This window comes from Cyrtonyx montezumae, unplaced genomic scaffold (genome assembly GCF_038088225.1).
Source record: "Cyrtonyx montezumae isolate F1298 unplaced genomic scaffold, pur_monq_1.0 scaffold_14, whole genome shotgun sequence".
Classification (NCBI taxonomy): Eukaryota; Metazoa; Chordata; class Aves; order Galliformes; family Odontophoridae; genus Cyrtonyx; species Cyrtonyx montezumae.
In genome coordinates this window covers 1174475-1296370 of record NW_027071870.1, presented here as the reverse complement: position 1 = coordinate 1296370, position 121896 = coordinate 1174475, and the positions used below count along the sequence as shown (strand labels likewise).

The 121896-nt window shown below is 39.0% G+C and overlaps 1 protein-coding gene across 2 annotated transcripts; it reads right to left on the bottom strand.

Moving 5' to 3' along the window:
• Positions 1 to 225: 225 nt before the first annotated feature.
• On the bottom strand, positions 226 to 89352 carry SLC25A13 (solute carrier family 25 member 13). Of its 2 annotated transcripts, XM_065731263.1 has the most exons (19): positions 89292 to 89338; positions 87558 to 87572; positions 69575 to 69628; positions 65766 to 65908; positions 59015 to 59130; positions 46239 to 46378; positions 39890 to 40036; positions 37977 to 38115; positions 37061 to 37154; positions 36817 to 36901; positions 34593 to 34677; positions 33995 to 34153; positions 27875 to 27927; positions 26794 to 26874; positions 14509 to 14649; positions 3954 to 4092; positions 1374 to 1532; positions 1201 to 1291; positions 226 to 597 (listed from the first exon to the last, which is right to left on the bottom strand). In XM_065731263.1, exons 1-19 carry the CDS (start codon positions 89301 to 89303, stop codon positions 408 to 410), a joined length of 2043 nt encoding a protein of 680 aa, XP_065587335.1. In that variant the 5' UTR covers positions 89304 to 89338; the 3' UTR covers positions 226 to 407. The 2 variants fall into 2 exon arrangements, with proteins under 2 accessions (XP_065587335.1, XP_065587337.1); XM_065731265.1 differs by lacking the exon at positions 87558 to 87572 and having other exon boundaries at positions 89292 to 89352.
• Positions 89353 to 121896: the final 32544 nt, after the last annotated feature.

The window sequence follows — 121896 nt, the reverse complement described above, 5'->3', positions numbered from 1 at the left end:
TCTGAGCACCGTGATATCCACTGAGTTTTTTCCATTTGAGTGACAGTGTGTGACATCCGCCCTGGGAAATCTGCAACGGAGCACTGTCTGTAAGATGATCCGGTTCACAGCTCTCACCCAACCCTCCCCGATAAATGGAACCTAAAATTAGTGTCTTCCCAACACAAGCTCATGTCAGATGTGGACAGATACATTCATGGTCCCAAACTTAAAACGACTGCTAAGAATTTCACAGTGATCTGGTTAAGGAAGCACGACGACAAATGATTACGTTTAAGATGAAAACTGCCTTAAAACTCAAACGAAGCCAAACTGTTATACGATGTGAAGCTAAAGGAACCAAAGAATTAACCAATTAGAAAAGTGGCTCTTTCCCAACTAATAACAAAAAGCCTACAGCAATAAGCTTAGGGTCCTACTGCTGCAGCAGCCTTTGAGGTAGGTGGCGATGGCTTAAACCGAGGTAGGTAAAGTCCAAACTTGTTTTCAATCCCTGCAAAAGTGGCAACTGCCAATTTATAACCGCCGACGTGGTCAGGGTTAGGAGCAGGGAGCGTGATCCTAGATTTAGGAACCGGCTCCGATCCGGCTGGTTTCCTGCAAAATAATAATAACAGCATTAATTTCCATAGCATGAAAGCAGTATTCACAAAGACCTCTGTAAGTAACTTCTGTTGTCCCCAAAGCTTCATGAACATCTGCAGCTGTGTCTGGTAATCGTGTTCAAGCAGCAATACGCACATCCCTACGTACTGTCTGCAAAGGAGGATGAGCTGAGTTTCCAACAAACAGTATTTGGATGTGGTGACACCTGTTGATCCTTTTGTAAGTCATATGCCCTGCTTAGTAAGGGACCCCGCTCCTTCACAGCACTAAGGAGGACTCATGCAGAGTGCATCCTGACTCGGTAAGCATCACATTAGCAGTTCTACCCCCACCCCATTGTTTAGCCTCTCACAGCCTCCATTTACACTAACGCATGTCCCCAGATCAAAATGGTGACATAAAATGTGGTAATGTCTTGCTGTGATACAAGAGGAGAAATATCATCCTCCATCAGAGGTAGCGTGGCTTAAATAACACTGACAAACCTTTGCAAGAGTATATCATAGTACGAGCCTGATTCTGCCCGTGACACAGCCAGGAACACAAAGACACACGGAGATTCCAGAGCAGCAGATTCCCACACCACATACTTACACTCCCCCAAAGTCCACGTAAAACCATCTCTGCAGTAGCTCATAAGTCACGAGGGTTACACCAAACTGAGGAGATGATCGAAATACACGAGCTTGAAAGAAAAGAAAGAGTCCTTAAGTGACATGAAAAACAAAACCAAAATGAAAACAAGTCATCAAAGCTGTTTTCCACACCTCCTGCTCCTTTCCACAGAGCCTTTGGACCTTCTTCTCGAAGGATCTTCACAAAGCAGTCCACAACGCCGCTGTACGTGGTCTGCCCTGCCCGGGCTGCAACCTGCAGCCTTGTTTTGATGACATCTGCAGGGGTCACCAGAGAGGCTGCGGGCATGCCTAGAGACAGAAAAACCGTGGGGTTGGCATTGCTGACCTGTTACATAACTACAAACCCCAGTTCCCCAAGGGGAACCGTGCCCTTCATCCTTACATTAGCAGAACCTGGCACATAAGGTTTGAGCAGAAGCTGGGAAGGCAAACTAGCAACAGGAGGCAGCCGCCGTGGACGTGGCTTTGCCCAGAGAAAGCTTCTCCTAGAGGAAAATCCGTATCACATGCTTCCTGTCAAGCTGGGAGGCACAGGCTGGATTTTTCAGTGCTAACCAGAAACTTGCATAGTCAACAGGCACAATGTTTTTGGAGGTGAGGTTGATCTTTCCCTTTCCTCTTCACGCCTCGCTGTGGTTCCTAGCACTCTGGCTGCACGCTGTGCTAGAAGAGCCTGTACCCACACACTGCCCCGATCCCCACACAGCAGCGTTACAGAACTGACAATGCCGTGCTCGCTCAGCGAGGCACAAGAGCTAAGGTTAAAAAAAGGTTCATTTTTCTCATTAGGAATGGCAGATTGCTCAGCTGCAAAGTCACAGCTGACATCTCCAGCAGAACACTTGGAGGAAGATTGAAATTGAACCTAGCAGATAATCAACTGGAAGAAAAAAATGCCAGATTACCAACAGGCAGTATCTCTAAAATCGTTCCCACCCAAACAGAGACTGCCCATGTTTAGAATTAAGACAAAAAAAGGAAGAAAGAAAAAATAGGCATCGAGACTGCAGCCAGAAGACAGTGTCTCTTATGGTTTTATTACTTTTCCATTCTGCATCTGTTCCAAACCAACTTGGTCACATGTAGATGCATAAATCTCCTTTGCTTTTTATTTATTTTTTTCAAGGCTTAATAATTCTGTAACAACGTTTGTCCAAACCAGCGTGGTCTGGCTTCAGGCTCCGGAGCATCCTTCTGCACACCGCTTCAGAGAGATGGAGTACGTGTCTCCAAAAGAATTCCTCCTCCTCTCCTGGACCCCCCAAAATAACACACGCTGAACTCGCACAGTGGTCAGGCTGGCAGGCAAGTGCTACCACTCAGTAAAGGTTTCTGAACTCTGGAGAGGTTGAAATTCCTCTTTGCTTACCCATACCCACACCACGACATTGGTTTGAGTCTTCAGTTTAAAGCTGGACTTTTGTTCTTCAAAAGCCAACCAGTGTTTTCAAGGAAAACCAAAGGACATACTTAGAAACGATTCTGCTTACTGCACACTGACTGCCTTCTCCTAGTTCCTCACTCCTTATTGCTGAGGATATTTTGCATTTTAAGTTCTGCTGTTTGTTGTGGGGTTTTTAAATCCTGTTTATAGAGCAACGTATAAAGCACAAAAGACTTCACAGACAAATAAAAACGTCCACGTTGCTGCCCTGAGGAGCGTGCAATCAGAACGAGAAACGACACAGCAGGAGGTGACAGTAAAACAGGGGAGCACGGGAGGAGAAGGAAGTTCATGGAGCAGATGGAGCAAATTAAGGAGCTATCTTGTTGTTCACATGAGCATTATCTCCTCAGAACACAACAGGCTGATCTGGTGAACAGTGAAAACAAGCAGATGACGTGCATGTTGTGATGCATGCATCCCTAACAACAACAAAAAGGAAGAAAATGCACACAGCAGACACAACACCCACTGGCAAAGGCTGTGGCTGTGCATCCGAGCTGGCCAGCGTGTACCAGAGGGCCCTGAACATTTAGAGCTGGAGTCACTGCTGGAAGGTGTGGGGTTCTTGCTGTGGCACTGCTTGGCTCTCCTATCCACTGTGTAGCAGAGTAGAACAAGCAGGTGCTCAAGGTGACACTCTGCACCTCTTTTGTATCTGGATAGTCAGGAATCAGCAACTTAAAGCACACAAGTCAAAAGCAGTTCCTCATGCTTTCTTCCACACAAGTCCCTGTTGCAGCAGGCAAGACAATGGAATCCAGTCCAGTTCAGAAACTGTTCTGATAAGGGTGAAGTCCTCACAAAGCCATGCAACTGCACAGGAGTCCGTGGGTAGAAGTAATTTTCATCATTTTGTCACACATTTTTCCAGTGTGTTCCGCAAGCGTGGTTGATGGGTTCCATACACCAACATTCAAGATTCCTTTGATCTCAAAATTTCACGGATGCTATGATTTTATTTTCAGTGATTTCTTTTAATAAACCATTCTAACAAAGAACTTTGCCAGTCATTCAGCCAGCCAAAGCCATCAGCACAGTAATGTAAAGATGATACGTGATGACAAAACATCAGCACTGAAATCTTTCTTTTTTCCTCCTAAACGTGAACGCATCCAACATATCCCAAGCTTGCAGGATCTTTAAAGCTCAGCTCATTTCTGTAGCAAAGCAGCTTTGTTGTTTGGGCACAAGGCTGCAAAATGTGCTCTAATTACTGCACTGCTGGTGCAACACAAACCCATACAGAAAGCTGTTCCACTTACCAGCTATTGACCCAGCCAAGAGCAGATTTCCAGGGCTGACTCTCCCATCTTCATTGGCAAACGAAGCTTTCAAATGAGCGTAACAGGGGAAGTAAATAGCAGAGAAGGGGATGTCACGCAAAAAACACGCCTTAGCACCCTGTGTTGAAAAAAAGAACAGGCTTTGAGAATGAGCAAATTTAACACAATGAACAACGAATATCAGAGAACAGAGCAACACCACAATTTCTGTTTTGTCACTAAGGGCTTATAGAGAAAGCAATTTCTCCTCTCAAAATCTTCTGAGATAGATGTATTTCATTCTGCTGAGCGGCGTTGTGTGTATTGTTTTTTGGTTCAGTAATTTCTATCATTGTATTTATCTTGTCTACTTGTTCTCCCTCACTCCTTAATAGTGTAGACATTTATTGGTAATAGAGAAAATGTTGTGTGTTGGCATAAGCTCTGGTTACACCTTTGCAGAATAGTAAGTAGTTGACGTTTGAGCCTTGTGTCTATAGAGGCAGTTCAGGGTATGTTTGAAGAAGAGTCACAGGACAAGTCTGAGTCACGGGACAATGTCTTTTCATTCCCACTTAAGACAAATACTACAAACAAAATAGTGCTTCATACATACGTCCATGCAGACGTTGCAATTGATAATTCAACATGTATCAGGAGAAAGTGGGGCTGGAGCACCAACCCTTCCACAGAGGAGTAACAGAGAGACTTATCTGTGATTTTTGAAGTACACATGAACTGGGATACAGTTTGTTTTCAGGTCACTTTCAGCTCTTGCTACCGATTTGGCTAAGTGTTACAAACAGCCAACGCAGTTATCAGTACAGATGACAAGAAATTTAAGAGGACAGTGAAAAACCAAGAAAAACTTTGGAGGTAGAAGCAAGCAAGCAACCGTTTTTCTAGCAAGAGGAAAAGCCAAAAGCCACTGCAGCAGGTCAACCAGAACGAAACGTCAAATAACATCCATGCTCCAACAGCAAAGAGACCTGCAGGCTGCCCTTCCTCAACATGGGGATCCAGGACACCAGAGCCTGAAGGAGCCAGGGCTGAGAGTGGTGGGCAGACACAAGCAGGAGGTGCCTTTGGAAAACCGGTGCAGTCTTTCAAGCTTCAGACAGTAATGCTTCGTGGATGGGGCTAAGCCTGCTTGCTCTGAAGCCAGGGCAGAGTCGCAGTGAAACTCCTTGAAGTTCCTCAGTGGGCCCTCCTGGGCTGCCCTTGTTGCCACAGATCTTTGGTGAACAGCCCTACCCGAGCATGGCTTGGCACCAGGCATTTCACAGGTGACATGCTAATATACACAGAATGTAATGGAATCTAACTGTATGCCTGGACATATCTGTAAGTTTAGCTCGTACTGCCACAGCAGTGAAAACAGTGCTGGTGTAAGCTGGATGCTGGTTATCCAGCGAATACACAAGAGTTGTGAAGCGTCAGAAAAGCTGAAAAGACTCCTTTTGGGAAAGTGAGGCAGGAGGGACTCTGGTAAAAGCAGATTCTGTCAGCCAGTTCACATGAGATGCTAAGAGGCATAGTCTGCAGTCAAGGAACACCTCGGAGAAAATGAAGATTTTATCTACAAGCAGCCATTAGATCTACCCGGCAGACGCTCTGCGTGGCACAGGTGTGGCTGCCAAGGGCAGTGGGCAAAACACACTGCTGGAACCCCTCTCTGTCCCTGATCCTCTCTCAGCTTATTTCCTGACATTCTCAGACCGGGAAATGACCATTATCCCTGACAGTCCACTCCAAGGTTAAGCACTCCTGCTGCTGAGTTGCTTCACTGGTCCGGTTTGATTTATGCTTCGAGTCAGTGGCTCTTGTTAGGCCTTCCTCAGATACAATGAATAGGACTAAAAGAAAATAGGTACCGAAAGCACTGCCGTTCACAGCAGCAGGCTGCACCGAGTTAGCAGGCACATAACAAAGGCAGCGCTGGGCTGGGCTCTCACAATTACCCATCCAGCCCATGCACTTCACTTACAGGGTAAAAAGATGGTGGATCTTTTGCGGTCAACATTCCACAGGAGTTCTGGCCTCGTGCTCCTACAGAAGCCTGTTTTACAAATTACCTTTAATCTTTGCATTAAAAAAAAAAGAAAAAAGAAAAAAGACCGTGATTTTACCCAGCTGTGCATGAGAAAACAACTTCATAATGATCAAATGTCTGTACTGTATTCACCTCACAGAAAAATTACGGAATTCACTAATGAAACATTCTCAGACCAAGATGGTTTCTTCAAGGATTTATTTTTAGAGCATACTTTTCCTCCGAGCAAATCTCCTCGCCGCCTTTACCCTCAGGGTACATTACTTTTATTTTCCTTGCAATGCTGCCATTAAACACTGTGCACGTTCTCCTCTGCATTTTTTTCATACTCTGACCTATCTCTGCATAGCTGAAATAACGTATGGAAATCCATGTACTCCGACTGCAAGCAACTCTCACAGGAATCTGAGCTGCTAATACTCTTCCCCCTTCATTAAAAGGCTCTTTCTCCATGGGACAGAAATGGTATATTGCTAATATCACTAATAACGCACACTCAGGTACGCAGAGAAAGGATGTCCATCAACTTAGTTGGCTCAGTGTAAACAAACCCTGGATCAAAACTTGGATCCACTTTAATAATAACCCGATTTGGCCCCGTTCCAATATCACAACAGTCTAAAGTTTCCCCCCATCGTTCTGTTTAAAGTCTGGGAAAGCATGTTTAAAAGCAGGCCTCATTTAACTTCAAGTTAATCATCCGCAACCAGCCTAGGCCAATTAGGAAGGCTCAGGGAGATTGGCTGCAGTATCTTGAAAAGCAAAAGCAACATTTATTTTACTTCTCGCACCTATTTGATGTGGACAACGTGCTGAAAGCCAAAAGGGGTTTTAATCAGTCCCCAGAAAGCCGTAAGGATCATCCGCTCGCGTTTATTCTGGCAGCCAAGGTGCAGAGCTGCCAGGCATGAAATTGTTGGGAGATCTACACACCAGGACGTGTGCCTCCCTAATGCAACAGCCCTGGCTCCCATCTTCGAGCTCTTTAATAACCTGAAAGCTCTTAATCTTGGATACTATCTCACTGAATAAACCTAAGGAGGTTAAACCAACAACAACAACAACAACAACACAAAACCAACCTCAGATTGTCAACGATTCTGATAAATAAGCCCAAGTCAGTGTCGGGGCAGGTTCTTTAGCATGCTAATTCCTGCTTATACCAGCTCTACCTGCAAATAAGGCTCTAAACAAACTACTTCTACTACAAGGGGAGGGTAATTATACTGACAAAGGCACCTCTGTGTCGGGCTGGGCACAAGGAGCCGGCAGGTCTGGGAGACGCAGGCTTACCCGAGTCTCCTGCAGTGAATGCACATTGTCTGGTGCAGGGGAAAAATGCCAGACTGGGGGACCTAGCAGCATTCAAGACAACAGTGGTGCACCTTGTCTGAGAGGGTTATTTAATGCTTCTGGCACCTGTACTTACAGCCACCCCCTCTTTTTCTCCTTTACAGGTTTAGAATTTATTTGGCATGTATAATTGTTATTTTGATCCTATAGCTACAAACAATAGGCAGCATGTCATTTCTTGATCATTTTGCATTCTTCTTGGGTTTTACTACAGACTTAACCCTTTGGAATAGGAGCCCTAGCAGCACCTAACAGGTTTTGTAGTGCTCGCAAATAGTACTGGCATTTGCTTTCTGGGGCCGTAGCTTCTTCTGCTGTAAAACCACATTGCCTTAAGAGCCACTACACACTTTTATTCACGTGTGTTTACTCCAACCAATACACTGAAACTGATTTAGCACATCAGGTTAGAGGAATAAAACACATTCCAAGGGCGGCACCAGCAATTCAGGCTCATTTTGAAGACAAGCAGGTAGAAGGGCTTCTTTTGGAAATAAACTTTCTGAACAGCAGGAGAATGCAGTCACAAATGAGCATGCTGGATGCAAATTAATACACTCCAACCCTTTTCCTACTCAGTTTCATGTGTATCGCCCTGCTGTAAATCCACAACTGGAAGAGCTGGAGTACCTCAGATGTTACCAAAAGGTACCAAGTGAGAGCTACCCGGTACGTACTGTCAACTGAGATGGCACCTTCCAGGTCAACATTCCAGAAGTCTCTTTATGAAGTTATTAAAAAAAAAAAATGAGGCAGAGCCTATTGGAAGCTTTTCTGACTGGTTTTGGAAATGCAGGCTCTGCTGGCAGGATCAGCCAAGGCACAAATCTGAGATAAATACCTTCTAGGAATTGTAATCATAAACATTACCACAAGTGATGTGTCATTTCCTCAAAGAATCATGTACTAAACTCTATTGTTTACCATCTCTTTGGCATCACAGAAATAACTGTTGCACAAAATCAGGGAGTGGCACTGCATGTTATGCAGTAAAGCTCTATCCACCAGAATGATCACTTGTATAAGTAGTTGGATTTGATGATCCCTATGGGTCCCTTACAACTCAGGATATTCTATGATTCTATGACTCCAGAATTCAATTAAAATTCCGTTTAAATATTTTATGGATGTGAGTTTCTGTGCTGTACAAAATAAGTGTATTTAAATGAGCAATTTTAAAATGTCCTTGGAAACAGAATATAAATTCCAGTGACTTTAATAGGACCTTATGCATATTACTGTGACAGATAGTCAGAAGACAAAACACATTACCTCATTCGGTACCATCACTTCATTCTATTGTGATCAGAAATTACATGAGATGTATCTTTTCTCACTTCTGCCAACACAAATAGTATTTTGAGCTAGGGATAAATGATACTTTCCCTGACTGGGATACACTGTCTTTATGTTTTTAAGAACAGTTGTCAGCTACAGAACATCTGCAGCTACAGAAGAATTTACCACCCCTAAGCTTCCATGCCCTACTGCTTTCACAGCAACAATTACCAGCAGAAATAAGACAAATAAAGCAAATAAATGCCTTCTGCAGAAATGCTGCAGTTCTCCCCAGAGAAGCCGGGTGTCCTGAAATACTTCCTTACACAAGCAGTTCTGACTTTCAGATAAAGGCAGAAAAATTAAAAATAGTTGCTCTCTACTTTTGAAGAACTATGGGGATTCAACCCAGCAGTTTCAACCTAATCAGTTTTATGTGTCAAATCTTACTGTTGCAATTACGGATAAAACGAAGAGCACGGATAAATGAGGAACTCACGAGAGAGCTCAGATGCAGAAGGTAAAAAAGGAAGGCAAACTGGGGGTCGACTACCCAGGAGAAATGCAGAAACACTGCTTGGGCGTGCAGCAATGGAGTCAGAATAGCCAAGGGTCAGCTGGTGCTGGATCCAGAGAGATGCAAAGCTTTCATGAGTGCATCAGCAGCTCAGGACAACTAGCAGAATTGTGAGGATGTTGCTCAATGAGGCAAGACACCTCATGACTAAGGACATGGAAAAGGGAGAAATTACTTACTTGCCTCACTAGTAAAATCTGCACTCAGTCGTCTCAGTTCCATAAGCCTATTACAGAAGTCTGAAAAAGCACAACATCACCTACAGTAGACAGTGCATTTATATCTGCATGCAGATAATCCATGAGAGCAGATGATGTACCTCCAGTGATGCTGAGATAGCTGGTGTCATGGTGAGTTGGTGACTGCCTTCAAAAGTTTGAATCAGTCAAGGGGATTCATACAATTGGGAAAAAAAGACAAACATCACACCCATCTTGAAGAAGAGCAGGAGGAAAATCTAGAAAAACAAGCTGTTTCCAGGCACATGAAGAAGGGAGATACCAGAAACAACCAATAAGGATGTACCAGACTATGGCTGATGAACCTGTCTGCAAGGCAGAAATGAATGTTGTATGCTGTGACTATGAGCGAGGTTTTGAGATGATCTGCTGTAGCACTGTCATAGCCACATCCATGGAATGTGGGCTGCACTCTCAGCAGATCAGTGGATGACAGTCAACTGAAGAAGGAGGATGCTATTCACAGGTACCTTCAGAGCATGGAGAAATGGGCTATGAAGTTCAGAACAGCAAACGCAAAGTCCTTTATTTGGACTGGAATAGCGCCTTGCAGGAGTACAGGCTAAGTCTGAGATGCCAGAAAGCTGATTTACAAAAAAAAAAGCCCAAGGGTGCTGATGGACAAGTACAGAACAGGTCAGCAATGCCTGTCTGCAGTGAAGATGCCACACACTGCATTGCCTTAGCAAGGATGCAAGCAAACTGATTTTCCCTTTCCATTCAGCACTGGTGAGACTGCATCTGGAGTCCAGCGTCCAGTTCTGGGATCCCCTGTACCAAGAAAGACATTGCCAAGCTGGAGAAAAGCCCGGTGCAGGGCTGTCAAGGCAGCCAGGAAGTCCATGGTGTGAAAGGGAGCAGCGGCTGAAGGAACTCAGTGTGCTCAACTCTGAGAACAGCAGGTAAAGGAGAGATTTATTGCTTTATTTCACTACCTAAAGGGAAGGTGTTGGGAAAACAATTCTTGTAGGAAAGGTCTGGGTTGTGTTTTTAAAATCTATGAAGGTCATCAAACACTTGGTCAGGTTGCCCTGATGTCCTCCAGACCGGTTTTCCACGCAAATCAATCAGTTCTAACATCAAGACTACAAAGTACGGCAGTACACAGAGCAGAGATTTGACAGAGTGCTACTATGAATTGTTTTGTCACTAGCATAGTAGAGCACCATGTTAACACAACAAGGAATTACCTAGAAGAATATTAAATTCCTGAATATAGAGGGACATCAAAACCGTGACCTAGCTTCTCACTGATCATCAAATGCTATTCATCTAGACTCAAATACTGTGAAAATTAGGGTTATAGTCAATGAAACGTTCACTCAGTTGGATGCAAAGGTTTACATAACACTTCCTCTATTAATCCACTGACACAAGACATAAGATTTATTTATATGTGCATTGGTTTACTTTGCCAAGGAAAGACAGGAACACTGAAATTACCTGTATCGGGGAAGTATGGGAGTTATAATCTACAAAATGCATTTCACGGTTGGAAATTAACACAAAACATACTAATTCAAGCAACAAACAGCACATCTTGTTGAGACGTGCAGGCATTTGCCTCATGAAGCAAGGACTGACTTACATAACTCCTTGCATCTTCTGGCTGCAGTTGTACTTAATGGAAGTACATTCTCCCACGCTGACTACTGTGTGGGACGCAATGATTTTTCACCTAAATTTTAGCAAGTTGGTGATTTATTTCTGAACTGGGAAAACAATTTTTAAAGCAGTCTTTGCAACGTAGTAAACAAAACAGCAGCAAAGCATACAGAGAAACAGGAAAGCCAGTGTGCAGCAGACTGGATGACCAATCCTGATTTAAGAGGTTTGTAGCTTTTCAGCCTAGAAGCAATCTCACACTGACAAGCAATGGAAACACTTCTGCTCTGCTCAGAGCTTATGAACTTGACTGGCACAGCTCTCATTCATCACAGAAAAATGATTAAAAATGCCTGTGCTCCTATTTTGAAAAATTATCACGATGGCAATATTAGTTCCAACATAAGACCACAACTTCTGGAGTCCATCTTCCTATTAAGTATGTGCTATCCCTCCACTGATCTCACCTCTCTAACAAGTCTACTTTCTCCATTGCTGGCAGTATGGTGGAGCCAGCAATCTTTGCTCTCTATGCAACCAGACAAACATCAGGCTGAGGAAGTCCCTTTCTGTTCCACCTCAAAGCAAGACCTTGAAGGAGATTCTGCAAGCAACAGGAGATCCTGGCTCTGTACAGCTTCTTGTACCGTCCCATCCCACGGCCTCCTCTAGGCAGCGGCCAGCTTCACCTTTCCCAGGGGCACAGCTCTACTGACACTCCTTAATGGCCATTAATACAAACAGAAGTGAATCACTCAGACGAGCTCTTTTTCATGCTCAGATACTGAGCAGCAGAGGAAACTGCTGTAGGAGACTGCAGTCAACCCTTCTTAAGGCAGATTTATGAGAATTTCTATAGATCAGATCAAACAAGGAGAATACCATGCACTTGAAACAAGCAAAGCTGATGGAATACTTAATTCTTGTTAGTTGTGCTTTTTCTACACCACCAAAAACAAAGAAACAAACAACAACAAAAAACAACATACACACACACAAGAAAACCCAACAAACCACAATCAGAAAATAATTCATGCCAAACAGAAAAAAAAGTCAAAACTCTGTTATTGACCAAAAAATGAAGTCTTTCCATTAAATTTTGGACTGTTAAAAAAAAAAAAGAGGTAATTAAAAACATCTGTTTCAAATGAAAAATCCTGAAATGAAAAGGCCTGAATTTTGCTTTCAACAGTTGCAAAACCAAGTGAATCAGTTGGTTCTAAATCACTGCTAACATACCGAAGTGTTTAAACACTGGGAATATTTACACAAAGGCCCATCATGCTTATAGCAAACTTCAAGACTCGCAAACAAAACTATTTTCTAAAGCAGTTATCAGTTCTTGCCCTTCTGCAGTAATATGTATTGATGCTTCTTAAGTTCAACTACAATAAATACATTTGAGGCATCGGACACATCTTCACAAGGATGCAAATGACAAAGCTACACCAAAAGCCTTAAGATGCAAATGAAAGTTCAGTTCACAGTAAGAGTTCTCAGAGGTGCTGAGACAGACACAAAATCCTCATTTCTGTTTCATAGACTTAAAGCCAATTGACTAGTTAGCAGCACAAGCTGTCCAAATTAATCAACGTAATTCAATTCTCTTTATTTCTCTTTTCCATTTTTGCTTGCTCAGGCTATTTTTTGGAGGTGACAAATACAAATCGCACATACGAAAGGACAGGAACACATGGAGCAGGGTTGGGGAAAGGAGACTGAGAAACAGAGACAGAAGAGTAAAAACAAGCCAAAAACCCTTGTGGGGTTTGAGGAGGTGAACAGACTTAATGAACGAGCCAATGAAACTATGCAGCTTGTGATTAAAAAACAGTGCCTGACCCAGCGCAAAGCTGAGCTGTAGCAGCTCGCATTCAGAAGGTGTATTCCTTGCAAATAGTCCTGAAGTACATACTCCAGAAATCACAAATAAGCTGTAATGTGACTTAAGACATTAACGCTGTTTATAAATGGAAAAAATACAGCAAACACTGCTGAGCAACCAACAGAAGGTATTCAAGAAAAACAAATGAATAAACGCTGGCTGTAGTAAATTAGCTTGTCATTCTTTCTCATGTTGTTTTATTTTGAACAGTTCAAGCACAAGTCAGTAGCAGCCTTCCATTCCCGAACAGCCTCAGGGATGCAGACTGTTCAGTTGTAAATGCTTACCCGAATCAACACCATAATGTCATTTATTAGGAGTTTACACAATAGCATCAGCTTCAGTAAAACACCTTAAAAATTAGCAAGTCGATTTAAAGGGAAAAGCGACTCCCCATTAAATCCTATTCAGACCTGCTACTTCTCACCAGGTCAAAGCATACATACATCTACTCCCAGGCAGGCTTCCTCTTTGTAATGTTAAGAGAATGATTTAAAAGGACTGTAGATGAAAAATGTGGATGACATTTAAATATTGTGGAGGGGGGGATGGGGCTTATTTGGTGTTATCGAAGTATCTTCAGTTTACAGTTGCACACCTGTAAGAAAAGGAAGGATACTGCCTGCTGCACTAGAAACACTGGGGCAAACAGACAGCATGTGAAAAATTTCTCCTGTAGAGCAGGTTGCAAAACCTGAAGAAACACCACACGGTGCTCTGTGGTGTATGGAATGCATTACAGTTTTTTGTTCTGAACATAACAGCTATTTCAAAGTATCCCAAGACCTTTCATACCCTTCCATGCCTTGCCCATCTCATCTACAAGTGCAGGGTAGTATGTCTGCCCTTTAGACTACTTGCATACACCGTTAAAATTCAGCAGAAGATGTTTTTAATCCTTCTGCAGTCCGTGTGTGCTTGTGTGTGTGCATCAGCCTAACATTAAATCCAACTTTATTTCTATATGTTTATGCATATGTGAGTGAGAACAGTAATGGAGAAAGCAGAAGAGCAGCGTTTGCAGCGTACTCATAAAAGTAGGTCATCCAGTAATACCTGTGGAAATGAGCTTCTAAACTAGCAAAGGGAAACTTGCTGTAGGAATTCACTTTCACACTGTGCTCCCACTGCCCGTACTTCCTCACTAGTTACAGTGCCGTTATTAATTCCCACCAACAGATTAACAATGGCACCTGGGAAAGCTGCTGAATGAAACACAAAAGCACAGCTCCACAACTGTAAGCAGAAGAAAATAAGTCCATTTTTACACCAGGCAGAGCATTGGAAAACACAAACTAATACTTAATCAAAATACTTACCACCAGATCTGCTGAAAAGATGAAAGAAATTTTAGTAAGATTCACAACAGCCACATACTTAAATCATAAGGTAGTTTCTTCCCTTAATTAGGAGCAAAAAATGAAGATATAATATCATGTATCAAATAATTCTTTTTAAAAAGTACAATTACGCTCATTCTCAAAAGTTTTTAAGAGCAGTGAAATGATCTTCTGATCTGAAATATTCTCACTCCGCTTTTCATTCATGTATAAACAAAAAGGTACCTTGTAGAGACCAAAGAAGCCTAAGTCCCGTAGTACAGTGAGGGCACTAACTCGAGGGCCCGTAGTAATTTCTCCAGCCACCTGTAATCGAATCTTGACGATTTCTAGTGGATTGGTAAAGATCACTTGAGAACCTCCAGCCTGAAATTAGAAGTAGAAGGCAGTATGTTAACTCGTTAAATTATTTGCAACATATGTCCTGTTACTCACAAGAGAAGTTTTTAATCTTGATGCCGTCAGTTCAGCAATTAGCAGATGGGAATTTTAATATTAGTTAATAAGCTGCTGCTCATAAGGCAAGAAATCCACCCCACACAAGATGAATGGTCAGGAAACAGAGAGGAAGCAGGTCAGCCACTGCAGGACACTGCCGTACCTCAAACACACGCTGCCTCAATTCCTGCTGCAAGAACGTATTCACCAACACCACGCAGTACTGACAAGCCAAGAGCACTGTAAAGCAAGTAATGGAGCAGAAGAGAAACCAGGAAACTGAGAAGATCATGCCAGCACTTAGTGAAAACACACTACTGAGGACCAGAAGTCTGGCAGAAGCTTTTTCAGTTTTGGCACAAGTTCACAAAACAAAGAATACATGGATTCCAAAAACCAGAACTGCAGATATCTTTTCCTCTTCTAAAACCCCACTGAAATACTAGCTTCAGTGTCACTAAATGCTGTTTGTTTCATGAGTCTGAGCTCCATATCACTGTTTGTGTACCAAGTAACAAAGGCCTAAAGACTGAAGGATTCAATGCATCAAGAACTGCTAACTGTTTAAAAAGTGTCGGTCTGTATTTGTTGATAACGTATCGCTGAGCTGCTCTTGTAAGCTAGACAGCTTTAAAACACAGTGGTAGCAAGCATTTTAGACTGCACCAGTTCTATTGAAGTTCAGCTCACTCACAACAGGTGACACGAGGCATTACCCCATTTTGGTAAACCAACAGATGCCAAGCTTACATTTGTAATGAGAAAAAAAGATTACATGACGTAACTCAAGTGAATTTAGAAATACTCACTGGAGCTCCATCTGGCCAAAATTCAACAGCATCATTCTAACTTGTGTTAATTAATTACATGGCCCAGCAGCTATGCTCTTTTCTAGGCTCTGAAATCACAGACTAAGCAAAGGACAACCCACCCCACAACAAAATGATTCTTTTTTTCTAGAAGGCAATGACTAAAATAAATTGTATTTAAAAGCACTTCCACCTAGCCATGTCTAGCATGCAAACACCACATGCACATCTTTTTTAAATTATCCAAATGTTAAAAGAATTAATCGTTGCTCAGATCAACTATCATTCAAAATAAAAAATAGGCACAGTAATATGGTTTAAATAATGTGCTGAAGAAATGGCAAATCGCACGAACAACTATTCTTGTCTACCACTTAGACTGAGCATACACAGTGTGGTTACAAATTAAAGTCTTTACATAACCCCCCAAATATCCCAAATGTTTCCTATTTTGACCAGAAAAAGCATGCTCTTGTGTAACTCAACTGGTTTTGACTTTCCAATTGGCATAATTTAATTTAACTGCATTTACCAAACCAGAATCCTGGTACATATAAAACTGCTATTCCTTTTGCCATCAGAAATTAGGATGATAAATTATTTGGCACATATCCTGACTTCAGGTTTGGACTTAAAACATATAAAGTTAGCACTCAAAAAAAAAAAAAAAAAGACATTCTCTCATTCTCTTTTACTTGTATATTCACCTAGCAAAGTCTCAAAATCAAAACAATATTGGAAAGGTCTTTTGATGTATTATAAATTCCTATGTGATTACAAACATTAAGTTTGGTTTATTATTACAAACATTAAGCGTTCCCACGCTGCCATCACACATTTTTCATTATTAAAATGATAAAATCCCAATTGCAAGGTGCTAATACTCATTTGCAAGTTTGCTACACCGCAGTCATCCTCTAAAGTACATTAATTTAAGAACTCGTAACAACTGATCTACGTTAGCACAAATAAACTACTTTCTCTCAGTGTGATATTCTTGCATTTCATTGTGCCATGACTGCATGGGAAGTGTTTCTTTAATTTTCACTACGGGAAAACCATATCAAAACTCAAAAGATGACAACAAAATTAAGTTTAATTGATGATTATTAATGTACCAAAACATTGAGTAATTTAAAAATCTATAAAATGTTTATAAGTGAATGCCATATTTAGAGAAGGGAAACAGAAACAGACCTGTTTTTAATAGAGAATAAAGGCAAATAATTTCTCGATTCTAACGAGTGGGAAGTATTTAAAGTGCTAGCACATACAAATGTTTATGTTTGCACGTCCAGCCTGGCTGTGGCAATGCTTGGGAGTGTTACGTGTTTGTGGCTCTGGGTAAATCACACAAGACTCTCTCTGTTTTAGCTTGTTATTTGAAAAATGGGAATGCTATTACTTACCCACCTCATACAATCAGGCTCACTGTATTCAAATTTTTAAAACACCGAGACCCGTACGCACCAGGCATTACCAAAAACCCAAAAACAGCTGATGTGAATACTACTGATTTTGTTGCTCAAACAGGACCTCTAACAAAAGACACTGGAAATTTCCAACGAAGCTCTTCTATGAAACCATTTCGGTATTAGTCCAGAACTCCCTGCACAAGCTTTGTCATCCTCTGAATTTGATGGAAGATACACACCAAAAATGAAATGCTGAGTAATTGGAGGTGATAAGCCAGACAATACCCAGAAGGTCAGAAGGTCTCTGTAGGAACCTACCTTGGTAGGTCTCAGTGGCACCCTACCACCTGCCTACCCTGTGACAGAGACGAAGGACAGTTTGACACCAGCCAGCGCACAGGCACTTCCAATGGTAACAAGTACAGTCACCTGGCGGGGAGCTTTTATCACCCTGTTATTTAATCATCTACGCTGGCAACTGCAGCTCCCTATTCTCAAAAGGGAGGGGAAGCAAACTGGAGATGGCTACTATACTGTCTAATGAAATGATTTCTTGCTTGTCTAGGACCGGTAACTCCTATTGCGTTATTCATCATCACAGTATGCAAGTGTCTCATAAATATTAATGGCTATTTCCTCCCAGTGCTCCTGTGAGGGAAGTACAATGGCTCTAGTTTTACAAGAAGGGGATTTGAGGTAAGAAGGTTAATTGTATGCCCTGCATGTGTGTCCCCCAAGCTCAAACAAGCAACTAGTAACAGTTGCCAGATATCCTGATCTCCAAATCAGTAGCTTGAATCACAATAGCATTGCTTCTGTCTTCTGAGTTTTTACATAGTGAGTGTAATGAAAGAAATCTCATTAATCTATTTTTTTCAGCCTCTTCAAGGTGCTGGTATAAACTGTTGTGGAAAAGACATACAAAACATGACCAACATTGTCAGCCTACTCATTTTATTTGGCAAAAAGTTGAAGAACATTAACTTCTTGTTTGGCAACTTTCACAGTTAAAAGTGCACCTCATTTAAAAATTATTTTAAAGTATGTTCCCAAAGGTAAGAACTTGGAAACTATTTTCTTGGCCAGAACAAACACCGTTTAAGCTCAGGTTGCTAAAATTTAATGATTTCTCCATTAAGCGTCATAAAAATCATGATGGGATAACTTTTATAAACTCCTGAGTATAGACAGTTACCAGTGACATCAATTTTTCTACACTGAATATCCTCAACGCTGAATTCTTTATCACCCCTTCCAATCTTTTTTATTTATTTTTTAAATAAACAAATGATCTGACTGCAAAAGCACATTTATTACTTTTCGTTATTATCATGTGATTAAATAAAAATGGGAATGGTGGCTTATTTATAGGAGTGAATACCTACAGCTAGTGCATAATTATCTGAAAGGTCCCATAAAGGGCTCATATTATTCCAAAAGCATTTAACATTTGACCTAATCACAAGCACTTACAGTCTTGTGCGATATAAAGCAAGAAAATCAAAGAGAAATACCTCCACCATCCGAGAACTCCTCATACACAGATCACCAGAAATCTGCATGCCTACAAAACGTTTATTGTCTTTTAACATATTGAGTGCTACATATACAAGTGTGAATTTTTTTTTACTTTCTTCCCCACTCTTGCAGTTCTTCAACTCTGCACTTGGTATATCACCCAGCACCTCTCGATGGCGGTATAGCCTTGTACAGTCATACAGTAATGCCTATCACATTCCTCCCTCTACTTTCCTATTTTATAGAACAGCAGGGAGAAGCAGAAATAGTTGTGGTATTTTTTTTCTGTCGATGGAGAAATACAATCTATTCTGTACCAAAAAAAAAAAAAAAAAAAAAAAAAAGGTTGAATAACAACAGCTAGCTTAACAACACTCCAGTTTAAGAAGCTGGAATGTTTTCTACTTCTTCATTTATTCAAATAATCTTGTAATAAACTTTACTGGAAAATAAACAGATTTTCACATCCTTCATTACATTAAGGCAAGGAATCCTTCTTTTTCATCTAAGTGCACTTTGTGCCCTTATGAGACTAGATAAGAAATGATTACAGCAGACCTAACCCCCTGAAGGATTTCAAATCTGCATTTGAAAGCTTCAGTGTACACTCTGAAAAGAATACAGCTTGTATTTCATGAAGAAAATTCTGTATTTTCCATCCCAAAAGAAAGTATTAGGTAGATTCTTCTCCTTTCATCACTATTGATCATCAGCTCTTCCAGAACCTCTAATTAACCTTATTTACTACCTTCAAGCCATAACATTTTACCTGTTTTAATCTAAGAGCGTTTTGGGTTATTCTAGACTTTCTGTACCTAACTTGTCACATATCATCTTCTAAGCTTATGCATAAATAAAAGGATTACTACTGCTATTACAGTGTTAATATTTCCAACAGTATCACTCAGGGACAGCAATTATGGCAATTAACAGCAACCATTAAAATACACAAGCACAGTATTATACAATTATCCAGAATCAGCGTCTGCAAAAGAAATTGTCTGCAATGCTTTGCTTACTCATCTGATTTACAAGACGACAAAGTGGTGCAAGATCCAAAATTTGTAGTCAACTACGTACCATATTCAGTCATATGGGATACTGCACCCAGTCCCAGGATATTACTCCTTGCCACCTGCCAGATGCAACTTGTTTCCCTGTGTGTTTGCTAGCATATATTAATCCTAATTAAAGTCAAAGTTCCTACAGTACTAAGCACTGTAAAAACAAAGATTTTTTTTTAAAGTAAATAATCTAAATAAAAAATGTACTAAAAACATTGAAGAGTGAAAGTATCACCAGCCTCACTAAACGAGAGGCAACCAAGGCACACAACTATTAAATGATTTACCACAAAATCACATTTAAGTCCATGACAGAAGAAGATTGGAAGAGCCAGATTTCAGAGTGCCACCACGGTGCTCCAAACTACCTGTGAAAGTCTTGGTGTTCATACGTCTTAAGGTCACAAAAGCATGAGATGAATTGTGCTGAGTGTCTGCATAGGTGGTTTCACCATGGAGTTCACCGTTACCAGAAGAGATGCCCAGTAACAGACAGCTGTCCAAAGTGACTGTTTTTCTTATATATTTCAAAGGTGAAAACCTTAATTATGTGGCACTCTGTGTCAAGGGTAAATCATACTGGGTTCTCAAAAGGTTGGTTCTGTGTTACATTTTTTCAGATAAAGCCTGGCTTCAAAAACCCAGACAAGCCATCTTGTGCTATTTTGTGTCCTCTCATCTACAGCCCTATCTATACAGAATTCTGATAATGCTCTTTAGCAATGGGAGTTCATGTAGTAAATACCTTTTCTTCAGATCATGAGGAGATTTCCTCAGCCCTCAATCATCTGCTTTTCACTACCCTGACCAGGCTAGCACAGAAACAGCTTTCATGCTGCTCAGGCAGAACTGTGTTTTTCCCCAGCTAATCTTTGCCTTCCGAAGATAGACTTCTCTTGGCCTGGCTGGGGTTTTAGTTTGGCTGCACAAATGGCAAACAATGCTGTAATCACCAAGTCTTGTTAATGTCCACATGTACATAAAACGCAAAGCAATCCCCTTCAAACATTCACTCAAAATACTCATAAATAGGATTGCAATTAGCCTCAACAGAAGTGCATTCCTACTACTGCTTCATATCGATAAGCAAAACTCAGATAAAACTTGTGAGAATTTCCAGCAATAGTTTATTAATAACATGCCTACACAGAAACTAACAGGAGCATGGTTTCTTTATAAGCACAGACCAACTCTGCTATGGGAAAAAAAAATAAAATTGCAGATTCTCTATTTTCTATGTTATAGGTAATTCAGTTCTTAGAAGCCTAGCCAAAAAAATCAAAGTGGAGCCTTCTTGATTGGCATTATAAAAGCAATTAAGCTACAGACCTGTCAAATATGTTAACATTTGGCTCTGTCTGCTCTACATGTCTATTTTGACTAGTTGTGGAATCATTTAATGATTTACAGACCTTTCAAGTCTTACGGCATGGTAGCTATATTAAAACTGTGACCCATTATTTCTTGGTCACATCATAAATTACTGTGACATCATAAATATCTTCCTTTTTCTCACAGAAAGCTAGGTTATAATTCCCAAATTGAGTTTGAGGTTTTGTTTTCTTTTTTTTTCTTTTTTCTTTTAACCTGCACAGGTAAACACTGCAATATTTTACTGCTTTTAAAAGAAGTAGTAACAGGAGAAAAGAATGCCTAATAAAATATAATTATCAAAACAATAATGTTTTAAGCTATAATGAACCGTCACATCAACTTTTTGTTAATATTTCTAATGCAACGTAGTATAAAATGAAAAAAAAGAATGGAAAGAAAATGTGGTATACTTCTTGGAAAAAATGGTCTTTTTAATAGATGGAACTGATCTGCTCTGCAATCTGACAGACATCATCATAAACCTACGTATCCCTTCTTGTTTTTGAGTTTGTAAAAATCTACTTCCATCCTTCATCCTGGTCCCTCTCTATTTTTATTTTCATAAGGAAGAAGGGAAGTGAATAGGAAGAGGGTGGGGGAAGGGAAAGGGGAAAAGTACTTACAATTTGTAATGAGAAAATAATCTTAGAAAGAAAATAAAATGCAATGAACTAGTCTAAAATGAAAATTCAGTAGAGTGAAATCACGTTCTGCAGAACTCCTTACTGTTTTCAGCAAAGGGCAGTTTAAACAGGTATGATAGGGAAAAGATTCAGCAAAACTGTTTTTAAAAACATCTAAACTTGCAAGGAAATGTGGGGTGAGGTCACAGAAAAGCAGGAACCCTACACCGGGAACATCCCCACCCTTTGGTACAACCTCTTGGAAGGGCTATTATGTTACCGTATGCTGCCTTCCCCAGCTTCACTGAAAGGCTTTAAAACAAGGATTAGCTGATTTAATGGAAGACACTTAAAACACAGAAGAGTTGAAACAGAATGGGTTTGCAAAGGTGAAGTTAAATTTAAGTCCAAATCAAACTGCTCTTTTTTTTTTTTAACCAGAAGTTTAAGATCAGTTAGGACTGGTATGCTAAAAACAACTGCAATTACTAGCCCAGAGGAAAAAAACCACACATTTAAATATCTAATGAATTACACTACATTCAGTATATTCTGTTCCATTATATTAACTGAATAAACTTTAAATCTAATTCATTTATTTAACAAAATAAATTCCATGTAGTAAACAGCTTTAATTTTCACCAAGAAAAAAAAAATAGTTTTAGGAGCCCTTTGAACCTTTCCTTAAACAAGAAATGTGACTGTTGGGCTTTTCTACATGTACGTGTAACTGACCTTTAAAGTGAAATGGAAGTTGCAGTCTCTGGCTACAGGGAGAATAGACTTCTTACAGTAATGCTGTACAACACACGCCATTTGCTTTCAAAGTTAATATGAGCATTCATATAGAAGGCCATTATTACTTAACCATCTCAATAAACTATACCAAAGCTGTTCCACGCTATAGCAGTTTCTAATTTTTTTTCAGATATACAGAGATTCCACACCCACCTGCCCCCCCCCCTCTCCTTAATGCTCAGTTTCATTTTTACCCATAGCTCAGAGTTCCTTGCCAAATAGAAGAGAATTTTGTCAGATTTCGGTTTCTGAGTAATTAAAAAAAGACTGATACTTTCAGAAACAACTTAGAAACGTCTGAATTTTTTGCAAGAGATCTAAGAAGCATGGTCCATCTCTCTGCCTCTAGTAAAGCTCAACAGAGAAAATGCAGCTAGATGTAGACTTACCTTTATTACTCTCTGAAACATAAAACAACCCTATTTGCACTGCACTGGTTATGTGACACAATTCATCTGGAATTTCACATCATATTCCTTTATTAAAAATTAGTCCTGGACAGGATTTTGCACTTTCTAGATGAAACCCATCTTAATCATATCTAATTTTTATGCTCCATGGCAGAGTTGAGGTTACCCAAGCAGGTCCATTATGTTTCAACTTTATTGTGATTGCTATAAAGTCTCTAGAAATATGCCTATAATTGTCTTGACAGCTTAAATAAAAGCAGATCTGTACGGGGTCTGTAATTGTACTGTGCAGCACGACTTAAACTGGCTAATAGTGAGCGCACACTGAGCAGCTGGGAAGGAAAAAACTGTGCACTTGGAAGGAGGAGGGAGAGCAGGAGGAAAGGTTACAAAGCAAAATGTTTTTCCCTTTTCTTGCAGAACATCAGGCCTCTGATTTACCTCTATAATTGTACTACTATATGCAGACAAGTTCACGTATATTAAAAAGCTGTTTCTTTTCAGCCATGCCACAATACTTCTTCCATTTTTCTTAATATTTTGTGTGTATTTTCTAAGCACTCCATTTTAAATCTTCACATTTCTTCCACTGACAATTCCAGAGGCACACCATATTTTCCAATTAAATGTGGAACTGCTTCATATTTATGGAAATAAGCAAAATTATTGTCTCACCTGAAAGCTTAGCAGTAACTAAGTAGTAGCACTTAAAAAACAAAATAATCTTTATGCCACTTTTACAGAGCTTTTAATCTGTTAATATAATCTCAAAATAGGAATAATAATCAGTACTGTATCAAAAAAGATCAGTCTATTTTTAATGAAGCTTTTCAGGGAATTAGGTTTGAAATAAGCAAGTAATATAAAAATCAGTAGGAGTGGTGATTATTTTTACTTTAATATATAAATTAAAGATCATAGAAAACAAAGATTTATATAAACTACAAGATTATTGTCACTGTAAATAAAGAGATTTTAGGCTGTACTTACTGCTTCCTCAAACGTATCCTTTTCTCAAAGAAATCCTGAAGGGAAGTTACAGCCAACATCAGCTGAAATCAAACCTAGCATGTTTTTGCACTTTTTCATCTGTGGAGGCTAAGTCTGGTAATGGTAAGAGCTATATAGGATTTGGATGAGTCCTAACCACACAGCAAAGACCAGTGTTCATGGTGGGTGTCAGGCACTGTGCATATCTTTCCATATATTTTCACAGCTAACAAACACTGGAGTAGCCAAGAAATTCCTACAAAGGGGATGGAAATTTTGAGCCAGAGATTTACACAGAAATCTTCCTTAAGATTTTGTATGAAAACACCAAGGTTGTACTTGTAATTGTATTCTTGGGGGTCTCAAAAAAAAAATAATTCTCAGACAACCTATCACTTTCATCTTCACAAAATAAGCTATGAAACACACTGCTAACTGAACTAAGTGCCACGAGGTCATGGAGTAAAATATCTTTCTATTTTCTTTTTCTTTTTTCTTTTTTTTTCAGGAGAGAAAACAGTTTACAAAACAGAAAAAGACTTGTTCAATGAAACAATCAGCTTTAGTTACAAGTGCAAAAGTCAGCCATGTGTACTAATTCTCAGTAATTATGATGCAAAGCGAGCTCCTTAGGGACTTAAAAGTCAATGCCTGGCAATGGTTGGGCGAACAGCAGAGTGGAGCTACTCAGGTGATACTGACCCCTTCAAAGCCCTTTGTGTTACTGAACAGCCAGAAACACCCAAGTATCTGCTTGGTCCTCCCTTTCTTAGGTACTAATGCTGTAACATACTCGTGGGGCTGGTATTTAACGCACTGAAATCTACAACGCATCCCGGCACAAAACCCTTGCATAAGCAACGAATGCACTCCAGGGAAATACAAGCAAGCAGAAGGGAAAACGTAATATCAGTGTTTGTAACACAATCACAGCTGAGAACTAGATGTGGAGGGTGGAAAGGCAGTAGGGCAGGTTTCTTTTCATACAACTAATCTTAGCTGGCTGCCCCTTTTTAGGCTGTAACACATCATACTCTCCTCTCTTTTCGCCACCCTTATAAACGATGTCTACGCTTTCACATAAGGTAAAATCCAAGACTGAAAATTTTCAGAAGCATTCCACAATGTCCTTGACACTTCCTCTGAAAGCAGAAGTGTCACACAAATTGAAAACCGGGACAAAAGTTTGGTCCAGTCCAACACAGAAAGCTCTAGGAGAGGCCTGACTTTGGCATTTCACATTTCATGCACATATTTATATTATGAAAGAAAAACCCATCTCTTTTCCTTCAAAAGCTAGGCACCACTTGTAATGACAGCCTGTGTTACTAGTCTGAATCCAGTTTAAAATTACAGAAAAAAACAAAGACCACCTGCAGCTGAGACAAGTTGCAACCTATCTGCCTGGCACCAGACTATGCCCTTAAGTTAAAAGGAGCACTTCACAGTTAAAAGGAAACTCAGGGCATTCTGCCATTGCACGTCTGCTGCTAGAACCTCATGCAGCATCCCATTCTTCATGTGTATTTCAAATACCAAATGCAACCAGCCAACGGTTACAGCATGTTTAAAATACGTCTCAAGCCACCTATCTCTGAAAGCAGATCTCTAGTTTACGACGAACTGCTGGCAAAAAGCTTGCTGGTGAATGACAGGTCTCTGTAAAGAGTGCTTTTTCTACTGCATTAAAAAATCACAGCAGTCTGTAAAAATAAAAACTCTAGAACAAATGACATTTAAAAAAAAATTGCTGCATTTTCTATGGCTGCTATGTTCATAAGATGTTTTATTAGTGTAAGGGGCAAATACTTTTTACCCTGCAAGTAGTTTATTGCATTTTCCCTTCATTTACAGCATGCTTTTTATATTTAGGACTTCAGAGACCCACATTCTGCTTCCCCCCCTTCTTTTTTTTTTTCTCCCCTGAATGCTACTAAAGTTACAGAACAAGGGGATCCTACCTGGCAGTCTACAACAGGTCAGTGATCAAACAGGGCGCAGTGAGACAGCAGCCAAATCCTGCCTCATCTCCTGAGAACTACAGAAAGCCAGAGCTTCTCAGCCTGTGAGGCATCAAGCCCCGCACCCCGAGGCTGAGATAATCCGTACTGTGCTCTCTGCAAGCACACACACAGAACAGATCTCTGCACCGACTGAGGCTGAGATGCAAGGATTTTTTTTTCAGCTGCTGCTCAATGTAGTTTTTCAGCACAGGTAGAAGCTGCTTGAAAACGCGACCTCGTCTGTCTTATGACAGCAGAAACAAAGATGGATTGAAAATATACCAACATTGCTCTGCCCCAGTGATCAAAGCCAGTTTAAATAAACAGTGTTCTTTATCTGTAAAGTGCACTGGTCTTTGAATAACTATTCATTTTACTTAACATATTTACATTTGCTAGAACAAAATCAATACACCAGATAAAGTAAGCTGTAATGCGAACAGACAGAACTAGATAGAAATGTGAAGTGTTATCACTTACCCAGGAATATACCACTTGTTAATTAAGATACTACTCAGTGCGAGGAAAACAATCTTAAAAACGTAGTGGGTTTTAACTACAGCCTACATTCAGGAACGCATTATGTACTGAGTTAACATTAGACAGCCTACGTCTGCTGTGAACTCAAGGAAGCATGAGTAGTTTTTGCCATTTCAAACAGCCAGTATCACTGCAAAAAGTGAAAATTAGTGGGCGCAATAACACATCAGGAAAGAAGTGACGTGGCAGAGTGGGTGCCACAAAGTAGTAGCTAATTATTAATTTCTGGAAAGGTTAGCATGAATCCTCTTTAGACCATAAGCTACAGCCAACACTCGTAGAGACAAATTCTGTATTAAGGAAACAAACTAAGCTGTGAGAATTATACAGTGCACTTACAGGCATGATGCACAGATACATTTACCCTTTCATCAAGAGTGGCTGGCCTATCTAGGAAAGAACTGAGATGCTCTAGTAGAGTCTGCTCTTGAACCGGATCTGTGATTAAACAGAAGCCTTAGTCCACACAGGTGATCTTACACACCGTACCTTCATGCATCTCAAATTAAGGAAATTAAAGATACTTACACAGCCACCAGCAAGAATTTCTGCTGCGAGTGGGACGGAGCCATCTTTACTCATAAACTTATCTCTCACAAAATCATTAACCTTAAAAAAGAAACATTGATGAAAGCTGATAAATTACAAGGTTGGAGAAAACGTTCATTTTGTGCAACTAAAAATGCAAATACATCCAAGCAGTTAACAGATAGTAAAAAAATCTTAGATTTTATACAACATATTAAAGTTGACTGTGATTGTCTTCCCAAAAAAGATTTGCACCATTCAATTTTGAACGACTGGAGAAAAATAATAACAATCAGCAATTAAATAAAATAATAATTATCAAAACTTAATGATAAACTCATTTAAGATTATAGAAATATTCACTACATTTGCAAATTGAAGTGTAATTCCAAGCGAGTATCAGAACATTCAATAATAAGTTTTAATGCAATAGTAATTCAATTAACAGCAGTAAGTACCTTTCACCTTTTAAAATGCATTCTCTTAGCTTTTGTGAATAACCAATGCATTAAGATTGGCCTATAATTAGAAATTCTTCAGTGTTTTCAAATCATTCAAGAAATAACAAAATTACAGAAGACACACATTTAGGAAAAAAATGCATGCAAACAAGTTCCTTTTTTATCAGCACTTCACTGCACGCTCAAATTATCTCCTGTAGTGCAAAAATTAAACATACAGGAACTACATGAAGAAACAGAAACAAAAGCCTTCCAATCTCAATAAATAATTACTCATTTTTGCTAAGAGGTGAAACCAAAGCCCTGCACTAGTTACCAACAAGCAGACAGATGAAGAAGTTGAATAAGCTTGTTATATTTTGGAGCCAATCCAAAAATAAGTTTTCAGTAAGATTCTTAAAATATGCTTAAAAACATGTGACTCGCATGCTGCTTGCAATGCTCACAAGTGAAATACGAACAGTTGCTTTGTGCAATTAAGTTTCTATCAAGCAGAAACGATGGAATGCACTTTATCATGTAGCTGACACACAGAGAATAAAAATCCTTAACAAGTTAACTGTAATTAGACAGACTTTAAAATGTGAAGAAATGCAAAAATAATCCATTTGCAAACTTACAGTAAGTTTTATGGCCTTCTCTGGTGCTACTCCTAACAGCTGTGGTAACAGACCTGTAAGGTAGAAAAAGAGAATTCAGTGCATCAAGTAACTTGGTATTAACTAAACAAATCAACAGATGTATGTAGAGATCACCACCTAGAAGCGGGTAATTTTTACAGCAATTTTGTGTTATTATATTTAATGAGAGTACTTAAACATTCCATTTTGAGAACAAACTCTGTGCTACCACTTCAAGTCAGAATAACTTCCTACATATACTATAGTTACTTGAGCATTTTTAAAACCATGATATTAGCTCACGTTACACTTAAACACCAACAACACACATTTGCCAACCATGTATCAGTATCCATTTACATTTATTTTCTGCATCTCCACACAAAGATGTGTGAAGACTTCCCAATAAATTCTGTAAGATATAAGATATATCTATTTCAAAAATGATGACTGCAGTACTTTCTTTCTGGAAAAAAATAAAAAAATAAAACAACAATGACATTAGAAGGTAGAACCCAAGGGGACAGGAATCAAAATGATGTAAAACATTTAAATTTGTACAACTGCTTTCTTGTGCATGCTGCCCAGCTAACTCACCAACCCTTAAAACAAATGATGTTACCTTCTTCCCAGGTATGGAATTTCCTGTTTTATTTTGTTAAAAGTGACGCAGTATAGAACCGAAAGCAGGAATCTGACTACTGGTTTCACTTGCCTGAAGTGAACAGACAGTATTTTGTTTGGGCTAAAGAAACCTAAAAACACACAGAGTTTACTAAATAAGCCTGGAGTCAGAATGGTGTTGTAAGCACTGACAAGGATAATGACTTAAGGCACTGTTCAAATCACACAGGGTAGATGCAGACCCCTTTGCTTTAGCATCTTAGACAGCACCTCTAGGTACTTTATACAATAAAGTCTGATGATTACAATTATCCACATTTTTAGTGAAAGAGACAACAACTAACATCCCACTTCCAAGAGCTCACTTGCAGAAAAGCGTTTTCCCAAAGACCTAAACAACAGAATAAGAAAGAAAGAAAGAAATGAACACTCACTGGTGTATTTTTCCATCCTTTTACCATCAGTCAGCTTTATTGGTTACCAGAGATAATCTTAGCAAGGAAAAGATAGCAGAGAATAGCACCATTTGGCTCGTGGTAGCCAAAAAGTCAGTCATGCTTATACATTAATGCCTTTAAAATTTTGCACTAGCAGTATTAGAATTTTTGTTTTAAAATTGTCAGAAAGAGTAATTAATTGCTGTTGTACAGATATGCCCCACATTTATCCAAGAATTATGTGGAATCACGATTGTATGCCTGAGTATTTAACAAAAGAATGCAGCAATACTAAGTTTGCAAACAGTCCTTTAAAAGAAGAGATTTTGCTAAGGTAAATTTCAAACTTTGAATTTCTGAATGAATTTTAGCTGCATAGGTGACTTCACTGAAAGAAACATTAAAACAGTCAAAATTTTATAATTAGATATTACATTTTCTGCAGCACTATGAATAAAAGACTAGGATATACAGAGAATAGGATATCTCTACTGCTTTAACCTTACACAGACCAAATTCTCTTCATAACTCTTATGTTAATCTAAATTTACATCTGTAGGACATGCGTGGCTTTGTACAGACATTTGGCTAACGAATTTGTATCTTCAGTGATTAAAAAGATGCTGTTGCCCACTGCTCAGGGAGGAAGAGGAACTCTTTGTTTGCTTTCATACCTATGAAATAAAGCTATTTCTGAGTGGTACCTTTGCATTCTATACAGTCCAGCTGTCCTAACTAAATTCTTTGTATTATTTATCCATTTGATGGGAGCCCTGAAACACTGTTGATACGGTTCAGAGCATGATAAAGATTATAAGTTTTAGAAGAAAGAAAGCGTATCAAGCTACGCACATGAAAACACTATTTTTCTCTTGGGGTTATCTTCACATACTGGGGATTTTTCAGTACTACTATGCATAAACAGCTCAGCAATATGACACATTAGGACAGGCTTAGAATTATCTGACAGTGTCTTAGAGGATGTGTGCTCTTATTACAGAATAACATTTTGCACATAGTCAACCTATATAAGCAAATATATTTTGCATATAGCATACAGCAAACAGATTATACATCCCATTTCCTTATATCCAAAGCTGTTATGTAGCAATTACCACATACTACTTCACCTCTGACACACTGTCACACAATGACGCTATGGAAAGGTGAAGGTAGAGACAGAGCACGAAAAGCTGCAGTCAGGGTTTGCAAGATCACACAAGTTACTTTTTGAAAACAGCCTAAATACAGCCAAACAACACACGTCTAAAGCTAATTCAACCCATTTGTGGTGATGGTTTGAGCAGAATTCTTACTTGACCAAAGCATTCTTCAGAATTTTAACAGTGAAACTTCAGTTTCACACTGTGTAATGGATGAGATTTTCCCATCACATTAGAAAAACCTACTGAATGATGGTGTTTCTCAGTATAGGTTAAATATTTGAAACTATTTGGACATGCAGTGCAAAAGCGTGAACAGAACACTGCCAAATTTTTCTATTACAGGATTCATACAAGATATTAGACAATTAATTTCCAGTTGACATTTAAGTGCAGCTCAGCGAGACTGCAAACCGGGTATTTCTTTCAGGAATATTCTGTGCTGTGACAAAATATTACACTAGGAGAAGACTTGCACTTCCATTCTACAAAAATGGTACTTCACTGCATATTCCAGAAGAATATGCCATGGTCTTGTATTCTTTGCGTGAAAGTCCACCAATAATAATGAAGTTGGATGATGAATTAATGAATTTTAAACTCGTAAGATTAGAAGGCAACTGCAGTCAGTGCAGTGCTAGAAGCACCATCCGAAGAAACGAAACAAACACATTGCTCAATAACTAATGACCATAAATAACAGTCTTCTACAGCATTCCCTTTTCTCAGTCTTTAACTAAAATGCATGACTACTGAACAATTCAATGAGCTGCTTTTTATCTGTGGTACTCACATTTCCCATAGAAATTCCATTAGAGTAGGTGAAATAGATAATACTCTTAATCTCACTGGTTAAGACTGTTAAACATTCTGTGACTCATTAGAATGGACATACAATTAAAATATTTTTAAGAAATATAAGCAACTTCAGTTGGAAGAGATGGTGACTGATCAGAGATTCCTAAATTTTCTTATATTTGCATATATATAAATACCTGTGAGTTTCTAAATACATATTTCAGATATAAACATAACCACAACATTAAATTATAGGTATCTAAGGTAAGAATTGTTTTAAGCCATGCTGAGAAAGAGACAGATGGAAATTTTATCTCAGAAAAAAAAAAAAAAAGAACTTAAGAACACAGCATTCAGATAGTAGATAATATAAAATTAAAGATCCTACAGAGGCTCATATCATATTTGCCTTTTAAAAAATCAAACCATCTTCTCAGTAGAAGTGCTGATTATCCTCAGATCCAAATTCACATTAAACAGAATTCAGTGCTCTCTTTACATCCACAAGATGGTGTAATTTATCCTTATCTGAGATAGTGGTTTAGAACATGGTGTTTTTGCCCTTTTCAAGTTTGGAATAAAATAGCAATACAATGAAATGAATCAGTTCACTTCATTGGATGGAACTACGCATCTTGTATTAAAAATATCCTCTGAAATGCTCAGTTCAGAGCAGGGTTTGTAATTCCTGCTTGTTTTCTTGCAGTGTGGTATGACAGGCTGCCACTGCAGATGTTTCCAGGTTTGTTGTTGTTTTTTAAAAAGAAGGTTTTGCATCACTCTTCTGTTAAGTAGAACTCTATCAAACTCTGCTCCCCTCCAGTAGGATGAAAAAAAAAAACCAAGTAACACCATGTCAGAAAGAATACCAGTGAGCAGCAAGAGGTGGTTTATTACAGTCTGTCTTACCAAGCAAAGCGTTTAAGATCAGAATTAGATGACTCGTGCCTTAATTTTACTGCATGACTTTGGTTAAATAGACCAATCTGTCTATAAAATGTTTCTTTCAGATGTTCTTGTCCTCTTAAGTTTAACTGGAAACCTTATTTTGTACTTGGCTGCTCAACTTTCCCCAGTGTAATCTCCTCAGAAATCATGCAATGGAAATCAGGCAACAATGGGAACGCACAGAGGAAGTGTCACTTCTTTTAAGGCTCTTTCACCATTTTACTCTTGTAAAAGACAAGCTAAATCAGGCTGCCCTTTAAGTAGAGAATGTGTACGAATGCAGGTCTCAATCTGCCTCTGAAATGATGGCGTTCTTTACTACTGCACAATTTCTCCTAAATAATCCAGAAATGAGATTATTGCCCAAGGTTTATAAGTTCAACTGTACCAAACTGTCCGGGATTTCACTATTCAGTACTCCTTGGAAGACTGAAAAGTAGTAGAGGACAGAGAATGGAAAGACAAGCAATACAGATGGAAACTTCAAAAGTTCACTGTATTTGGCAATGACAAACACATGGAGTCAAGAATCCACATTTTAACATTTCTGATTTTTTTTTCCAGCTGAAAAATCACTATACTTCAGAATTTCAATATGACAGGATTGGAGAGTTGTGGAATTCTGCATGTTTATTTTTTCAAAATAATGGAAGACAGAATACATTTGTGGGGAATAGATTCTGTTCTTTTACTGTATTTTTTTCTCTTTTATTATCATAACTGCTATAAACCCTTAAAAAATAGAAACCATGTCAATACTGTTTATTAAATTACTAGGCCTACTCAAAAAATTGCCTCAATCACAGTCAATAGTAACAGATTCTTCCCATTTCCAATTGTGCTGAAATAATTACAAAGTTTGTATACTGTGGAGAAGTCAACTTACAGCAACTCAGATCATAAATTACAGTGTCGATATTTCACAACACTTACTTTTAAAGTTGCTTCACACTTTGTCTTGTAAAACCATTAGCGTTTTTTGCTGTTGTTTTTCAGGTGCATATAGCTTTGTCAGACCGTAACATGTTTCACAGATATCTTCCATTCTTCATTTCTGACTTAACTCTTTTTAGAGATTAATTTTCTTTATTATATACATCTTATTTTCAGAAGTCTAAAAGAAGTTTTTAAGCTACAATGCTAAAAATGAAATAAATAATGCAAACTTCAAATCCACCCCAACAAACTTGGCAGACAGGAGGGAAATATCTCAATAATTCAGATACTATAACTCAGTTTATCTCTTTGATGGGAAAGAAGTAGTCTTATGCAATAGTTAATGGTTCTTTTAACTACCTCTGCCTTACTTGAATTTATTTCATTGATGGCATAATTGTGACAAAGGGAAACTATAGGAAAAAAAAAAAGAACAACCATCATTTGGCTGTAGGTCCTTATTTTAAGTTGTCCAAAAGGAGGACGATTTAGACCTTGGACAGAGCAAATGAGCTTTCAGAGCTTCTCTGTTGACTATAGAGGGAGCTTGGAACAATTAATTTCACAGTTTGGGAGTAATGGTTACATGTATTATGCTAAGTTAATCCCAGCTCATCTCTCTGGCTGACTCAATATTAACAAGTTTGGAAGAGGCATAAATAAAACTTATATTAATTTCCGATGATCGACAAAGCACATGGAAATGGTTCGGAGAGACCTGATTTGTCACATAAAATATCAAAAACAAGATCTAGTTAATAACAGGGTACTATATTCTCTCATCAGATTTATGCTTTTAATACAAAGAAAATAAATTAGAACAAACATCAAAACAAAAACAAACAAAAAGTGGATGATTTATCTTTAACTTCTTACAAAGCAAGACAAAACTTTCTTGGTGCTAAGGACTGCTAAGGAGATGAAAACTTGACTACCAGTATACTTTTTGCGACAGGATATTGCTGTTCTTGTCTTGTTGCAGACAGAAAGATCCCACAAAAGTGTTCTCACTACAGAGAGGTTTTAATTATCAATAACTTCACAACCATTCAGCTAGAATGGGAATGCAAATCAATACAAGAGTTTAAATGAAACAAAAGTATAAACCAGATAAAATGGAAGTCTGAACAAAACTGGCTTAAAAATTCAGAGTATTCCTTAACTCTTCTTAATATCTTATTAATAGTATATGCCACCTTACCACTCAAACTTACCTCTGTAAAGCCCAAAGAAACCTTCATAACGAAGCACTTTCTTGAAGCAATCAAAGCTGTTTTTATACATAAGTTCTCCCACAAAAGAGCCTGTAGAGCGCTGGTTTTGCATACGAGTTTTTACCAAATCAATTGGGTAGACTGCAGTGGCTCCAACAGCTACAAATAAAAATCAAGCTATATGAAAACAATGATTTTGCATTTGTGGTGTTTGATTGCAACTGTCATCTTCCACATATATATCTCAATGCTCAGTGTTATCTTTTTTCTCCATATTATGTTCTGGATAAAACTAACTACCACCTATAATTTCAACCAAAAGCACTTCTTGACTCTATTTTATTATTAACCCGATTCTTCTGAAACTGCTTTCATGACAAGTTAAGTAGAAATAACACCCACAAACTCCAATTGCTCCAATTCCAAAACTACTGTAGACCTCTTCCACTGCCATCTTACAGTCATTCCATTCCTTAGGAAGGGATTTCAAGGGAAAGATGGGCAGTCTTCCACACAGAAGATAAAGAAGTGAGAAAGGGAAGAAGTATGAAAGGAAAACCAGTGAAGATGAATATTCCTTTGTGTAGCCATGACTAACCTCCAGCAACTGAACCAAGGGCAAACCTGTACGCTGATTCTGCAATCTGGATGAGAACTGGTCGAGACACATCACCTGGAGATTTCTGTCAAGACAGGATTTAAAATAAAAGAGAGGACAAGTAAAATAATCAGAGTATTGCATTTCTTAACAGAATATCTCATGATCAGAAAGCATATCAGTACCTAGTGAAAATCCCAGAATGCACTGAAGAATTTGTTTTTATAATAAAATTATTTATCCACATATTTTCAAGCATCATATAACATAGCCTCTTTAGTTTGGATAGAAAAAACAAGAAGGATTGATGCTACAAGAAATTCTGAAACTCCAAAATCAAGAACTCGAATTCATATATAAAAGGGCACACATTACACCTTATGTCATTAATTTTCTATGGCTAAAATCAATTCCAGTTGGGAATTTCTTTCTAGCATGAAAAAAAAAAAAGGTATCTATTATTTCTCAGGCTATCAAAGCATGTATGCAAGCATTTGCTAAAGGACAATAAGATTTCATAAAGCACCCCTGCCATTTCATTTTGCTCACAGTCCACGAGTTTAGATTCAACTTAATGAAAAACAAATTTCAGAAGTGCTCCAAATTTAAAATTACTACCTAACGAAGGAAAATAATGAGTATAACAAAAGTTATGCAGAGGCCTTATGTCTTCTACAATAACAGTTTTATAATCTAATTTTGTTTTGATACTAAGAGCAAAAGGACAAAACAGAAATATAGATTTTTTTTTTCCTGAAAACATGTTTAGTCTTTATCTTATGCTCCAGTGCAGCTGGAGTTGGCAGAAAAAAAATAGATGGGACTATCAATGCAGCTGAAAATCTTTTTGGTTTCAGCAGTAAGCTGATGACATTAAAAAGGGACTGAATGGGAAAATGAAAAGGTAGAGGTGGATAAGCAGAAGAAATGGAAAGATTTTCAGAAGGTTCATCTGTGCTAGCCACTTAAAATGGCATAAATTACATGAGCAAAGACAGCATCCCCAAAGCAAAAATGGAGAGTTTTCCTTTCACAATTGCATTTTACTGCCACCTATTGTAACTTACATTACCTGATATTCAGACCAAGCTTTTAACTCCTTTAGGAGTCTTCTAGGAATAGAAGGTCAGCTTTTATGAGTCTGCTCATTTGAATTCACCCCAGCATAGTCAACGTTTAGTCACCACTCAAACACACAAAAAAACCACCATCCTAGATACTGCTTAGAGTTGCAGTGGGGGTGTTTGAGTGTAGGGGAAGGAGGAGAAGAAGAAAGAGAAGCAAAGGAGATGCATGTGTATACATACACACACAGGCCTGGCTTACAGCCTGGTAGCCCTAAAAATGTAGCCTGCATCAACCCACTGTGGTCAAACTGGCGTCTCCACACAGACCCAAAGTAGGAAAAAAAACCAACAAAAAAAACCCCATGGTTTCACAAGACACAAAGTCAAGATTGTCTTAAAATAGAGCTGGAGAAGGACAGAAACAGAGATGGTTAGTTTTAAGTCTATCTGTACAGAAACTTGTATCATTAAAAGTATAGCACATGCTACAATGACATGAAAACTGGTAACTCAGTAAGTTTGACACTTAAAGAATACTCCTTTTCCTTTTTGCCTCTCATGCAACAAAAGTTCATTTTGTTAGACCAGCAAGAGAAAGTCCATATCCTTCAGTTTTTGGTTATACAGTGAATATTATTGATTTCACTTAAACTGGCAGTACACTAAACTCTCTCCTATTTTGATACTCAGCAGAGCACTGAGCAAAGCAGAGAACACTGAAACTTTGAACCTATGTGCATTCTCAGAACAAGCATTGCCATTTAATAGGCTGGATGCTGAATTTACTATCAATACTCAAAGCAGGAAGTCTTTCCTCATTAAAAAGAACAGAGAGCAACAGAATCATGAAACATAAACAACTTAATTAGGTATATACCTAATATTTACTGAGTGGCTGGATTACACTTATACATTTTTATCTTCCTTAAGTAAATTAAATTTAACCTGACAAAATGCATCCCAAGAGAGAAGAGATAAAAAATGACATGATGCACCTTAAAAATGAATTATAACATGAAGACACTTCTCACAGATACTACAGAGTACAGGAGAGAAGCAACTCAGTTATTTAAGAACACAGAAAGAGGCAGGCTATCTCTCTAGCACTGGAAACAGAACACAATACATAATAGCATCTTACTGCTTCGTATTCTTACCTGCCTCTGAGCCTCAGCCAGGTTGTAGGGCAATGTCCCTTCCTCCAGAGGAGCAATTCTTTCAATGTCAGCTAATGTCATACGCCTGAGGAAATTAATTCAACTTAGCAACTGCTACGAGATGGGTTTTTGGATCACAAGGAGTCATCTGCATTTGACCACTACACCATACTCTTCTGCTTCCCACCACCACCTCCCACTCTTTCAGAAAACAATAGGGAAGGATAGATAATTCTTCACTTACCCCCGTGGCTCATATAAATCTGCTAACTGAAACAAGATGTCTACTTCCATGGGTGTAACCTGACCAAATTTCTGAGCTGCCAGAACAAATTCCTCTGCAAGAGAATAGAAATATAGAAGAGAAACAAAAATTATCAAACCAGATACTAGTAATCCAGAGTACCTTAGAGTCACTTTGTGTTAAACAGCAGATGCTAATGGTGGAAAAGAAAAAGGGAAAGGGAGGTAAAAGAAGTGATCCACCACAAAAGTATTCCTGCCGCTACATAAATGTATGTTTGAAATGGTATATCCACCATGTAAACAAGTACTACTCTCTGGTCTTGAAGCTCAGCACTATCAGCAGGACTGAGGATATTTGACATACGGTATCAATCAGTTGTGGGTCACAAGGAAAGAAAAAGCAAAGAAAAAGAATCAAGAGTTAAGAGATGTGGAACATTTTATGCACAGTCCCAGTAGGCCACATTAATGAAACTCTGGCACTGCACAGGGAATTCTCTATAAAGAGGTTAGATATAGCAGATAACATCTTGTTCCAAGCTTGTCGATCAGCTTACTGTGCTGCCAATACAAGTTTATGGAATTCTTCAACTACCCTTGAAGGTCACTTTAATAGGCAGCCAATTTGGCAGGAGTCCTAGGAAGTTTTCTTAAACTTTTAAATATCTTTACATAGTTTCCTCACCCTACCCCCACTGGCAGTTTACTGGGACCTTTTTCTGATTGAAACAAAATGAAAAACCTGGAGAGTGGACTTCAGCAGGAGTGTACAAAACTGAGTGGTGCACTGAGGAATAATAACAAAGCAGGCTTTCTCTCTCTCCAATTGACTTAAAAGCATACAGGGTCTTCCCCTCCACTCACCCAAAGCAAACGCCCAAGGAAATTTCCAGATTGCAAACATTTATACAAACCCTTAGTGACTTCCACATCTTTTCTATTTCCAGCCAGAGTACTGTAGATCTTTCTAATGAGCTCCATGTTGTTAAGGAGAGAATTAAATCCATTAAAATAGGAAAAGCTGACCTGATGAGAAGTGGTACCACCAGCAGCCTGCAATAGAGAAAGTAAAAAAAGAAAAGAGTGTTATTAAATTAAGAAAAATCTTGAAATAAAGATTTTCAAACAAAGTTATTTTTACAAGAGTGAGGGTAGAAAAGGATTTTTTTAAATAATGTAAAATAAAGAAAACTATGAAAGATTCTTATGTTACTGAAACTAATCATGACCAGAATGTAAAACTCTCCCCATCCTACAAACCTAAACAAATACATATGCAGGATTATAACAACATAACCAGTAGTAATTTGCAAAGTTCAAATTTCAGTGCTGTTTCAGTTGGAAATGTTTTATAAGTTGGCTTATTTCTAGTAATGAGGAAATCTACTTCTACATGTAAAGTATATTACTATATAGAAAATCTCAACAAAATCAAAACATATTCTGAAAGAGGTCAAACTCAAACATTTAAATTCACATGCATTTCAAGTTGTGAAAAAATAGCAGTAAGCACTCAGGCTTGTATCAGCAGTCAAACCAAATGGAAACAAGGTTTGCAAAGCTGCTCATACCCAGATGAGAACTGAACTTAAGCCTTTATTCTGAAGTGGTCTTGGGTCTGCACACAGAAAAAGAAATTGGATCAATTCACTAAGTACAAGATTGATGAACTACAAAACTTCTGAAAACAATGCTTAAGCTTGTCAAAATTTAATTGACCTTGAGGCAGAATCAAAAATCTCATCTGATGTATATGACCCAAGAAGGCTGCTAACAAGATTGGGAACAGAACAGAGGAAGAAGGTATAAGAAATCATTGACAGTCCACGAGTCTTCTGGCTATGCTTTTTACTGTATGCTTCTTCCAATATTCTGTCCAGTTTGCAGTTCTCATCACTTTACAGATCTCACTGGAATTCTCCTTTACAAATCAAAGAATAGACTTCTTTAAACCTGGATAAAGCCAGACTTCAGATTACTTGGAAAGACTCACTACAAATTCCCAAGATTAGAAACTGTGGTCAAAACCAAATGTGCCTTCTTTTTTTTTTCACTTTAGTGAATAATATTTAAGTTGGCCTATCATGTTGTATTATAACGTGATAGTTATAATACAAGTTCATGCTCCGTGAAAAACAGAGTTCATGAAAGAAAGATCTTTTACGTGCTGGAAGATGATTCTTCAAAAAACAAAACAAAACAAAACAAAAAACCTAGAGATTTTACTTCTGAGACAGGCAGAAAATTAATTACTAAAAAAAATTCTTTTTAAACATTTTTTCTTAATGGGCAACAGAAAATGCTGTGTAATGGACATCAGAAAAAAAGAAAATGTCCAATAAAAAATAAGATGCATTTCAAGCTGACAAAAGTGTACACTGAAGTGTAACTACAATCAATCAATACAGAGCCAATATCCTTGGGGGATGTTGCAGTTCATGCACTCCCACAGGTGCTTGGACATTACATTCACAACTGAAACTGCAAAGCAAGTCCTTTGAGGATAACATCCCAAATAGGATGTAAGGGTTGTTTGTTTCTAACCCAATATATCTGACATAACCCACTATAAAATAATGACCAGAAATAGTCAGGCAAAGTCCACATTTGGAGGCCACCAAAACAGCCCAGCTACTTGCTCTGTCTTTTGTCTCAGGAGACCAGAAGAGTTGAGAATTTATATTCCCTAATGAGGGATAACTTCTATATGTGTAGATAATTTCTGCTAACCAGGCAATGTACCACATTATAGTGGTCAAAGTACATAAAAAAGGGATCTCAATCTTGTATTCCATGACTTCCCAGTGATGCTACCAGAGCTACTCACAGCAACTAGACATTCTTCAACAAATGGTGTCAGCATGTGTGGTCGGATAGTGACCATAATGTCCCTGAAGTCCATAGCTGTGACTCTTCCAGCCTGAGTATTGTCTCGCTGCACAAAAGCTTGTTTTGCATGTTCTAACTGTATCTCCTGAAAATATGGGAAAAAAAAGTTAGCTTCAGAATTATTACCGTTAACAGATTTATTTGAAGCACCCCTACAGAATACCTCACACTTAACAAAACGTGATTACATGTAATCCTTTCAATTGATACAGTATGTATAGCTTTCTGGCTTTTCCATTTGTAGCATATATGGCCTCTGTCATTGAGCTCAGTACCAAAAACAACAGCCATGACTTCTCTGCTCTGTGGCATTAGATCATGCTGTTCAAACTAAGAAACGGAGGGCATGTATCAACAAACCAGTAGAGGTAATCTCCCAGGAGTGAACATTAAAGTGTTCCAGGAGGTGCATTATCCAGTTTATTGTGTGGCACTGCAGGTCAAAATATGTTCTGTAAAACTCTTCACAGCTGCATGAATGAGGACAATGCAACGATAAGAGAATTCCACAATGACTTTCACCAATCCTGAAAGTAAGTATTCACTCAAAAAGCATTCTCATCTAAAATACTTTTATTTATCTATAAAAGACAAAAGCAGTTTAATTTAACTCCTACACCATGACAGTGTAAAGACTGCTTCTCCATATTTCAGCAGTAGTAACAGACAGAGACCTAATGCAAGCATCATCTACTGCAACCACCTGATAACCTCTTTGTGATTCAGATATAAGGCTGAGAAAAGAGAGGGCAGAAAAAAGTCTTAAACTTCCCAAAAATGTGAGTATTTTTCTACTGTGGCCTTTGCCCTTTCTTCATAAATTACTGTTAGAATACTTTCTTATTTTATTCTTTTAATTAAAAGGAACAATCCTGCACAGATGGCAACTTAATAACACATATCAATGTTTTGTCTAGTTCTACAAGCTTGCTAAAACCAGGATTACGTGTTGGTGATGTAGTCTGACTTACCAATCAGTATCTCTCTACAAAGTGGAAGAAAACAAATCATTAACATGTCCCTCCTTTCAATTTCAACTTCTTCACTGGAAATTCAGTGCTTAGTTATTATGAATTTTCATAATCAGTTACTCAGGAAATGGAATCATCACAAAAATACGTCAGCAGTACTAAACCAAGTCTTGCAGTGGACAATGGCACTATCCTATTAATTCCACTGTATATACAAACACACACAAAGTCCTTTTAAGCCTAGACTTGCATTAGTCAAGAACCAAAAGGATGATGCATTCACAGAATACAATCTCCTGAAAGTCAGTATTTTTCTTACAGCAACATTCAATGGAACTTAGAGTGAAAGGCCAAAAGCAAATCCAACAGGCATAGGTCCAGATCCACAGGATGCCTGCTGCCACCATTCCACCTTCTGCTCACTCACCTCACTCTGTAGCCACCAATGCATGATGCCATTCAAACCATTTTTTGTCTTTTCATTTCGATCTCCCAGCTTTTCTAATTTCAGTCTTAACTCATAATTAAAACACTGTATCTTAAACTGAAAGGTATGAAGAAAAGCACCTAGTATCTTAAGCAGAAGGTAAAGGGGAAAGACAGGAAAGGAACGATCAGTGTTTCAACTATGCACTACATTAACAAAACTATTCAGAATTTTCTGCTTTTAATAAGAAATACTGCTTGTGAGAGTTATAATTTGAAGTGTTACAGTCTTGATTCTGTCATACCTCCTTTACATTACTGCCCCCTGTGTACAACTGAGCAATCCAACTGGATGCAGCTATGTAAGCTCCTGTTTCATTTCAATTCTGACTACTGATTTCAACAGAATTTGGAAGCAGGCAATATTGGAGGTTTACAGTGCGAAAAGTACTGCAACACAAAAAAAAACTTGTTAGCTTAAGGCAGAGAGGTAACTCAGGAGGCACAGAGCTCTGAAGAGGAGTTAGGTATATTAACTTCCATTCCTAACTACTCACTACCAAGTAGATGGAAACATAGGAACAAATGAACAAAAATATGAACAAATTAAAAAAAAAACCTGTCATCTACAGGTATTTTCATTTAAAAGAAAAAAATGCAGAAAGATTACACAAGAAACTGAATTCTGCTTTCTTCTCTCTGTCTCTCATTCACTTTATTTTAAAATACTAAAACAACTGAAATTGCTGGCAGTCTGACGCTGGCAGAATTCAGCACTGAAATGCATTAAAAAAAGTCCTGGAGCACCACTTGTAGAACACAAGTCCAGCCTGCTACCACCTGTGCCTGCAAGCTTAGAGCTACGCCTCCCTATTGGTGGGACCTAGGATGGGGGTAATGTCACAGCCACAGAAGGAAAGCAGGGCTCACCTTCCAGAGACATACATTAAGGTCACATTTCGTGTCATCACTCAGTAATTACAAAAAGGCTGTTAGTACTACAATCAAATACGAGTCAAATCAACTCATTCTTTCTTTGCTTATGTGATTCTTTTCCACCTTCTTGGTACATGTGAACTAACTAGAGCGGATTATCCCACATGCTCAAAGACGTGGTCCAGGACACAGTGCTTAGCTGTAAAGGCAGCGAGATAAAGGTCTGAATAGGGTGAGCTCAGACTTCTGGAGCAATCTATCGGCATCTTCTCTTTAGTTCAGAAATGAAATGGTTTAAGCAGACTGCAAACAGCTAGTGAAGGCTCACCCCACCTTCACGGTAAGGTAGGGTCTTTTAGGCTACAGTTATTTTGAGCTATGTTAAGCATCGTTTTGTTCCAGTTGCACACGCAGAAGGAAGCACAAGGACCTTCTGTCACATAACATCCCCAAGAAGTGAAACACTGATGTAACATCTGAGAATATTCAGATCATTATAAGGAAATAAGACTCAGTCTCAAAACTAAATACCTCGTACAAAATCACAAAGCAGACAGATGTCACTCCTCTAATAACTGTATATTGTATAACAACACAATAAACTCCTTAATGTGGTTAGCACAAAAGGAAGGCTATCTATTCCATCCAACCCTGAGTCTGAAAGTTAAGACACTTCACAGCATGACTGTGTTTCGAAATGAGACCCAGCAGCTACTAGCAATTTATCAGGGAAATTTTTAACACTGCCTATGCCGTGTACATGCAGTAATATAAAAAATACCACCTTAAAATAAACTGAAAAAATCAAGCAAAGTTGTAGCATTTAGAGATGTTATGCAATCTCCAGAAACATCTGTTTCACCTATTTCTGTCCAGTACTTCTTACTAAGACAGATCATTTAAAAAGAATACAAACCTCACTGCTTTGCAATACAAATTACACACCCTAAAGAATCTTCTCTGACTAGAATTTTTGTAAAGCTAGATAGATATACTCAAGACGTGCAGTTTCTCCTTTGAAGCTACAAGTCCAAAATTCCCTCAGCTTGAATAAGACTGTGAAAAATTAATTTGCACATCATGGTAGGCATGCTGGCACCAGAATGTTTGTGAAATTATTTTCCATCTAGACATTTTATCTGAGCTTTCAGTTACAGCTCATTATAAACTTCATTACTTCCCAGTTAGATAGAAACTATACTTGGGTTCCATCCCAATGGACCTACAAGCCATCAGAAGCAACACAATCCTTTCTACCAGAGCAGATCCTGGGGTGTCAATTATAAAGAGTACTACTTCATCAACTAATATGCTGGGCATGAATAAATTCCCAGATAATGTGGAAATTGAATTAACAAGTCCACATATAAGCATACATTTAAATCCACTCTGCAGAATAGATTTCACATGCTGGGAAAGGGGCCAATGTTACGCTTCATGAAGCAGACTTGTCATTTAAGTGATAATGGAACATGACTATATCCAAACAGATACAGATGTAACTGATATGTAGCAGAGATATCTGAGCTAATTTTAAGTGAGCAAAATTAGAAACAGGGTAAAACAACACACCTTGAGCTCTGTGTTGATGCACATAGATTGTTATGCATATCTGAGCTAAGTACCTCAGAGGTGATACTTTTGGGCACCTCACTGTTACTGTAGACAAAAAAAAGGACGACAAGATGAATCACAATCAGAAACTCTTATTTAAAGCAAGAAGAGATCTGTTTTGTGCGTGGATTAAATATAGTAATGTTACTTTCCAAGTATTTTCAGCTTTGCCAGAAGTAATGATTAGCCCAAATGTTGCAACAGATAATGAATATGTAACAACTTTATGTGGCATAATAGGATCCAACATGAATGAATTTGACTCTGTGTGCATCGTTTCATTAGAAGTGGCAAATTACAGTGTCCTTATAAAGCAGTACCTGAATCACTTTACAGAACCATCTGGTCTACATTAAGAGCAATGTAAAGAGCATTCATAAATCAGGAATGTAGAGAGGTAATCTGCTATCCACTGAGTTCTCCTGCTGTCTAAGGTCCAAGGTCTAGACATCTGAACAAGGGGACTGACTGACTCATGTACACACAGAATGTCAGAAAGAAAAGTTGAGTACCAGAGATTACAGAACTTTAAGGAAGATTTATATACCTCTGTATATTAACTCTTCAATTTATGCTTAGAGTCATTTCTGTGTCCGAATTTCACTCTAAAATATAATGCTGCAAAGCAAGAGTCAGTAAGGAAACATATTTCAAAGATTTACAGTTCTAGAAAATGAGTAAATAGATGTACCCTATCAGTGACTGACCGAGCATCCTAACAAAGTGTACTGAGAACAGACAACTTTGTTTCAGCAATTTTTAGACAATTAACTTGCTTGAAAGTCCCTGATGTCTGCACTAGTGCTGAGATCAACTTTAGGAGAAGCCTCAGAACTTTTCCTCGATGCAGCTCACTGCTCTAGAGGATATCCAGAACTCTTAATCTTACTCTCATGCCCATGCTCATCCTTCTTTTTTCTGTCATATGTGGAACACGACCGAAAGGTTTGTCTGGCTGAGAAGGATAATTGACCAAAATACTCCAGCACAATTTTTTACTCCTCGTTACAACAGCTAACACACTTCTGCAGTAGAAAAAATAAACAGACACACAAAAACCAAGTACAAAGAAATAACTGAAATCGTTTAAATGTCCAAGTCATGAGGTTACAAGCTGTTTAATGTCAATGGTTCCGAAACCCTTGTGTGTGTTAAGGCTGATTGTAATTCATCAAAATCAAGATACAAATCCAGTCCTTACTATGTAAGGAAGGAGGTACTGGAATGCCAAATCATGAGACCACAGGCTATTTTTTTTTTTCTTTCTGAAAAAGCAACATATTTGCTCTTATATCCCAAAGAGGTTCTAGTTTACTGTTCTGCCCCAGAATTGGTCTACCTCTTAGCTACTTTGGAGTTGCAGCAGTCAGTGCAAAACTTAAGGAAATATAACTTAATCATGTGATACCTGACGTCCTCTTCATACAAAGTTAATTACGCTCTGTTCCACAAAGTCAATTTGAAACATTTGTCTCAATAGCATTAGCTTAATTATTCCTCATCAAAATGATACAACCACCTACTGTGAACTAACATACTTGTGTAAACAAGAAAAAAAGAAACCTTGCAGTCTTCAAGCAGTTTCCCATTTTAAAACTCTCCAGTGTAAATACTAATACAGGCATTAAGTATTCAGAAGGAATACAAATAAGAATCTCATATATTCCACCACTTCACAAATCATTTTTCCTACCACGGAGTATTTTTGACAGTAGTGCTGAAAAGCAGATAAACTGTTTATTTTTTACTAGCACAATATTTTGCTTTCTCTAACAGAGTACCACAAAGTGTGAATAGGCAAAAATTCCTTGTAGAAGATTGTATTTTATTCTTTATATACCACAAGCAAAATTAAGTAGTATTTCCCTTTCTTAAATTCAAAACAGATCACAAGGAAGACAGTGTGTAGAAAGGGCTTGCAGCAAAACATTACCTTATTGGACATCAACTCTGAATTAAATACCAATTTAGTAAACATGCTATTGACAGATATAAATATTTCTTAATATCAGTCCGGCAAGTGTCTCTAAAACATTCAATGCAGTCATTTACCATACTTTGACTCATTTAATATAAGAAATTTTCAAAGTCTGAGGTATAAGTTTTTGATTTCATGTCTCCATCTACACTACTTTCTGCACGCTGACAATTAATTAAAAAAAAAAAAAAGAGAGAGTAAGCTGCTTTACCACTAGCTTATCCTATTTATCAAGAATATTGAAGTCTGGCACTTCCACTGTAAAAGTCCACATGGTCTTTCTTGCAACTTTCCTATCAGCACAATATTTTGCAATCTTTCAATCTTTTTAATCTTGACAAACTTTATTGTACTAGACCCACCAGTAAAAACTGGGTGAACTCTGGATACGTTAGGTGTCTTTTTCTATCCTTTCCAAAATGCAGCTGTACGAACTCTGAATTCCAGTTAAATGGAATGTGCTGATGAATCGTGGTCTGGCCAAAAACTTGCTTAGCATCCTCTGGGAAGAAAAGAAAAATGTTAATTTAATAATAATGCAACAATAGAGACAGGCACAGATTTATACAAGAAACACAATTACATTATTTTCTAATCCGAAAGCAATATTGTTCATCTAACTCAATAACATATTGCAAAGTAAACCTTATTTGCTTTATTAACCAAAATCATAGTAAATGAAAAGTTTTGAAACCTTTATAAATACCATCTCTTAAATAGTCTTATTTGTGGTGTTGTACAGTATTTGATTAGAAGAGACTCAACTACACATTCTAAGTTTCAAAGTGAAGCAAGAAAGGATTAAAATTAGAAGTCAATTTGTAAAAAGATGACTATAGCTAACCAATATTCAACATAATCTTTTCTAACTGCTAACAACAAAAGATTTGCATTACTAAAATTCAGGCTTTGGTATTAATTCTAAGAGTTCTCCACATTCGAACAAAGCAGTTTACTAAAACACCAGCATTTCAAGATCCATTTTTCTGTAGTTACCTTATGGGAATAGCCACATGCTGGGAAGGGGATGGAGGGACATGGCAGACTGAACACAATCCTATCACAACCTTCAACAAAAAGTAGACTTCAACAGTCCCTGCTTTGTTACGAGGTGCAGGGTAAAAAAGTTCCTGGAATCGGACTATACATATTTTAACTCTCAAAAACAGTGACAAGATCTGAGGGAGTACTTGTCTTTCAGACAGGCCTCTCACAATGAAGCCCACTTCAATGCAAAAGCAGAAGTCATCTTGGTCAAAAACAAATGGCAAACACATCTCCCCCAAGAACAGGCTCAAAGTCAGAGGTTCCCAGCTGCTGTATACCTTCCTAATATCTGCATGAGCCCCCAGCAACGTCAGCCAGGAGCCAGCTCTCATATCCTGCTTGCTCCTGCAGGCACAGAGAGCTGGTTCCCAGGAGACACTCCCTACCCGCAGATAGGGCCAGGAGGTGCCTTCCAGCTCCCTTCACACTTTGCAGAAGACCGGGAACCCAAACTCTCGGCTCCTGTCTGTCTGCGAGCAGCAGAGCTGGAAGCCAGTTCCCAGGCGTGACCAGGGCCTGGAGGCAAGGAAAGCAGCGCAGCTTTGTGCAGGCCTGCCTGCAGAAGAAGCTGGAAGCTACCTCCTTGGAGCCAGCTCCCCTCAAGGCCTAGGAGCTGTCTTCCAGCTCACCTCAGCACCATAAGCAAAGTGAGAGCCAACTCCTCGGGGCCACGGGGTCTTGCCTCCTGCAAAGTGTGAGTTCTGACTTCTGGCTCAGACTGTGACAGTCAAGCACAACTGTTCCGCTGGCCTGGAGAAACCCAGCCAGGACAAAATTCCCCACTTTCAGCCAAGGAAGCAGGGAAGAAGTGAGAGCCAGGACAGAAGGGCTGAGAGACAAGAAACTGTCAGAAAGTGCCTAACTTAATTGAAGGCCAGAGTCACAGGAAGAGGTGGTTCTGAGTTGGTGAAAGAGGCAAATGTCCTGCTGTGCAGGCCACACAGACCCACACTCACTGCAGCTGGTACTACCTGCAGTGACAGCTTCTTCTAAATTGAGGAGACTAGGAATCATGGAGAGAGCATAGATGACACTGCAGATTCCTTCACATCTCAACAAAGTCAACTGCTTCATCTTTAAAAAGAAATCATCCGCTGAACCCCAGAATCAGTGGTTAAAAAACAAGTTGTATTTAACTCACAAACAGAAAAACTGACCATAGTTAATGACAAATTCTTAAAATTCAAATCTTCAGGCTGTAACATTCGATGAGAATTTTCTCCCAGAAACTTGAGACAGTGCCCTCGGGACGGCATTGTTCATTCATGTCTTCAAGATCCATCACAACAGGCTTGCATCCCGTCAGCCAGCATTCTCCAGACACAAAATTCTGCTCTCAAGTCAACTGGGAGGAAAAGTCTATCAGTTGAGTGAGGTACTGTCCTATTACTGAATGCCTTTCATTTAAGATGCTTCCTACTCACACAGCCTAAAGCAGAAGTCACATGTTGTTGGAGATTACCTTCCTGCTTTCTGTTGGCCTTTTCCCCCTGAGCCTCAAAGAAAGGAATCTGTATGAAGAAGGCAGCCTGTTTTGTCCTCAAACAAAAGGAAAGTTGTCACTTCCTCACAGCGATCACTCTGCTTTTCCAGAAGAATGAAGATATGCTCGGAAAAGCAGCAGTACCCTTGACATGCCTGCCTCCTGCACAGCACTCAGATGCTCATCAGCTCCTTCCTTCCCTCCCACCCCATCTCCTGAATGTACACAGAACAAGACACTAACTCTGGATTAATTTAGAAACAAGTCACCACTTATAAAAGCTAGGTTCAATTGGGCTCCAGATTTATCTTTGTTAGAGAAAAGTTCCTTATAACTTGATGTGAGATATCAAGTCAGGAAAACCTTAGTCAGTATAAAGACTAATTCTTAAACTCCTTTTGATGAGACCAGGCTCCTTACAATCTTCACTTGTTAACATACAAAAATTAAAGTGCCCTGTGATTACAGCATTATAATTTCATTTGATTAGTTGTCACACATAGGCCACATTGTAACTACAACATATCTCACTCCCCCAGCTGTATGCCTTGTAAATACTCCTTAACTGTGGCCTTCAAGAAAAATTCTAGCTCAAGAAAATCAAACAAAAGGAAGTGGAAAAAAAAGGTAATTTCCAACAACAACAAAAAAAAATAATAATATCAGCACTACAGATTGCAAAAGCAACCTGCAGCAAAGGAACTTAAAACCTGATCAAGTCTGATAAAAGTCCAGTGGATAAAGCACAGCTGTGCATTTCAGCAGTGGCAACAGTAACAATGGGTCACCTCCGCTGCGGCATACTTTTATGAGCATGGCATGCAGGCCCTTGTTCATTGCTAGTGAAAATGCATAGCTAATGGTTGTGACTGTGCTGAAAAATAGTTTTCTGTAGCTGAGATTTTGCTCTATCAAACACTGCTATCAAGTAGCAATATTTTGTATTATCTTCTTCTACAGAAATTGTTGGCTTTTCTTTTTCCTGTTTCTTACTGTTGTAAACTTCAAACATGCAGCACAGTTTGTTTCTGTCCTTCCATGGTCTGGCACAAAGACTGCTCTACAAATATGTTTTATTTTGGAAGACATAAGATTACATCACATCTGTTCAGCAAAGATGTAAAATAATGATTTCCTTATGGATAGTTGAAGTATTTGACTGAATTGCCCATTCATCCCCATTTACCCAGAAGAGTATAATACTCTGGAAGAACAAGTGTCATAATCACCTCCTTGATTCTGCAACTGCTTTGTCAAGAAAACGGGTTAAAATAGTTTCATACCTGGCATGTTGCAAATAATTTGATTCCTATAGATTGCAAAGGAAAAGTACTCATCCCTCCAAGGTCCCTTTGCAAAAAAATAAGATCAGGAACAGCCACCTATTTCCACAGGTTAGAAGCCCTGGAACAGTACACTAATGCTCTATTTTTCTGCTTCTTAATTCCTGGCACAACACAGACTATCTATTCTGTAATTCTGAATTAAAAACAAACAAACAACAAAAAAAAATAGGTTCTTTCCCTCTTAAAATACTGCTAGGAAGATATCTGGCAGAACTCTCAAGCTAAAGCTGGCACAATAGTAACCGAGCACATAATTTGAAGATAATGGGATTGTATTACATGACTCAAGAAGGGTGGAGGGTCAGTCTGAAAAAAGATAGCAGCTCAGGTCAGTGCAATTTATCTGCACTCTGTCATGTAGTACGGCTCCTGTTTTAAAACAGATCCATTCAAAAGAGTGTGAAACCTTACAACAATGCACCCCATCTATTTAGACTAACTTCCATTTCACCTGCACTTGAAAAGTCCAAGTATACATACATATTTGCGTATAAACACCTTATTTATTTTTTTCTAAACACAAATGAATTCACTTCTTTCATTAAATGTGTGTGTTGGTATCCATATTGAATCACAGAACCGCAGAATCATTTCAGTCAAAAGGGACTCTTTTAAAGATCATCTAGTCCAAACCCCTGCAATGAACAGGGACACCTACAGCTAGAGCAGGCTGCTCAGTCTCATCCAGCCAGACCCTGAATGTCTCCAGAGATGGGGCATCCATCACCTCTCTGGGCACCCTACACCACTGCCTCACCACCCTATTGTAAAAAAACCTTCTTCCTTACATCCAATCTCCCCTTGAAACCATCTCTCCTTGTCCCATCACCACAGACCCTGCTGAAGAATCTGTCCCCTTCTTTTTTACAGCTCCCCATTAGATACTGAAATGTTGCTCTTAGGTATCCCCAGAGCCTTCTATTCTCCAGCGGAACACCCCCAGCTCTACATACAAATGTTTAAGTGGTAGCTTATTCTTTTTTAATAGAACTAGTTGCTCCAAATTCAGAGTAAGTCCCCAAAGACAAAGTTAAACTAAAATAATAAAATGGCAATATCAACCAATTTAGCAATGTTGAGCTAGTCCAGCTGTAGATTAGTGCTGAACTGTAATGGACAAGACAGGGTTTTGCTGCTTAACATAAGCCAGTGCTGCTTGTATGTAACCAAAGCTGTTGTATCAAGTTCAACGTCCCTATTTCCACATGGTAAGTGAAATCATTATCTGGACTCATTTCTGTTACCCATGTCATTGAGATGTTTGAGATGTTAAAAACACAGGACTTTCAGAATCCAGACTGACTCAAGAGCTTTCTTGACACTGGTGGGGCTGAGTTTTCTGTAGTCTGTCCAGAAATACCAACTTACTTCAGAGTTCACAAGATGCTTTGTACAGTAGTTTAATACATCAACTAAAATGATAAAAGAAAACTCCTGGCTTGGAGAAATTATCCTAAAAGAGCATAAAAGTTATTACACTTTACACTCCAATACAGACATAAGAGATCTATTTCTTTAACAGCTATTTTGCTTAGATAGATGGCATTAAAAAAATCACTTTCTTGCAAAGCATTAACATACATTTTCCCCTACTTAAATACTTCAATTTCAAATGCACCACAAAATGTACTCCCACAACAGTACTGTATTAGTATAAAACTATTTTAGTTCAATTAAAATGTCTAACTATCTACCCCCAAACCTACCTAAACTGTAATTTTCACTTCGAGCACTTCCAACATGTTCTCAGTTTTGTTTTCTTTTATCAGCTTATCAAATCAGGTCCTGCATTCCAAATGTTGGAAAAAAATAGTCATTAACTGCTAGGTAACAGCAGATTTTCCAATTTAGAGAACTGAAGTACACACACTATGAAAGTATGTGTACTTTGCATCTTGAAATTTTGTATTAAAATCTGTAATAAGAAAATACCTTGCCAACTCTTAGGGCCTACCTGAGTTTTTGCCTTCTAATTTATAATTCTAAGGCAATTTGAAAAGGAGGTGGAAAATAAATAAATAAAAACAAGCTTAAAATAGTACGCTTATGCTTAAATATATTCTGGTGTGGGAGCTCCTGGTTCCTCTCCAAATGCTGCCTAGTAATCACATTGGGTATTTTCCCCCTACAGCAATGTACAGCTGCATGAAATATGGCTAACCCTCAGCTTACTGTTAACCAGAGAGTGACCTCATACAGTTGAGATTTACTCTCACGTTGGCTTTTTCACACCTTTTCCACACCTATTTTTTTTTCTTTTTAAGTAGCATGAAGTAGCGTCAGACAGCACAGTGTTTTAGTCATTTGAGCATATATGAATTATCCCACCAACTGGAAGTGCTCTCTGTTACCTCCACCTTTTAAAATTGAAGCCATTATAGTCAATCGTGCAAACCTACAGGTAGCCTTTCATAAAAAGTGAATTTTTGACCCACTGAACCGGAACAGCTTCTGAGGAGTTCTTTTGTTTCTGAGAAGATTCCATACAGACCATGCATGTCATTCTGGTACTGGTGTGCTACCACATTCAGAAAACACACCTCATAAGCAACTTTAAAAGTTCTGAAAAATCAGGGTTGTTTTGGTTGCTTTTATTTGTTTCTTTTTTTCATTTAAAGAAGTGCAATAAAGCTCCACATGTATCAAAAAGTAGTTACCTTCACAATACTCATCACCTCCAGGTAGCAACGTATTAACATCTGGAGCAAATAATGGAAAGAAAAGGAAATGGAAAAAAACGATGGATCCAAGGATGCTCTCATAAAATGAATTGGTTGACTCAGCAAATCTCCAAGTAGAAAGGACACTGTGTTATAACAGCATCTCCTGGAGCATCAGCACCCTGAGAGACATTCATAGCAGAGAAGAGGAGCTGGAGGATGAAGTCTTCACTAAAGACTCAAATGTGAAACATACGCTTCTTGAGGTTTGAAGAAGCAACGAAGGCTCTATAGCACATGTGCATATAGGTGAGCTTAAGAACAGTATTACTAACCAAATGTCATTCAGATGTATTTGGCAGATTAAAGATGACAAAATGCAAACAAACAGGAAAAAAAACCCACAAAAATACAATGCCTAGTACAAATTCTAGTGCAATTTTTAGCACTGTTCCCTTTTAGAAGAGACATACTGAAACTACTGAAAAAAAAAATGAATGGGTTATGACTTTATTGCCCTATTCAAACTTTTCAAGAAGGGCAGAGCAACATTACAGATTAAATTTACTTTAATGAAAACATTATCATAGAGAACACACTGCTGTCTTTGTGAGTTTTCCCCAATCAAGAGATCCATGACAAACTTCAGGTTTCACCCCTCTGCTCAAGATGTGAACACTTTTTTATTTACTCTCTTACTCTACCCCTGTGCTGGTTGTTTATGTAACCCCAAAGAGTATGAATACACCTCTTCATGACATACACATACATACATTTTTCATTTTAGCTTGGATGTGATTTTTGACTGAGATGAGCACTGACTCTGCTAAATACTGCAAATATCCAAAAAAGAGGCTCTTCTCAAGAGTACCGTAACACTCAGCAGTTAAGATTCTGAATCTAAGTGTGTCTGCTTCTTCTGTCCTTGGATGTCAAGGAAGTAACATGAATTTATACACAGAATATTACGTATTTGGCTTACAGAAAAGGGTTTCTAACATTTTTTCAAGATGTAAACCATTAAAAATATTTCTGCTGGAGCTGTGGACATACATAATTTCAACTCATTGGCAACAACATTACATTTCTTTGTTACCTTTCTTGGCATCCTCTGAAGCGAGTGACAAACTGCCAGAGCCTAAAGACCACAGGCTTGGAAAGCACTAGGCCCATGAGGGCATAAAATCTAAACTTACTCCCTTTTTCCCTGAATAATAATAATTTAAAAAAGAAAGAACAGATCACTTCCACCAAGGTAAACATAATATGTTGAATAACTAAAATAAAATATCATCTTATCTTCTCTATGCATCACAATCAGCAGGACAGTTGGGCATTAATGCACACAACATACAAAGACAGGCTGAAGGAATGTTTTCTAAGTGTGATGGAGGGCAGGCAAAGGGAGAATCTCATAGCTGTCCACACTACACGAAATGAGGATTTAGGGAAGGGCAAGAATGGATGAAAGCTGGAGCATGGGTGCTCCCAGCTAGGCATCATATACCTTTTTTTTTCCCACCAACACAATGGTCAAACACTGGAAGATGCTGGCTCATAGAAGCTGCAGAATCTCTTATCATTAGAGATAGTTAAAACCTCCTTCTGTCACAGCCACCAGAGCAAGCTGGCCTCACTGGCCTGCAGAGAACTGTCACTGGCCCTTTTCAACCTGAACTAGTTGGTGATTCTGTGACCATTCCTTGTTTTTTGCTCATTAAATATGCTCAGTCTTCAGTCAGCTGTCAGTAGGCTATTTTAATTTAAAATCAACTTAAAAAGACAAAATCAAAACAAGAAAGATCAAATCAAAACACAAAATACCAGTTTTAAGTGACTTAGAAAACTCAGTTGTATCCCCTAGACCCAATGAAACACAACTGCATGAAAAGACAAAGCTTCCCTTAACATTCAAAAAGATCCACTCTGTGACTAAATATGCTTTGTTTTACTTATGATGCTTTTATGGAAGTCTGCCTGGTTACATAACGTGTCAGGTAAAAGAGAAAACAAAATAAGAGAAACCTGGCAAGCTCATGTAAGTTTAGAAATTAAAATCTATGAGAATAGTGTCAAGCCGTGTTCAAAAGTTGCTCTGAAGAAAAATACATATACTTGCAAATCTTCCTTAAATACTCTCTTTATAAATAAACATATTTGTGTGAAATGCTGTAAGGAATAACAAAAGATATTAGAGACTAAACACATTTTACACCTGTAACACTGCTGTTGGGATCATAATATGTAGGCAGCCATCAGTTATAAACCAGCAGATGTTTCCTTGTATAGTGTAAACTAGCGTATCATGAGCTACAAAAGGTTCTAAACTAATTTGAACCAGCAACAGAAATCTCACTGAGAATCACTGAATATTGCCATTCATCAAAACACAGAGCAATTTACACTGGTAGGTCAGATTTCACTTTTTTTTCCTTTATGTGCTTTTGAATGTACTGTGCTGGACACTGGTAAGCTAGGTGTTGGATAAGCAATTATAAACCCCATAAGAAGAGCCAGGTCATATCAAGCAAAGCATAAATAATCCTCTGTAACAAGAGCAAGCTAGTTCACAAAATCTGAACCTAATCTCCCAGTTAGGAAAGCAACCATTAGACTCCTGTAATAATTCTTAGCATGTTGAAAGAGTGTCAGAGCATTATCACAAAGCAAAAGCTCTGAAGCTCATCACAAAAACCGTATACATAAACCTCAGTTGGGAGCTGCATGTTTTTAGGAAGTTCACAAACAAGTGTTTAGGCACTTCAAGTAACAGATATGCAAACAGGAGTGCTTAGTAAGATGCATCGCTAATTCCTCTACGAAATGTGTACTGCTATAATTAATAACAGAAGCAGAGATCCACAATAGCTGCTGTCTACATGAAAACAGTGTTCTGTTATGAGACTAAAAGAGATAGCTCAGCTCCACAGTTGTTAAGCCAAACAAGCAACAATTTAGTTTGGTTTCCCTGTTCTCCCTTTTTTTGCTGCTTGAAGGGTGTTTTTTGTTTTTTTCCTTTTCAATGAAAATACTAACTTGTTTTATGGCATATTCATATTTCCCAGAGCACCACAGCGTAGCATCCATTTTGAAACAGCTTCAGTTTGAATGAGAAGACTTCAGAAAAAAAATTACATAAATAGGAAAACTACACGCTATACCACAGCTACATTTCAAACATTATGAGAGAGTAAGAATTTTTGTTTGGTGGGAAAATTTACCTCAAAGCAAATCAATGAAAATCTTTAACACTGGGTTCAATGCTGGTTATCAGCACAGTCTCAGGCAATTGCTTTTGTTTTTCTACTTCTCCTTTCTCTATGAGAAAAACTAATGTGGACAATGTTCCTTTTGCCATATATTAGGGCTGTGAGAACCTGTATATAAGAAAGTTCCAGTCCACAGATATCACTTCTTTGTTATTCACTGCTCAGAATTGTTACCTGTCATCATTTCATTTATCTATTCAAAATTAAAGATGAAGGTTAAGACAACTTAGTTTTTAAACACTGACATTTTTACCCAAGCATCTCATGTTTTTTTTTTTTAATAACATCTAGTAAAGCATTTCAAAGGGCTCTGCTTCTTTAATGAGGCATTAAAATACAGTCATACGACAAAAAAGCAACTCTACTAAGTCTCTTAAACCCCTGGACTTATATTATCAGCTTTTACGTGCCTGTCAACACTCAACAGTAAGAAGCAATGGTTTGATCTTTGCCTCGAATTTAAAAGCCAGCTAAACTTCCTCCCACTTTCCTGCTGAGAGCTTTAACTCCTTGCAAACTCTCAAAGCTTTGACACTTCAGCAGCAGATAAATCTACAACATGATGCAACAGCCAGGTGTAGACTGAGTCAGCCACTGACTACTAATTTACTCTTGGCCATTTCATACATCTCACTGAAGTAATAAACTAGCAATTTCCAGCCTGCCCCACCATTACCACATATACAGGCTGCTTGCAGATCAGTCCTCTTAAACAGATGCCAGCTCTGTCAAAAGAACTATATACAGTTAACTTCTAAGTTGAAAGAACTGAAGCATTTGAAATTGTACAGATGTCAACATATGGATAGAATACAAAGGAATTTCTGACTCGGAAGCTAAAGTAAGAAAATAATATTTTTCAGTAAAAGTACAAGATATTAAATGCTAAAACTTCTTAACTCAGAACATTTCCCTAAGTATCTACAGCCTGAATGCGGCGTTTACTATACAAGATCACTGATGCAAAACCCATTATTAATTTGTTTTACAAAGGTATCAAGCTAAGTGCACCTGTGAAAGAATACGAGTTGGATGACTTGCTTAAATGAAGTTCACAGCCGGAAAGCCCTACGTTCCATCCAGTATAAGCTAAAATATTTACACCATTCTCTCAGTACACAGAAAAGCAGTGACTGCAAAGATAAGCCATGCTGTTTCTTTACAGTAGTAAAATGAGATGCACACTAAGAATGGGATCCTTGAGATACTACACATAACAGCAGCACAGTGAAAAACGATCCTCTCCCTTTTCTCCTTTTCCTTTCACACTGTAATTCCACAGTACATAAAACCCCTATTTAAGTCTCCTAACCTTGATAAGGACTTGATCCTCCTCTCATTCAAGTTAATGGAAAAAGATCTCATAATTAACCTCAAAGGTGCATGACTGAGGCACTGAGAGGCAAAGTTAAAGAGCAGTATTGTAATAGTTTATTTGTGAAAATATTATTTTTTTTCATAATTGAGAGGAAAACAAAACAATCTGGTCTTCACAATAGAAAACATACACTAGTTTTATCTAAAGGTCATCTGGGATTGCTGAGAATGAATACTGAGACAGCTCTTATATCTTTCTTCGAGGGTGGAAGCTACACGATACTATGCAGAAGTTACAGATACTTTTTATTATTTCAATGTGGGAGAGGAAGGAATTAAAAAAAAAAAAAGGATATCTGAGGTTCTGCCAACGTTGGCATGCTTTCTTTTTCAAATACCTTAAATACAGGCTGGCATAAAAGTTTCTGTCATCACTAAAAAGACTTCAATGGGTTTCAAATGCCAAACAAATCCCTTGACTCACTGTGTCTAACCCCAAGGGAAGCATTTACCAGCAGGAAAAATACGAACAAAAATGCCAAAAGTTAAAAAGTTAAGTTGGACTGATTCAGCATTGAGATCAAACAACTGCAGTTCTTCCTACGTTATTAACAAGTGCTCCAAGCAACTGGGGGCTCTGACACAGACAAGAACCTGCACATCACAGGCATTCCAGGAACACTGGTTTATCTACACTGGAACAAAACCATTCCTAAATATGGACCCTCCTGATGTAAAAGCATGCTCTTTCTCGTTGTCTCTCAGTCCATACACACGAACAATACTGCTAGGCACAAAATACTTCCTCCATCAAGGTCAGGATCAGCAGAATTTTTTTTCTGAAATTCTTTCAAATCCTTTAGCACCCACAGTCACTCTTATAGAAACTGTTGTAACAAGCAGCATGGCACACTAAAAGCATGTCTTCAACAAATTCAACAGAAAATCAAAATAATGAAAAATCAAAACAGACATAAAAAAAGGCATTAAGTCTTTTCACCAGCCACAACTTCAAATGTAGATTTTTGGAGAAGGTAGAAGGAAGAAAATGATGCTTCAAGCAACAGTAGTAGATCTTATCAGTTTAAATGATCTGGAAAGATGCGATTGCTTTTTTCTTCTTTCTTTTTTTTTCTTTTAACTAAGAATATGCAGGGCAATACCAGCAAAAGACAAAGGGCACATGAACCATGCAGGGGAAGACTGGAAAGACAAGAGTCACTGCCATCCAGTTACCTTCAAGCTGTTTAATAAACAATTCAACAAACCTGAGGGAGATGGATAACCTCATCCAAATGTAACAGATTAAAAGTGAGACAGTTTTACCCAACAGAAGTTCTTCATGCTTTTTGAAGAAAAGTTCAATGTCTGAAGTCACTTAAGAACACTATTTTCTGAATACTTCTTCCAGACATCACTGTCCTTGCTCCCAGGCACGTGGCAGATACTTCTGCAGATATCAGAAACTGTCTCTATGGTGTCTGAAATAAACAGCCTCTTAATCGTGCTTTAAACTGGCCTAAGTATACCGCACTGCCTGTGCAAATACCACACCTCCAATGCATAGCTGAGTTTTCTGTGGGGTAGCAACATATTTATTACTGAAAAATCTTACAGACGAAAGTTTTAAGCCTTAAGAGGAAGACAGCTTGCAACATAGCCAATTTAAACAAAAAATAATTCACAGTAATTTCAGACTCAACATTCACTCACGTCCTCTGGCAACATTTTTGTGGTTTTACAATCATTTCCTATATAGCCACCTTTCACTGTTGTTCTGGAGACCTGCTCAAGCATGCGGGGGAAAAGGAGAAGTGACCAGTTCTCCAGAGAAAATCATGAGGATGACTTTGTACTACATATGTGGACGTGATTTATAGAAATTCAGCCAGAATCCTACTTAGCACGAGTATACTTCTGTTACCAATTGCTGCGTTTCCTACAGTAACAAAAGGTTTGACAGTTTGACATAAGTAGGGATTTTTAAATTGAGTGTACATTTAAGATCATTCTTACCAAAAGTAACTTCTCCTTTGCCAGTCTTGTCAAATAGCTGAAAGGCTACTACGAACAGTGCGTCTGGAGCACACAGGACTGATTCAAATGCCACAAACTCTTGAAAGGATATCAACCTAAAGGAGGAAGAAAAAAGCAACAGTTATGAAACCACTTGCTTGAAGAAAACTGAAATGCAACGTACCACAGATTACGCAAAGGAATTAATATCACAATGAGAATATGTACAAATTGTCATCACCAAGGATTAAAACTTATTTGAAAATGCCCCAACACCAACACTGTTAGCAGCCCTTTACATTGCTAGATGGAAATGACTTAGTCAACAAGAAACTGCTGGGCTTTGCAAGTCAGAACTTTACAAAAATAAGCCCAGCACAGCATGTGGCTTCGCACCACATGCCTTCATATCCAACTGAACTGCCCTCTTGGGTGTCCAACACCCTCCATGAAAAAGATTTGAACAACTTCCCTTCAGACTCAGTGCTTCAGGCTTTTGGAAAGCAAATCCATTCAAGACCTACATGCTGCCACTCACTTCTGAAGGAGCTGATCTGAATATGTTATGTTAGCTAACTTATTAGTCACCTCTCACAGCCCTCAAGTATTGCAAGTTGAGTCACAGACCTTCAAGCAGCAGTCTGCACATTCTTCCTCCACCCAAGAGCACTTTATTCAAATTCATCACCATAGCCAGGTTCCCAATAAGCAAGTGCATTAGCAGAGCAGATAAAAGCAGAGGTGCCTTTCCTTAAGATAGTTAATGACTAGAAATATATAATTAGACAACTTGGCATTGTTTCCAGCAGTAGACTTGATACAGCAAAGGCCTTGAGCAGTTTTAATTTCTCCGGGTTACACCCAGAAGTTTAAATGGAGATTAAACTTCTTTTCTTAAAGGGACAAAGGCTAACCACCCTCCTGCTTTGCTACTTTTTAATGATTAGGTTGCACAGTTTAAAAATCATCTTCAAATGTGTGGCTGCAGGGCCTCCTGGTAGTCTGAGATGTTTAAGGTTGCCCTCTCTTCATGCTGTTCAATGGCAGCGTAGCAAATGTGTAGCTTTAATGGGTTCACATGGTAACATCTGGGGGATGAAGATTTATTTCTGAGATGCACAGAATTCCATGTGACAAACGATAACAAACACACACAAGAATAAGAACATAATTTTTATTATTACTCTTAAGAAACTAACCCTAGCCTTGGGACTTGTACTCAGAATGATACTGCAACTGGTTCAATGAGAACTTCCACTCAGTATGCAATAACAGGGAAGAACGATGTGTTTGAAGAGGCTGGAAAAGACATCCATCCCACTGAGTCATGCTGACCCATGACTGTACTGCAATTTCCAGCCACCTTGTCTTAAGGGAATTATTTTTTAAGTCACAGAGGAGTGTGCTTGCCATCAGAAACCAAACATCCACAGGTAACAAAAGCTGATTTCCAGGAAGAACATGAAAATATGAGAAGTACTATCAAATGGGTACTACAGAAAAAAGCATGGTTAAGAAAAAGTCAAAAAAGCTGTTCCACTCTGCCTCTCTCAATGCACACACGCTAAATAAAAGTGGAAGAAACAGAGTAAGAAATATTCTAGCAAATAATTAACTTTGGGAAGTTGCCACCATAGGTTATTATACAGCAAGAAAAATAAATAAGAAGAAACCTCCTCAGGCATTCTTAATATTAAATTCACAACTGATGATGACAGTAAAAATATAAGCATGCCTTAAATTTTATTGGCAAGGAAGCCAATGACTTGCTACATAAGCACACATCATCACACAGGCAGGTTGCTAAGTCATGCAGACAGTCTTCAAATGGCAGAAAACTTCCATCTCCCCTAGAGCCAAAGGAATTAAAAAAAGAAAAAAGCAATTTTTCATTCAAATTTAATCTTATACATCACAACCTACACAGTTTTGCATTTACACACACTTGCTGCTACTATGAAACTTGGAGGTTATAAAAGCTCTTTATTATTCATTATTATTTGTTACATACCTGACGACTTCCACAACAGCAAATAGATACAGAGAACTGAGTGCTTCTGTCCCAAAGCTTATGAACAAGATAGCAGGCAACAAGATTCTAGAATAGGATTATTCAGAATGTAAAGTACCTGCCAACATGGATTTGATAAAGCTGCTTTCTGCTTGAAACAACAACCAACATTCAACCTTACTAAAGGATCCCAGCATACACAGTGATCACGACACAGAACTGAAATACAACACCCCTCCCTGCAGAATCCCAGCACAGTGTATTCTACGTTGTTACACCTGTGACTGATTAAGACTCTAAGCATTAACACCGCTACATCATTTTATACTGGTAGAAGCACTCTTTGTCAGCTCTTGCCAGTAATAAGCCCCCTCTAATAAGTCAGGGATACATGATGAAAATAACCATATTCATTTTTTAAAAGCAATTATTCATAGTCCTACAAAGATTAAAAGTGTACAAATTGTGCAGTTCTTGCCCGACTATTAAAGAAGAGACATTAATATCTGCTGTGCCAGCTGAATTCAAATTAACCCAATTTTTACGTGTTAATTAAACCAGCTATTTTCTTCTTATTGTATTTTTGCTCCATAAGTAGACTAGCCTGCTAGTGATTCCCAACAGATCTATTCTAACAACAATGACGTATTCATTTACTTCTATTATGACCATACAATACAGTAACTGAGCAGTAATTTTTCACAGTCAATTTCATGTGTGATTCTTAATGCTTAAAGATGCTGAAATAATGTGTACTACATAGCCATATGCTCACTTCTCTATACTGCACAAGGGTAGTTGCCTGGGTAACACATTTTCTCTCTGGTTTAGCATCACCCTTGTGGGTTTAGCATAACCCTTCACTGAATATCATTAGGTGTCATTAAACAGCACATATTAACACGGACTTCAATATACTACTTAAGAGTTATTTTATCTACATAAACAAGCGCTCATTTATGTTACAAAAGCAGAGAAAAGCCTAGTAATTTTAACAGTGCAAAGAGAGGAAGCTGAAACGCTCATAAAAATTTTGCTTCAGCATTGAAGATGCCCTACCCAAGCACTCAAGTCTTTCTTCGCCTTCATGTCCTTGCTAATACTGCCAACATGGCACTATTTACTCAGGAAGACTGAAACACTGATGTTTTAGAATTTATTCACACACAAGAGCTACATGCCAAACACAACAGATGTGCAACATTGGTGCAACACTGCTTTTATTTGCTATTCTCTCCTTCCTCCCAAACTTCTTTTGGTGACCATGCCTATACTATCTGGGCACCACGTACATGTAATGCATTTCCACCAGATAAAGTCCACGTGCAGCCACACAAAGAAAAAAAAAGCCATTACCTACTGCTATAATACATACAAATGCAGTGATGAGGAGATTTCTTCAGAAATCAATGCATATGTTTCTACTGCATCAGCAAGTCGAATATGATAGCATAATAGGACACAAATTGAAGCTGCATCTATTATTTTATGCTGCAACCTAGGTAAACTAAGTATAGTGTAAATTGGTGCATTAGGGGATAAATTTATATCCAATAATAATGGAAAATGCTGGTATTTCCAAGTGTTACTTCTGAACAGTTTGTCCTTTCTAAAAATAAAGCACAGAGTATTTCTCAGTTAAGTGTCAGTACAGTCCAAACAGAAATGAGGAGTAAATACTTATTTTGCTAGACAAACGTTTAAAAGTACAACAAAAGATTGAAAAACAATACGTACAGTAAGCAAGATGGAAAATACCTGGCCTGTTGCTGATTGGCCTTGATAAAGCCACAGTAGTTCGGGTAACTTTATGGCCCAGATGAATCTTAATTAAGCTTTTTTTTTTTTTTAAGTAGGAATAAGAAACTTAAGACCACAAACCAGGCAAGGCTCTTAAATCTGCTTCATACAATCTATAGCCATGTGATAAATGACTCTTTAAAAATCTGTGTGATTACTGACCTACTGCTTTGAAACACTTCTCTGGTCATCAGCAAGAAAATCATTTCCTTTCCTTAAAGAAAACCTTTAAAGGCACTCTAGTAAAAGGCAAGAAGATAAGCCCACCTCCAAACATTTCTGCACCTTAGATGGAGACAAAACTTGCTCCCATGGCAACAGATATTCACAGAATGTCAGAGTCTGCCTTTATAGGTCTTATATCTTTGTCACACCAACAGCAATTCCTGTGAAACTCTTAATTTTTGACAGTGCAGGAATTGTGCAAGAGCTACACAACAGATTTTGTCCTTGGCAACCACAGTGAGATTGCATGTAAATGGTACCGTTCTCTGCTTATAATTTTCTCATTCTAGTTCAGGTCTCCGAAAAAAAACCATGCAAGAAGCAAATTCCCAGCGTCAAGCTCACTTCACCTAACTCCGTTCTGCTCCAATGCCACAGAATTTACAGCAGCTGCTAACTGCTAATAATATGCTAAGAGAAGTTCATTTCCATGTTCAGAGTTCATGATACGGATTTCTTCAGTTCTGGGGCTAAGCAACCCACTACACATGCTCTGCTGACAAGTCAGTAGCTTTCATGCCGTCTGCCTGTCACTTTTATGAGTTCCAAATTTCAGTATTTTTCAGTGACTTCACTTGGTATCTATACATTACCTCTCAGCAGAATTAAAAGAAATTAAAAAGCATGTTAGATACATAGCTAGGAACAACCCTGGTGATTCTGGGCTCAGATTCCGCTGGTGGTGGCATTGACCAATCCGAAGAACAGATACTTCTTCAGAACAGAAGCAAGGATCCCAGACACTGTGCATATGCTTCTAGAAATAACACAGCAGTAGAACAAAATCAACTTGCTGTTGCTTTTGCAAGTCACCTTCCTTTTTTTCCAACTAGGAATAGAGACAGATTATTGAGCAGACTTTCATGACCTTAATATCATCTCTAAAACACTGACAAGTATTGAAATGAGAACAAACAAAAGCAGTTTTGTACTTCATTTTAAATCCAGAACCACTGGACTGCCAAACTGGAAATAATTCAACAAGAGAAGACCAGCAGGTCTTGCAGATCTGAGGGGATTCAATTCCAGCAACAAAAAACAAGTGCCCCTGCTTCAGATTAATCACTCTAAGAACTACTTCGTGTGCCACCAGCAAAAAGCACAAATGCCTGGTCACATGGCAAAAACTGCTATGAGGCCAGTTTAGAGAGATGAATACTAATCACTTTCTGAACTTTCTCCACTTTTTTTACATAATAGCGTAGCAATAAACAAGAAGACAGCCTGAATACCAAAGGAGAATCTCCATAGTCACAATAGGAACACAGAGCCACCTGTCACCACGGCCTGGTCTGCAGAAACAATCCCTACCCATAGCAGAAAGCAGCAATTAGAAATCCCAACACTACAATGCAAAAATGCTGAACTCCTGGAAGATCACACCAAGTTACAAAATCCCAATCTGTCAACAAGTTCACATAGGATACAGTTTTCTATTTTGCTCCCTCTGACACCAGCTTCTGCTTTAATGGAGGTCCAAATTACAAGTTATGGATTATACTCACAGGCTTCTTATTACAAAATGGATCTGAATCTGTGAAAGCCAGAAAATGCAGTTTTACAGGCATCAAACCAAAGGAAGAAATCTGAGAATTGTTTAATGTTTTCAGTGAAACACTATCTGAAGCACTGTCTTCTTGCTGCCATTATGCCAATATTGCCAAGGCAATCTTTTATAGAATTCTTTTACCAGGGATAACAATCAATACATTAACTTCTCTACAACGCTAAAAGAACCCAGCTGCCAGATACCTGATGCTGCCTGAGCAGGAAAGAGGAAAAGCTATCACAAAAGTTCTCAGTTATACATGCATCTGCTCTCTATGAAGCCTAGATTTTCTACTCATACACTATTTATCTCACATTTTACTCTCTGTAACCACTGATATGAGTCATGCCTGAAGTTTTCTGGTTTCTAAAAACACCACAACTACAGACTTTAAGGCCACAGCTAATTATTCTGAAGTTTCTCCTTTTAAGATACTTTTAAGGCAGGGTTCAAAATACACATTCATATGGGTGAAGAGACAGCTTGCCTGGGCAAGTACCAGAAGCAAAAGCAAGGATTTCATTAAAAAAGAAGGGAGGAAGATGAAGGGGTAGCTAATCTTGCCTACTGGTAAAGCCAGCCTTTCAAATGCAAACCATATGCCACCAACCTCACTGCTGTCTTCCCAGGACTGCAGAGTGGCTCCCTAAATACCTCTGTTGCTCTTCCTCTCTCTTAAGGAATAATGGAAAAAAACATTTATTAACGCTGCAACAAATTTTAAGGAGAGGCACTTTTTTGTACTGCTTCTTCCAACATGATCTAATCTTATTTTGGATTGCTATTTGAATGTGTTTGTGACAAATACATAGAGTAAACAGAGACAGAAAGACTCGTGGAAGGAAAGGGAAGCAAGACTTAGAGGAGCCAGCCAACAAACATGAAAGGTTCAATGAGTTAAAAATAATAGTAGAGAGAAAATGGTTAGCTCAGCTAAATGCTACATGCAACCCAAAACATTGTTTCTACTCTTTCCACTTAAAAGATACTGTAATTCCATTATGTACTTGCAGGCAAAAAAAACCCGCAAACAAAAAACCAAACCAAACCAAAATAAAGAACCTCCAGTCATGTTTTGGAAAGAATGCTTTTGTGTTTTTTAAATGAACAAGAAAGAAAGAAAAAAATAAATAAAAGGGAAAAAAGAAAAAAAAAAGAAAACTTACCCATCTTTTGTCTGATCCACCACACCTGCGAGGAGCTGAACAGTGTTTGCATTAGGCAAACCATCTCCAATTATCTTCAGGTACCGTGTGACAAAGTCATTAGGAGACATGAAGAATTCCCCATTCTTCTCCACACTTGCATACTGTCAAATGAATACAATATTTAGTGTCTCAACTGCATCCTTCTCCAGGCTTCCACTGCTACAGGCATTATCCCCAACCCATAGCTCGCAACCAGGACCACGCTTACAGCAGGTAAGGACAGTTCTGCTCTGAAGAAATTAAAACCTCCAGTGAAACAGAGTAAGCAGCAACAGCTGAAGGCTTGGCTCCCTAGCCAGAAGAGCGGCAGATAGACGATTCTGTTTATCACAACAGCAATTTCTCCAAGCTTTTGGCTTTGAAGCAGAACAAGAAGCACACGTGCATTTGCAAACACATACATGGCACTTTAGGCCCGCTGAAACTCTAAGGGCAACAAGATACTCCAGAATATTATATTTATCTAGAATGACTCCTTTGTGTAGCTGCTCTACTTCAGCACAAGGTGGGTTTACACCCAAGAAACAGCTGCTGTGCTCGTGGAGGAAATGATCCCAAAGGAGTGCCCACGTGGGGGTGCTGTCTTGGAGCAACTCCAGCACAGCGGATTCAGCCTCAGCTGGCCCCTGCGGGTAGGAGAACCTACAGCTATTCCTCCTCGGCTGAACTGAAGCAGTCAGAGAGTGGCAGTTTGCAGGAAACTGCAAGAAAAAAACGAACTTGGACAGGGCAGTTTAGCACAACACAGAACTAAGAAGAGGGGTCTGAGACCCCACCAAACATCTGTAATATACAGATACGCCATACTGGCATTCCACTCCAGAAATAGCACTCATTTATACATACCTAAGCGTATCTGCTCCCAAAGTAGACTTCCAGGAACAAGTCACATATTCCTTTTTTCTTGATTTATAATATTTTGAAAGTAATGAATAAATAAATAGCCCTTCCCTTTGCACCACCTTTACTCTGATTCCTTAGTCAGCCATCAAATTTTAAAGCCCCCATTTTCAGTCGAAGCATATACTTCCAATCAAACCTAAACACTTCTCCCAGGATAACGAAGAAGCGCCAAAAGCGGGAGAGTAATTTGTTAATTCCTTTAGCATTTTCAAGGTAGGATAATAAACCATTGTTGAAGCTCCCCACAGAGCGCTATCCATACTGAGGTAGTAAATAAATTAGAAGCCTATTGATATTTTGTAGCATACGTCAAAGACACATGTTTTGTTTCATGTTCCTGCGCTCAGCTAAAGGCAGAACTGCCAGTTTTCATTTCAGAGCCACACTGGTGCCTGCAGAGCAGCGTTATGCCTGCAGTAGGCATATCACTCTCAGAGGGATGCCAAAGTGTAACAGTAAGTAGATTATTTTCTTCTAGTGCTATATAAATACAGTCTTCAGGTACAACAATATCTTCAAGGATTCAGACTTCAGGGAAGCAAGCCCAAACAATACGTAACTTGCTTTGGCATCTATATATCGGTTAGCATTTAGGGACTCGTGTTTCAATAGACACCGTTTCTATTGCAAGCTTTCTAGCTGATATACTGCAAGGAATTTTCAATTGTATACTTTTATAAGAACTAGCAGATCAATTGATTTCAATGTAATCATTTGCAGGGAGACAGAATCTTTCAGAAACCTGGCCTCAAAAACTTTTAACACAGCTGCTATTGAGAAACAAATCAAATAAGTCAGACAGTCTATGCTTCTATATTTCATTTTTTTTCTTCCAGGCTAACCCCCTGCTAGGGCACTCAATAACAGAAAACAGCACAAGGTTTCAGTGTCCCCCTGTTTCTTGTCATTGTGATTTACTCAAATGTATTTGAAATCCAATCACGTACTCTACAGTACATATAGAAAATGACCTTGAAAAATGTCAGCTTGATCACTTTGACTAAAATCTAATCTCTTAGGGGTTATGGTAGAAGACTTAGAAAAAGTAGACTTATCATTGGAAATTATCATAACAAAAAGAGAAAAACATCAATTCTATTGGTTTTGGAGGAGAGGCATTAGGAAATGGTTCTTTACATTGTATTTTTCCTCACTTTGGCAATTATACCCACAGAGAATTTGATATTATACAGTAGTACTTAATGGCTTTTGGTAACTTATTTCCATACTTTTTAGATACTCAAGTATTAACTAGTTCAACTCCATTTTTAATAAGATCTGCAAACATTTTACTGGTGTTTTGAAAATGTATTTTTTGAAAATGTATACTGGTGTATTAAAAATGCTAACAGTTCGCTGTAATCAACTATATTAGCCTCATATTTATTTCTATACAGTGGGCACCATTTCTATTTGACAATTTTATTTTTTAACTCTTTATTGAAGAAAAAAAAAAAGGTTGTCAAGTTATTTCATAAATGAAGGCAAGAAGCAACTATATTGACCCCACCGTTCATCTGAAACAGCTTAATTAACACTAGTCAGAGCTTACCACACTCAACATACTACACTCACTCATCCTTTTTTTCCCCTCTCAGCAAGTAGTGCTATTTCTGTACTACCATCTTCCTGAGCCAGAGGTCTACTCCATCTGCCTCTTCTGCTGCCTCAGTCTTGCTCTTCAAGCACTGACCTACAAAAATCCTATTCTCTTGAATTTCAAGAGTCTTTTCAGACTCCTGACAGACAGCAGTTCCAGGGCTTAATAAGTTAAATCTTGGCTTTCACAACTGCAAATCTCATTTCAGAGCTTTAAATACTGACAGTATATGATAAAACTATAAATACTGACAATATACATAGTGACACCTACACACGTTGTTAATAATAGATCACAAGGGCCAATGAAAATATGCCAAGAAGTGCAGGGAGTCTGGGGAATGACAGAGAGGTGGAAGAAGGAGGGTGGAACTTAGGATTTAGCTCTCTTAGGCACTCACCCCCTTCATAAAAATAATTCAGATACAAGAGGCTCCCTGTAGCACTGCAGCACTTACCTCATTAAATATTAATTTAGTGGTTGGTAGCCCTGCCCACGCCAGGAGGATTGGAACGAGATGATCTTTAAGGTCCTTTCCAATAAAAACCATTCTACGGTTCTATGATTTTTACCCCAACTTTAGCCTTCTTTTTTTTATATCAGAGTACCAAATTAGTGTAGGCACTGTACTAATACATCTTAGCAGGTTTGGTAATATATCATTACATTTAGGTAATGGGTCAAAGAAAGCCATATACCAGTAAAACATGGTTAACACACTTCTCCAAGCAGACAAAGCAAATGCACAAGTGACTTCACTGCAATGCATATTTCCATAACAGGTCAACTCAACCCAGAAAGAATTTAAGTTAAATAATAAATATATCCACCACTTCAAAAGGTGATCTTCCCAACAGTTCTCCAAATCAAAGAAGCAGAAATAACCCTGATGGAAGAAAGACAGCAAGGATGGGAGAAGAAAGTTTACCAAATGGCCTAACAGCAAGGTGTCTACACTAACATTTTACCATGTGTAGGAACAATACTGAAACTCCCACCCCATTCTCTGAACAATGTGTGTGTTTTTTTTTTTCCTCTAAGATAGTAATACTTCATCTGAGTCAATACAATAATCACTCAGGAATGTATCTGACTTCTTGGTGAGCATTGTTCAATTCTGATAATGGTATTTAAGTCTAACATGGTAATAATACAGTGAATGATTAACGGTTGGAAAAACTATCAAGAGTTGTATGCTGCAATAAAGGAGCAAAAGATATGAAAAATTTAAGCAGAAAGAGTAAAATATTTACTTTATACATACCTTCAAAAATATTGTTTTCAACTCAGCTGGATCAGCTCTCTTGGTTAAAGCCACCTGCAAGTAAATACAATTATATTAATATCCATAATTTCAAGAAAAGATGTCAAAGTATTATATAAAAGAAAGAATTCAAACAGCAGAACGAGTGATGAAAACTGTTCACCTTTGATAAAATAGGTACTGCTTTAGATGGTCGTATTTATTTTACTCATTCCATATTTATACTAAGTTAATCAACATTTTTGTTCTAACTGCTTTCTTTACGCAACCTGCAGTTCTTAAACAAGCACACATTAGTAAGCCACATAGATATTCAAGCATGAAATCTTTTCAACATCCTTCTCTGTTGGGATTCAGCGTTTACCACCTTCATCATATAGATTTTTGTACTTCCAGCATCTTTCATCTAAGGATTTCAGAGTACCAAATGCAGCCCCCAACAGATAGATGACAAGAATAAAATACTCAGACTTACGAACTTGTCCAAGAATGCAGCCTCCTATTGACTGAATTCCAATGTAATCATTTGTTTTACTGGTACTTCTACCTCATATTTGCAACATCTTGAAGTATTTAAACTTACTGTATACCTTTTTGACATGGTTAATTCAGCATAGGATCTAGACTTTTCTGCAGGCTAAACAACCAGCTACTTACAACTAAAATCTAAGTCATCTTTATCATCACAAACACAAAATAATTAGAAACACTGAATTATATTATATATCAACTATGGCCAACAGCATTTTCTTCACTTACATACCACACCACCTACTTGTTCAATTTGGCATTACATACACTGATCCCTGTTGTCTATGCCTGCTATGGTTTCCTATTCTTGACAGTCAACTCAGCACACTAATCTACTTGTAATAAAAAAAAAAAAAATTACTGTGAAAACACCTTCTGATTTACTGAGGGATCTTCAGTATGTTTTTCCTCACTCTGTTTGAGTCACTGAAAAACTAGAAAAACAACACCGAAAAAATTCACCAAAAAATAATCAAGCCATAGAATATTTTAAGAAAAGTATATGGAAATGGAATCTTACGATTTCTTTCTTTCTTTAAAAGAAAAAATAAATAAAAAAATGCACCTGAAGTTGTTATGACAGGACTTGACTGACAAAGTCCACAGCTGGAGATCTGATTCTGTGTTTGCACAGAAATCTGTGTGGAGGCAGTTGTAAAAAAATCAAAGTATAATGGTGAAACTAGGAATCTAAAAATCTGTATTTTCCACAGCACAAGCTGTTCTAATGGTAGTCATTGTGCAGTAAGCAGAGATTTTCTTTAACCCCATGAGTAGTTGGGAACTTTGTGAAAAAAAAAACATTTACACACTGAAAGTGCAGAATCTTACCACCATACAGGCAAATAAAAAATAATCATCTATATCCTTTAAAATTAATACAAGGATCACACTTCATCTATATTGAAGTTTAAGGTTAATACTATCTCAGATACTGCTTCACATAAAGAAACCAGGAATTAATAGAACAAAGGAAAAAGGTACACTCTGATAGTTGTACGTCCATTAGTTTTTGTTTGACTGCACTGAAATCAACAATTTTGAGAAACCTGAGACCAAAACATGCTCATGGCCCTTGTGAAATCTTTCAGCCTTTTTTGTTATTTACATACACATGCGTATATGTATGTATGTATACAAAAAATATTCATTTTATATATGTGTGTGTGTGTGTGTGTGTGTGTACTTTTTACAGCATGTTTCCTTCAAACCATATACTGACAGGCAGGTTGAAGTTGGCCAGGTCTGTGAATAAATGAGTTTGTTCATGTGTCACCCACTAGTCTCTACTTTGAAAGGTCTATGTGATCCCAAGCAAGGAAAGGATCCTCTATTACATTATGTCACAACTCAGAAAGGCTGTACAAAGGCAGCCAAACCAGTGCGAAGAGAAATATTTATTTCAGCCTTCCACCCATGCTCAGCTGTGGGCAAAGCTCAAGTCGCACTCAGACACAAGAACTGATCTGGATGACAAATGTCACTAGCAGATTCCTCTCCTGGAAAAGGTCAAAATATTGCTTTCAACATCATTCTGAAAATTGCTCCCAGTGATGCTAGCAGTTGAAGATGGGTTAAACCCAAAGCCAAGAAGTACATATGTAAGCACAAATTTAAAAATAATAATAATAATAAAGAAGTTAAAGTAATATTTGTGAAGAAAGCTCACCAACAACTAACATTTATTTAAATAAAAATATGACAACACAGGCCATAGAAATTAAATTGCAGGACTATAGCAAAGGACATGCTACAAAAAAAGACTGAGATAATGTACAGAAAACATCAACAGGGATCTTCATTCTTAAGGCAGAAATTCAGACACCATGAAGAACCAGTCAGTACTGGACACCACAGGCAATATAAGAACTGAGTTATATACGTCCAAGTCCTCTCATCTGTGATACAGTTCAGCAAAGGGAGACAGAGTGTGCACAGAGAACAGAAAGCTCCTTACATGATGGCCAACAGCACACAAGTTGATTTCCATGCTGGAGCTGTTCATATCCTTAGATTCCCTTGCACCCTGATGTTAATTTAATTCATTTTCTGCAGCAGAGCTCTTTTCCCTTTGCAATCAGTTTACACTGATCTGTATTTTCAATCTCACTTCCACCTCTAACAACAAATGAAAACAGAGTATTCCCACAAAAGTGTAATTCTAAAACAATGCAAGAAAACAGAATCTAGTGGGAATCAATTAAACTATATTGTTTACAATCAAATCAGTTGATATATTTGTCATACACAAGACAGAAGGAGCAAATTGTCAGATGGTATATTATATCTCAGAAGGTACAAAAGGACTGTTTCAGGAAAGAAGAAAATGGGCAACTAAGAAAAAGAGCAGCTGGAAAATCAGTGTTAGTGGCAATACAGCATTAACATAATTGTAAATATGGTAAATATAAAAACATTGGAACTTCTCAACATCAGTAAAAAATCACTTCAGTAGCTACTGTTTGGATGTAGAAAAGTAATGGTGACGGGGATCCAAGAACAGAAACACTTGTGAATAACTACAATATTATAGAAAGTTTATTAGGACAACAGCAATCGCCATCCAAAGATCTTGGATGATCTTTCATCCTCAGAATTGCACGTGGTTGCAATCACATTTTGCAGAAATGTAAGCTTCCAGTCCATGCAGTAGTTACAATATTCCTTTGCCTAGTAATACCTAAGAGCTTGACCATCAAGCTAAGGAAAAGTGTTATTAGTGCTAACCAACAAAATCTTCTTGGATTCTACAGGCTGATTCAGTATGCAGAGCTACACAGTAAACAACACTGAAACTAGAATTGTGCTGAGCCTACTTCCCACCATGGAAAAGCAGAAAAAATACTGCTAGCTGATGGAGACAGCAAATCTCAAGAAAAATTATTGTCATCCATCTTCAATCTGTCACAATTACAAATCTCTGGATGATTCCCAGTCCAGATTCTGCACCATGGTAAGTGGAAGCCTCACTTCCCCCAGGCGCATCAAAGATAACAGATCTACTTTATTCGGCAATTACCTGATATCTTTGATCCTACTTTCAAAACTCCAAGCAAATGCAGTTGGCTTGCTCATAATCTGATTCTCACACAGGGATATTCCCAATAAACTGTGGTATTCTTGCATACACACTGATCAGGGGACCAACACAGTTATGAATTACATACACACAGGAAAATGCCTGTCATCTTGCAAATACATTATTTACCAGTTTGTCAAATGCTCCTAAACATGTACAGGAAAAAGGTGGAAGTAGTGTCTACCTTAAAGAAAACTGGTGCAAGTATTCCCAAAAATAGGAATTTATTTCTAAGTAAAAAAGACATTTAGACAGTGTAGTCCTACAATTTTCCTACTTAAAGGCTTGATTAGCAGAAGGACTCTGCTGCTCCCCCAATGTTGAAGTCAAAATAGCTAGTAGGTACTGTCATTGCACAGCAGAACTGTTTAGCAAGAAGAAAAAGCACCACAATGCAACCAGGGCTACCCACTTCAAACCTTAAGCATATACCAGAAGACAACATCAGAGTCAGAAACAAACTCATCTGTTAGTTGGAAGTCAGTCTATGACTAAGATGCAATTGCTGTAATCCTTACAATTCAGTGCAAGCACTACACTACAGTACACAGAATAACTGAACCTGAAAATCAACTCTTTGTGAGAAAATAAATAAATCTGTCTTCCACGTCCAGGTTACTAAAAGAAAAAAGCTCAGCTCTCCCATCACTTTCGCCACCTATTGCAAAGTGCTATGCTACTCTAACTGCATCAGTTCATCTTCTTCCCCAGAGCAGTATTTCTGATGGTCTCACAGCTACTCTGCAACACAATTTTATCATGATGATCTTCAGTATTGCTGTCCAAAGATCTATAAACAAGCTAGTTCATTATGGTCCGTATTTGCTATAATCATATCCTAATGAATGTTAATGAACTAGAGCCAAATTTGCACAAATGTGATAATTACATGTAGGAAATATTAGCAGTTCTTTAATAAAAACAACCATTTATTTCAAAATGAGAATAGTCAAATGGCATTTTCATCCACTGCTAGGTATTTTTCTACAATACCACTCTTGCTCACAACAGACAGATGGTGTGACGGATGCTAACACTACTACAGTGCTCTCCCTTTTGCTTTCTTACACCTTTCAGGAATGAATACCTAAACATCACAACTATTAACCTACTAACATGAATTTGGTAGCTCCTTCAGTCCAATTCATATACATTACCTTTTGATTCTCCCAGGGCTTGTTGACTTACAGTAGTGCTATTGCATAACCAGTGCAATGACCATAAGCTCACAGGATCATCTCTCTCATATTCCATTTGCAAAACCAGTCGACTCAGTGCTAGCAATTTACCTTCTAGAGCTAAAGTTCAGGCTTATGTCTAGCAGGGACTGAGTTACTTAACTCCAGGAACAAAAAGATAGCAAATTCTCCAGTGTAATAGCAAGAGCAAAACTAGTTCAGGAAGAAGCAGTGAAGACATACAAAACAACGTTAGCCTTAAACTCCCTAAAACATAAACAGTGTTACAAAAGGTTTCTCCAGGACTGCCAGTGCAGTAGAGGATGAGCTGTGACATGAAACCTGCGAGTAGGCAGAGCAGTTTTACAGCAACAAGTGAGAACCTCCTGCCCACTGAAGAAAACAAACCTGCAGTGGGCAGCAGCATCATGGAGGGGTTCCAACACAAAGTGCTCTGTTTGAGATAGCCAATAATTCTGGGACTATAAGGAAATAAGAAAATGTTCTCTGGTTGTGTCTGTAAACTTATGGAAAGGACTGTCTCAGGGTGTTGCTAGAGTAACTGCCTTTATTTGTAACACCACACTCGTGAATAAGCAACTGAAAGAACTGAGCTGGAGAAAAGTTCCTATGCATTGCATGCCTTGACTAATAATTGTGTGACAGGAGCTAGGTAGGAATAACTGACAGGTAAATGTATTTTGTTTCAGTGTTGTGTTTTCTTCTTTGAACACAGAAGTTCACTTTCCAGGATCCTATTTATAATCAAATCCATCTATTCAAGTCTATTCAAAATGCTACACCTCAGTAGCTCAGAGAGCTAGGAAGGGTGTGGGAGTGGGCATGAATCCCTATGTATGCATGGATCCAACTGTACAATCTCTAAAAGAACAAAAGACAACTGCATAATGGAAACAGCATCATACGCACAAAGCAAACTTATTGAAGGCTATAAATGATGGGACTCAAAGAAAATCTCTAGTCCTGCAGCCAGCAACCCTTCCTCTGAGCTAATAAAAATAGCAGCAGCATTCCAGCAGATACTTGCGCAAATAATAACCCTGTGCTACTGAAATACAAATTATTTTAAATATGAATTGTTTTTCTGTAAAAAGGGGGGGGGGAGGAAAGCGTGGGGTCTTTCATTTTGCCCTTTCTTATCTGCACAGCATCCAGCACAGCAGAGCACGCCCACGCTCTGAGACAGCTGGAAGGATGACAGCAGCTGCCCCCGCCTCTCATGGGTAAACACAATTGAACTTCTGTACATGGGGAATCTGGACTTTAAATCACAAAACCTCCCTCTTCTCTCCTACAGATTTCACCTGCAATCTCACAGTATCTATGCTAAAGATGAGTGTGTAGATATGCCCTCTTCCTGCAGGCACCGGTGTCACCATTTGTTCAACTCCCATCACATGGCTTCAGCTTCGAGTTCACATCCCTAAACACGGGGCAATTACAGAGCAGAGGAAGTTTAACACTTTCTTTTACAATTCTTATCTTCACCATTAGCAATAAACAAATTCTTGCTGTTTAAATATTAGCAGATGACACAGCAGGCACAGGCCACTGTGGGAATATGACCTTCATTCTTGATAAGAGCCTGAGCAGAGAGCTCAAGCTTCTGAAATGTGAACTTGGAACCAATCTGCAGGTTCACGTGGAAACATCTAATAACCCAATGAAGACCTAAATCAGTTACGTAAGGCTGTTACAGCCTGATCTGAACTCAGAACTATTAAAGAGTTCACAATAACTCCACAAAATTGGAAAAGTTGTAAGATACCTGACAACAATAATTAAAAACCTCTCATCTCCTTAAGAACCTGGGGAAACATTTCCAGCATTTTAATACGTTTTAATTAGAATCAATTCTGATTTTAGCTTGAATGATTTGGCTTCTCCTTAGCGAGTCTAAGTTATTACAGATATTTGCATAAAGTAACAGCTGTTCCATTAAAACATCACATTTACTTGTGCTGCACAGTCATCACAGCATTTGTATGAGATCATTTGGTTGCCACGGAAATGACGATGATGTCAAACTGAGCATTCTGATTTAAAGGTAGGAATAAGGAAAAATAAAGGAAAAACTCCAAAATTACTTCCACAGGAGCATCTTTAGCTGAGAGAAAAACACAATATAGTCATTTTGATTTGGCAAGAAAGATTTGCTTTTTCTTCGGGAGCACTATGGTTAAACAAGTCTAAAAAGACAAGATCAGACAAATATGGCAAAGAATGTTAAACACTAGACAAATTTCAGTGCTGTTGTTTCAATGTACCCAGGAGTTGTTCAGTTTTGCTCACTAGACTCAGAACATCACGAAGGGAATTGAGAGCTGCACGCCTGCCATCCCACAGCATGCTATTGCTACTGAAAAAAACCTACTGAATCTCCAAAAGCAACTTTCTTTCTGACCAGTTGATCCAGCTCACAGGAACGCAAAAACAATGCTTTGCCTCATGGAAACAGTGGGGGATCAATCCATGGTTACTACTCAAAGCTTTTGCAAACTGTGTCAACCTTTAAATAGTGAATAAAAACACCAAGTGATCTTCGAGTAGTTTTTATTATAGATTCCTTGGTTTGCCAGAATATGATTTTTTAATCAAACTCTGGGTCACACACAACACAAAGTGCTCTCATGCTTTCAAAGCCACGAAAGAATTGTAAATACATACTACATAGAGAACTTCCTAAAAAAAAAAAAGGAAATATTTGACAGCCTTTTCATGCATCCTTTGCTACGCTCCTCTCATCATTTTCAAAAGTCCCCTTCCTCCCCCCAGCACATCCACAAGAAAGACTACAAGCTGGTATACCACCTTTGTCGAAGGCACATAAGATAAGGAACTGTTATGTGCTATGTTAATTATACCAGATTCGAGCTGAATATTTACAGAACAGTATTTGGACTGAATACTTACGAGAAGGATTGTGTATGGCTTATTCTCCTAACAGATACTGAATTGATAGGTTGCACATAACGAATCACCAGCTACAGGAGGTTACAGCCACTCTCATTTTTTTCACTGTGAGCAGCAAAGAGAAGTCCAGAAGTTTTGCAGTGCAGTGTCACAGGGCAGAAAAGATCACACCCACCACTTCACCCATCAGTCCTTAAAGAAAAGATGCAGCTCACGTAACTGATTTGTGCAAGTGAACGAAGTAAAAGCAACTGTAGAAAGTTTGTTGTTGCCATGTTTTTCTTCCTCTTGAACAGCATCAACACGGAACTAATTCCTGATCTTTACGAAGCAGTTTCCAGTTAGACTGACACACAATGGCAAGCAGCATTAGACAGGTGAAGTGACAGGGAGGAGGAAGGCTGACTTGATGTCAGTGACAAAAACTATTTTAATGGAAATGTGAAATTATTCAAAAATTTCTTCCCCTAAACACGTGAAGATTTCTCTAGTCAGATGCAGACTGCACAATGGGCTGAGAGCAGGAATCAGCCAGACAGAGTATTTCTACATACCACTTTTTTTCTAATGGCTTTTCATACTCAGTGCCTTACTTAAAGGTTTCTTCTGCCAGAGATCTGTTAAATCTGTGATGTTCCATCAAACAGCAACTGTCAAACATGATAAAGCCCTACAATAATAAAATACGTGACCAAGAGGTTTTAGTAGCCAGGGATTGAGGGAAAAGTAGAAGCAGGCCATATTTGCAAAGAAAGAAAGATGATAATAACGACAGTGCTGTTTGCCCAGTAATACTAATTTTCAGACCTCTTCAATCCTAAAATCAAACCTATGCATGAGGTCATGCGATGGATAGATGCTGCAGGAAAGTCACGTAGCAAAGGACAGATAACAATGCCCAACTCCTGCTGCAGAACATGCCTTTCAATTAACTCTTTCAATTGGAAGCCTCCTGCTCCACTGATAGAAGACAGCACCCCATCTTCTCTCTGTAACAGCACACGCCAGCCCAGAACTCAGCTGAGAAGCTGTCGCTGGTAACTGGCACAAAAGAGCTGCAGAAAAAAAAATAAGTAAATAAATGGCAACATCACAAGTAGGCAGAGATGGGGAAAATGTTAAAGCAGGAGATGTTGTTTCTCAGCACCGGAGACCCAACAGGACTGTTAATGCTGCACTATGCATATACACGCAATACATATTTATACACATACTCTGGCTCGGAGGTTTGTGGACAAATGCACAGCAGCATGTACATGTTTGAATACTGATTTCCAAATCAGATTTGCTTGCACAGATGTAGAATTTGTGTGTCATGATCCTGCTGACGGCTTTTTATGTTTTCGAGATGTTACCTGCATTTTGATTACCTGCAAAGCTATCAGTCTTTGATGAAAGACGCAGTCAGATGCAGCTCAATCTACTCCAACACTGAATAATTTGCTCTAATTTATTCCTTACAAGAAGGATTCTACTTTTTTACTGCTTTACTTAGATTAAATGGGCACATTTGCTAACTTCCCAGAATTAAATATCCATTGACTAGAAAAAAAAAGTCAGCCAACAGTTCTATTGGCTGACAGAGTTCAGAGAAGTTGGGATAAAACCCAGCAACTTAAATACGAAGACAATTACAATTTCTTCCTCCTACTGGCTGGATGATTGGCACTTGGCACAGGATTGTCCTTGTGAAAGCATCCTCCGCTGTTGACTAAGTGCACTTTTAGGCAGTATGCAAACACTATCAAGAAAAAGGTAGAAAAACGTGTGCCCTTCTATGACTCCATATTCTCAAATCTCTAGACATTATTTTTCCCAGTACACAATGTCAGAAAGAAAAACAAAAGAACAAAGTGTGTTAGATGCTGTTCTCTCCTTATCTCCTTGCAAAATCAGCACTAAAAAAAGACTCCAACTGCCAAGGAACCTCTTTGAACCTTCTATTTTGTGATAAGTTTAAACTTATCTTCTCAGATGGAAATGAAGCTCAGCTTCAGGAAAGAACATTTTAAAATCTCTAGTGAATAAAGATCAGGAAATATTCAGCAGCAGAAACTGAAGTATATGAAAAGATAAAACTGTGCAGGGGTCAGCAGCACTTTACACACCGAATCTAAATTCCAGAATTTCAGTTATGAAGAAACTGTTAACATGATTACAGTGTCAGAAACATGGGGAGGAATGATTTGCATTTGGGGAGATAAATGGAATTCAAATACCTCAGATCACTATTCTCATCCTTCTCCTTAACTTTTTGATTTAAGAAAAATTTGTTCAGATGCATCAGAAAAATTCAGACTCTGGTTCTCTATTTTCTCACTTGGCAGTTTCCCAATTGATCCGAGATGTTACACTTTGAATTTCCTCGACGACCATTTAGCTCAGCAGCCAACACTTGAATACTTGAGGACACTACCGCAGAGGCATTCAAAGGAGGGGAAATAAAATAAATAAATAAATAAATAAAGGCAGCTATCTATTTCTAAGGTCACCAAATAACTACGGCCATCCAGCTACCCAGTATCTTCTTTCATGTTCTAGCTTTGGCATTGAAGTTGCTCTTCACAATTTTTCAATTGCCCGCATCATCAAGGATGTAAAAATTACAGCTGTACAAAGCATGCATGTTGCTCTTCTAGTAGGTCCCCATAACTGCAAATAGTCTTTAAAAGTATTGCACTGTTTTCACCTATTTTTAACCAAAGACTAGTTAATTCAAAGAGTACTGAAATGGCTGGAAAGGCTACAAACCTGCCATAAAGACAGTATGTGGAGCAAGAACTAAGAGTCTCGTGAGTCATCATTTGTCCTATTCATTGCATTAACAGAAAGAATATCAAACATCTACACTGACTTGGGAGGTAAGAGAGGCTCATACAGAAGTCTGTAGCATCTTCTGACAACAAGAAGCTGTTTGGACTCCACTTGACTGACACCATACAGGTAAGAACCAAAACTGTATCACATTCTCAGCTCCCATAACATTTAGGTGTAAGTTAGAGCTTCATTTTAAATAGGGCAAAGTGATGGCAAGCCCCAGATCCCTCCCAAAACCTCCATCTAAATTCAGCTCAAACTGCTTGACAAGGAGCACAGACAGTTAGGCATAAGGCTGCTGTAAAGACATCTCCATCCCACCAAAGAGTTGTGGGGAACAAAGAAAATATGCCACTTAGGAAAGGAACCAGGTTTTTGAGTGACTAAAGTAATCATAACTCACAGCAACACTATTTATTACAACAAACTCTGATTGCAATTGAAACAACAAACTCAGATCTCAGTCTGGAGATCTAAAACCAGCAACAAAATAAAAATAACTAATGAGAATCTTCTAAGAAACTGGTAGTAGAAACGCCTATGAATATCAGCTGGTAAGAGCAGAAAAGGCTTATACTGCCACATCAGCAATTCAGAGTCCCAAAGATCAAAAAGAGAGTTTTGACTCCCATCAAAACCCCCAGGCAGATGCACACTTCAGCTCTGGTCCCTTTGAGATTGGGCCTCCTGCTGAAGGCATGAACGAAGCACCAACACTGGTTATGCAAACATGGAATGGGAGTGAGACAAGAGCATACAAAGGACACGGTCACAAAGGCAACAGACATGACATTTTACCTTTATGCATATGGATTATTCAGAAAAGGCCACAGTGCCTGCCGATTAAAATGTGGAACAGTATTTCAGAAACTAGCGAAATACAAGTCTATTGTGTCACATGGAAGGTTCAATCATCCTCATTACTGGGATAACTCCCCTTTACTCTCCCACGTTTCTGAAGTAATAAAAAAGCTTAAGAAAGCTAGGAATTCGCCAGCTGCCTCACACCTAGCTGGCTACAAATGCAGCCATCTTCCATATGCTACTTGCCTATACGGTGAGACAGAACTGATCAGCACCATTAGAAAAATGAGCTGGAACTTGCTGTGCTGATTGAGGAAAATGCAGGTATAAACCTGAATATATAAATAAACCAATCAGAGATACATCCTTAAAAACAAACTAAGGAAAAATAGAAGCCACAACACTCCACCATCTGCAAGGGCACTCATTTCTGCTTCTATGGAAAATGTGAGAGCAGTTACCAGGCTATGTGGAGAAAATGGGACAAAAGTCCTTCAAAGTGTCTAGTACAGAATTTAAGAGGAAAACAGCGTAAAGAACAAATGATGACAAAGGTTTCTTGGTGTTTCAGTTCCATTTTTTCACTTTCTTCTAACCACATAGGCTGACTGTTGCCCAGTAACACTTAGATAAATGGTAGCAACCTTAGTTGACCAAGTAGTTCCATAACAACCTCAGAAATTTGCCTCTGCCAAACTTACTGTTACGTTCCCAAGGCTATTCTCTTGCATCATATTAAGGGAAAAGGTGCTAGCAACTGCATGAAGCATGAAGGGCTGTCAACACCTGAACTGCCTCGTCCACGGAGAACAGGACAGACATAATTTGCATTAAATAAAAAAGAAAAAGAAAACAACAATTCCTCCTCATTTCTACGCTCAGAGCTACATTATACCATGTCACCATGGAAGTCAAACAGTGCTGTGCTGCTTTACTGTGATCTGACCTAAGGCAAACAAAATCTAACCAAAAAAATCACCCAAACCCAAAGAAACAAATGAACAAATGAAGTTACCTACTTTCTGCCAAGTCAGTTACACACTCCAAATCACTGTGGCACCATTACATTACCCTAGTACTGCTGCTGCATGCTCAGCAACACCCAAGTTGAATCAGTGCTTCAGGGTTACTGCTGACTTTCAAAGCACAGTGACCAGGAGGTTCAGGAAGCACACGGTGTCTCCCCAAGCCAAAGGGCACCTCCCCAGATGAACAGCAGCTGCAGTGGGCTCAGCTGCAGCCCAGGACAGGGCAGAGTGAGCCAGGAGCCAGGCCCAGCCTGGGGCTCCAAACAAGAGCTGACAACCTCCTGAAACTACAGGAGTAGGGATGGTATTTAGAAGATTTCAAAATTATTTTTAAGGGTTTGGCTGTCTGGTCAGAAGCTTGCACATCTCAGTGCTCATGGTACAGATAAAATGCTTGTTCGTACAACTGCAAAATGCACCTCACTCAGCCTCCCAGTGTCAGACCCATGAACACACTCCACTATCCCAGTCACAGCATGATGCAAAATCTGTCCTTCAATGAGCAAAACCAGCACATGCAATTTAGGATTTTGAGGATTCCTGAACTTTCAGAACCGTGCACATCCAGCAGCACTGCAGTCCTGACCAAGCAGCACAGCCATCTCAGACACCATCTGGAATTACCACTCCGGCCAGCAGCCATGTGTGAACACACCCAGCAAGCACTCCAAACCCCCAGAGCATGATGGGACCCATCAGCCATGCAAAAATGCATAAACATGGCAACGCAGAATGCAAATTTCCCCGTCCCTAAGAACCCTAATTGTCAGCATCTGAACGGGTTTCTTGCATTACTAACTACACAGTACTCCTGCCTAAGAGTGAGCTGCAAGGCCTGATGCAGGAAGATCTGCCTGGGACACCTTTATCATTTGACTCCCCACTGGCTCATTTTGCCTGCTGCTCAGCATGCCAGCATAGCTATTGCAGACAGCTATTTCTGGACACTTCAGATAGGTTTCTTAATTCTACTTCCAAAGCCAAAAGGCTGAGAGTAGTATGGGGTGTTGATCTACAGATGGCCAGAAGGTGTTGTGCATCTACACTCCAGGCAAACTCTAGTTTGCATGTGACTAAGAGCTACACCAAAGAGCAAGGTAGAGCTTCAGTGGGACCCCAGGAGAGCACTCACTGGTCAACAAAGAAACAGCTCTTGCAGGCTGCCAGGCATCAATGACTCAAGAATCCAGCACTGGAGGTTACACACCTCACAGGCAGCCAGTTAGAAGAGTTTGTTGTTGCCAGGCTCATGACAAGCTCTATTCCTTCTGTTTCTTCTCTAAATGCATGTAGCTTGGTGTACATGTGTGCACTTCTCCACTCTCTCAAATGTTACTTTTTTTTTCCCCCTCTTTAAAGGAAAGAAAACTACCAACAACCCACTCCTTATGAGCAATTTCATCCTTTAACACACTGAGTTTTGTGCAAGCCAAGTAACATTTTTGGTAAAGAATATAATTGCAATTGCATGTTTCTAAGGTATTGTAAATAGCATGAAATTATTTTAAAATGTTATGAAAATGCATTTGCAGTGTTCCTTTAAGTGTTTTAACAAAGCTTCAGTTGAAATTGCTTTATTCCAAAGCAATCGAAGATAGAGTCTTTTTATAAGGATCTCTTTATCTCCCTACAAATGACTGAGATACAGATATTTCCAGAAAGGGAATGCACCAGAAAATATGCAATCTTACATTTTACAACCTATAGTTATCTAGCACCATAAAACATCAGCTGCTATATTTCGGAAGACCGCTGTAGCTCAAGCAAAACAGCATTATTACAGAAGTGCCCAGAAGCCTCATACAAGTTTAGGTCTAGTGACATACAAATATGCAGGGTCTGTTCAGTACTGTCAAGCCATTCTATAGCCAAAGCAGAAGCAATTCAACAGATAAAAAGCAAAAACAAAGCTGAAATAAAGCAACACGTTCATGCCATCTTCCAGGAAATACAGTATCACATACCTCCTTGTCACAATCCTTGGACAACATAGATAAATAAAATAGACATCGGCCTAAACAAGCTGGTCAGAAGACAGATGGTTATCGTTCAGGGATGTAAGCTTGTCTACATTACAGCATCAGGAAGAATGCCTTATCATTTGAAGCACGCTTTCAAGAGCGTCTCTAACTTCCTAGGACACAAAGCTGCACAGAAAGTGGAATTCATTTCCTGACATGGTAAGATCCAGACAACTTAAAAACACTTTTTAGCAGTATCACAATGGAAGGGATGCATACAAGGATGTATGCATAACTCTCCATTCCAGTAACGCTTTCCCAGAGCCACTCTGGAAATAGGGTTACTCTGGAGTTGATCTTAAAGGAACCATATAAAAGAAAAGAGTGAGTTTCAAAAGCACATGAAGAACACTGGCAATTTCAACTTGTAGTCCCATCTAACATACTGAAGACACAAATCCATAAAACAGTCCCCACCTTGCTCTGGTGAAGAAAAAGGGGCAAGTACAGGAGTACCCATAAACACACAGGGACAACTAAGTCAAAAAAGGAACAGTGCAATAAAGCTCCTGTTCAGGACAACTGCTCCCCCAGTGCTCACTGCAGAATGGAGCTCTGGGGAGTTTTCCAGCAGGTCACTTTCTGAGATTATTCTTACCAGTGAGCCTTGGAACTGATTGCACATCTTATGGGACTAAATGGTCCCCGTCAGGGTAAATGTTACGAGCGAAGAATTGTACAGTAAAAGAAATGAAATGAAATAAAGCATATGACAATGGTGGGGAGGAGGGGGAAGGAGAGTAAATCACTTGCTTCCTCCTGGGTATGAAGTTACTAAGACACACATAAATTCAGTGTCTCTATATCAAATTCAGGTACGTTAAGAAATTAAGACATAGTAAAAGGTCATAGGTTGCAAAATAATATGCATTGTTCTCTGAGAAGGAGGTGAAAAGAAGAGCCTTATGATACATAAAGCACTTCAGAATTTACAGGTTTATGCCCAGCTAAATAGCAGCAAGCACTGCTGGACCCACACAGACCAGCAAGGGTAACTTCCCCTCATATCCATCATATCCAAAAAAATGTGACCATGATGCAATTAAGTGTCATGACACTATTAAGGCACAAACTGAGTGATGATTCAAAGAAACAGAGGTTATCTCCTTACTCACCAGCCACTTGTTTCCCACAATGTTGCTGGTGTTCTTGGGTGTCTGGAGCCTATCCATAAGGGACCACACTCCCTTTGGGGTCACAGAAGCCCATCATGATGCTAGGATCCCTCATCTGTTCACTTTTGAGTGCCTGTCAAATCCACATGCAATACAATGCAATGCAGTGCAATGCAATTCTGCTCTACCACTTTGCAGGAGGAAAGGAAGAATGGCATTATCTAAGGCAAGAAGAGCTAATTCAGTCTGTATCCAGACACAACCCAATCAATTGCTATCAAGGGGGAAGGAGCATGGGAGAAGGAGCTGAATAAAGGCAGTGTGATGCAGGTGGATGATGCAGAAAAGGAACACGTTGGTTATTCATGATAGCAAAATAACCCTTGTGGCATGGTTGCATCAGAATCTAATAATTCTGGCATTGTCTAGAACCATATTCTTCTTTAATGTTACTGTCATGGTGTTCGTATTTCAACCTCTGCAGATCCAGATCTCATCAATTCACACAGCCTAGTGCAGGCACTGGGTCACCTGTGCACACAATGGTGTGCCTAATGGTGTTAGGGCCAGCACTCCAGTGAACTCAGCCAAGGCAGTGCGTCTTGAGGGCCTGGGGCCTCCACTGCTAAATGCCTGACTACACTAACACCAAGGCACACAGGGAGTCTGTGATTGGCACTAAGGCCTTCTTCAACAATAAATATGACAGTAACAGAAACAACAAGTAACTCCACTGATATAGTTTCCAAAGTAAACAGTTAAAAAAGCAAAAAGAGAATAAAAAGTTGTTAAGCATACCAGAACTGCATAACAAAGTTATTTCCCTGGCATTAGAAACATCCTAAATATTGCCATCTAGGTAAGGGCAGCAACATCACCTACTCTCAATACACTTTGACAGTCGGGCTCCGGTTCTTCAAAAGATTGATGCATGCACTCAATTTTAAGCATGCAAACAGTCTCACCCCATACTGAAGTAAGGTTTGTGGCTTTACTTTAACAGTTGTTTTATAACACTTTTTTTTAGCATATGACATTTATGTTACACTTTGTTGATATCACATTCATTTCTAAGCAAGCAACTTATGCATTCTGGGTAATAAAGGTAACCCAATGGATACAAGTTCACACATGCACAATAATCACATTAGAAAAAGACAGGTAGACCACAGCATTTAAAGATCTTATCCTATATTAGTACTATGCAGCTCAATACAGCTGTCAAAATCTATTCACGTGCTATCCACAGCAGAGATGAAGTTCAATGATGTACAACACTTCATGCAAAGCCCTAGGTTTTTACACAAGATTCTACGCCTTAAAGTGTCTGCTGAAATCATTCAAGTTTGGAATTTGCTTTAATTCAGTTTTAACTCTTCGGAAGGTAGCTTAGTGGCTATGAAGCATAAAGTGGAAAAATTACTGTACTTTCTATTATAAACATCAGTTTCCAGCCTTAAGCTGAACAGATAAAGCAGCAAAGTGACAAAGGCGAAATCAGGTACGTGAACAGGTTTCATTGAGAAGCATCTTAGAACTTCCCACTGAAAGTAACTATATTTTATCAAGCAGTAAGACATTAAAAAGATATCAAGTCACACTCTGCACATGCATGATACAATCACTACAGCCAGAACCGTTCACTGGTTTGTGGAGCAAGAGTAGCTTACGTTCACTCAACAGGCACAGCCAATTTAGCTGTAAAACATACACTGGGTGAATTGCAGGTGGCATTAGCTAGATTGTGTAACTCATCTCTTTAGAGGTATGTGACTAAAGGGCAGACGAAGCATTGTGCTTGCATTGTTAAACACTCAAAAATGAAGAAATAAAGCATGAGACACTGTGTACGAGCTCATTACAGCTCTACATGTGCATTACTATAGTCTTTCCACAAAGCCTGTGCATTATGCAACTCAGAGAATGAAGCCAGCACTCATGAAGATAATTAAGCTATCAGTAGGGTAAAATTCTACTGAAACACACTGTCTACAATTTTACTGGACGCTTGTGCAAATATAATTAGCAGCGCAGTTTTCTCAAAACACTTTCAGGAAACACTTCTGAAGATTCCAAACTCGCATTTATGTGTAACAGAGGTAAAAAGTCATACCCCATATAAACGCTGTACAAGTTGTGTGATGCTGAGTAACAAACAGTGGTGAAAATTCTATGGCCCTGGAATCGACATAAAAGTTTTCATGCATAAAAGCTCTGCCCATTTCTTGATCCCCGAGTGCTTAACTATGCAACCTTAACAGCATCCCATTTGGGCTTTCCTTTTGATAGACTGAATTCCTAGAGTCCGCTTAATGTGTCACCATTGGAAATCTTGCAAGTGAAGAACAATTACATTCAATTCCAAAGACTCATATGCCTAAAATGGTATAATTAAAAAAAATTAAAGGAAGCAGTCATGCAGGATACTGGCAAGGAAAAGGTACTGAAGGAATTTTAGAAAAATCATTCAACTCACCAGTCCATTGTTTGGCTGAGGTGAAAAAGGCAAACATTACTGAGATGCATCAGTGAGGAAGTTAGAACACAAATCAAGGCCCATGCCTGCAAGCACATGTGAATAACTTAAGGCCCAGAAGCTCTTTATGTGGCAAAGTTATTCATGTGTGTGCTTGCAGAACCTGAGTTCAGATGTTACCGTTAGAGCACAAAACGCTACTTACATGTTGTTGCTGACTACAATAAAAAAGTCATCTGAGTTTAACAGCAACTATTTCACCTCAAAAAGATAAAAACCCTTCAAGTCTCACAAGGTAACTTAATAATTAATCCAGTCAAGCTGCTCCCAGTTCTGCTGCTGTTTGGTTTTGTTGCTTTTTTTTTTTTTAAGCTAAGTCATTCAAGTCTGTACACAGCTTCCCTCTGAAGTTACCTGAGGGCAGTAAACCCTGCAGTCCAAAGTGCTGCACCTCAGTCTCGCAAGGCACCAAGGATGCTTATGGCACTTGTAACAGAGATGTATTCTTTTTATTAGGCATCTCTTTGCCAAGCTTGGTGTAATCTGAAACATGTTGTATACAGCCCAGTTTCTCCCTAAGCTTTGAGTCCTTCCCATGTATTCAAGTAAAGATTTAGGTAAAAAAGCTAAAAGACCACAGTGCACATGCATGGCATGGAGCACGTCTGTATATCTGATTAGACAAACACTAGCTACTTATTCAATATTTTTAACGTATATTTGAGTAGCATGGATCCAAATGGATTGCAGACTGCTTCTTATGGTTCCTAAATTCAGTGAATTGAAGACTCAAGTCTGAGATTCAGAAGTATTTAATACACTGTCTGTACAGGCCAGTGGGCAATAAAAATAAATAAATAAATAAAGTTGAGGCAGCTAGGGTTCATTAATCCTAAGGTTGAGGGATGACTGTTTAATATATTATAGCAAATAAAGAGGAACCATGTACTGCACAGTGTGTACTTCAGTTCCTAGTGAGGTAGATGCTGACAGGAGCAGCTCCATCACAGCCTTACTGGCACAGAGGAGCATGGAACTCCAGCCAGTGTCCCTAACCACGTATAAGTGGCTTGCTTGGCTTCATTACTGGAAGTTTTACTTCTTTTTTTTCACATAAATTTATCAGTCATTAGGAATGGAATACCCACTTTAATACGGCCTTCATTTGGTAGAGGCTAACGTTGGGGGATGCGAGGTGGAAGCGTGTTATTGATAAAAACGATTTACATTCATTTACAACACTGAGGCAGCACAAAAGCACAGCAGAGCAGCCCCCATCTGACGGAAGAGCACAGAGAGAGGTGAAGCCGGACGGAATTTATAAGCAACAGTGAAAACAGCAGGATTCCTCAACAGCTACAGGGAGAAAAGGGAAGAGAAGGCCGCCGGGCAGGCCCGCTGCCGTGGCCGGGCCCGAAAGCACACGCGGCCGACCCCGCGCACACCTGGCGCTGCGCAGCGCTGCCCGCCGCCGCTCCCCGCAGACACGGGCCGGGCCGGGCCGGGCTCGGCTCCACGCAGAGAGCGGGCCCGCGCCCCGCAGCTCGGCAAGTCCCGCACGCGAGAGGCCGGCTCCCCTTCCCCGGGGCCGCCGCGGAGGAGCCGCCGCCCGCCCTTAAGTTCCGCCAAGGACGGGCCCGAGGTCACGGCCGCCCGCCTCCCGCCGCAGCCCCTTCCCCGCCGCCAACGGCCGCACGCCGCGGGCCCGCTGCCCGCCCGCCGGCGGGGACTTACCTTGGCAGCCATGCTGTGCCCGGCGCAGCCACCCCCTTCCCTCCCCTCCCTTCCCTTCCGACCGCGGCAGGCAGCTTCTCCGCCTGCGCACCAGCCCGCCAGCGCCGGCCGTCACCGCTCTCCAGCCCATTGGCTGCACCGCCCGGCCCGGCGCGGCCCGGCCCGCGTGATCTGATCGCCCGGCACGGCTGTGCCTCGGGGGCGATGCGGCGGGAGAGGCCTCGGGAGCCTGGGGCCCGCTTTAATCCGCGGTCGATGCCCTCGGAGCTGTCGCCCCACAGCTGCCGAGGGGCAGTAGTGAGGAGCGCGGCCGCTGGAGAGCGGCCCGGCTAACGACTCGTGCTGCTAATCGCGGGAAGTGAAGTTTCGGCCGCGCAGTGAGGAAGGATGCCAGGACCAGCAGCTGCAAGATGCCCTCCTGCCTCGCAGTGCTGTGCCAACCATGTTAGCGTCGCCTCTCAGCAAAGCCCACTCTCGTGCCCCGAGCTGTTTTCTTGCCCGCGAGTCAGACTGCTGTTTGCAGGATGCTTAATTCTGTTGCAACTCAAGACTTTCATCAGAGATGAGTAGAATTAACAGTTTTGATACGCTTCTGGTGCCTGCCTGTCTGACTGAACGTGACACGCAAGCACCCCTGCTGGAACCAGCGGCTGTGTCCAGAACGACCGCAGGCACGGCCCGCTCGGCCTCACAGTTTGCAGACTGTCTGGGCATGTTTGGCACCATATCACTTGGCATACAGGCCCATGGCAATCACTGGCTCTACCGGTGTCCATGCTGGTGGTTTCGTGGCCTCTGGTTTCTGGGGGAACTTGAGGCTGGCTTTGCCAACAAGGAGCTAGTCAGTGTGGGTAGCTAAAGGCTGCTTGGAAGCGTTTGCAGAATTGTTGCAAGTAGCAGTCAGGCAAGGTTTTGCTTCGGAATGGGGTTATATTAGTCATAGCTTTGAGGCAGACCTACCAGCACCTTCCCTAAAGTGAGTTTTGTAAGGATGCTAAGAAGGCTAAAGGTGATACTGAGTCTCAAAACTAGATTGATTACAATAGAAACCATAACAATTAACTGTTTCTTGTCTTTAATTGTCCTGGAGTGAGATGGTAGCGATCCCTTACAAATGGAATTCATAAACTCATCTGCCTTTGCCCACTATATATCTCTGGAGGATGGATCCTTTATTTTGTGTTTGCTTATGGTAAATTAATGACTTTTTGGTTTCTAGCAGATTGTACAGTCTTCTTTGTGTGCCTCAGAAGTTTCTTCCCTCGCTGGTGAGGCCTGGCAGTGTACCTACCTCCTTCATTTCCCCACTCTTGCAGTTCCTGCTTGCTGTGAAACCACCCCACTTGCTGGATTCTGTCCCTTTTCTGCCCATCCTCCATCCTTGTGCTTGCTGCTGGTGCTCAGCTGTATGTAGGAAAGCTTTGCCTTTCCCTTTGTGCTACTTCTGCCTGACCTAGAAAACAGCAGTTAGGACAAAGCAGACTTGGAGTCTTCCTCCCACCACACCTTTTCAAATAAACACACACACACACAAAAACAACTAGATTATGTATTGTCTATGTGCTAACAACTGGATAAATAAATACTGTCACCTTGTCACAAATGAATAGATAATAGCAGTCCATTTATAAACAACAAAACCAATCTCAGATTATTTTAATAATACCACTACAGAGAGAAAAATTACAGAGAGAAAATAGCATAACAATTGTCTTAGAATACAAATACAACATTCTGTGAATACACAGAAGCCAGGATATTTAGACGCGAGGCTGAAAGGCTGTCCTATTGAGCTTTATTTTTGTGAAAACAAGCTTCAATGTGTTGTTTGTTTGGTTGTTTTCTTTTTCCCAAATTGAGACAGCTAAGAAAATTCCTGCAGTTCTCACATTATATTGCCACATGGTCTTGAGCCTTATCAAAGAAGAAAAACACTACCTATCAACCTTCATATGTTTTAAGTAGACTGGTTGTAATATTCAGAGACATAAATAAATAACAGTGACTCTGGAAAACCTGTTTCAGCTGTTCCTTATATGTGGCAGCATGTAAACTCTTCTAGCACTTAATTTCCCAGCCTTTGAGAGCCTTAAGTGCCTGAAGTCCTGAGCAAGCCTTAAGCAGAGTCTTGGCCCTGACAAGGCTGGGAGGTCATTGCCTAGCTTGTAGGAAAACCCGAGTGTAATAATCAACATGAAGTTGTCAGCCCAGCAGGTGCCTGTCCACATCTAAAGCACGTGTATAGTCCCAAACTCCTTATCTTCCCATGAGAGGTGGAGACTGTTCAGTTTTAAAATGGCATGTGATATGTCTGTGGTAGATTACAGCATTATATTTGGCTATGTAAGCAGCTTGTTTTCAAAGTCCTCCACTGACTGAGGTTAGGTTCAGATCCATGTTTCTTATTCCTTTCAGTATGTTTTAACCACAAAGCCATAAACTGCTCTGGGGAACAGAGGAGGGATATTTTTCATCCTTTTTAGTGAAGCTGTCATTGTATAGACAAGAATCCAAGATGAGCTGAACCACAGAGAAGCATGATTCTTTTGTATGAGACAATGTGATGAGGGTAGAAATGTGAGTCAGTTTTCATCACAAAAGATATAAGCATTTCCTGAATAAGTTAGGAGGTTGTATCTTCTGATCAAATGGCTTTTTCTGTATTTAATTGCAACAGTTGCGCGATCACACACACCAGGGCTCTTCTCTTCAATGACGAACTACCTACAGTCACACCCCTTCTCGTGCCTTCTTCTGATATAGGGTACCCCAAGTTTCTTTATACCTGCACAGACGAGTTCTACAGGAGAGCTATAGCTTGTTTCCAAAATAAATCACAGTCTAGTGTCCGGAAGCTGACCATGAGGTGAAAAATCAGTGTTTGTTCATGTTTAGAAGAGTGTGAAAGCGGATTCACTACTTGGTGTTTCAACTGTTAATTTATTATATAGCAGGGCAACTGTATTTTGATGGACACAAGATTTTGCTGAGCTTATTAAAAATAGCACTGCAGAGACTGACAGCCTGGCACCCTTAGGGTTTTTAGTCTTGATAAAGGACTGCTCTAAGCATATGCCATAGGATCAGCATTTTGTTATTGACTATTAACTATCGATTATAAGGCATAGCACAAGCTGGTTTGAATCTTAGTCTGACATTCATTATTCTTTCTATGATGTCTCTTACAGTGTTCTGGGTTTTATACTGGCAGCTCAATGCTTAAGCTGTAGGCGTTGAAACACGTAGCCTGAAGGCAAGGAAGTCTCTTCTTGGGTCTGGAAAAATGGCAAAGTCTAGTGGCAAAGGCTAAACATTCAAATTGAACAAAGTGCAATTGATTCAAGCTTTTCCCTAAGCAGATTTTGCTTAAAAAGCTCTCAAAACTCTTTACTGATTCCTCTCCTTCAGTGAGGCCTCAAGGAAAGACATGAAGCAGTATTCCTTTCCTTAGGTTAAGGGTTTGATTTTTTTCCCCTTGGTTTTGGTTTCTTTGTGTGTTTGTTTGTCTTGTTTCTAATAAAGCCTACCTAGTGGGTAGTGGGTTAGCATATCAGTCTAGTGTACCTTAGTCAAGATCTTGTGCTCACACAGTAGGCCTAACTCTGAGTATTTCTCTAATAAAATCCAGTATGACTCAGTCTGAGTGAATCATTCACAATCCCTCTTTCTCTATTTGTGGAATATTCTCAGCAGGGCATGATTTCCTCAAATATATTGCTGTTCTCCAGGTTATTTTATAAATCTGTCTGTTGATTTTCAATGTTTCTTTTTTGTTGTTTTTTAACATATCGTGCATATTAGTAATTTAAACTGTGCTTTTTATCTGTGATTGCTGCGTAGGTCACCAAACATGATATTGTTTCCTGTCCCTTAGAACATAAGATTTTTAAATATTTTCAGGCGTGTGTTTAACATTCATTATCTATCAGTTTTTCTGCTGGTGAAAATCCAAACCAACCATTTAAATAGTTCAAGGAAAAGCGAGCATAAAGCAGCACACGAAAGTACAGATTCATTTAAAAATCCATACCAATGGCAGTGTATTTTCATGGCTTTCCCATCTCAGACTGTGACACCGTCCCCCACTGAGTGCATTGCATCTAGGTGGAATTCACAAAGCTGAGGAGCTATGGCTGTGATTCTGGCTTATGGCTGATGATAGCATTTACACATGCATTACTGTTACAATTGAACATTTGAAAATGCTTTACCAAAGCTGTGTTTTAGAAATGCATCTGAAATAGCTGAAGAGATAGAACTGTCGATCCTGATTACAAACAGAGGGTTAATTCTTCTGTTGGTGTAAATCAGCATGGCTGATAGATTTGTGCTGATTTACGTTGGTAAAGCCCAGAAAATAGAGGAGATATATGACAAACAAAGGGTGCTATATTTATTTCATAAGTGAGAAATACTTCATAACTCAGGCACACCATTGGCATGAATAAGTTATGAAAAATCTTCACAGCCAAAAGAACATAATCATCCTTCATGTATAACAGATTTGTTTATTCTGTAAAGATTCATTTCAGTTGATTAATTATCAGTATCTGCTGATGGTGGAGGTAACAAGCCATCTCTGATGAGAGAATCATTTTAGGACATGCTCAGAATATTTTATCACCTCGCACAACTTGTATATGCCTAGAATATTTATCATACTGTGTACTAATACTATCCCATTTTTTAAAGCTAAGTACTGAATGAAAATTATATTATAGATATAGGAGCTGTTGATACCTTTCCTGGTGGTGGTTTCTTTGTTTGTTTGCTTGGTTTATTTTTTGTTGGGTTTTTTTTCCCTGTATAAGGGGAATTTAAAAGAAATAGATTAAAACACAGTAACAGCATGTCAACTGCTGAACTGTACTGCTTCATTAAATCATTGTTATTCTGAACCAGTAAAAAATTTGCATAAGTGCAAATGCCACCTTCTAACAATACTATCAGAATTATTTAATCTTACACCAAATCCAAATCTGTGCCAGCCATGGTGAATGCTCTGTGGCCGAGATTCACAGATTGAGGTTTGTCAAAATCAGCTTCTTTTTCTCGTAATTTTAATAATTAAAGTTGTAAAACCAAGTCAAAATAAAAATCAGAGATTAGATTTTCTTGATTCTGAAACATTTATAAAGAGAAGAAAATGATAATAAATCTGTCTATTACTGCAAAACAGAGCAAAAATAGATTAGATTTTCAACACAATGTGTTAATTTGCTATTTTAAAGTTTCCCTCCGCACCAAAATATCTAGATTTCAGGCATTGAGATATTATACATAAAAGATGGGTTAAATATCTATTAATAAATGGCTTTACCAAAAATTTTATCCTATTTGAATAGCATCGCCACTTTTAATCAGACTTTACGCACAAAAGAGGCTGATTCATTTTAAAGAACATATGTATATCTATGAAATATATACATAGGTAGGTATCTGCACACACTGCCCATTTCATGCAAGAGAACAGCTGCATTTTAGTTAACCAAGAATGTGCAGAAATCAGTAGAACCCCTGCAAAGTTTTGTACAAAGCACTGAGTTTCTCTTAGCATTAACAATCTAAAAATATTAACATTTGGTCATCTTGAAGCTGAAACTGTAGTTTCACTTTCCAGCCAAAAAATTACTTTCCATGGATATGCAACATTTATTAATTATTGGTACACATTTCCAAGAGTACCCATGGAGCCTCTCCTCAGGAAAGGGTTTCTAGCTCAAAGTCCATAAAAGCCAGAGATAGCTTTTCTGTGAATTTCAGTGCTTTACATAGAGTCACCTACCTAGGTATTTACAGCTGTCCATTATCAGTGTATCCTATCTTCTGGTATTTGTTTAGTTAAAATGGGCTGAATAAAGAAAGTTCAAAAGGTTCTTAATTACTTAGAGAACTGGAAACGTTGATAGCAAGTATGTTTATCTAGGGATGATGATAACTTCTAATTATTTTGAGCGCTTGTTTTCATTTGATTAACAAAGAAAAGCAGTTAATTTGATCACACTTCTATTGTATATATCTGGTCAGAAGTCGGCTTTCAGCCAGTTTCAACCAGAGAGAAAAGCAGCAGTCTCAGAGGTATTAAATTCCTCCAGATTTTGTAAAAAGCAGCAGCCTGATAAAGAATAAAAATGTCTTATTTCTTCCACTGAAGAATAAACTACATTGTAAGTTCATCTCTTAATAGAATCTATCCATATCCAAGAAGAGACTACAAAAGTATAACCACAGGGGAATACGTCAGTTCAGATACCAATCTCATTAAACTCCAGAAGAATCCAGAGGAAATCAGACTGTCTTGGTTGTTCTGCTTTCCTGATGGATTGTTTCTTTTTATAGCTTTGTTGTTGTTTTTGGTGTGGTTGGACTAGGCCTTGGAGAGATGAGAAGAAACCAGCTGGGTCTATCTGCCTCAGAAGCAGGCATGGTATTTCAGGATGAATTGTATGGTTAAGTGGCAACTCAGTAAAAATGTGTCATGCAGCTCTTGTGCTCAGTGTCTCAGAGCTTTCCCAGATGGAAGTTCACACTCTACATATCAAAAGGAGATGTTTGGGACTTTCAGCTGAGATCCTGAAACTTGAACTGCAACAGATGTTGTTTGTGTCTAGCCCGCTACTTCTGCTGGTAACAAGATTTAAAGAGTAGAGAAAATTCATTTCTATGATTACTGAAATCAATAGGAAATATCCTATTTGAAAATATGATGAATCTAGCATTAGACTTTATGGATGGATAGCTCTTTTCTCCTCCACTACTTCTACTATAACAGGGCTAATCAGTAACAGGGAGAGAGAGGGGAACCTGCAGAAGTAAAGAAACCATTCATCTCTGCTGTGGTGAGGAAATCAACTTTCTTGTGTCCTACTTTGCTTGTTTATATTAATACAGAGTGACTCAAAGTGAACTTTTCATGGCCTGGCGAAGGAATCCATTAACTTAGCCTTCTGTATGAGTCTTGGTGATGTAGTCATAGCATGCACTCGAGTGCTGTGTACTTGCTTCTTGACATATTGCTCTGTCAGCACAGAGGAGTGAGTTTTCAGTTTCTCTTCAGACAGATCATCTGTAGTCTTCTTATCTGAGAGCCACTGACTTCAAAATGCTCATGTAAATCATTAACTTGAATCATTTATTCAGACTACAGCTACATGGTCTAAAGTTGATGTTTGGAGTCTGTTAATCATTACTTGTCATCTGCTTGCTAGGTATCAGAAGGCGACACCAGGCTCTCTTACCAGTTTTGCCCAGCTCAGCACCACTGGATCTCCTTATAAAACTAACTTGCATCCAGCTTCTCCTAAACCATCTGAAATGCCTCATCAGGTCTATTTTCTAACCTTTCTATAGCTATCTAAAGGAGACGTCCTAAATTCTCTGAGTCAGATTTGTGAAAAGACGGTGAAGCAGTTGGTAATGTGATCCCAAAGCTATATGAGGAGCACCATAGAAGCATCCCTGTACAGTTCTACAGGAGTACTGGGCAATGTCAGTGCTCATGTCCTCGCCTGACCCATTCCTGCGAGAGCTGAGGTACTTCGTTCATATCTCAGACAAGGTTTCAGCGCCAGAAATTGTCATCCCTTTGCCCCAGAGGACTTGATCCATGAGGGACTAAGGACACTGTCCAGATTCTCAGACTAGTTTGCAGCGGGGTGTGTAACAGCCAATGAAATGTTCAGAGATCCCCACAGAAGGAAACATTGCTGCTGCCCAGCGGCTTGGTGGCTCCTCACTGTCATTATTTCTGTCACATTTTGTTGTACAGAGAACTATTTGAGATCCTTGGACACATTAAAATGTTACAGTTCTTGAAGAGTCCTTGTGCTTATATCTTTAGAAATCTGTTTTTTTGTTTTTGTTTTTTTTTGCCCAAGTAATATACAGGTCCATACTGGCCTTTCACCTACTACCTCCTGATAATGTCTTGTTTTAGCCTCTTATCATCCAGTCATCTTTCTTTTCAAGTCTTGTTATTTCCCCAGCTGCTCTCTGTCCTCTGCCACTCATAAAACCCATTCTCTTATTGATTACCTTTTTCTCTTTAGTATGTGTTTCATTCCCTTGGCCAGCAAACATCCTTCCTTGCTCTGACTGATTTCTAATTCCAATATCTGCATATTCATCCCTCTTCAGTTGTTCTGGTTTACTTCTTAGCCCAGGATTTGAAGTCTTTTGAGAACTCCCTTTACACTTTTTCAGTGACTCCTATTCCTCAGTCTCTGCTTTTTTAGCTCAACTTCTGTTACTGTTTCCCAACACAGACTTGTTTCTCTTGTGCTCAGATGGAGCCATTTTGTCCTCTTTTGTGTACTGGAAGCAGAAGATATTAGTTTGGATTTTAAGTGCTGTGTTAGCCAACAGTAGCAGAGAGTTTCCATTCCATGGAAATGCAGGGTGCCTACAGCCCTCAGCTGCTGGCTTCATTTAGTGCTAATATTTGAAGAATTTAGGTACCAACCCTGAGCAAACCATTACTAAGAATTTACAGATTTCAAATTTTCCAAAGTTTTCATCTAGTCAGTGTTATTTCAGCGGTATAAGGTAAAAAAAGAAAAAGTGCATTCCTAATACAGGCATTAAGATGTCTATCAGTTATCATCCATCTGCTCTGAAGTATGGTGGGCACAACAGCTAACATTCTGAAAACTTTTCTAGCATTCAAAAATAACCATGAAACACCCACATTCTTTTTGTCATTATCTCCCAATTGACTGGATCACATTTGCTAAAACCTTCGTTAAAATGTCACCATAAACCAGCCATTTAGCATGGAAGATGTTTGCCAAGAATGATGGATTAATATGTCAACAACTGAAAATAAGAACTTATAGTTGAAAATATAAGAAAAAAGCATCCTATTTTATCTGGGATTTAATAATGAATAAATTATTTGTATAATCCTTTTTTTTTTTCTTGATTATGTTTAATTGTGGGTGTATTTTGGTGGGAGTTTTTGGGTTTTTTTGGTGGATTTTTTTTTTTTTTGAGACATGAAATGTAATATGTAATACATAAATATAAATCCTACACTACTGGGTGAAGTAAAAATATTTATTTGAATACAACTTCTGATGCTGAAGTTGCAATTTCAGACTGAACGAAAAAATCTAATAGAGTACAGATCTTATTTCAACCTTGTGGTTTAGCATTGCTCTGTAAAGGTACACTGCTTCCTTATGATTTTCTCTGGAAAAACCTTTGTGCTGCTCTTCATGATGAGCAGTACCCTATAGCACAAACAGTTTTGTGGTGGGAATGATGCTGCTCTGGAATTTGGAAGTTAAGATTAATGAACACCTCAGATCCTACCTTTAGGTTTGCACAGTCCTATGGCTGAGTAAGTCGAGAAAAAATCCATGGATCTTCAGTGGGGAATGAAGTTTAGATGTGTTGCAGTGTATTTATTCTTACAGTTCTCAGATCAAATATATGTGGTTGCTTTCTTCTGGTGCCTGGGGGAACTTCTCAGTTCAGGCTGCAACAGTTCTGCTGCGTTCACTGGAAGGTGAGGGAAATGATGGTGAATAGATGCATGGAGAGAAATGGGCAAAGGCTGCTCCTGTTAAAGAATGCATTTAACCAAGAATGAACCAAAAGCTGAACAGGAAGATTTAAATGGTTAATTATAAATTGCATAATATTCATGACTCCTTGGGAAGTAAACCAACGCAGTGCTCTAATTTTGACCGGAAGTCTTTGCCATTAACAGTAAATTCTAGTACTCATTAAAGCAAAGCAAATAAAAACGAAAGGTACACACTCATTATGACAAAGAATATTTAGTTCTGAGAAATTCAGTCTGTTTCCAATGTATCTAATTTGTGAAGGACCACTTTTGAAGATGAAGAATTCTGAAAACTCATATTTTTCTCCTGAAAGTTTTTCTGCCATCGTTTCTGTAATGCTGTGATATTTTTAAGCTGCAGATCTCCAGTGTTATTTTCCAAGGGAAGCTATTTCCGTGGCCTGAGTGAGTGAACTGTGCAGAACAGGCCGCAGAGCAGGAAAAGGAGAATGAGTGTCTGAGGGAAAACAGCCACAACTACAAACAACAATTGCAGTGAACAGACCGGGAGGAGTCTGAGGTTTTGTGACTCTCTCAAACTAGCCTTTAGAAAGCAAAAGTAGATTCAGGTCACAAACATGTTTACTTGTTGGGACAATTTTGTGATGTGTATTTTCCTTAAGGTCTAAAGCAGATAATTTCTGCCAAAGGGTAAAACAGTGTAAGCAATGGCTTATAATTCAGAATACTACTAATGATAAGCAGGCTATGATTTTGTTAAGGAAAACTATTCACACTCTCCAAGAGCAGATCTAGTGGCCTCAATTTGTGTGAGTGAGGATCCTCCTGAACTCAACAGAATTAGTTGCTGGAGTTGAAAAGACTGAAGAGAAATAAGCCATTGATCCCTATATACCATCTACAACATTTAGTAAAGTGGATTATTCACCCACACTACATATTCCATCATTGATAGTCATCACCCACTGGCTGTGGGAATGCAGTCCCAGTGGTCTCCTCTCCTTCTTCATTCATGGGCCTCCATAGTCATAACAGATCCAGGGAGCAACTCACATGTCTATCTGGCTGGGTAAGTGTGGGCTCTGAATTTGCTTTGTGTACATGGGTCTGTACTCACATGTAGGATCATGTCTGCTTGGCTACAAACAGATAGCAAAGAGTATTAAAGCCATTTTCATCCTGTAGACAGACCATTCAATTCAGTGTAAGTCTCACAGTTTTTTCAGTCCAGCTGGACTTGATCCAGGTGACACAGATTTCAATATTTTTCTTGAAACCAGTAAGAAATTCTGATATTTGGAGAATATCTGTAATATTACACCTGAATTTTCTTTCACTTACATCTGAATTTCTTTTGTTGGTTTCTAGTTATGGGTAGTGGAAACTTGGCATCTGTAGAGATTCCTTCTAAAGCTAGGATGACAAGGAGGAAGAGGGCACATACATGGAAGGAATGGTGAGGAAATCCCTTCAAAATGCAGGAAAAATAAAAACAAAAAAAAACAAAAAACATTGATGGGGAAGGATGTATTTCAAATAGTGGCCTGGCTACCTACTCTCTCTCCCTACAAGCTGGTGAATAGCACTTTCTGAGAGTAAGGGAAAAGCAGAAAATTGCTGCAAAAGGGTACTTGCTCCTTTTTCCCCTTTCCATCTCACCTAGATTCCTTAGATTGTGTCAGCATCCTACTCTAAACATTGAAGTCCACTGGGGAGAAAACAAAGAAAGACCAAACAGCAAAGTATCTTACTAAGACTGAAAGTAGATAATGTAGCAGGTCATATAATGTAATTGGAATGATAGCAGTGAACAATTTTGACATTTCTGATACAGTTTCATTTGTGGGGATCTGACTGTAGGTAACAGATTTTATTTCTATCACATAGATCTCAGAGCGCTGATCAAGTGGAACCAAACAAAAGAGGAGGTCAACAGTTATTAGAAGGTGGAGAAGAGTCTGAGAGTGAAATGAAAAAACAGAAGGTGTTCCCTTCACTAAGCTGATGGTAGTTATGTTGTAAAAGGATTGCTCTGGAGAGTAAAACAGGTTTGGAATTTTCTGCCCTCAAAAATGCAAGAACAGAAGAATTGAAGGGCAGTAAATCTGAAACTACAAAAAGAGATAGCCTTTTCCATGGCACACAATTACATTTAGAACACACTACCACATAGTGCTACTGCATTAATGCAGCCAGTAAAGGTCCCACAGAATTCTTTTTTTTTTTTTTGTTTAAAGTATTAAGACTCTCATCCTGTTACATTTACTACAATAAAACCATGTTGAGCTCACAATTTTAATCTGAATTTTACAAAATGGTGCTGGAGACAACAGAAGATAACTCCTATCCGTGATGGGTTTTTTTTGTTGTTTTTTTTTTGTTCTGGGATGGATTTTGTGTGTGTATGTGTATGTGTATATGCTGTATTTTTTATTGTTGTTGATGCTTTGGGTTTGTTTTTTATTATTTTTCCCTTAAGATGTATGCTCTGGGTAATTTTCATTAGGATTTGAAATAATTACTACTTCTGAGTAATGAGAATGATATACTTCCTTAGGTGGACATACTGTACTACTGCTCATGCATTCTGAAATAAGATGCCATCTTTCCCTATTGCTGTGTCTTTTTTTTTTTTTCTTTTGGGTGCTTTGTTTATCAACTTATCTTTTTAGATTTGGATTCAATTTCAAACTTCTGCATTACTCTGAAAGTGCTTTTAATTTTGTGACATTTTTGGTTCTGTTTCTTCCTAAAGCCCATGGGTTCCAGACTGGGCCTTCAGCTGTTCTTAGTTATTGGTCTTATTATTCATTAGCTCTATATTAACAGCAGTGACTCCATTGGAGATTGGGCCTCCGGGGTTAGGTGTGATGTAACTAATCAGCAAGATTTAAAGAACACGTTTTTGTTTACATATAAGGTAAAATGCTAAGCTGGCATTCGTGTTAGAGATCTGCTTGTCGTTGTCTTTGTCTTTGAAAATCACTTTGAGAATCTTTTAATTAAGTGTTCATTCCTTTGTCCATAGTCTTTGGTTTGAGCCACGCTATGAGGATAGGGATGTTGTAATGCTAACATTAAAACTGAAAAATTTTATGTGGCTTCTGAAATATGATTTCGCTTGGTGAGAACATGCAAGCATTCTACCTGGTAGTACATCATGCCGTGTAAGAATAACATTTGTATCTTGCTCTTGCTGCATAAAAATAATATTTGCATTGATATGTAAGTGATATCATTCTGTAGAATTGTCAGTAGAAAATTATTATCAGCCATGTTCACTAATGAGAATCTGGCATGATATGCCTGTTTGAGGCATACATTGGCCCTTCTGTCATCATTTCATTTCACGAGACATTTACAACCATGTACTTCTGTATCCCCCATTCTGTGGCCCCAAGAAACCTTTGCTACTGACTTTTTCTGTTTACAAGTTGCCTAGCTTTCAAATGTGTTCATCATTATGAAATGTTGGACTGATATTACAGCAGAGGCCAGCTAGTTTTTCACACACAAGATTTTGAAGGCAATGACAACATGGTCTCCATCATGGCCACAAGAACCCATATATGTAGTCCATTGTGGTCTCTGAAGGTCATTCAGGGTTGCATCACTAAAAGACAGAGCTCTTTATATACTTCTGTTGTGGTTTAACCCAGCAAGCCGCTGAACACCACACAGCCTTTTGCTTACTCCCTCCCTCCCAGTGGGATAGGGGAGAAAATTAGAAAAAAAAAGTAGAACTCGTAGGTTGAGATAAAAACTATTTACTAAGACAGAAAAGGAAGAGAGAAATAACTGTAATTATTATACATATATATATATAACGTATTTACAAAACAAGTGATATGTAACGCAATTGCACATCACTCACCAGTCAATGCCCAACCAATCCTCAAGAAGCAGCAGTGCCCCCTGCCCCTGGCCAACTCCTCTCCATTTTATAGTTTTTTTCACATGATGTCATATGGTATGAAATATCCCTTTGACCAGTTTAGGTCAGCTGTCCTGGTTCTGTCCTCTCCCAGCTTCTTGTGCCCCCCCAGCCCCCTTGCTACCCAGAAAGCAATAGATGCTGGGAAATTAAATGTCTTTGGCTCTGTGCAGCGCTGCTCTACAGCAACTAAAACATTGGTGTGTTAGCAACACTGTTTTTCTCCTGAAGCAAAAACAAAGCATAACATCAGACACTATGAAGGGAATCAACTCTTTGTCAGCTGAAACCAGAATTACTTCAGAAGAAAGAATTATGGTTTCCTCAAAAACCTGGATGAAACTTTCAATGTAAACTAACAGAAAGTATATAAAGTAGCTGCTGATTTAATGGGCTTGCTGTTTTGAAAACAAAGATGAAAATGATGCTGTTCTTCCATTTTCCCTTCTGCTAGACTTGCATTAGTTACAGTGTGGTGAGTAATAGTAGAGCAGAGCCTTTTCTATTTAAAGTGATAAATGTTCAAAGACCTACCACATGAAGTCTCAGTCTTGCAATCAAACACGTGGGGAGAGCTTCCCATGTGTCCAGCGGCCCAATGCAGCCTACAGAAACATCAAAGATCACTTTGGAAGGTATAAGCTCAGAAACCAAGACAGATTTACTACTGTATTTTTCTTCCATCGAAATGCAGACGTATTTTACGTTTCTTTTTTCATTCATCTCTTAATTTTTAGTATTGTTGATTATCTAAAGTGTATGAAAGAGTTTAAAACATGACCTAAGAGAAGTGATATAAAAATGTATTTGAATTCCTAATATAGAGGATTATAATTATGTGATCCTATGATTCTTTTTTCCTTCCCTGATGTTTTCCAGAATGTGCAATAAAAACAAAAACTTACCGCTGTCTCCTGGCATGTGGTAACATGGTACTGGCTTTCTTTATTTTTCTTTTCCGGCCAATTCAAAGTCAACTATTTTGAAAAATCAAAGTCTTTTTTTAATTTATCTTCCTCTGGATCACTTTGTCCAGAATAAGGATCCAGTGTCAACAGAGAAGAGGTGTAGTAACTTAGCATGTCCCTTTGCTCCCTCTGTGAAGAACAGCACTATACGTCTTTGCATCTCACTGGTTGAATGAATGTCAGATTTTGGCATACCAGCATTTTTGGAGCAACTTTTTCAAGTGAAGTTCATATTTATACAGACTAATTTATGTGTAACTGTGGACTCTTATAGTAAAGGGAGTAGAACTGAATAAACCAGCGTTTCCTCTCCAACAGAAAGCTAGAAACAGAAGTTAGCAGAGGCGTTTTTAATTGGTACTGACTCACAGAAAGCAACATAAAACTGAATCTGCTTGTTTCCATCGATGCTTTCCTACTGGCAAGGTGTGGGAAATTACATCGTTTCAGAATTAGGCCGTTCTGGGAACTTTAAGAATATATATACATTATTATAAGTAACCTGGAAAAAGAAAGGAAAAAAATGCTGTGATTGGGCAGTGAAAAATGATATGGTATATATATCATATCTTGCAATGTATCCTACTATTGCAAATACCTTACAATGGTATGGCAGCCTAGCTTGAACCTCTTAGAAGTCAAGGCCTTCTTCATCTTGAGTGCCTACGTGCTCTAGTCCTAATGACTGCTCACATTACTGAGATACCCTAAGCACAGAGGTCTGGTAGTGAATGCAACACAGTACGCATGCCCATTCCCAAAAATAGGCTCCTGTCCCATACAACTTCCCGTGTCAGAAGGTCTTAATTTGCTATCATCAAGAGGGCTTGAAATTGAAACACTTGATTAAGTGATTAGCAGTTTTACATTAAGAGGTTTTGTAGTAATCACAACATACAAATAAGCCTTTAGGCTTTAAGTTTATGTTGTTTTTATTATGCTGTAACTGATTTGCTATTATGTTTCCATGTGACACATTGTTTTCTTCCCTGAGGGACACAGCCGTCTCTAATATTGCCATTATGCTAATATTCTCAGAGGCAATTATTGATATTGGCATCACAACCTTTTTGAAGAAAAAAAAATAATCATTTAGGAATCCATGCCATTCATGTTCCTAGAATGAGTTAATTTTTCTACCATTAACATGCCAATTACTTGAGTTTCCATTGATTACCCAATTCCTGTGGATACTGTCATCACTCCTGAACACTGATTACTATGCAAGAGGCTGTCATACTGCAGAATATTTTTGCAAAACCAAACTGGTTCGCTTCAGACACACAAGACCCAGGAATTCAAACGGCCAACCCCAGTCTCCAGCAGCTAAACAAACCACACAGCTGAGCTCAGATATGGAAAACCCTGCAAACCAAACAACTGACTCAGGACACACAGCAAACCAAAAAGCCTCCCAGACAGAGCCAAGGCAGCCAGCTGACTGTGGCTAACAGGAGGCAGGAGGTACATAAGGTAGCGAAAAATAGGCAAAAATATTTAAGACAAGGGGCTTAGCGATGATTTAGTCTGAATTACTTGCAGTACAAAATATTGTGCATTATCAAGCCACTGCATTTTTTGTCCTCAGTGCTCTTTGAGCAGAAATTCTGTAGGAAACATGCAAAGAAATTGGTGTGAGGACAGCAAAAAGCCCCAGGTGAAGGTAAGACACCTCAGAGGGTGAAGGTACTCCAGGCATACACCAGTGCAGACAGGTAAAGCCATGTTCTCCTTGATTCTAGCGGTATTCTACTGTTTACAGTTTCCCAAACTGCCTTGTCTGAAGCTCAGCTCCAGAGTCATCTCACGGCATTCTCATGTTGGTCACCCAGGGCTAGAAAGTCTGAGGAGCAAATGAAAACCATATCTGGCATGTGAGTGGCTGCAGAAGGACTAAGCAGCAGATTAAGCATTCCCTGTTACCTTGAAAAGCCTCTGAAAGAAATGGTTTCAGGGATTAAAAATTAATGTGATTATTTTAACAAATGTTGTTTTTGAGAAGAACAACAGGAACAAGTTCCAAGCAGAACAATCTAAGGGACTGTGGAACAGTTCGCAAAGAAAAATGGTCCCCAAAGGTCCTTGAAATTATTTCTAATGTCAAATAGATTCTAACTAGAAATAATCAAACCAGAACTGGTCTGATATGGGCTTCTATTAGTGTTTCTATTAGGATCTTCATGTTTTTGTGGTACTTATCTAACATAAAATCTTGGTTAGCAGAGAAGCACCTTAAAGTCCCTTTCACTGAGGAGTTACCAAGGCCCAGAGATACTACAAGTAACATTGCCAAAAATATGGAAGTCGCACCTTCAAGAGCAGGTTATGCATTCAAAGAATAGACCTCAGGATTTTCTGGCCTGTCGGCTCCTACTGAGATGACCAGGAGTTAGGTCTGGGAATATCTGGATGTCATAACCTTGTTAATTGAAACTGATGAACTGAAACTACAAAATTGAATTGAAACTACAAGAAGTAAACAGGTGCCCAGTTCCTGTAGCTAAATCATCAGGCCTTTCATTAGGGATTTATTTTCCATATATGCTCTTTAGGAAGTTTGTGTTCCTTTATGTCTTTTGCTGGTCCAAAGCAGTACCTTTTCCCTCTGAAGCATTTTAAGAAAATATAAAAAATCGTATGTTCTTTAGGTGCTTCTGAGGTTAAGCTGTAGTTGAGCAGGAATTGGCAGGATTGCAGACATAGCTACTTAAAGACCTCCCTAAGTTCCATTTTAATCACATAAGCCCTTTTATAGATCTAGCTTAATGTCCAAATCCCTCTTGGAAATTGTATCCTGAGAGAATGTCCTGAGGTCACACAGAAAACTTATGAGAGAAGGAATTGAAGTTAGGTAATGTCCTCAGGTAGTGCTCTGCCTTTCTGACCGTCCTCAGTAAAAATTACTTAGTGCATAAGAATGTGGATTTTGGTGCTCTAAAATTGTTAGGAATCTGCCTATTTTAAGAGTAGACTCAATATGGCTTTCAAAAAGGGGTACATACATAGAATTAAAGGCTTAAAAAACATGCAGAGAAGGTGGAAAGATGGCAGGAAAATGCTGCCCAGATCATTTAGGGCACATTTCCCTCTTATGGGAATCACTGTCAGAAAGTCAGGTGGCACTGTAAGCAGTAGGTTTAGTGTGGGTGTTAGAGTCACTGTGATGTCCACAGAGCCCACTTGTGACTGTGAATAAAAGGAAGGTGAGAGCACTATCTGGAGCTGAACTGCAATATTAAGAAGCACAAGGACTTCCATGGTGCACATAGAGAAGGGAGTATAGAGCAACATTGTTCTCCTTGCCCTGAAGACGAAGGATGGCTGAACACAAAGAATGAGCAAAGTCGCTTGCCATAATTACAAAATATATTAGATGTGTTTTATGTCTTCTTTCAACTAAATTAATGTAGCATTTTCAATACTGTGTGCAAGGATATATAAATTATACAGTCCCTCACTGAGAACAATATAGAGATGGCACTTGGTAGTTTCACAAGTAAGCAAGTTAGAAAGAAAACCCCGAAACTGAGCTGACGTAAATTGTTCCTGCCTTAGTGAGGTCAATGAATGGTGACAGTTACAGTACTTGAAAATTTTTGTTCTCTTTCTAAACAGTGTTTATGAAAACAAACATCTTAGCACCATAAATCTGACAGCAGAAGCAGTTAGCTATCCCACTTGAAACCAAGAAATTAGAACCTATTCATTACGATTCTGTGCCTGCATTAAGTTGGCTTGTCTTCTAGTTAATGTTAAATTGTTTCTAAAACTTGTAATCTGATGTGATATGTTCAATTAAAGTAGAAAATTCTAGTACTGTACTTAGGTTTTTCCAAATCTTCATTAGGTTCACTTAAAAGCTGATGCCAGGTAACAGCATTATATGAGCAACAACAAAAAAATAAAGAAAAAAAATAAAGAAAAAGTTGTAATAATTTGGTTTAAACAAAAGGAGGGTGAACGGATTGTTATATTCTTTATTGAATAAAAACACTTTTAAATGTATCCTGTGGGTTTTATACCTTTAATCTTTCTTCCTCACATCCTTTTCTTTCCAGTTCTGCATATGAAGCCATAAACACTCCTTTATTAGAGAGAGGGGAAAAAGTGAAAAAAGGTGCAGTTAAAGAAGCCTTTGCCTGCTGTTTACTCTCAGATCTCTGAAAAGTAGCTTTTAAAATAAAGCAGAAAAAATGACTGTCTGACATGTAGGGAAGATTTATCATTCCTCAAATGCATTTTAATGAATGCAAAGGTTTTTAAACTCTCTGTGCCTGTACGGCTTGCTATTCCCTTTGAAAGTAGTTTAACTTCTGTAAGCGTGCAGAGTCTGCTGAGACTGAGAGCCTGCTAGAACAATTACAAACATACCCCATCTTCTGATACTACAGGGGGAAAAAAGTCTAATTTTATTAGGAAATCTGTTCCAGTGTCTAGATTTTGTTTTCATTAGTTGCTTATTGCTTGAGATCACAGGTCAGTAGATGCAGAGACCAAAGTAAAGGCTCTCCGTTCCACGCTTCGCCTGCTATAGTATTTAAAACTTCAAAAAGTTTCATGCTGGACACATCAAAGATTTTTTGTTTTAATACAGTGAAGGTACATAATAGAGCTTTTGTGTTTTCTCCCAGAAACTAATAAGCATCCTGAACTTTTAACATAAACAAAATCCTGATATTAATTCAGTCGGGCAAATTGAGCAAACCCAATGTTGTGACATGAAACAATCTCTTGTTCTCATCAAATGGAAATGAATATCCTAGCATTTTAGGTCCAGGAGCCTGAAAATGCCAGAGCAGTCTTTGCATGTGGAAATGTATTGGGAGGAAATAGCATCATTAAAGAAAATCAGTGAACTGATCCGGTAGTACATGTTTCACCTTGCCTTCAGGTATGCAGCAGTTCATGGACTGGGCAGGCCCTCAACTGTGCATGCAAACCTATCCCAGACTGTGCATGCAAACCTGCAAAGTCATCCAGACCACTTAGGAATGGGGAAGAGTATCTTATTGCACTGCCTTCAGATTCGGATTATTATCCAGTTGACATGACATGTCATCATATGTCATCATGACATAAGGTATACATGGCTTGATTGAGCAAACGTGAGGAGAATCCCCTGAGAGATGGAGGAAGTGCTGAAGTTCAGCATCTGCCACTCCTCCACTCCTCCTCTCAGTGACTGCAGCATGGGCAGCTGAAAGCTTGGAGACTGATGAAAGATGGGGTTCATGCAGACGTTTGCACTGGAAATGGTACAGTGTGAAATCATTAGTTCTCGTGACACGAGAGAGCAGAACTGCCTCTGCTTCAGCCTTGTTTAGACTTTTAGTTCGAGGGAGACAGGTAACAAATGCTTCATGCAGAAGTTCACAGATTCTGAGCCTGATTCTCCTGTACTACTCAGGCAGTGCTAGACAGCCTTAGAAATTATTGATTTGATATATGGTGCATTAGAAGAAAAGGAAATATCTCAGTACTGAACTTTTCTACAGAGAATCCTGACCTTAGGACAAAGTCAGGTATCTAACTAGGACCACAATGACACAAATATACAGTAGATAACAAATAAATCACACATTGGGTCCTTCTTGGATGGAAGAACTATACGAGCAATCAGAGATATGTAATCTACCATTTGAAAAACAGTCCAGTTAAATAATTAGTCCCCATTGACTGATGGTCCATTGTGATATCTTTGGGTCTTCCTCTTCTTCCTGCAAGATGATGCAAAAGAGACTCTGCAAAACCAGAGCCTGTTTTCCTTCTGAGCCTGACTGCTGCTTTCTTTTCCCCCATGACTTTACAAGGGCACTTGAGAAGCACTGAACTGGGTGGCAGAATTCGTGGGTCAGGCCCAGACATCTCTTCTGAACAGGCAACTTCAGCCTGAGAAATTCCCAGCTCTTACTGCAAAAGCAAGAGTTGGAAAGACAACTTGTGTCTTTGGGCAGATAAAGTAAGAATTTCTCCTTTGACCTTAAAGTGCTAACGAAACATTGATAAAGTTTCTTTGAGGCCAAAAGTTCAGCAACATTAAACAAAAAACTAAAGCAAACAAGGACTGGACACTTACATGAACAGTAGATCTATGTAAATCTTAATAGCTTGAAAATACCTTCTAAATTTGTAGTGCGAACTTCAGAATCCCTCACCCTTAATGTGCCATTGCACGAGCCATCCTTAACAAGAAAAAAAGGAGAGGTGATGTGCCTTAGGGACAAGATATCCTATAAAAGCTGATTGTAAGGGTTGGTCCTTTGAGTCAGCTGGTACTGGCCACTAATGCAGATCAACCCAGGTGATTCCATATGGACATTCCACAATTTCCATCTCCAAAAGCTAGGTGCCATTGTTTTTATGACAACAGATGTGCTGTATGCTCTGATGAGCTGGAATTTTTCCATATGTGTGTTCAATTCTTCACACCTTCAGTGTGCTCAAAACCCAGAACGTCTACGAGACAGCATCTGGAAGGCATTTAAGGGTGAGTCTGGCAAGAAAGGCTGTGGCCACGCTTTCAAGAGGGGGTAGTGTACCTCCTTTTTCTCCCAGTAAATGGAAATGTCGTGCCCCATTGAGTGTCTGGACATCTCATCTCCCACTTACAGCCCAAAGCTCAGCTATATTTCTCATCTTCACTGGTTCTGAATTTTAACAAAGCGTGTTTCCCTCACAGCATGTATGTAGGTTGCTCCAAAAGAAATGCCTCCTATTTACTTCTGTGGAAACCAAACAGATACAAAGAGGAAAAGAATGTGTCTGACATTGTGTCTAACATAATAAAGTAGGAGGCATTATTTTTGGAGGATCTCTTGTAAAAATGTATTCTTATGACCCCAGGAGGAACTCTGTGACACACACAGATGTTAGGAGAAAACTTGACTGACATTGTTGGCAGATTCTACAGAAATCTGGGTTTCCTGGCCTTGCTGCCACAAACATTCACTGCCTCCTGATGGCCTCCATATGGAGATTTCTCTCTGAATTGCTTTATTAAGAAAAGAAAAATGCCAACTATCAAAAGAAAAGGGAAAAAGGAAGGAAATTAAAAAGAAAATGCATTGTGGTGATAAAAGACAAACAAAGCACAAGCGTGAGCAGTGAAATTGTTAATTAGAAAACTGCTACAAAGAAAGGTCTCTGAAGCTATGGTGAGCTCAAGAAAGATTTCATTCTGAAGGATGAAATTAAGTTGTGTTAGACCATCACTTTGATTTTACCGATCTAACTAAGGGAGAGGTACTATTATTTTCATAGTAGAGGCTGATCTACTGAATTACACACTGCTGGTCTGTCACTCAAAATGACAACACAGACGGGATTTTCTTTGATCTCCAGCAGCTGATGCTTCAGACAGGAGTCCATAGAGAAGACAAAGTTAATTTTTCAGACCCTAAACCTCAGAAAATCCATGGCAATGGGAAGAGGTTATTGTAGACCATATTTGTAAGCCACTGTTGAGTGTTGTTGATTTGCTCCCTAATAGCTATTACGATAAGAATCTGGTGAAGTTTAGAAGCCAATTACCAGTTGCAGTACAACCATTACATCACAGTTTAACTTAATTTACAAGCAGTTTAAAAATAAAGCAGTTAATTCTTCACATAGGCTATGAAGGACTGCTCTTCAGCTCATTCACACCAAGGTCTCTGCTTTACATTCAGTATAGTTGTTCTGATTTACATGTGGTAATACAACACTCTAGTAGATTACCATACACATGCAGATGATACCTGGAAATATGGGGGCATATTCAAAATTAGAAATTAGCCCCTCTACACAAATATTTGGATGATAAAGAGTAAATGAGATTGTTTGAAAATGATGCAGCAGACTTACCTAGGCAGTCCATCTAAAACAGTTAGTCAGTTTAGCCTTGGACCCTGATTTAAAGCATCATGAGTTACCATGTAGTTTTCCATTCCACTGGTATTTGCGAGCAAATATTTACATGAGAGGCTCTTGAAGTGTGAAAGTATTACTGACAGCACATAAAATAAAATAGAAGTCCCCTGAACTCTTGACAGTTTTTTATTTTGGCCAGTTTAGTTTGCAGAATATTTTTACCCTCTGGCATCTTAACTGTCAATTTGATTTCCATAATGTAAATAGCAAACAGTGGAAGAAGCTGAGTTTCCACACAGGATGTATATACCTGCTTATTCCCTGACTTGACATTTCTGTTTACCTACCAGCACAAATTAGTCACTGTAAGCATGTACAATCACTCACACTTACATGTCAGTTTTAATAATTGCAGTATCAAAACAGGTCTGCCTTAGCCCAGCAAGTAAGTACTCACTGAGTCCTTCAGCTGCCCTTTGGCTCCCAGAGTTGAACACCTGAGGCTAAGTCAACAGAAAGTCCATGTTTTCCCTTACCTCATGTTAAACAATAGGAAATCAGCGTTTGGAAAACAGGGACATCTCTAGAATGGCAAGGAGCAGTGTGATTTGTGCAGGGAAGATGTGGAAGAGGGACAGGCAGTTGCTGGTGTGTGAACTGTGCATGGGGCTGTCTCATCAGTCTGGACTCTCCAGTGCATTCCTGCCAGGGCCAGCTCTTTGTGATGTACACTGATGGGTGCTGTGAAGCAAACGTTATTCTGCTGAGAGGGGACTTAGGAGATGAGAAGGAGGAGAGGTGATCTATGCAGTGCAAGAAAAGATGTTAAAAAAAATAAAATGAGGCAATATAGCAAAATGATAGAAGAATGTTGAATATTTTCATGACCTTCCTGTTTCCCCTCTTTCCTCTACTACAATACTGGAACAATATTGTATTTTGAACCAAACAGTGTTACTAATATGTGTTTGAGTAAATAAATTAACATATTCTCTTAATTCTAGCATGCACATTGCTAAGTCACTGCTGCACACATTCAGTGTGAGAAAGCTAAAACTCTGCACAAGCATACAAATACCCTTTTAATTCAAACTATGCCCTGACCATCTCAAAGGGTGAAGAAGCTTCAAAAGAGCAGATGTTGTCTTCTCTAAGCTCCCTCTGATGTGTGATTTGTGTTCAGTACTGGGCTCCCTGGTTCAACAAAGTCAGAGAACCACTGGGGAGAGTCCAGCTGAGAGCCACAAAGATGATGAGGGGCCTGGAGATCTTCCTTATGAGAGAATGGCTGAGACACCTGGGACCGTTCAGTCTGGAGAAGACAGAGAGGGAGATCTTAGCAATACTTATAAATTAAGGGGCAGGTGTCAAGAGTTTGGGGCTGGGCTCTTTTTGGTGGTGCCCAGCAATTGGACAAGGGGCAACAGGTACAAACTGAAAGTTCCATCTGAACGTGAGAAAGAACTTCCTTACTTTGAGGGTTACAATTACTGGAACAAACTGCCACAAGAGGTTGTGGAGTCTCCTTCTCTGGAAATTTTCAGGAGCTTCCTAGACACTTTCCTGTGTAACCTGCTGTAGAGAACCTACTTTGTCAGGGTTTTGGACTAGATGATCTCTCCAGATCTTCCGACCCCTACGATTCTATAATTTTTGATTATTTTGGTATAACTTTCTCCTTGAACTGAACTGGTTAACCTTTGCAGCCCAGCCTCACACACAACCCCTGTTCCCTCAGAGGACACAACCCTCTGCTCTGTTTTCTCCCCGTCTCTCATGCTGTCAATAGCTGAACCCAAGTCCTTTACCCAGATTTCAGTCTTCCCATTAGAAGTGATATAAATATACTCTAGCTGCAGAAATTTCCGCTCTTCAGGAGGTTGACAAACATCCCTAGTGCTGCCCTGAGCCAAACAGAGGGTATGAGCACCCCACATCTGTCGTGCTATGGCCATGGACCTTTTCCACTTGTATTTCAGTGAAAAGAGCCCTTCACACATGCTGGAGAGAACTCTTAATAGCTGCATGCGAAACGTGTTTTGCTTTTCTCTCCAAGGAGTTCAGTTTCAAATGCTCTGAGACAACATTCACATTTCTCCTGAGTTTTGAGAAGGGTCAAAGCCAGTATTTACAGCTTCTGCCACGGAGCCAGTAAAAGACATGGAAAAAATAAACAGCCTCTGTGGTGGGTGATGATGCCTCGATGGATTCAGCCTGTGGATGGGGTCAGTCAACCAATGAGTTTCTCCACCACCATCCTGTTTTGCTGGTAGCCCAGCTGGGAGGCCTTGGCCCGAGGGACAGCCAGCCAGGAGCAGGAGGACACAGGCTCCCTGTGCAGGCGCCATGGCTGGGCAGGCCTGGCTGCAGGCTTTACCACCGAGCCTCCTTGGCAGCAGGCTTGAAGGGTCAGTTAGTGGATTCTGCATGGGATAAAGATGTTAGAGGATAGAAGTCAAACATTGCCCTGGTAATGGTGTGAAGAAGGAATGGGATAAAATAGGACAAAATAGAAAAGGGTGCTTTTGCAGAGGGAAGAAATAGATCAGAGCACTCTGCTTGAATAACAATTGTCTTTCAACGTCACAAAAAGCAAATCATCTGTCTCCAACACCCTTTCTAGCTTGAAAATACTAGTAATGGAACTCGTTTTTTGCAAGTGTGGTTCCCTCAGATGCCCATGAGATTTGCCATTGCAACAAGAAGGTCTCACCTTCACTTCTGTGGGAGAGCTGCTCAAGTAGCAGTGAATACAAGTGTAGATCTCAGCCTGTTAGATTTTGATTTGGCACTAAAGAGACACAAATAACTCTACTGAAACTGCCTGATCATTTCTCCCTGCTAATCTGACTGATTTCTGTGAGAAGAATACTTGGGTATAAAAGAGGAAAAGCAAAATAATTTCTACTGTAACATTAAATAATAAAAACCAGTGCGATAAACAGGATCTAAAACTCCTTACAGAGTTCATTTCCAGAATAGAAGGTAACATTTGGTCTCTGTAGAGACACCCTATCTCTTTCACAGTAAAACCTGCTATACTCTTGTTTTAACTCGCTACCTCCAGCAGCAAATGCTTGAGGATTTTGAGTTAAATCCTCAAGTGGTATGAGATTTTTATTTGCTGTGAGGTTTAGAATTTTCTTTAAAAAATGAAACACGAAGTCTTGTGTTATCGTTTGACTCCAGAGGTGGATGCTTTTTAAAATCTATGATAAAATTGAAAGAATTTGTAATGGTATTAGCCCTCTTTTAATGTGAATGCTTATCTGCTGCTACACAAAATGTATGCTTTTAGCTCTACTGTCTACATCCCTAAGCATTTTCAACTATGATCTTAAACTTGTGTGACCTTAAACAGCTCTTCCAGTGAGAGGTCCCAGCTCTGTGATACTCCTGTTGCTTGTACACTAGTCACTGCATGCTCCTGAACTTCAGAGTATACCACAAGCACGTGGGTTTGAGTTAACATGGTTTGAATTTGTAGCTCACTGATGGCTAAGATTTTCTATCAGTATAAAATGATCTCATATAGCCACAAAGGTTGATTTCTCTTTGCTTTCTTTCAGTGCTTACAGGCAATCATTATATAAGCTAGGTCAAATAAAATACTAATTTCATGCACTGGCAGTACTCAGCAGTACCAGTTCAGTAGCACCTCAGTGGCCTGGTTTCTGTGGAGGTAAGAACAAGAAGCATCAGGGAAGAGATTCAACAATGATATTGCACAACACAGAAATAGCTGAGGGATTGGAAACAACAGGTGAAAGAAAGAGAGCATAAAAGAGCCTGTGTAATGGTGGGCAGTGCAGGCCTTGAGCAAGGAACCTGCTCAGGAATGCAGGGGGAATCCCTAACACAGGTAAGGTTCATGAAGGAGGTATAAGAACAGTAACAGAGCTAAGTGAGTTCTTTGTTCCTTCTGTCCATTAAAAAAAAAGACTAAGTCTTACCATAGCTTGCTCAGACTGCAAGTTGTGGATGGAAGGAGGTTGTGTTTTTCAAGGACTTGGAGTCAGGTCAACTGTAATCACGCTGAGCTTTGGAAGCTATTCGGTCAGTGGGGAGCAGAGCGATGATGTGTTTATCAGAATGCTCCTATAATGGATGTAGATGTGGATCCAGCAGTGGATTATGTTACTTGTCCTCCCTCAGATGTGGTGTGCTGTGTTTTCCTCATCCGAGCACAGTTTCTGCCATGAAAGTTGCCTTTTGAGTATGTAATCTCTGTGATTGCATGGAGTTGCTGTCTTTTGAGGGTCCTTTGGGAGACCTCTTAGTCGTCCCAGAAATTCGGAGTAGGGTTTGAGTCTGTGCTGTTCACTGCTTTTTAGGAGAAGCCTTGTGTCGTTTGAATCACACATTTGCTTTTTTCAGTGGTTGGCAGTGGGGTACAACTGAATAAATGAATAGAATTATATTTGATGAAATACAATACCACTTCTCATCACAAATTGATCTACTGCCCTTCTGAGTGTCACTCTGTGCATTTTTATAATCCCTGTGCAGTGTTTAGACATTAGAGTGACAGACACTTCTGAAATATTTCTAGCTAAATCACAGCTGGGAGTCATGGCACTACAGTTGTGCTTAATTAAGTACCTATTCTTATTCATGAGACTCAGGCATTGAAAGCAGCAGATTATAAAAACCTTAGCTGACACAATATCTACTGACCAGAAGTTTTCTTCTGAAAAAACCTTGAGACCCTCAGGCATCACTGAATCCCTCTTGTTTTAGAAGATCTCATTGTGCTCTCTGTTTTCCCACTCAAACAGTTGCTAGGAAGTGAAAGAATGACTTAGTAGAGTCTTTTCTCAAAGATACCTTCTGAAGCCCAACATTGCCCTGGCCCTCATCTGATAGGAATCTGATGGAAAGTCAAGCCTGCTCTGGTAGTTACTCTCTTCTATGGGTTGCTGCAACCAGGTTTTGTGTTCCATTAACAAGATAAAGAATACAAGTGGCACCAAAATCCTTTGTGTGAGTTGCCCAAGAGCTTGCTTAGGAAGCAACATCTGCATCCACTCCGAAGAAGCATAGTTTTGCTTTTTCATTTCTGGCTGATAACGACAGAGATGAGCACCATAGGCTTTAACCTGGAACAATCCTGAAAAGCTTGCACAAACCTGAGTGAAAAATAGCCACACATACCACCTAAATATAGTGGGTAGTTCTTCTCCAGCAGCACTACGTGAGACAGCTTAGGAGAAGAAAAAGGAATGACTTCCCATTTTGGAAGCAAAGGGTGAATCAGATGAGGTAGGAAGAGTATAATTAACCAGTTTGGGCTGTGGCCAAGGGTATGAGTGTGCAGTACGGCACTGCACAGAAGCAAACAGGGCAAAATTAAGCAGGAGAAGAAAAAAAAAGAAGAAGAAAGAAACTGCTGGCTGAAATATGAACTCAAATTATTCTTTTCAAAATAATAAACCAGCGATCAATCTGGTACACAAAAATTGGAAGGATTTGGCAAAGAGAACAAATCCTAACTCATAAGTGTAAAGCCAACTCCTAGCTTGCCTTCTGAGAAAAATCATAAGTAAGCTGAGCTCAGAACCTACAGGACTTGTTGCTGTTCCAGGGAAAACCAACATCTCTGCAAATACAAACCCTTTCTTTACTCTTTACTCAAACATTCAAAAATGAACTCATAATACTGTTGCCAGGAAAACACAGCGCTGCTACTACTTTAGTAGCTAGCAAAACCTTTATCCCCTACCACACATCAGCTGCATACACGCTATCTTTATGTTATCACATATTTGAGTCAAATTCATTAAATAGTGCAGTCATTCAGAATGTGCGTCAGCTGAGCCTGTTTAACAGATCCCTCAGCCTGGCACTTCTGCGCATGGCCAATGGCAGAGTGCCACTGCCTTCCCACCAAAGGAAAAGCAGCTATTTTTAAAATGTGTGAGATTTAAAACTGCACATTGTAATATTTGGTACTACTTCTTAAACTTTTTTTTTTTTTTTTAAGTACAAGGAGTTCAACTGCAAGAAAATAAACTGTATTGAAAGGGAAAATATGAATGCGTTCAAAACCCTCCTAAAATAAGAATGCACTCACATATCCATACATACATAATATAAATGCATAAATACAAGGAGAGTAATTTTTTCAGATTAAAGCATTTGAGGCAAAGGTTCTCACTTCCTTTATGCTGCTGCTGGTCGCTTGAACTTTTTCATGGCAAAATACTTTTCAGGCAGCTAGAGTCTAATTAAGGTGTTTCTAAACAAAAAGAACAGCTTTACAGAGCCCATAGGGCCACAACTCACACGCATTTCAAATAGTAGAAGAGAATTTTAATAATTCTGACAGTAAAAAATGTTGGTTCACGACTGGAAATCCCTTTGCTGATTTTAGAGAGGGCTTTTTTAAAGCCACCATTCCTCTTTCAGAATCAGTGTGGCTGCGGTGAAGAATCTAACTCCAATGCATTCCTGAAATATCCAGGAATGCAAATAGAGGAGGTTGAATGAGTGGCTGCAGTGTTACTCAGGGCGATGCTGAAGCAGCACTGACTGAAGTCACAAGCATAGTAGCATGGCCTATTTGTGAATGTAACCATGTGGGCAGCTCAGAGGCTGGCTTCAGGAAGCACAGAGGGAGCAACATCAGATACTGAAGTCCATCTGTTAAGAAGTAGCTCATATCATTAAGTTCTGTAGAAGATAAGAAATGTAAATCTTAATACTCATTGAGAAATGGACTGAGGCTGAACAGGAATACAAATACAGAATTTTTTCTATCTTCTTTTTTTCATCTACAAGCTACAGCTGGCAGTGCAGCCTGAGTGAGTGTTTATTTTCACAAGTGCTATTAAAAACAGGATTAGGCAATGTTGTTGTGTCACCTCCAATGTAGGGCATCCACTGAAGGCAAATTTTTCAATCTCTCTTTGTCCTACTACTGCCACCTAGGGCAGGATTCACGTGTCCAAGCCCCGTGCCAGTGAGATGCTTTAAGGTATTCAATTCATCTGTGTAGGAATGGGAAAATGAAGTGTCAAATCTGCAGCAGTTTCCTACCAGTAGCTTGAAAATTCACAGTGGCTTAAAAACAGAAGCTCAAGTTTACAAAGCTTTTTTTCTCATTGCTCCCAAGTGCAGTTGCACTCAAGACACTTCATTTGTTCACATGAAGCTGAGGAAGTTTTTCTATTAGACATTGAGCACAGCATTAAGTCACGTGTCAGTGAAGGGATGGGATGGATAAAGGTTTCTGCAGACCCTGGGAATGGAGGTAGCTTTATTCCTCTAACTAGGTCCTTCCAAAATGATAATCTGGGAAACTCTCAGATTGTAGAACATCTGAGGCTGTCCTCATACCTTCTGTTTTGGAGAATCCTTCTGAAGAGATGAGAACTCCGGAAGGTATTTTTCCTTGAGAGGAAGGAAAATAAACATTACTAAAAAGTACAAAAGAGACAGGGATCTCCTTGAAAGAGTCCAGCGGAGGGCTACAGTGATGATAAAGAGTGTGGAACATCTCCCATATGAGGAAAGGCTGAGAAACCTGGGTCTGTTCAACCGTAAGAAAAGACTCAAAGAGGATCTGATCCACGTTTATAAATATCTAAGAAGCAGGAGGCAAAGGGACGAGGCCGGACTCTTCTCAGCAGTGTGTGGTGATAGGATGAGGGGAAATGGCCACAAACTGAAGCATAGGAAGTTCTGTACAACTGTGTGTGGGAATTTCTTCCCAGCGCAGTGACGGAGCAGTGGCACAGCTGCACAGAGAGGTGGTGGAGTCTCCTTCTCTGGAGACGTTCCAGACCCACATGGACACCTACCTGTGCAACCTGGGCTAGGGAGCTGCTTTGGCAGGGGGTTGGACTCCATGATCTCTGGAGGTCCCTTCCAACCCTTCAATTCTGTGGTTATGCGAAAAAAAATTAGCAGTTGCCAATCCATCAGCCAATAAAATAGTCATGCACTTGTGTTGCTACAAAGGTGACAGGTCAAGCTGTCAAACAGCTCCAAAAAAGAAAAGGAGGAGTTAACATTTTGTAAAAAAAATGCAAACTATAAGGAATTTTTTTTCTTCATTCCCATTAAATAAAATCCCATTGAAAGAATTTTTGATACATAAACCAGTTTCCAATATATTTTCCTAAAACCCACTCCCTTTAATGTTCTCTAATGCCTAAAATCTCATAGATTTCTTCACAGGTATTAAGGGTATGTTATTGCCTATGTTTGGGAAAGAAAATGTATTTTATTTTAAAAGACAGAATTTCATAAATGGTTATAACATTCTGGGCATGAAAATTACCAGCAGAGATGGTGTTTTTGTATGGGAAAAAAAAATCTGCATGTAAAACCAAAACAGAATGTTTTCTAAGAAAGAGATTTGCTAAAACATGTCAAGTAAGTATTTTTAAAAACATACTTAAACACTTCCTATTTCTCCTCAGAATTTGATCTTAGTAGGATGCTTTTTCCTGAGAAGGCTTAACAGTCACATGCTGATTTCATCTACGCATAATGCTTTCTGTACCAAAAAACAAATATATTAAAATTGATGCAAGATTAAGAATGTATACTAACAAGAGTAAATAGCAAAATTGCAGATGTGTGAATTTTGTTTAAACTCCAAACATTACACACACAGAAATTTACTAAGAAAAAAATCACACTTAGAAATAAATTAAAGCAACTAAAGATTGAAAAAATGCTCAGAAAAGCACCCAAAAAATTTGGATTCTCTTTTTAGATACCTCATGCGCACAAAACATTTTAGTGGTGATTGCTCCTGCTGAACAATGATTTTGATTTTTAAGATACGATCCTTCAAGAGAACGTCTCACCTTCCTAGTGCCTTTGCTCTCTCATAAACCCTGCATTCCCTACAGGTTTAGACATACAAATTTGTAAACAATAACATAGCATTCTCTTCTTTATTCTTCAAATAGAACTGCCACATGAAGTTGGTTTATTAAGTCCTTCACTGTGAAGATTACAATTAGCTTTTACTACAAAAGAACCTCTTTGAAACCTAATAATATCCTAATAGCTCTGGAAGGGAAGTAACAGAAGCTCAATTGTTTTAGGAGAAAAACCCACCCACAATGTCTTATTTTTAGTGAACCTATTTTTAGCATTCTAAAATTAGCGCTAGAATAACAAAGTAGTAAAGCAAGGTCCTAGACTACTTCATTATCTTAGTTATTAGCCTGACAGCCTAAGTGACTCGATTAAACATCAATGACAGAAGAGCTGAAGGATTTAAAGGTCAATAAATACGGTGATAGGAATTCTTCCATGTAGTCTTTCTGGAGCTTAAATGTTGACAAGCTAATTACTCTTCTTCCCTAATTAAGCAAACCGTTCTTGATCAGCTGTTCATTGACGAGCTGATCACAATTGCTCATGTTGAAGTTCGTAGAGGTCTAACTACCTAAATTTAATTAGTAAACAACAGAAATGAAAGCCAGATCCCAACTAGTTGACATTCTTAATTGAACTATTGTTGAAGAAAATGCTATTCCCAACCTGTAAAGGCAATAACATCGGCGAGCCAAATTCTGGTTCACAGTCCTAGGGGAAAGAGCCACCCCACCTTATATGTCTCCATCAAGGTGGATGAGTATGAGGACTTACAATTGAAAGCACCAAAGGAAGCAGACTCTGACTTTCTCAGTTTCTCTTTCATAATCTCTCTTCTCCCCACCTACTGAAGATCTCTACAATTATCCTGAAAGATATAATTTAAACCCTCCATGGATTCAGAGGGCTGAGGACAGGAGAGGACAGATAAAGGTGTCTCCACCACATCCATGGTCAATGAATAACATATTAATTGGCGGGGTTAGGAAACACTGACTCTTATAGTGTTCTGCTTTGGCTACAATGTACCAAAGAAATGACTAGGATGGAAGAAATCTCCCAGTCCTCTCATCTCCTTCCTGTCAGGGAAGGATTTGAATAAAATCCTAAAAGCTTTCACAGGAAGCGTGAAGCCCCTTCAGTTCCCCACTAGCCTATTATTAACACTGTTTGTCTCCTGTTCCTGCCATTAATGACCTTGCGACTACTGGTATCAAAAGGCAGTGTATTCTTTCATACAGATGTATGTCCTGTGGTGGCTTTTCAATAGCTCTGCTGGCCATTTGTGCTAGCTGCCCCTCTTTTGTATAAAGGGAATTTGAAATGATATTTACATACAAATACAGATAAGAAGTAGAAAATGCAGCATAGAAAGAAAATGAGGCACGTGTAATGGAAAAAGAATTTTACATCCATTTCTCTAAGCTACAAGGCTACATGAGGACTGGTAAACACAGGGGAAATACAAAAGCAGAAAATACACTGTGC

Excerpts from the sequence above, each read along its gene's own strand:
- SLC25A13 (XM_065731263.1), bottom strand. Across the intron at positions 65,909-69,574 it reads TGAAAACAATATTTTTGAAG|TATGCAAGTGTGGAGAAGAA; the intron begins GTATGTATAAAG and ends TTCATTTGACAG. Across the intron at positions 37,155-37,976 it reads AGATGTGGAAGTCACTAAGG|AGGAATTTGTTCTGGCAGCT; the intron begins GTTTGTATAAAT and ends ATTCTCTTGCAG.